General features: G+C 41.6%; 9 protein-coding genes across 21 annotated transcripts in view; 2 read left to right on the top strand and 7 right to left on the bottom strand.

Moving 5' to 3' along the window:
• Positions 1-6,235, top strand: part of TMEM62 (transmembrane protein 62) — a 20,160-nt gene extending 13,925 nt beyond the window's left edge. For all 3 annotated transcript variants that reach the window (XM_041459697.1, XM_041459695.1, XM_041459696.1), the window contains 3 exons: positions 839-943; positions 1,702-1,820; positions 2,717-6,235. In XM_041459697.1, coding sequence (XP_041315631.1) covers positions 839-943; positions 1,702-1,820; positions 2,717-3,043 — 551 coding nt within the window. In that variant the 3' untranslated portion in view covers positions 3,044-6,235. The remainder of the gene's footprint in view (positions 1-838; positions 944-1,701; positions 1,821-2,716) is intronic.
• A 3,339-nt stretch (positions 6,236-9,574) lies between these two features.
• On the bottom strand, positions 9,575-23,603 carry PTGR2 (prostaglandin reductase 2). Of its 5 annotated transcripts, XR_005954526.1 has the most exons (11): positions 23,119-23,491; positions 18,459-18,527; positions 17,180-17,298; positions 15,988-16,179; positions 14,904-15,074; positions 13,689-13,898; positions 13,171-13,292; positions 11,868-11,955; positions 11,747-11,772; positions 11,097-11,136; positions 9,575-9,796 (listed from the first exon to the last, which is right to left on the bottom strand). XR_005954526.1 is itself a non-coding variant. In XM_041459698.1 (10 exons), the coding sequence occupies exons 2-10, from the start codon at positions 18,493-18,495 to the stop codon at positions 9,732-9,734; spliced, it is 1,044 nt and encodes a 347-aa protein (XP_041315632.1). In that variant the 5' UTR covers positions 18,496-18,527; positions 23,498-23,603; the 3' UTR covers positions 9,575-9,731. The 5 variants fall into 5 exon arrangements, 3 of the variants coding, with proteins under 3 accessions (XP_041315632.1, XP_041315633.1, XP_041315634.1); XM_041459698.1 differs by lacking the exons at positions 11,747-11,772; positions 23,119-23,491 and adding an exon at positions 23,498-23,603; XM_041459699.1 differs by lacking the exon at positions 11,747-11,772.
• A 12,772-nt stretch (positions 23,604-36,375) lies between these two features.
• Positions 36,376-91,531, top strand: MIDEAS (mitotic deacetylase associated SANT domain protein). Of its 3 annotated transcripts, XM_041459840.1 has the most exons (14): positions 36,376-36,394; positions 39,252-39,754; positions 68,884-70,577; positions 74,650-74,973; positions 75,949-76,294; positions 76,712-76,778; positions 81,552-81,694; positions 82,528-82,631; positions 83,984-84,059; positions 85,222-85,310; positions 86,433-86,582; positions 86,786-86,965; positions 87,358-87,557; positions 88,613-91,531. In XM_041459840.1, the coding sequence occupies exons 3-14, from the start codon at positions 69,117-69,119 to the stop codon at positions 88,818-88,820; spliced, it is 3,348 nt and encodes a 1,115-aa protein (XP_041315774.1). In that variant the 5' UTR covers positions 36,376-36,394; positions 39,252-39,754; positions 68,884-69,116; the 3' UTR covers positions 88,821-91,531. The 3 variants fall into 3 exon arrangements, with proteins under 3 accessions (XP_041315774.1, XP_041315775.1, XP_041315776.1); XM_041459841.1 differs by lacking the exons at positions 36,376-36,394; positions 39,252-39,754 and adding an exon at positions 39,976-40,166; XM_041459842.1 differs by lacking the exons at positions 36,376-36,394; positions 39,252-39,754 and adding an exon at positions 67,406-67,523.
• A 5,252-nt stretch (positions 91,532-96,783) lies between these two features.
• On the bottom strand, positions 96,784-110,744 carry DNAL1 (dynein axonemal light chain 1). Of its 2 annotated transcripts, none has more exons than XM_041460128.1 (8): positions 110,685-110,744; positions 108,158-108,196; positions 105,184-105,293; positions 104,471-104,526; positions 102,906-102,961; positions 101,567-101,693; positions 101,015-101,158; positions 96,784-99,679 (listed from the first exon to the last, which is right to left on the bottom strand). In XM_041460128.1, the coding sequence occupies exons 1-8, from the start codon at positions 110,685-110,687 to the stop codon at positions 99,597-99,599; spliced, it is 618 nt and encodes a 205-aa protein (XP_041316062.1). In that variant the 5' UTR covers positions 110,688-110,744; the 3' UTR covers positions 96,784-99,596. The 2 variants fall into 2 exon arrangements, with proteins under 2 accessions (XP_041316062.1, XP_041316063.1); XM_041460129.1 differs by having other exon boundaries at positions 101,015-101,155; positions 110,685-110,735.
• Positions 110,745-112,174: 1,430 nt separating this feature from the next.
• On the bottom strand, positions 112,175-119,422 carry LOC121349418 (peroxisomal succinyl-coenzyme A thioesterase-like). The gene is made up of 3 exons (XM_041459794.1): positions 118,723-119,422; positions 115,578-115,780; positions 112,175-114,768 (listed from the first exon to the last, which is right to left on the bottom strand). Exons 1-3 carry the CDS (start codon positions 119,420-119,422, stop codon positions 114,193-114,195), a joined length of 1,479 nt encoding a protein of 492 aa, XP_041315728.1. The 3' UTR covers positions 112,175-114,192.
• Positions 119,423-119,450: 28 nt separating this feature from the next.
• Positions 119,451-125,790, bottom strand: LOC121349419 (acyl-coenzyme A thioesterase 1-like). Of its 4 annotated transcripts, XM_041459797.1 has the most exons (4): positions 125,036-125,790; positions 122,957-123,159; positions 121,032-121,220; positions 119,451-120,908 (listed from the first exon to the last, which is right to left on the bottom strand). In XM_041459797.1, exons 1-4 carry the CDS (start codon positions 125,643-125,645, stop codon positions 120,615-120,617), a joined length of 1,296 nt encoding a protein of 431 aa, XP_041315731.1. In that variant the 5' UTR covers positions 125,646-125,790; the 3' UTR covers positions 119,451-120,614. The 4 variants fall into 4 exon arrangements, with proteins under 4 accessions (XP_041315731.1, XP_041315730.1, XP_041315733.1 ...); XM_041459796.1 differs by having other exon boundaries at positions 119,451-121,220; positions 125,036-125,789; XM_041459799.1 differs by lacking the exon at positions 125,036-125,790 and adding an exon at positions 123,633-123,666 and having other exon boundaries at positions 119,451-121,220.
• Positions 125,791-127,517: 1,727 nt separating this feature from the next.
• On the bottom strand, positions 127,518-134,197 carry LOC121349540 (acyl-coenzyme A thioesterase 1-like). Its single transcript, XM_041460086.1, has 3 exons — positions 134,101-134,197; positions 129,024-129,226; positions 127,518-128,384 (listed from the first exon to the last, which is right to left on the bottom strand). The coding sequence occupies exons 1-3, from the start codon at positions 134,195-134,197 to the stop codon at positions 127,803-127,805; spliced, it is 882 nt and encodes a 293-aa protein (XP_041316020.1). The 3' UTR covers positions 127,518-127,802.
• On the bottom strand, positions 133,811-136,116 carry LOC121349539 (acyl-coenzyme A thioesterase 1-like). The gene is given in 2 exon segments (XM_041460085.1): positions 133,811-135,376; positions 136,113-136,116. Coding segments are annotated over 2 exon segments (642 nt in total). The 3' UTR covers positions 133,811-134,738.
• Positions 136,117-138,608: 2,492 nt separating this feature from the next.
• Positions 138,609-140,558, bottom strand: RIOX1 (ribosomal oxygenase 1). The gene has a single exon (XM_041460098.1). The coding sequence runs from the start codon at positions 140,541-140,543 to the stop codon at positions 138,651-138,653; it is 1,893 nt and encodes a 630-aa protein (XP_041316032.1). The 5' UTR covers positions 140,544-140,558; the 3' UTR covers positions 138,609-138,650.
• Between the last annotated feature and the right edge of the window lie 356 nt (positions 140,559-140,914).

The raw sequence follows: 140,914 nt of genomic DNA, 5'->3' as shown, positions 1-140,914 counted from the left end.
TACAGCAACTGCTTACATAGAAAAGAATCAGATTTTCAGTTGCCTTTATGGAACTCAGTAGTTAAATATTAAAAAAACTAACTCTGTGGTCAGCTAGGTCCATGTGGACCATGATAAATGTTTGACAACTTAATGAGCAAGTTTGTTAGAGCTGTTGATTTCCAAAGGTGAAGTTTTCCCTCTAGGGGTTAATTCTTTGTGAGAAGACCACATAATATGTGTAAGTCTACAAGCTAACTTTTTAGGAAGGCTTGATTTTTGAAATGTCTGCTTTAGTTAGAGAGCTACTACTGCTTTTTTCTGCTAACACCACACACTTGTCAGAATGTCATTTTAATGCCTAGCCTTAATTTTGAGTTGCTATCAGGTCTCACTAAAGTAGATTTAATCAAAGGGAATCCAATTAATCTAGTCCATGCTGACCCACCTTTCTGGGTTTGCAGAGTTACTGTTTTGATTCTCTTACTTTTAATTTAATACATACTTTCTCCATGTTTTTCATTCTAGCTAACTTCATTTTCTGGGTATAGAATGGTCGTTCAGTATTATTTACATACAGTAAGTGTATTCCTTTAGAATGGCAGGTTCCTCTGCTGTTTTTAATATAGATTGTTATATTTATTGGTTCTTTACTTAAAGTTATCACAGTAATAGTAATGCATTCCTCTGCATTTTTCTGTAGACATACCAAATATTATTTCATACTCCTTATTTAAAAGAATGAGTAAATAGCGTGCAGATTTGTTTCAGAAAGACCAGTATTATCCATACATATATATCTGGGGAGGTGTTGCAAACTGAATTAAGTGTATTTTTCTTAAATGTTGTCTCTGTTTAGAAAAGCCGGGATTACTTACTCTGACTTCATATTCTCTTCATGTCTTCAGTAAAACAAACACCTTCTATTACTCAATTCTGGTTCTGAATTTATACACCATTCTGGGTAAGTAGCCTAGAGTATTGGAGAACATAAATTAGTATTTTGAAATTACACATTAGATCCTGATGAAAATTAAGAATTCTAACATCTTGGAGAATGGGGAAAATCTACTTAAGTTACAAAATCTATGTGGAACTTTAAAAGTTCATGTCCAAAGAGACTAAAGGTTTATTTCTAAGAGCTTAACTTAGAAGTCCTGAATTAATTAAACACTTAGATTGTTAAATTACTCTGAAAGCAAAGTGAGTATTTTTAAATTCAGTTTGGTTTTCACTTATTTTTTGATTGTTAGCATCAGTGCTAACAATCTGAGCTTGCTTTCCTCTGATAACATGTTACTGAAATAGCTATTTTCTTGTTAGTCTGTGTAGTATGCATAACACAGAGCAGCCTGCCTATTTTAATTTCTGTGCTGAGCCAGGCTGGAATTGTTTGTGACCACATTTTTCATATATCTTACTGTAGTTCTGGGAAAAAGCTACCCTTTTCACCTCTCTCATAAGGAAGATATTATATGTGATGTTGAAAATTGTCACAGAGATGAAACTAATTCAAAAGCATTTTCATTGCATGCCACAACCCCCTGTCATACTGTGTGGTATTTTCACACCATACTGCTGTTTGCTGAATATCAAAACATGAGGCTGATTACTCTGGACAAGCAGTAGGAAGGGAAGTCTCAGGGTACAAAGGGCCATGTGGGAAAGGGCTGTGTCTCTGTTGTGTTTCCTGACAGTGATGTTTGGTTTCCTCTCTTGCAGGACCGTGGTTTGTAGGTGAACTGATAGATGGACAGATGGGGGCCTGTTTTTCCTTTGGAGTGTTTGTTGGTGGTTCCTTCTTACAGGGCAGTATGACGTTCGTGGTTGGGATTTTACAGGTGAGTATTTATAAAACAAAGACTAAAAACCAGCACTTTTTTTCCTCAGGGGCTTTTTTCCATTTTTTAAAATAGATTTAAAGAAATGAGTCTTGGAAATAGAGAGATTAGTGACCATGCCTGACTACAAGTGGTCTTTCTTACCTTTCTGCAAATGTAAAGAAAGGAAGGAGGTTGTGCATTATTTTCACAAACTTCTCTTTTTCTGTAATAAAGTTATGTTGCTTTGGATTCCCTGGATATCTGGATTAGAGGCTGTCTCTACAGATTTATAACTCTAAATTTTCTATACATTTTCTGGTTTTGCCCTTGGCTCACACAATGCCATTAAGCAAAAAACTGAGTGGCCAGGGCAGCCCTTGCAGCCTTAATAACCCTTCAGATCAGTAGGTGTCACTCTCTAAGCACACAAGTCCAGTTTTCCCAGGAGCGGTTTCCCCATTAATCTGAAAGACAAAGTGTCATTCCTTGGCATTTAAGATAGAGGGCCAAACCAGCATTGCCTCCTTCTTCATGGTGCCTCCCTTATACCCGTGTGACACCGCAGTGGGCTGGGTCAGAGTTAAGCTGACATACAGACCGTCTGCTTTTGCCATGTTAGTTTTTTGCTAAGTCCGGCTTCCTGAATCAGTTCCAGGAAATGTCAGATGCGTGTTAGTGCCTCTGACTGCAAGGGAATGGGCAGGAATGCTTGGCCTGGGACTCAGGCCCAGGCAGTCGCAGCTTTATCAGCTGCAAAGTCGGAGAGGTGCCTTCTGAGATTCCATCTCTGGGAATTGTACTCAGCCCTTAGAATGGGACAGCTTTATCTGTGCATATGTTTTTAAGCCTTCATAGATGTTACCCAGAACCCTTGGCTTGCTCACTGTCTTATTTTTCTCTGCTTTTCCTTTCAGCTGATGTTTTTCAACCTGCCATTGATGGCCTATCTGTGCTGGTGCCTGCTGCTGCGATGCCAGGGCCACAGCTTCCGTTCCCACATCCGGCATGCCCGACGCCTCGTGGCTGTGCTTGTTCACCTGGCAATGGCCCTGCTCCTGGCCTGGCAGGTCTATTCCTGCTACTTCCTGCAGCGAACGTACGGCACCTTGGCGTTCTTCCTCTCCCCAATGAGAACGTGGCTGGTGGTATTGACCGCAGCTCTCATTTATAAAACCTGGACACTGAAATCATCAGAGCTCAGAACTTACATTATAGAGATAAAAAACTGTCAAAGCTCCTGAGTATAAGTACTCCAAAGTCTGTCTTAAAAACTGTCAAGGTACAACCTTATCATTTTGTGATGCTGGAATTCCATACACCCCAACCATTAGGTGGTAAGACCCAAAGCTGCACCTGCACTGCTACAGAACTGTATTAAATAGTAAATGTACAATATGTTAAACACACTTTCCTTGTATTATACAACATACTGTATAATACATGTTATATAATATAGTTATGCATTTTACATCAATACAGTCAACTGTGGAATAATATCATCAATGAGGTTTTTTTAGTGATACAGAGATAAATGTGTCCATATGGCTCACAAATGGAAATATTTGCCTATTACTACTGTGAATGGAAAAATACTTTTAATTAATTATTGATTTTTATAATGCTGCAAAATACGAGCATAGGACTTGATGAGCTTCTGGATTTGTGATTCTTTGATTTTTATTTCAGGGTTGACATGTGTTTTTACAAGACTAGACCAGATGTCTTTATGAAGTAATAGTGATTGCAAAGGCATTGTAGTGGCCTTCATAGTCAGAGTCCTGTGCCCATACGTTTTCAGTTCATAATGCTGTATACAAGCAGATTATAGTCTGTAAAGTGTGTGTAAGTGTTTGTGTTCATATTTACCTGAGCTGTGGCCTATAGCTTTTGCCCTAGGGGTGTTGGCTAACTAACCAGGCTCACTCTCTGGAAGGAAGGAGTTTCATTTTCCACTACTGAGGCTGCCAGTCCTCCCACCCATGACTGGTAAAAGGACAGTGACTTACCAGTGGTGCTGGGGTTTTCAGCTTCAAAGCAAAGAATGGAGACAATGTCCTCAGGATGGGAGAGGCTGTAGGAATATTATGGTATGAAGTCCGTAATTTCTGTTTTTCTGGGTCTCAGCTGTGTTTCTGGGTCTCAGCCAAATGCACCAAAGAGTGACCTAAGAAAACTCGTTTCTTTGTTTTCATTTTTTATTAAGTTCAAAAATTTTAGAACATTTAGTTACCATAATGAAGAATGCAATGATCCAGAGTCAAGAAAGCTAAGGTGCCTTGATCTGTAAAGAACACGGCATTGCTTCACAAAAGACCAGCTGTGAGCAGAACATCTAAAATACTTTAGGTAATTTTACAGTAACTTATTTATGGCTTCTCAAGGAAAAAGAGGGCTAATTTATCTATGGTCCCTTTGGAAAAAAACAGCAGTGACTGTAGAAGAACACAGTAAAATAAATTGGAAGATGATGTTGACTACAACAAGGACTTTTGTTATTTCTAACAGATGACAGTTTTCCTATTCCTTAATTTCTGTTCTTCAGTGATACAGGAAAATAGTAATGTAATACTAATAATAATGTAATGTCTTCAGTTTACATGAGTTAAATACACTGTTAAGAGAATAAAGAATGTAATTTGTTGCTACACAAGTTTGTTTTGCAAAGCTGTTAGAAAATCAGAGATGGCACAAAATTTATTTGTGAGATACAATATGGAAAAATTTATAATAAAATGACATTTCACAATTAAATTACTTTTACGTGATTAGAGAGAACAAGAAGTGGCAATAATATACTTCATATCTTTTGACTTGTTCCCATTGTTAAATATAATGTTACCCAATAGTTTTATCCTTAGGCTGGCCTCTCCAATAGTCTCTGCACTGCACACACTTGAACCCACTGATTGGTTCAACCCCACACTGAGCATTCATGCATGGCTTGTGTGGAGGCTGAATTTTTTTTTTTTTTTTAAGAAGGAAGAGGAACAAGTGCACTTACCAATCTAGAAAATTCTGGGCATCCAGGAAAGCTGACACATAACCCCTTTGGCTTCCTCAAACACCTCTCTGGGGCCCTGCAGCACCCCAGTGCTGGAGAGGATTCGCTGAGGCACTGATCAAGGGGTGGGTGAATGGTGGAGACCTGTCCCACCTGATTTGCTGCTGCCAGGACAGCAGGATGATCCGGCTCTGTGGCTGTGTCACCAACACTCCTGTTGTCACAGCTATGGGTTCTCTCACCAGCTGTGCAAGAAGCCAATGGATACAGAGTTGAGAGGTGCATTTCCCATGTGTGCAGAGTGGGTGACAGAGCTGGCACATCTGCAGTGCCTGTATCCACTTTTATATATCCCAGCCCCTGGAACAACAGTGTTCCCCCTGCAGTCATTGCCTATACATTTTCTTGCCTTCATTTAAAGGCACACTACTCTTTTATTTTGCCACCGATGCTCTAGGGGAAAGTGGCTGATGGGATTATATTTCACTGTGCTAATGACTAAAGGTTAGCACAAAAGTCAAGCAAACTTCTTCTTTGGCCTTATCAGGCAGTTGTTCCTGTGTTATCTCCTTGTTTATTGGATTTATAGAGCCATCTTCCTCTGCTTTGCACTCATTTTGCAGATTTATGGAGTCATCTTTTTCTCACTTCTCCTCGCTGGAGCCTTGTTTCTTGGTTCCTCCTGGCTATCTTGCAGAGAATAGAGTCTGTTGCACATACAGCACTCTCATCACTCTACCCAGATCAGAGCACAGTAGCAAAACTGAATTTCAGTACTTTTTATCTTACTACTTTGAATCTATACTTCTGGTTGCAAAATTCTGTGTTAGTGTGGCTAAAACATCATGTCTCACTTCTGCTTCCTTCTGTGCTTTTCCTAAAGAGTTCTGAGTTGTCTTACTAAGTATTTTCTCAGTTTGAAGCTTATTCCAGCTGCTGCTACCATTTCTAGTTGTGGAATAATGCCATCTGTGATCTTCTTTTCTCCCCTGGTAATCTATTTACATATTATATAAATATTTTTTACTGTGAAGAGAAGCCAGTAAAGAAAAGATTAGTACAGCAAAAGAGAAGAACAATGCTAGAAACAGGACTAAGTAATCCTGCACTTTCTTCTTCCACAATCAATGCATTAAAATATTGAATGAAGAGATTAAGCTATTTGAAAGGGATCTGCCTCAGGTCCCATCACTTTTGTAACAACAGCTACTATAAACTGCAGTAACAAACATTTATGTCTGGGCTGGAAAGGTCTTTTCACAGTGTTGGTGACATTTTGCATGAAATCCTGACATTTAACTGTACAGCTTAGCACTAAACACTAATAGGTGCTCTTATGAAAAATACCATATTTTTCTCATTGTCAATGAAGAAGACAAAAAGGAGGACAAGAAACAAGATGAACCAAAATAAACCAAAAACCAAAAAAAAACCCACCAAAACCAAACCAACAAACAAATCCAAAACAGGAAAGGGAAGAAGATGAAAGGGAAGAAAATGAAATATAGGGCAGACAAGAGCAATACTTCAAGATCCAAAGGGAGATGGGATGGAAATGGGAATGCACAAGACTAATAAAACAGACAAAGCCGAAGACTGGCTTAACCAAAAATAAGAATAAAAGGTCTTGCTGCCCAACACTGTTTACATTTTATTACCCTTTGCAAATGCTTACTTATAAAGATTGTAGCTGAACCTCCTTACTGTGGTCATGATGTGACATGAAGATGGAAATGCATAAAAGTTCACAAAAAGCCCCTAGCAGCTGTAGGTCAGTTTTGAAACCATAACAATGAGGGCTGGAGTAATGGAGCAGTGAAGAGTCCTCAGGAATAGAATGCTATATGAAAAGACCCCAGGAACAGAATACAATAAATCCTTATTTAGTTAACAACCAATTTTTCAAAGAGGCTCAAGCAGAAACTGTAATAGAATATAAGGTTAAATAGTAACTTGATAGCTGATAGAAGGAAAATGTAACTTAGAATTACCTTTGATTACTGTAATACTCAGAGACACCCCCCCAGGAAAACTTGTCTGTGTAAATTATAATATAATGAACCAGATCAAGATTTGCACATGTGCATTAGGAATTTTGTCATAGGCATCAGTAATTAAGCATGAGTGACTATTAGTCAGTGTTTGTATGACTCTTCCCTTGACACCCTTTTTGAATAAAAGACTGTACTTGTTTCCTAGAAGTTGTGCCAATGCTCTGTGAGTTACAGGAGCTGCTGTTCCATGTACATGGAAAAATTGCTGGATTATACCAGAAAGTTAAGACGACCTAAAGAGATCACTAGAGGAACAAAGAAACAAGGACCCGAGCCAATAGGTTCTAAGGGGACCATCTTAAATCAAGAAGGTAAACAAGATGGTGAACTGCATTGGCTCAGAAAGGTGAAAAAGTAACTCTGGAAGTGTGAGATCATGACCAGGGACTCAAGAAACCCACTGACTCAAAAGATGAGCAGTTATGCACATGCAGACTTAGTTAGCAAATATGATGCCAGTCAGTTATGAGTAAAAATGAATATTATTAGATAGAGAGAGGCAAATGCATGCATTCCAAGCTGGCTTTGAGGAATTATTACCTAGCACCCATCTTGGTGCAAACATTAAATAAACCAAATATCTTGGCTCTGGGCCTTTACACTGCAGGTACTGAACACTGTTTGAGGAACACCACCAGCTGCATTGATGGAGATAAGAAACAGATGTACGGGTCAGTTTTTGGGAAAAGGAGAACAGCTTGACCTAAAAAACATGGAATGCAATAAAGGGAAACTACAACAATGAGATGAAAGGGGAAGAGACTTATTATGATGCTGACATCTCAAGAGACAGAAATAATTAACCATTTGCCCAGAGAGTTACAGGGAATCAGGAGGGGGTTATGAAACATGGTCTTGCCTTATTGTTGTAAAATGTGAAATATGTAAAAATTCTCTTAAAAAAGGATGTTATTTGATATTTATATATTTTCAAGCCTAATTAACAAGAAAGAAGATACAATCCACAAAGCAGGTAGCAGCTAATAAACAGTCTCTAAGTGATGCCCAGGTGTTAAAGTACTTGTTGGCCTCCTTAAAGTTCAGGGCTTGACATGCTTGATCTCAGGCATGTCAAGCCCTAAGTGGGAGGTTAGCAAAGCTTGGGAAGAATGTACTACTGACAGAGGACACAAAGAATGCAGACTTTATTGGCCACAAGGACATCTGGAAGAATTCCCAAAATAAGGAAGAAACTAATAAAGACAACTCAGCAACTGTGCTGAAACTGGCTCTGACTGGATAAAGGTAATTCTGACATGGGGAGATCACAACCACTGACTCAAGAAACCCACCAACCCAAAATAAGTGAAAGACTGGGTATGTGGACTAATTACCATGAGAAGCAACCTCCAAAGCATACTGGATTTTTCTTACCAGCTATTTGTCACCCTTTGTTAAATGACACCTCTTGCAGTACAAAATATATGATAGCTGAAGAGCCACACTATTACAAATATTAAGAAATTAGGACAAGATTAAAAAAAAACCCAGTTTTTACAACTGATGGCATTTAATTTAAAGAACCTTCTCCTTTTGGCTTTTTATTCTTAAGAGGTGACATGAACCAGGATTCACAAGTAAAGGAATACTTCTGTGAGAATAGTAAACACTGGGGTTATCAGGGTGAGGTTTGCTTTGACTGTCCCTATCTTTTTGTTTTAAAGCCATTTTGACTAATGCTGCTAGAGCCTGTATTGCCCTTCACAGCTTACCTAACTCCTGGACTGCTACTGCAATCAAGCTGCCTTTATTATGGTAAGGAATCAGTATCTCAGCATGATCTCACTCTGAATCACCCCTCACATCACAGCTCTTAATAGACTGGTGACTTGCGTGGATTACTAAGCAATTCCTATAAAAATAATAGTGCTGGGAATATTATATTTTATCATATTTTGTTCCAGTTGTGAAAAATAACTGTCTAGAGGACAATTACTCATGGAAAGTGTGTCAACTCATGGTGCCAGAGATGAGGTCACTCTGGAGTAGCTTTTCAGCAAATATTGTGATATTTACTTCCTCGAGATTTGAATCAAACTCTGCAGGTTTTTTGCTGTTAATCAGTACCTACAGCTAGGCAGTTATAATTAAGCAATTGCACAGTGAAATTTGTAGGCATGGCTAAACCTTTGTTTCAAGGAAAAGGGAACACAGTCCCAAAATAAATGGGCTGTCTGGATGAGAGCCCTTGGAGTGAAGTCAGCAGGACTGAGCAGTAACTGGGGGAAAGGTAATCCTGCAGGGAAGATCAAAACTACCGACCCCCTGACCACCAAGTTAAAACAGATCCCCAAATGGAATGGGGGGAAGAAGTGCATATGAGGAATAATTAGCATGAGAAGCAAGAAATATAGCTGGCAAATAAGGGTCTGAGTACTAATTAATGAAAAAGCTACATCAATTGTAACCAATGAATGCTGATGGATTTGTTTGCTAAAATGTGCAAATAGTGTAAAGTTTTGATGGTGGTAAGCCAGGCTTTTGTGGGTTGCCCCCAAATTTCCTAGTTTGCACAGAATACAATAAAGAAATAGGAATTTCTCACCTTGATGTGTGAAGTGCTGTCACACACCAACTAGGTGATGAGCCTGTGCTTGGGACAACACAGGACGTTCTTTTAAACCACACCCATTAAATATTTGCAAGTGTAGGTGGCAACTGTCAAAATCACGTCAAGAACGTATTACTCATTTCAAGTACAAACTATTGCATTGCTGTTTCCAGTTCAATTTAATTTATTAGCATCCCAAAATCTCTGCTTTCAGTACATACAGAACAAATTAATGGTTTATTTAAGAAATGGAAATTAGTATAAGTAAAAACTTGCCCATTGTTAGAGACAGAATGCAATTATTTTTCTCAAACCAATGACTTTTACTTCGAAATTGAGACGATCTGTTTTCCAATATTGCCTCCATTCATCATGGACTGGAAAGCAGCTTCAAGAGAAATAATGAAATAAGTTAATGTTAAGCAAAATAAGCCAAGTAGCTTCTAAAAATGAAACCAAAAATGGTAGAAGAAAATTTATTAAGCAGCTCCCCAAAAAGGAGAGATACTACTTTGGACCTAATCATATTTATCCTTAATGATGTACTAAATTAAGAAGGGGATTTAAAAAAAAAACAAACCCAAACCAAACCAAAAAACAAACAAACAAACAAACAAACAAAAAAACCTAGCCTGTAATAAACTGCTAAGGGCAGCTTTGTGTAATAATTTAAAAAAAATCTGTAAGCAACTGTTTGACCCTATACAAGTTAAAGATTACATTTGCTGCTTTTGTGATATGTCACACAAACAGGAAAGAGAGACAAGGCAAGACTGGACAGCCCACAAATGCTGTGGGCCACACAAACGTTTGTGAAAGAAAAGCTTCCTAAATATTGTACAACAGTGGGAGAAGCTAGTACAAAAGAATATGTCTTTGAGTAAACAAAGTATGAAAGTATGATATATGACTGATATATTTGACCAAGTTACTTCAAAATACATATGTATACCAGTAAGGAGGAATTAGCAATGACTAGAATAAATTCAAATCTATGAGATTTAGTTATCACTTATTTCCACTAGTTTTCAATCTTGTGGGACTAATGGAAGGGACTAAATCACACTCTTCCCTCTTCCTTGAAGGGGACACATTTTTACAACACATCACATGGCTCATGTCACCAGACCCCCTTCATTTCTGTATTTCCTTTTTTACAGATACTTTGAACAGACTACAGAACATTTTGTTCTATTAAAAGAAATTTTTACTTTCTTTAGTAGGATGCTTTGCCCTTTCTTCTGTATACTTTTCTGGTTTTTTTTGGTTTTTTTTTGTTAGCAAATCCAACAACAACCTCTGTTAGATACTGCATTTTTAAAGTATAAAGGATTTTAAAAAAGTATTTCCTTACCCACAAGTTCAAAGAAAGGGACAGCACTTTAAACCTCTAAGATCTGGATGATTATTACCAGCTGCTAAGATAGCAGTCTAAGAATAAATTCCCCTGAGTACTAAAACAACAACAATAAAATCTAAATTTATATTAAATTATTTTTAAATATACAATAATTCTCTTACAGAACATTTTAATAATTAGTAAAAAAATCATTATAACAAAAATAATGTTTTTGATAAAAATACAAAAATCTAAATTGACAAATGAAACAAATTAGGAGGTAGTTAACCTCTAATGTCATTGCATATAATCAGGCCATTATTCTTCAGAAATGACGTGAATATCTTACCACCGATGTTTGCTAAGCCTTCTACCACCGTCTCTCTGACCTGTCAATGCAAACAAATCCTTTCAGTTTTCCTCAAACAAGAGGAGCATTCCACATTTCTTAGAAACATGCCAAGAAACTGCCACAGAAACCACCGAAATCTAAAGACTTCTCTTGCTGCAATGGACAGGGCTCTATTTGGACTAGATTCTTTCATCAAGAGAGGTGTGAATATTTTCTGATAAATTTGCAGATGGGTTAACTCTTCAATCAGATTCCTGCCCCTACCAAAAGTGAATGTCTTGGTATTTTCCCAGGAAGATTACTGATCACTTGAAGAAGCAAAAACTAATTCAGACAGACCTCACAGGGAAGGCACAGTTAAGCATATACCCATTACAAAGTAATAAATGGTGATCATAAAGCTTGAAGTAAAATTTTGAACAAGAGCGTCAAAAGCATTCAGGACACTTAACTCATCAGGTATTTGAAAGTACATATTTTTGAGAGTCTGAATCTTTAAGTAAAAAAGCACTTGCACTCTGTGCTGAAATAAAGAATACAGACATGAGCAGCATGTAATCAGAGAAGTCAGTCATACTACAGTCAGACCATTCTCTGCAAGTACCTTTTAAAACAGCACTACCTAATGAGCTTTCAATTATACTTACACATTTTTTAAAAGGTCTGTTCAATCCTGAGGCACAGTAAGAGAGGCAGAGACAAAGAAATTAGTCCTCTTGTAGTAGGATATAGTATCAAAGGCCATAGATTAAACCTAGATGTTCTCACCTTCAGTTTACCCTCTTGGATCCACTGGCAGAGTTGTAATACACTAGCTTCTTGTTTGTCCATGTAGTTCAACACCAAGAATCTTTCCCTGTGAAAGAAAAGAATAAGCTTTGGTTTAAGAAACTTTGATCAATGTCCTTGAAAATCTTTAAAATCAGAAAACAGCCTTGTTGAAACTGAAGGGTTATGAGCACAAATTATAAAGAAATGTAGCTCAGGGCCTTGCCAGTTTGTTGTGACACTTCCTGCAGCAGGAGCTTGACAGAAACATCAGTCTTAGGAAATTTTCTTCAAGTATCAGAGAGAAGAGTAATAAAAATCAATAGTTAAAATAGTATCATCAGAATAAGCAAATATCCATAAAAGGTGAGCAAATTCCTATTATTTTTTGCCTTTTATTTTTTCTTTTTTTCAGTGGTAGGGAGAATAATTAATGAACCTGCAATCAGATGGTGAGAATAACTTAACTTTCAGATTCCCCACAATTCTGCATATCCTGCTGTCACGGCTTTCCATAGCAACTGAGAAATAGAAATTATCATCAAAAATGAGAATTACTTGTAGGGATATACTGACTAAATTCTCCACCGCATTCTACCATGCATGGTATATTTTAATAATTATATTCATTTTTTTAGAAGGGCAGACAACAGTAACAAGGACAAGGAAGGATTTTAATTAGAAGACATCAATTGATTTGCACAGAAATCAAATCTCCCAAATGTCCTGCAATGCAATGACTGAAAAATCTAAGACTCTCCTCCTAATCTTTGCCTTAGCTCGATCTGAACCCTAAGAGGAAATTTAGCAATTCCCAGAGTCAGAACATAATAAAAATGTTCTACCCTTATATATCTGTCACGCCTACAGTTCCATTATCTAATAAAACCCCAAATACTAAAAATGTAATTTCAATAAAATCACTGCATCAGCTGCATCCTTATGCCTGAACTGCAACACTTTGAGAGAAGGCACTTTGCAAAACATCTGAGAACAGAACTATGGCAACACCTTTCCTTATACTAAAGAATTGTCAGGGATTAAAGGACTGAATCAAGCAAGCTCAAACAAAATGTAACAACTGACATCTATGACTCTCTATAAAAACATCCTTTCCCATTTTTTTATGCTGATAAAGACAAATATATGGGAAAGGATCTACTGATACCACAATTCTATTTTCCTTTTTAGGCATGGCAACATTCTGTTCCAATTACAAGTAGCTACTGCAGATTACAGACTACAAACACCATATGAACAATCTACCTGGAACCTAGTCACAATTTCTGGAGGAGAAATGTACCTTGTGATGTTCCTTTCTTTCTGTATTTTTTCTGTGTCAGGAGGCAGTGGAGGGGGATAAGGCACGTCTTTGTTATACTGAGAAATCTGTCCACACAGGATGATATGGCTGTTCTGATTCATCTGTTTGGGACAACAAAGTGAGAAAAATGGCATTCCTCAGCCTCAGAAACTAAATTTTTCAGATGCAATAGATGTTATTGCAAAATTTTCACTAGCCATATTTCCTATAAGAATGGGAGAATTGCATGCAATCCCATTCAATCTATGACATTAAAACACGTAAAAATACAAGGCAATAGTGGGAAAATAACTGCTATACAGCCTAGTGTAATTTTAAACGACACTAAATAGAAGGAATATAGGAAATTGTTATCTTAATGTGGGCCCCCAGAATTAGCACCTGAAGTCGATCCCTGAAGTGGAAAGCAGGGCTGTATTACAGGCTGGACTCCAGTATGAATTAATTGAAAGATATTGGAGAACGACTAGAATAAACCTGGCAGCTGGAATAATCACCTGACTTATAACTGTATCACTGATGTCTCCACCAACATTGTCAAAGTAAACATCCACACCACCTGGGCAGAGTTCACGTAGCTGTTTTGCCACATCCCCCTTCTTGTAATTGATAGCAGCATCAAACCCCATTTCTTGGACCAAAATAGAGCACTTTTCATCTGTGCCAGCAATCCCCACCACTCTAGAGCAGCCCTCCAGACGGCCAATCTGCAGACACACAGTTAAAAAAAAACCAAACAAATCAACCAAAAACCCCAAAGACAAATTAGATCATTCATATGCATAAAAGTACCAGCAGAAGAAAGGGGGTCCTAAGGGGTGTTACAGGTATTCCCATCCCACTAAACCCCAGGCAGCAAACAATCCCATCTCATATGACACAACTGCTTCTTGTCACTCCCTCCTCACAACTACACACGGGGCAGGTACAATCAAAATTTGCCATCTTTTCAAACCCACTGACTGCAGAAGACTATGTTTGTGGAATCAACAATGACTGCCAGTACTGGAGAACCAAATATAGTAGAAAACTGCCATCTGCTGAGTACCATAACATAACTAATAAAAGGAAACAAAAATTAGACAATAATTTCTTTAAATACAAGCTTCATAGATTTGCTCATGCATTGTTTCTTCATAGCTTCTCTTTATTAGGTCTAAAGTTTGCTTAACATTGATTTTGTTTGTGTATATATATATATATCTACACACACAGAGAAAGAGAGAAAGATTTGTAGATATGCACATACACTCTCCAAACAGGTTCTACAAAGCAGAGGAGGACAAAAGGACTGTAAATCTCAAAACACAAAAGATGTCATGGGACACAGCACAAAGGGTTTACCACATTACTATTTTCTAAGACAGAAAAAAAAAAAAATTGAAGTCTCCAGTCAACACAGTGCTGGATGGCAGGCTACCATATAAATGTATAATAAATACATGTATATACACACCATCTATTTTACTTGTGTTAGCAACAAGTAATCACCACCATCTGTGTTCTCCTCTCCCTATTTCATGAAACTTGAGTTTCACGTGTCAAGTCTTTCACAGTGAGAGTGTGTGCCAAATCTGTGAAACTGGCCGTTCCCACGGGATTATACCTGCTCACATTTATGAAGATTTTATCTGTATATTTAATAACCAGCATGTTTCAGAAGACAAAACTTGCTAACAGAGTATGTTTGTATGCCCTAAGCCTGCACCTACCTGGCCGGCCAAAGAGCCGCAGGCACCGGCCGCTCCGCTCACCACCATGGTCTGGTTTGCACCCGCGGCCACGTGTCCCTTCTCCCTGATTCCCAACAGGGCCGTCAGCCCCGTGATGCCAGCTGCACCCAGAAAGTAGGAAAGGCGTCCATTTACAAGCTGTGGTGCCAGCTAGGGAACAGAAAGTAGGTAGGAGGTCATTTGTTTCTAAGGTGAGGTTTTGCTCTTTGATTGCCTGAGGGTAAAAAACTATTTCAGGATATTTCTGAGGCAAGGTAAAACCGGTAGGGATGGGCTATCTCTAGCTCTATTCTAACAAAAAGTCTGCACAAAAATGTTATGTCTGTGTGGTTTTAGAAAAAGGTTTTAAACAAAGTAGCCCACAAAAACTTAAATTATGGAAGTGTTAAAAAGCAGTTGGGAGATAAGAAGTTTCCAACAATGGTGATCTATCCCTATGCTAGCATAAAAGGATAACAATGCACCATTTTATCAAATATGGTATTTGCAGATCAGTAACAGAGTCCTAAAGGAAGGCGTTTATTGGAAAGTATAAATTCTCAAACTACAATAATTTTCTGTTACGAGAGAAAAATCAACACAATAGCCCTAATGCACTGAAACCTCTCCACTTTCAACTTAATATTGAGTACCCTTTCTTATGTGAATGTAAAACCTGAGGTAAAAGCTTTTACTAACATAAGTTAGAAAAATAAATTAGATATACATAAAGTCTTTCACGTCTTACACTCTCATGAACAAGAAGCTCTATTAGAATTTAAATAATTAAGAGAATTATTTATTGGAGCAGCTTCAGGGATTTTTTTTTTAAGAACAATTAAAATAATACTGGCCTGTCTATTAACCAGCAAAATTGTTACAAAAAAAATAAATTTATATAAATCTTGGCATCTAGGAGTTGATCTGCCTTTTGAGAACTGATTACTTCAATAAGTATGTTTTCTTTTGCTCAAAAAAATAGTGTCATTAGCAGCTATTTAGGGAAAAAAAGAAGAGGTTTGGGGGGAAAAGAAAAGGGTTTAGGAAAAAACCAGTCACAACCTGGGCTTTGCATTTCTATTACCTTTTGCAGCGAGTCTCCATCAAGAATTGCCACTGTCTGCCAGGGCCAAGTGAAGGAAGTGACAAAGTCTCCTTTAGCGAGGTTGTGGTGCTGGCTCTCCTCCACTACCCCGATGCCCCCACCGTCAGCAACTTCAGAGAGCTGCCAGGGCTGAAGGTAATCCGAGCCCGTGTCCTCATTCATTCGGCAGCGCTGGAACACAAGGCTTTAATGAAAGGCTCTGGTGGAACACAACTTGTTTATCAGTTCAAGTAGAGTGGGGGATGAAGATGTGTTTAGAACTTCAAACACAAAGGGCTACTCAAAAATCTCACAATAAGCCCCAAGTATTCATAATCTTTTCTTAGATCCCTCCTTCCCCCTGTTTGCTCAGTACAAAAGGAGGATGGACCAACCTGATCTCCTCCAGCAGTGTTACCAAAGCCAACATCTACAGACGTTGGCTCATAGGCACCAGCACAACTGAGAATGACTGGCTTGGGTCTGATGAGAACCCTACAAATGCCATTCCTCAACTGAAGGAATCCTGGAAATGCAGGATTGAAAAAGAATGCCCACGAGTCATTTAGTCTATGCCTTTGCACTGAAGAGCAGTCAAATATATGTAGACCATCCCTGACAGAGATCTGTTTAATGAAACATCTTGAAATAGGATGTAGTTTCTTTGCAGTTTCCCATGTAGCTACAGCCAGTATTTAAAAATTCTTAAACTTTTCCTTAATTCTCAAGCTAAATGTACTTTTTTGAAATCTAGACTGTTTTTTTTTCTACTATCACCATCTATGGAGGGAATAAATTATCAGAATTCTCTTTATAGCAAACTTTTACAGACTGTATCTGTCTGGTTCTTCTTCTACCTTCACTTCCATTTCAACCCACAGTTCTCTCAGCCACATGATTTCTGTAATTTTGCATGACTGGAAAAAAAAGAATACAAAAAAGGCCAAGTACAGAAAAAAACTGATACAAACAAATCTGTAATGGCTTACAGTCTCTTCCTAATCCAGTAAAGTCATATTCCTATACAAATATCCCAAGCATATTAATGCCAAATTCCTTCCCAATATAACTCCATCAGAATGAATACAATTACTATGTCACACTAGATATATATTTGTTCTGTAACTGGTAACTTTGGTGTTAAACATCATGACAGGTACAGAGTTGAAGGTACTTAAAATCCAACACCTACCATGTAGGGGTCCACTGAGAGATAGAGAGTTTTAACACGCACTTGTCCCGCTTGGACTGTATCTGCTATTGTACTTTGCTCCAGTCGGAAGTTTTCAGCCACTGGCACTCCATTCTTACCTAGAGTTATATTAGAATTAAATAAATAAACGAATCCCTCATCAATAGGGGAAGGCCTTTTTTTAAGATAGTCCTTTTTAGAATAAATTAGGTTATACATTTACTCAGGTGTAAAACTACAACCAACTACTCTCACTTTTTTGCCTCTTCTGACTCAAGTGAGGCTGAATGAATACAGACTGCAGCCACCGCAAATGCACATTCTGCAAGAGCATCCCTTCACAGAGACTTCCTTACATTAAGGCTCCCCAGAAACATTCAAAAAATTGTGGCAAGCCTCCCAGAACTGGAGGCTTCATCCTCAGGTTGGTACCACATGCAGCAGATCAATCAGACAACTGGAACCACCAGCACTGAGACAGCCAGACAGCCTTGCCTGTTTTAGGTCAGAGTCACTGCACAGCTAGAGCAGGCTCCTGCTGTACCATTTGAAAATCTTAATTGAAGGTCACACTATAGTTCTTAACACTTAAAACTATTTTAGCATTAAGCAGCATACAATACTCCCTCCAAAACTTAATGTCTTCTACGCCAGATTTACGAACTCACTGCTCAAAATACTGCGCTGATCCATAACAAGGCAAATGTGTAAACAAGAGAGTAAACAAAACCTCAACAGTGTAAACTTAAAAACCAAACCATTTGAAATATGAGAGGAGCAAAAGATTCAATATTTACTACAAGGAAACAAAAATTAATAGTAACAAAATATTTTAGACATCTCTTACCCAATGTAAAAAGAATAAATGTGAAAACTAAAAAGTCATGTGCCCTAATCTTTCTTCACTTTCAGCCCCTACACTTAGAGTTTTCTCTTATATTACATGTTAACCCTTTTTTCTCACACAACAGTTTGGAAATCTGCAGACTAAACAAATGCAGTTTGAATATATGTTATATATTTAACAGAAATTTATATTAATACAGTTTACATTTATTAATAAATGCAGACAAATTTATTACAAATATATTTATATTAATGGGAATTGATAAATTTATATATAAATAAATGCAATTTAAATAAACTCTATTGCTGCATACAATATTAAGATGTATAAATGTCAATATCTCAAATTAGTGTCTATTTCTACCCTCACCATTCTGGAGCATTAGGCAATCAGAACAAACACATTGCTGTTTTAGTGGAGTGAAATACATACCAGGCCGTGAATTCAGCACTACTCTTTGTATAATCATCTCTGCTTTTGCAGCACCTTCACACTGGATTTCTACAAAAGAAAATGTTGTTTGAAGGCCTGAAACATAAATTTCCTTGAAAAAAGAATATGAGGCAATGTACTCAGTAATTTGGAAACTGGGGATGAAATACAGACCTCCCCAACTTCAGCACCCATGCCCAAGGAAGATATAAATAATCATATAAACCAACCTCAAGCATAAAATAAACAAACATGCGAATACGGAGTTTCCCTGTTTATCTTATTAAAGCCCTGATTTATACAATGTGACAGTAGCACCTGCTGGAAAGAAGGAAAACTGTAATGCACCGTGCTCCTTGTGGGACCATCACCAGCCCCTACCAGGCAGAAGGAGAGGTGTCTGATTAGCTTTCCTGTGCTGACTGAGAACACCCTGCTCCCACCTAGCAGACACAGAGGCAGCTTTGCACACAGTCAGGTGCCACTCAATAAAAGGCAGGCAGGCAGGCAGGCACACCAGAATAGCAGCCTGCAGGTACATGATAAAAAGACATTGTTGTGTAAGATGTTTTGTAAGAAAAAGCAATTCTTTCTATTAGCAGTACTCAGAGATGAGAAAGAATGAGATCATCACTCAATCTGTTCTACAGAAAGACTTCTCCCTGAATTTCAACAGTTTTAAAAGAGGATTGCAAATCTGTGATTTTGCACCTGTGAGACCTAAAGTTATTAAGAGGAAGTTACCCTGATTTAACAGGAGAAAAACATGATCTCACATGCTTTCAGATCTAATACAAAATAAAAATGTGACTACTATTTTCAGCCAAGAGCCATAAATAACCAACCTCCACACGAACAAAGGACATTAAGGAATGAAACATGATAGCTAACATCTTTGTCATAGTGTTTATTTTGCTGACAAGAACAGCAAATTGGAGCAAATCTAAAAGACGAGCCTAGAAACAGTAAATCATCACCATTTATCCAACATCTTTGTTCACTGAACATTGCAAAATACAGAACCTTCTGTCTGTACTGCTACAGTGCTTACATAACAGCAACCATAAATCATCAAGAACTATAGTCTGGAATGCTGAAAAACAGCTAAAAAGTTATTAGGAGAAAAGGTGCACATCCCTGTCCATCCCTCCCCTCTAAAACACACAGCGGACTCAAAACACAAGCATCTTGTTAAAGAAACAGATCAAGCTTTAGCATTTTATTGTGTTTGCACTTGAAAAGCTTCTTATTTGGGAAAACTTAATAAAAAGTTAATTTCTTTCCAGTATTTCAACACATAAGGATGCTACAAGGAATGAATCTCAAATGTGTCTTTACAGCATCACATAATGCTCAAAAATAAGTGATCTGCACAGCTCTTTGGACAAAACAGTGTAGAACAGTCTACAACAAAAGGAAAAAACCCCACACTTTGATGAAATTACTACTTACTGTTTATATACAAAAATGAGCATTGAAAATTAAGGACTTAACTGAAATGTGAAATAGAAATCCACCTTTATACCCAAAAAGCTGATACAACCTCCAGAACATAAATAATGTAAAACCCTAACAGGAAGGATGGCCTAAGAGAAAGTTTGGATGATGTTAAGTTCAGCTCTGTACTCAGCTACAGACTTCCTCTGTGATCATGGGCACATGCCACTGTATTTATTTTACAGAATATTTTTCAGAACAAAACTAAAATCTTTCCTGTTAACATCTGCCCAGCAAAATTACATTCAAGCAGTACAACTGTTTTTCCCAGAGCAATTGATTTAGCATCTGAGAATTTCTGCTAATACAAGGAGCGTTTAATAAACTGTCAGATGTGTTCAGTGCAGTTTAAAAGGCCAAGCCCACTCTAGTAAATGATTTGCACACATTTGCAACTCAGCTGAAGTTTCTAACCACTAATCAAACCGCTCTGAGCAGAAATAATGAGTTAAGAATGTAGTGAATATAAACCAACAGCATCTGAGATCTGGGCACATCACTATACATCACCTCTGTATGTACTATCCCTACTCATGGCTGAGGGTTTGAGGCTGTGTTTTTGAACCACACAGAGCAGGCAGAATTGCTGTACAGCTCATGCCTTACAGAGCAGGCCACTGTCAAAACTGCTGACTCCATTTTTGTTAGCCTGAAACTAAACGTGTATTATGTATAAACACAAAACCCCAATCTGAACAAGAGAGGATGAAGATAATTTTTATTGTGACTAACGTACTCCTGAGATATCTGCTTTCTATGATTATACAGAGGAAAAAAAACCCAGTTATATAAAGAAAAAAAAATCCAAGATATTAACATACTAAAAGGAAGACAAAGCAATACAGAGCAGCATAGATAGATGTGAGTAGAAAAATTATTCAATGTAAGTTTAGACTACTTCTTTGAATGCCTGACATTTTGAAGGAACAGAAGCACTGTTTATTTCGCAGTTTGTTTTCACAGCTTTTGTTTGAGGAGCCTGTGTACTGGTTCAATTTGAAAATCTTCCAAATACTGTGAGTGGGTGGACAAAAAGTGAAACTGAATTGTCACTAATTCTGTGACAGCTGCCACAGCAAATACAACACTGCAGATGGACATTTACTTCTAAATAGGTCTGCACCTACAGTGGAAGTCAGCAACACCATTACACAAGCAAATGGTCACAGTAACACCGTAACACAGTAAGAATCAAACTTTCCTCACATTACAAACAATATAGAAGTGACTAAAGAAAATAAGTAGAGGCACCATCTTTTAGTACAGTGAGGAAAGTTTTTGGAAAAAGAGAACAAGTTTTCTTTAAAAAGTGAAATAAAGGGGATTTGTATCGTATACACAATTTTTTTTAATGCCAGTGTGCAGGATGTTTTTGACTATTTTTTAAAAAGACAACACAACTATTACATTTTAGCGTTTCCAAACAAAACCAATCTGAGTTGGTTTTACTCTTTGAATCAAACAGAGTAAAAAACCTAAGTTTTAACATAATTGTGCTATGCCAATCACCTGATCCACCCTACGAGTACATCAGCAGCATTAAGCAGCACAACAGCAGCATCTTCAGGGGAGTCTCAAGTAGGTTTTAGCCCAGTTTCACCCTTATCTCTGTCTCCCCTTGCCTTTCTTTCCCCACTGTTTCAGAGACATGTGACAACTCCTTTTAAAAAGTTAAATAAATTCCTCAGTGTTAAAATGCTCCAGTTTGTTTGCCCTGGGCTTGGTTCCCAGAACTTCGTGTTTCTGTGACTGTCCATAAGGCAGAGTTTTCAGCTGCCTATACTCTTGCCAAAACGAGTCACCTGCTTCCAAGTCATTAAAGCTCATGCCAGATGCAGGCTAGTTAAAAAGCAAAAGGAAGAACAGGTAGTCCTGTATCAGGCCTAGGCAGCAAGGAGGCAGGCAATCTAAACAGAGCAAAAGATTTGGAAGTCTTCTGAAACTGTGATGTCAAAATGGCTGGAGCAAGGATCCTCAAAGTAAACTCAAGGAAAGAAATTTCAAGAATGACTCTGAATGAGGAACGTGCAGGAAGAAAAGATGGGAAGAACTGGGACTAGGAGTAAGCAAGAACAGAGAAACATGACAAGAATAGCAACTTAATGGTCAGTAAAGCAGAGAAGAGGAAAAAAGAATGGGCAGAGAGAACTGAAGATAGTGGGAACAATGAATGAGACAACCAAGCAAATTGAGGTGGGAATGACTGGTGAAAAAACAAGAGACAACTGTAACTGGCAAGGTGAGGTAAATGGAAAAGCAAACGTAATGGATTAAGCACCAAAGTTTCTACCTGGATTAAGCACCAAAGTTTCTACCAGCTCTGATAAGGAACTCTACATTTGATGAATGTTAATTAATGGCAAGCCAGAATCAATACTGACTGTCAGGAATGGACAAAAATACATGCCATAAAAAGCTAAATACTTTCATGAACTGAACCAATACATTTTGATTTCCTAATGTTCCTAATTTCCTAATGTCTCATCACTGAATTCCCTCATGAGAAGTCTCTCCCATAGTGTTTTCTTAATGTGGATTTTCTGACACACTCTAAGTGTTGAGGGCAGGCTCCAATCTTTCTTCCAAGGAAGAAGCAGATGAAGAAGAAAAACAATAGTAGTAGGATTTTAATCCAGACATCTCTTTTTTTATACCCCCAAGAAGCTTAATATATTTCAGCTTTTTATCAGATTTCACTGACCTACAAATCAAAAGTTCCAGGAAGCATACTCATTAATATCTACATACGATAGGACTGTATACACTTTACTTTTTCAGATTCAGGTGCCAAAAAAAAAAATAAAAATCTAAAAGCTTTTAGGTACCACATCTTGAACTTTTTTTTTTTTCCTCACTAAGTAGTTGCATTGCATTAGAGTTGCACAAAACTCTTTAGAATACCGCATCTGTATATCTTCTATATACAGAAAGCCTATTTCTTCTTGTCAGAATTTCACATAAGGAATACAGATTGTCCCCAGGATGGCAGGAGCATCACCCGATGGGTTTTTTGAGAAGCCTATAATGCAGTTTGCAGGCTCCCACGTGAGAGCCTAGTGACTATCCGGGTTCCCAGGTATGCCCGAAGCCCAAGTCAGAAAGCAGCGCTGCCAAGGGTGGAAGAGAAGAGCCCCTGCAGAGAGCCTTGCAGAGGAGCCATTACCAGCTTCGGAAGCCGCAGGCACAGCAGCCCAGGAGAGAGAATCCAGAGAGGCAGCGCAGGGGGCTCAGTCCTACAGGCAGCTCCGGGGCTGCGGTGGGCTCAGCTCCTCTCCTCAGGAACGCCTGCACCGCCCCGGGACGCGCTCTGATCAGGGGCTCAGTAAAGCTCGATTCCAGCTCGCGTTCCGGGGACCGGGCAATGCCAGCAGCCTCTTCCGCACCTGTGCCCCTACCTGCCCTGTAGCGAGGAGGTGCTACTCCCTGAGGATACGACTCCTGGGAAGGAGAATAGGAGCCCTACCAAGCACCGGGCCCCCAGGCGGACCCGCGGCCCGCCCCCGGTACCGCTGCGCCCCTCAGAGCCCGCAGCTCCCGCTCACCTTGAGCCGACCCGAGCGCCCCAGACCGCCCCGCCCGGCCCGGCCCGGCCCCGCGCGCACGCGCGCCGTCCTTAAACAGGGAAACGCCGGGGAGACCCAGCCTTAAAGCGGCGATGGCCCGAGCCCGTCCGTGGCGGTGTGAGGGGCTGTGGCGGGATGTCCCCTGAATCGCATGATCACACCCAATCATTAAGATTGGAAAAGGCCTCCCAGAACATCGGGACCAACCTTTCACTGGACACCCTGTCTACTAGACAGGACACTAAGTGCCACATATGGTTCCTTGAATGCCTCCAGGGAATGCAAGTCCACCCTTTCCCCAGGCAGCCAGATTCCAGTTAATGCTTGATTCAGTGAAGAAATTCTTCATTATGTCCAACCTGAACCTCTTCTGGCATAGCTTGAGGCCATCTCCTCTTGACCTGTTGCTGGCTGCCTGGGAGAAGAGACCAGTCCTCCGGTGGCTACAATCTCCTTCCAGGAATTGTAGAGAGCAATAATAAGGTTCTCCCACTCACCCACCAAGTCTTCTTTTCCTCAGGATAAACTCTCCCAGCTCCCTCAGCCACTCATCACACCTGTGCTCCAGACCCTTCACCACCTCCACTGCCTTTCTCTGGATCTGCTCCAGCACCTCCATGTCTTTTTTGTTGTGATGGGCCCAAAACTGGGCACAGGACTCAAGGTGCGGTCGTGCCAGTGCTGAGTGCAGGGGGACAATCCCTGCCCTGCTCCTGCTGGCCACACTGTTGTTGGTACATGCCAGGATGCCACTGGCCTCCCTGGCCAGCTGGGCACACTCTGGCTGGTGTTCCTTCTGCTGTCAACCAGCATCCCCACGTCCTTTACCTCCAGGCAGCTTTCCAGTCACTCTTCCCCAGGCCTGTAGTGCTGCATGGAGTTGCTGTAATCCAAGTGCAGGATTTGGCACTTGGCCTTGTTAAACTGAGGTACTGGGAGAAGGCATTTACAGTTTATGAGGGCACAGTTCCTTTGTGTAACACTGGGACACGTTTGCTCCTTGCATGTTCCAGTGGATTAGATTTTGTTCATTGTTGTAATACAGAATTGTTTGATAGCTATTCCTAAAATTGCATTGAAGTTGCTGTTGTGTGCAATATAATGTATTTACTATATATGTGCTACTTCTGTGCTTGAATACAGATGAAGATGTTTTCTTCCTTAAAAAACATGTAGCAAGACCCAGGGCTTTCCTGCGATGAGGCTTAGGTCCTGGTACTGCCTGACATGATTACTCTGTGTACTCACCCTATGTTGTAGTGATTCACTGTGCTGGAAGGACAGACGGGTCTGTAAAGTGGCCACTGAGTCGGTAGCAATTACTGTGGAGCCTGAAGTGACTGCTTCAGCCTGGAAAAACTCTTCCAGATTGATGATGCTGATGGCTTTGTACTCTGCCTCTCACATGAAGGCAAGCAAAACCTTTCTTTTGTAGCTTGACCCATAGCACTGTAATATAGGTTTAAGTGAATGATTTATATTTGTTCCACCATAATATACAAAACTTTGCATTTCACATTAGTTGAAATAACATCATTGGAACTGGAATAGTCTAGAGGGGGAAAAACGAATTATGTAAATAAGAGGATTCGTACTTCCATGTGTTTTTTTTCCCCAGCATGTATCATCTGACCTCATTACAGGTGCACTGATTGTGGGTGCAATGCACTGAAAGCAAGTAATCAGGGTTGAAATAATCTTCAGAGTTTCAAATGGGCACATCTTGTGAGTAGGAGGCCTGCGTTCAAAAGAATGAGCACTGACTTGCCTCCTACTTGTGCAAGAAAAGAGCAGCACAATTACAAAAATAATTCTTTCAGAAAACAGTGTCACAGGTCACTACATGAACAAATAGGAAAATATTATTAAATGTATTACTGGAGAACTTCCTGTTCATTTATAAATTGTGTATCTCAATGACTAGTTATAATTGAAAGGAAAGTGCAGGAAGACAAAAATATGTCGTATATTGGCACATGTACATATATTTTTACCCCTGTGTTATATAATATAATGGCAATACAACTTCTGGTGTTTGATAAAAGTACAAAAAAAACCCCAGACCTTTAACCCAAACACATAAAATAGTATTTAAAAATCTCTGTACAACCCCATTTTCTCTTGCCTGGCCTGGCACAGGGTGGCTGTGTTTCCTCTACAAACAAGGTTATCCTGGAGATAGTTGCAGCAATCATCTGTAGTTTGCTGCTTAACCTTTATGGTCATGCACACACACACACACATACACGTCCCTCCTTGTCTCTTTTGTTAAGTACTTTTTAAGTGAAGCTATTGTAAAATAAACTTTGGTATGAATTTAAAGTGCAAAAGCTATTCTGCACTGACTTGGCTTGTGGATACTTTTTCTACTCTAAAAATGCTTTTTTGAGGTTTGGCTTGATTCACCCCAGACTGAACTAAGCTGCACAAAGTCACCCCATATGTGATATAATACCATCTATGCAAGCTGGCCATTGTGGAATAGTTGTTACAGAAGAGACATTAGCGGCTGCTACCACTTATAAACAAGTCTAAATGAACATTGATGTGATAATTTTAAAGTCAGTCAGAGATGGGGCAGAGATGAAATGGAGGAGGTGTTTGAGCTGGAAGATGGTTGTGGTCATGGACAGCAAATCACTGCTGCCTACCCAAACAGGGAATGTCATTCAGGGGAGCCTTACATCACTGAACAGATCCTCAAGGTATCCTGTGACCAACTTCAGGCAAATTTGAGCAAGCAAAAATATTTCTTAACCACATGGTGAGATAAAAATATTCCCATTTGATCCTTTTTGAACAAAGAGGGGAGGGAAAAAAGCTCATGGATAAAAAGTCATTGGCTCCCAAAATCATGTGTAAGCTTGGATAAAGTGTAAAAGTGAAACAGCTGTCTTGTTAATAGTGGTTAAAATCATATTGCCATCAATTTCAGTGAAGCCAAAACTAATAGTTAAAATAGAGCTCAAAAATCAAAGTCTGGAGGCTTTCTTCTTTTTCTCCTTTAAGATTAACTGACTGTGTCTGACTCCAAACCACCTGTTTGTTCATGTTTACCTGCTCTTAAAATAGAAGCAACAAACTTACATATTCTGCCTACACTGTGAGGCTTAGATGTTTTTAAAGTACAAAATAATCTAAATTCCAGGATTTGCTGGGCTCATGGGTCATATTTATGAGTGTATGCCATAATAATTCTCCTTTTACACATTGCCATGTTCATGGGTTGCTCATTCTTGGCAGATATGTGCCTCTTCTTTATTATTTTAAATTAATGTCACCATAATAAGTAGTCTTTAAATCTCTCTAGATGAATAATGCAGATGTTGCTTATGTAACTGACGTGCAGGTGTGTTTTGGCTGTAAAAATTCCCTGGGGTGTGCATGAGCTCAAAGTGACAGCAGATTCTTTAGCCTGTGTGTTTAGGGAGCAAAGTGGTCTATGTGATCGCTCAAGGAACATCCTTCATGGAATCTGTGAACAGAAATGCTCAGCACAATTTAAATCTTTATTTTTGATGTAATATGTGTCTTATATGGTAGGAAAGTAAGATGTCATCTGCTGGGGGGAAGAATTTTTCTAAGGGTACAGAAAGTTAGAGAAACATTTTTAATCTATTCTTCAGAGAAGTGAGGTATCTTGAGAAAAGGTGTGTTTCTCCACTGATAAAGAGACCTTGTGGAAGAACTCTGTTGAACACCATGTTCTTGGGTAATAAAACCAGTTTGCTTATCCTACGAATTCTAAAGCACCATTTCAGGCTGCAGCAAGAAAAATTATTGCAAAGTCATCTCTGATAGATTTGATGTTTCTGGTTTTCTAAACTATTCATTTACTAGACTTCAGTTAAGTTTCTTGCCCTTGTTGCTGAGCCAGGAGACCAGAATGAGAAACCTCCCCTGTTCACTCGACGCAATGTCAGCCAACAGCATGAAGTGCTATTGAGTGTAACTTGAGCTAATCCACATATGTTTGCATGAAATACCTTAGGAGTTTGCAGATGATTTGTTCTGGCAGCAAAGTTGTGGATGCAGTAACTTCAGGAGAGGACAGTAACACCTTAGGTCATTAGAGCCTGTAATGGCTGTGTGCAGTGTGCAGTGACTCTGAATCAGCGTAAGTGATGCAATATACGAACAGAAAAATTTTAGCTTGGGACAGCTGCTGAGGTTGAACTGAGCTATTCAGCTGACTTCATGTCAGAGTGACATTCCGTGGAGCCAGGTTAAAGGTGATTTGTGACCAGCTCAACTCCCTGTTGGCTGAAGATTTTAGAAAGGGTAGACAGCTGGGGAGAGCAAATTATCATCCAATTCAAGTTATACCATCCATTTCTGACTTGATTCTGCTTTTGCAGTTTTTATTCATGCAGGTCCTCTTTTGTAAAAAGAAACAAACTCCACAATGTATTATGGACTGAGCATTAGCTTGAGGAGGGGATATTTTGGGAAAGTTTTGCAGGTGACACTAAGATGTCATATGAGACTAATGCCTTCTGATGCTAATTGCTGCCTAATCACAAAGTGGGCTTCATCTACAGATAAGTACACAGGTAAGAAACTATTGCTATTTTTAATGGTAACTTGGTTTTCTGATGTTTCATGCTTGGAATGTCTCAACCCATCTTTCTTTGTCATCATTTCAAAACCTTCATCTGGGTTCTGACAGGCCAAAGGGCATAGGTAGGATTTGGATTTGCTCTGTCATTAAAAATTTTTGTGATAATAAGGAAGCTTTGCTCTATAAACACACTTTGCTAGTCAAAACTGCTGATTTTGATACAGGTTTACACTGAAGACTATCTGTAAGACACATCTTGAAGAATCACATTCATTTCTTTATTTTGCAAATAAAGAAAAGTATCATATGATAATAATGCACCTTAAGATGTGAATTCTGTAAAGAAAACACAGGCTCAAAAGTGTTTCCCATGAATGTTGGGCCTGATCTTTAACCATTTGGTATTTTAGAAAACTTTCTAATACCATAAAAAGTGAGTACAATGTGTTATCAGTTTACAATCTGACACTGATTATTACTATTTGATCATCATAAACTTTTATTCATTATTTTGGTTCCTTATCTGTCTGTGCCTTTTCTTCATCCTTAAGGGAAGAAACAAAACACTGAAATGCTTGCTGCAGAGAATGATCTTCCTGTTGTCTTTATTTTGTTAGTGACAGTTTCTGAAATCTATTTTGGTGTAACTACTTATTTAATTTTTATAAATGACCTGAGTATTATGTAGATGAAAATGATCTTGTTGCTGTGCAGTATCACGTCAGAATCACATCTTTCATTTTTTACTGCAGCAGGCTTGGGGAAATTAAGAACTTCTGTTTTAGAACCACGCTGCTGGATAAGCATCCTACGTCTGTGTAGGAGGTTTCTTTCTTTATTGCCTTGTGTGCCATTTCCATTTAATGATATCTCCCAGTTACACATAAAAAAAAAAGGTTCTACTAGTACTCTTTCTGAAATCTGCAACCAGTGAATTTTAATATAAGTATGTTTTTTTCTGTCATACTCTAAGATGTCTGTTTCACAACAAAAAGACCTTGAATTTTCCCAACGTAGTATATAAAACATCACCACTGAAAAGTTAAAATTAAAATGTTGTTGTTATGCCCTGTAGTTGTTGTATATGATTTGTAGTGCAAAATTCAAAACAGGAAAGATCAAAGTGTTTTTAAGTGAAGAATACTGATAACCTTGAAATTTTTTCTTCTTACTGCTGGCTTTTCCAGTTTAAAATGTACTGCCAAATTTTAAAAAAAGCTATTAAATGCAAGTTATCCCTTATTTTTATTTGTTTCACAACCTATGTGCATGGAAATTTGCAATATTTAGTGAAAAGAAAACTAAATTTATCACTCAGAAAAAACTGAGTTTGTTACAAACTAAGCCGTGTTATGTGAGATTCCAACATACTAGACCATCCTGAAAAATGTGGCAAAGGAAGAAATGTGATCACAAAAGCTCAGATGACTTATTCAGAACACAAAATGATCCTTGTAAAATCAAACTTGAACTATGCTAAGTTTCTTTAGTTTCAAGTTGCTGATAGCAAATGGTCAAGTGTTTCTGTCTGAATTAAGGACAGAAAACATATGAGCACCATTTGTTGAAAATGATACTGATTGCTGCATCAGACCAAGAGGCAGCAGTGGGTGACAGTCTGTGCTGCACAGTAAAATCCTAATATTAACAGATCACTTCATGGTGTTTGCATTCTTTTTCATAACTGAAATTCAAATTAATTGGAAACCTGCTCTGTATTTTTAATTAATGCACCCTATTGCTAGAAGAACTAATGCTAATTGCTTATACAAGCACAAAAATAAATTAGTCTTTTCAAATTGGAAAAAAATTGTTCATATGAGGGATGTGTATAGGGCTTTGGGAAGTCATACACAGTATATGTAGGGTAGCTTCCTTGTAAGACTCCTTGGTATGCTAATCCTTGATCAAATAGAATTGAGAAATCCATGTTGTGGGTTTCAACCTAAGTGTGGAAAAACACATTTGGGATGTAGATAAAGATGAAAGCTGATGAAAGGAGAATAAATGGTAGGTGTAAACAAGGAGGAAAATGAATGAAGAGGAAACTGCTTCTGAAGGAACTTCTCTCGCACTAGCATCATGTTTCTGCAGTGCTATTTCTGAAAAGCAAGTAGTGGTTTGTCAAAGAGAACTATGTAGATTTGCAAAGTCTCAAGATAACCAAAGGCATATTTTTGGATCTTTGTGTAGGGCTTGTTTCAGGGCTGCTGGATATTAGTAGAAAGCTTCTCATCCATTCAGTATGTGAACATTCTGGAAATTTACAGCACTTGGTTGTTATCAGTCAATTATTAATGACTATGATATCAGTAAATCAGCTGTTGTATTCTGCCGGCCTAGGAATGAGCATTTGCAGAGACATTCAGCTGTTTCCTCTCAGGAAAAGAAGAGGGATCAGTAAGCACAACTGGCCTGGACAGAATTAATAGCGCCAGCTACTGTATTCTAGAAGACTGTACTTATCCTTCTTATTATGGGTAATAAAGGATTTTATTGAACATGTGAAACTTAGACAACAACTCTTCTCAATCTGCTAAACAGCTGCAGAACAACTGTGAGGGTTGTCTTTTAGACAGTGATCAACAACTGGTAACTGGAAGGGCTGAGGCAGCTCACCAAAACAGGCTTCAGATTATAAATGGACTCTGTGTCTTACTCAAAATAGCTGGTAGGCAGTAAAAAAGCTTTCTGCCATTCCTGAATGACAGTTCCTCAAGGCATTGGGGATATTATTTCTACATCCACTGAGGAAATGAGAGCTTGTTTAGATGCCTTTCTGTTTTTTGTGTAGCCTTCTGTGGTGTACCATGCAAGATAGTACTAACAGTACAACCTCTAGATCACTTAATGGATACTGCCTTTGCAAGCACTGCATGTCACATTAATTTTAAATATAATCATGAATGCTAATTGGCAGGAATAAATAGGCTATATCTTAGTTCTGACAAAACGGTTGAGTATTTTAATTATAGCAGTACATGACTAGTTGGAGATTTCAGGTCTACAAATCAAGGAGCTTGTGATAGGCAAGCTTGTCCAAGTGAACTTGTGAAATTATTTCTACAAATAGTCTTTTCTCACTGTTTCAAGCACTACAACTTGGAGGCTGAAAAATATGTTCCTGTTTAACTCCATTACCTAATTTTTTATGTCTGTGTCAATTTCTGTGTGTGCTTCCTGCACAACAATGCTCCACTCTGCAAATAGAAAATCAGATTTCATTATGAACTATGAGAGTGTTTTGTTGTTATGAAGTTCTCTTTGTTGTCTTCTGTGTTGCTTTGAACTTCTGATGTCTTCTGCTCCTCAGCCAATATACATCTTTTCAAGAGCTTCCACAAATCTTTCCCCAAAAGGAAAAACACCCCAAACATCCTACTGTTGTATATGCCTGAAATGAACAGCAGTAACATTTGTTTTCTTAGTGGTACAGATGTTAAGAATGAAGATCCTAAAATTTGATAATTTTTCTTAATATTCATAGTTTCAAGATAAGAGGAGGTTTGGGGGTTGTCTCTGTGTTTAGTGTTTTTTGTGTTTTTTTGGGAAAGGTTGTTTTGGTTTTTTCTTAGCTGGGCAGTTTTTTTCCTCCTGCAGTTTTTGGATGCAAATTTCCTGAACCACTTCCCATTCTTGAGAAACTCTAGATGTTTTCTCCATCTTTTCTGTGATGTACATTGATATGTGAAGCCCAATGTCATGATTCTAAGGTGATTAGTGCACAGTGGATTTGTTATTCCCTGCCTTGAGCACGGTGAATTTCTTCTGTTAGGAGCACAACAAAGACAACATATTCAGAACACTCCTTGTGGGGTACAGATTCTGCTGTGAAAAAGACAGTGATTGCTTTTTTTATTGCTTGAGGCAGTAGTGATATTGGAGGATGCCTCTCTCATACATATGAGGAAAGATACAGAAACTAACAAGTACATATAAACAGACCCTATGGTAAATCCAGCAGAGACAGAATACTCGAGCTTGGTATCTGGATACTTTCTCCATGGTTGCCTTCATGGCTCATGTGCATTCCTGTAGATCTTGGTTATTATCCTCCTCCCGATAATATCCTTTGCTTTCTCAGTCCACTGTGGCTTCAAGGAGCTGGAGAAATCTCTGCAGGAGCAGGGCTGGGGGGAGATGAGGGAGGAGCATGCATTTGCAAGGGAGGAAAGATCCTCCTTAGTGTGCAGGAGGGAGGGTTTTGAGAGTACTTGCAAATGTCTGAGATGCATTGATAAATACTTCATTGCTTCCTTTTGGAATTGCTGCATTTCCTTCAGGCTGACAGTCCTGTGACAGCCATGAAGATCCGTGTTTCTGTTGGCTAACAGAAAACATAAATAACGCTCAAATGGCCAGTGGACCATATACACAATTACATCTGTATTTGGGAAGCATTCCTGCCTTGGAATACCACATTCTAGATAGGGCTACTGCTATGAAATTGTGTTTTATGCACTATGTAGAAATGGGGAAAAAAATGTTGTCGATTGTACTACAAGTACAAGCCTTTTAAGGTTCCCATTGACAAGAAAAAAAACCCTGTAAATTTTGTATTAAAAAAGGATAAGGAGAGGAAAGAAGAACAAACTCCATAATGAGATTTTTACTAATAAACATATAGAGAGTAACTGAATCAATTTTCCTTATAATGGAATATGCAATGTACTTTATGCAAAAAATAAGGAATATTCAGAGATCACAAACAGACCAACTGGTTGGGATAGGTCACAGCTTGGTATTGGAAGGAATCATGGAGGATTGCCAAAATACTACTGGATTCCAGGTATGGAAATCAGAATGGTGCAACTTGCTTGTGAATCTGAGAAGAATAGAAACTGCACAGCAATTCACCAAAAATGCTACAGTGTAATGGTGATGGACAGAAGAAGCTGCAGCCTGGCTTGCGCCAATGCAAACTGCCAGCAGAGGCAAGCACAGAATGACAGAAAAGAAGGATTAAGGAGTAGAGGGACAGACAAGGTCATCAAGGTGCGTAATTATGTGGTTGCAGATTATCTTCTGTATTTGGTACCTGCCTGTCACATAAGTCTTATTTATACATGTTGGTGTCTCCCACTGTGGTTTATGTTCCCTTGCTGTTCTGTAATTTATTTATGTGATGGAATAGGGATGAATCCTCAGGAGAGAGCACCATGGGCTACCAACGGAACCTGGTGTTAGCAAATGCTCGTTTTCTGATTCCCCTGATGCCCCTAGATTTATGCAGCATATGCTTCAATTTAATTGCAATGGTTCTGAGTCATTGTCACTAAAACCTGTTTGGGCTGAAAGTTCCTTGAATGACTGCAAGTGTCAAATGATTTGAAATGGGCTTTGAGATTGCTGCTTGTAATATATGAGCTACTGAAGCTCACAAGAATTTCCTAGTTGATGTTCTCTGTAAGAGATGACTTTAAGGATGTTCTTCTATATATACACATACATACATACATATATATATATTGCACATATAAATAATACATAACACAAATATTCCAGAATCCTGCAAATATTCCAGAATCCTGCAAATATTTATAAACAATTAGTTATTACCAGTTACTTGATGTCAGTGGGGCAGGTCTTATTTTTATATTATTAAATAGCCTAATGATTGAATTAATTAACTTCTGCATGCTTCAATAAGAAATTGGTCTACTCAGAGTATTAAAGAAACAGCCTAGATTATTGTCTGTAATACTAATTCCTAGTAAATAACATCAGTGTTATACAAAGAGAGAAAAAATATCACATCTTATTCTTTCAAATTTCAGTCTTTATTTCTGTTATTACACTAAATTCAACCAAGCTGTGAATATTACTTTGTAGTACATGCTGTCACTATGTCTTTTCTTGTTCATTTGTTGTTGTTAGGACTCTGAGTGCCTCTAGGGGGTTTCTTTGCCTGGGCTTGAAGCCAGCTTAAAGAAAGCACAGCTGGTTATCTTGGGGAAGGACAGACAGAAGAAGCTTTAGTGGAAGTTACCTGCCAAAACAAGCCCCGTGGTGGGTTTCTGCCACATTTTCTTGGGAGCTGCTTTAAGCTGAGGCTCTTGCATGTGGCTGTGCCTGAGCTACGTTGCAACTGCACGGCAGTCATTCCTGTTCTCAGCACTTGATCTTGGCTCCAAACTGTGAACTTTTCTACCCCCTTAACTTCAGCCCAACTGCATCCCATGAAGTGATTATAGCATTAAAAATTTGTATTAGGATTAAAAATTGACATAAGCCTAACAGTTCTTGATATTTCTTGCCTACCATGTTTTTCAGGAGTATTTCCACTGATCTGAAGTATTCTTGATCTTGTTGAGAGCTACTTGACTGTGGACTTTTCCCAAGGTAGTAGCATTATTGTTTATGTTATCTAAATTATGATGATAAATAGTTAAATAGAGCTAAAGAATTTATGGTGCTTTACATTTTTAGAGTTCTAATATACATATATTCATCAGTTAATTTTCTAATTGTTCCTCTCACACAGTATGTAAGAACTATAATCAATAAATATTTAAGAAAAGAGCAGAGGCAGTTTACAGGCAGCTTTTTTTAAAAAAAAAAATCTTTTTTGTTGTTGTTAGGTTTTTTTAAGTATTATCCTAGCTTAAGGTAACTTGAACCTAATTTTCAGAAGGACTTGTGTCACTATTCAGTCAATTGAACAGCAAGAAGCATTTGGTGTCCTATTATTGTACGTGTAGATTGGTGACACTCTGGTGATGGAGCATGTTGGAGTTTAGTACGATCTGCATATTGAGCTCCTAAAATACAGGAACAGTATAGTGTGACAGAAGAGTTTGCATGTGGACTTGAGCATTTGGAGCTAACCAAAGCTCAGCTATCCAACCTCCACATAGCCTTCAGCTCACCACTTAGCTTCTTCCAATACTGTATTTTTATCTATTTTAGTGAACAATGTTACCACAGACTGTTGTTTGTAAAACAAACAAACAAATAATGTGGCATACTGGGATAAGTGATAGTAAATGCAAAAATTCTACAAAGTCTTTTTAAAGCTACACAAGCTAGCAAAATTAGGAAGAAAGGATCAACAGTCCTGGTTTTCAGCATGCCATCTAATTTGGTACTTCATAGATTCCCGTGCTGGCTTTCCACCATGGCATCTGAGCTTCTTTCAGTAGTGTTTGAGCAATGTGAATAACTTTGTTTCACATGTGGTTTCTTTAAACCACAGCGTCCCTCCCTTTCCCTCATGTAACAAGGTTTCCTCCTGGTTCTCAGGGAGCAGGTCATGATACACTGTGTGTGTCTACATATGCATGCTCTACACACGCATGCTCTATAAATACATGTATTTTCTCCCCAGGGTGATCAAAGAAGCTGAATCTTGCTAAAATCTAGCTTGAATTAAGTGTTTTAATTTTAAACTCAGATATGAAGAGTAAAATATAGGCACAAAGGTTTTTTCTTTTTGAAAACTCTTTTAAATAGGCCAAACCCCTTCTTTCCAAACATTCTATCTGTCTGTGTCAAATTTCCCAAGAGAAGTTGTGCCCTAGCATAATATTTCCAACCTGAGTGATTAATTCTGACAAAGATGGGAGACAGACATTGGTATTGGAAAAACTAAAATTTCTCTGTAGTATAAAGTAATTGGTCTTGTATGAAAACCATTTTTATGAACATTTTCTCCTGTAATAGTGGTGGGAAATGGTGACTATGAGGGAATGGCTTTATTTGTAATTAGGCTGATGGTCTTCTAAATTCACAACCTCAAAAATAAAGCCCAACAAATCTGAAACAGATACAATCAGTCGTATTTCCTACAAGACATTTTCAAACGATTTGACTGTAATTTAATTAGGTCTCCTCTTATGTGAGTTAAAAGGATTTGCTTCTTGAATTATAGTATTAGTCAAGTTGGAGGAGATTCTGGGAGGTCACTAGTTCAGTCTCCTGCTCAAACCAGGGTCAACACTGAAATCAGACGCTGTTGCTCATTGCTTCACTATCCTCACTAGCTGGTTGAAATGACCACTGTTTCCATCAGCCTCCTTGCTGAGGACATCTGTTCCAGCCCCTGACCATCTTGACTTTCTATTGGATCCAGTTTATTAACATCTTTTTTATATTGGGTTGCCCAAAACTGCACACAGTATTCCAGACACAGGCTACCAAATGATGAGTAAAGAGAAATAGTAATTTCCCTTGACCTAGCTCAGATTTTCTTTATACAGGTCAGGATGGTGTGAGCCTTCACTGCTGCCTGGTGTTTCTCCCACTGTCCACCAGGACCCCCAGATCTTATTCAGTGTCACTGAGTGTCCTGCCAGTCCCAGTCTGTGCAATGGCAGGTCAGTCTGGGCAAAGTGCAGGGCTTTGCATTAGTCTGTGTTGAACTTCACGTGGTTCCTGTCAGTCTATTCTCTGGCTTGTCTAGAGGCAGCCCTGCCTCTGAGCATTGAATATATTTATGGGATAAACATTGCAGCTATTAATTACTGGTTTACGCTGACATTAATAATTTTAAATAAAAATCACATCCTATTGAAATTTTAGAGGAAATGTCAGTGTCATTATGAGGTGGAAGCATTAGGCTTAGACTCTGAAATTCCTATTACAAAGGGTGTAAATACTTTTTTATTAGCCATAGTGGTTAATACCTTCATTTTATACCTAATTTCAGGGAGAACGAATGACTCCACAGTATCACGCATCACACTGGAGCACACGTTCAACTCCTGAGAATTACAAAGAGGATGGGGCCTTGTCTCTACTCTGATGCGGCAAAAAGAGTGCCACCTACTGAGCCTGTGGCTCGGTTTTGCAAACTTGAGTATGCAAAGCATAGTCTTTAATCCAAATTCTGACTCAGTGCAATCCAGGGTATTAATGATATGAGTCGATGTTGGTACACTACAAGATGTGTCTGTACAAGCCAAAGAAAACTAAGATTTTATATGCTGATAGCCAGGAGATCTTCCAATCTCCTTCAGTGTAGTAATAAAATAGTGACGTAACAGGGAATGCGTGTGTATCAAGTTTTGTCAGGGTAAAGCTGATAGACGTGCAGCCATCATGTAATCTCAGTATATGCTGAGAAAAGGAGCAAGAAAAACTTTTTAAAAGCATAGCAAAAGCTGTTACTGAAAAGAAGAAAATTATGATGGCTGGCTCTGGCAAAGATGTAAGGAGCATGTAATGTGAGGCATGGAGAAACAATTGAAGAGTGTATAACTGTAAAATCCTTACAAAACACTTCATAAAACTTTAATTGCTCAGTAAGATAAACACTTAACAAACAGCTCTGTAAACATCATGGTGTCTTTGAAGTGTTTCTTCTATTTTATATCTATAAACTAGTTGGCGTACCTATCTGCTTGCTTGTTTTTGTTCTCATCCCATGTGGTATGTTTAGGAAATACAGTCATCCTTTCCTATAGATTTTGCATCTTACAGTGTGTTTCAGCTTTGTCCTTGTGGTTGCTATGTTGTCTTTGGCTCAGCAGGATTCCTATCTACCTGATATGTTATTTAGGAGGGAATTATCAAACCCAACAAGTTAAAATATCTCCTAGAGCAGGGCAGAAAGCACACTCCCTGCTCGGCGCAATTTAGCTTCTGTAGCCGGATGGTGACGTTTCTGCCTTTGTCTGCTGCTTTTACGTGATTAAGTATTGTGAAATACAAGATGCTGCTCGTCATTTTGCTCCCAGCCTCCAAACAGGTGAAGTACAACATGCATTTGTTCTGTCTGGAACAAAGAGATACACTTTGCTGTTAGAACATTATTTAAAATCATAGAAGATTGGTGGGGTTTGGGTTTATTTTTGGTTGGGTTTGTTCTCCCCCCAGTGAAAGCTGACATAAGTAATTTCAATCTCATCAATATCTGATGTACTTCATGGGAGGCACCAATTGCCTAACATAACAGAGAGGAAATAACTCCAGTTTGTTGAATCTCTCTTTTCAATCTTTATTAGGGTAAATTAAATGAATGAGTTGTATGCCTTTGACTACAGCTAGTTATTAGATGTTCAATAATTTATGTTTGCTTTACATATTAGGTAATTTGTGAACAACTGGGAATATTCTTTCTGTATTGATTTAAATAGTTATTGACCTATTGTTCCTGTCTATCATGAGTTTGGAAGAGTAAATGTATTAATGGTGCTATAGCAGAGTTTTCCTTGAAGGTCCTATTGAGAAGGTCTTGCATCAAATGATACCTCTGGTTGTGAAAGAAAAAAAAACCTTTACCAGTAGTACCTGTGGCTACTATTTTGCTCTTCAGCACCATGTGTCTCACTGTTATCCTCTGCACCATGACAGGAAAAGACTGGGTGTGGTAATTAGACTGCTGACCTGGGACTCATCAGAGTAACCTGGTTATGCATCTGTAGTCATAGGCAAGTCACTTCTCTGGGCTCCTGTTTCTACACATCTTTTAGCTTTCCTGGTAAAAAGTTCTGCAAGGAGCTGTTGTGAAAGAAACACGAACTACAGTGAGCAGTGCAGAAGTTACTTCTATATTTCACTCTATAAGGCAATACATGCTAGAAGGGAAACTGCCCTGCTGGTCTGGAAGAAAACCCAAAATCTAGCAATGCTGCTGTGCTGTGTGCACTGAATGATCTGAGCCTGGATGGAGGTAAACATGTGGCAACATGCACATTGAAGAAAAATGTTTGGCATTTTCATGTTGCTCGCTGATTTCACTGATTGTGAGTCTAATCTGTGAATACTGTCTAAAGGTTATTTTATAATCTAAAAGTTTCGCTGATTGTTAACAAACTCAAGTAGCAGAGCAGTCTACAGAGGGAGCAATGACAAAGCAGCTTCTTTATTTCCTGCCTTAGTAGGGTAGAGTAGCGTGCCTGCATTTGTCAGCACACTGTGTTTTTCATTCTTGGCCAAGGCAGCAGAGGAAGCCATATTCCAGAAGAGGAGCTGGACATTTTTAGAAACCTCAGAAGTATGAGCTATTGTGAAAGTAAATTTCAGGTGCTGGTAAAACAGCCAAGAATATAGGCATGACCTGAGATTTGCATTGGACTAACGTCCTTTCTCCCTCCTTTTTTTTTCTTTTTCTCCACTTTTTCTTCTGAAAAAGTGAGAAAAGGGACCAAAAGGGGGAAACAGAAAAGCATGTTTTTCTTTGGTACAAGGGTTTCCTTAAAAACCAAAAGCTCTTTGCTTGCTTTTCTTTAGAGAGAAAGGACACGAAGCCTTATCTCGCTGAAGACGCTGGCTCTGAACTCGGGGCATCACAGCGGCGCTTTCCGCCGGGTATTGGACAATATTTTGCAGGGCTTGGCTTTCAAATCAATGCTGCAAACTCTCTGCCCGCCCCTCACTCGTTGGGGATTTCCTCTCCTTCGTTGCCAACAGCAGCGACAGCCAAGCGCAGAAGGTCAAGCGGAGATCTGTGGACAAGGGCAGGGGGCCCAGGCCCGTGCCGGCATGAGGCGCTGAGGGCCCGCGGGGAGCTGCGCGGTGGAGGGAGGAGGAGGCAGGCAGCAGGAGGAGGAGTTGAGGAGCGCGGGCCCGGGAGCCTCCCCGCTTGCTGCACTAGGAAGTGACGCTTTCGCTGAGTCCCGGAGAGAAAGAAACAAAGTTTGTTTTTTTTTCCCCCCTCCTTCTTCGCTCCCGCCCCCCTCTGCAAACAGCCGCTCCACGTTCCCCCGCGGCGCCCGCCGTGCCGCGCTGCGCAGGTGAGCCAGCACGTTCTCTTTCTTCCTTCTCCTGTTTTCCGCGCGTTTATTTATTTTTTTTTTTTTTAATTTGCACGATTTGCTTCCGTTTTCCTGCCATTTTGGAGAGGGGGTGTCTTTCCTGGGGCTTTTCTTTTGGGGGTGGTGGTGCGCGGTTTGTTTGTGGGTGCAGGCTGCAGGATGAGGAGCAGAAGTACCTGTGGAGGTGACGAGGGCGGCTGGCTCCGCGCCCGGGCCGCGCAGCCCCACGGGGCCGGGGCAGCGGCACTCCCGGCCCGCCTGCTGCGGGGGACCAGGCTCGGCTGCTGAGCCATCGCCTCCTGCCGTACCCTGAGTTGTTACAAGCGCTCCGGAGGGGTTTCTTCGCGGCTGCCTGGCTGCGGCATTGCTTTCAGGATGTGTCTGTGTCCGGGTGAGCTGCCTGCGGCTGGAATTTTGGGGGGGTTGGTTTGGAGCGGGGGGAAGCTCTTTGCTCGCGGCGTGGCGGAGCCGGGGCAGCCCGGCGTGTGCGGGGCCCGGTGCTGCGCGGGAGCCGCCGCGTCCCGGCCGCCGCTGAGCGCGCATCGTGGCGAGGGTCGGATCGCTCTGCTGGGGTTTACGCAGTGGAGGGGGGTGGGGAGGAATTTGTTAGATAATTTTTGAAAAATCCCGTGCTCTCAAGGGTACAGCTCTTTTCTGGCAGCAACTGCAAAAGACCGATTCGTTGCAGTTTAGCAGTAAAAGCTGACAATACACCTACGCGCGTATGTGAGTGTCTTATATAATACTTACGGGTTTTTTTTTTAAACAGGCGTAAGCAGGATTTATTTTTGGTTTGTAAAGTCTTGTGTGGTTGCAGCTTGCAGAATTAGCGAAATATTCAATTTGCTCAACAAAGATTTATTTTACGCTCTTTTAAAAACATGGAATTTTTTAATAATAACTTTATTTCATTCCGACGACGTGCTTTGAGCTTAGTGTAAAGGCCATCTGTACTGGAGCAAGCAGTTAAGGGAGGGGAAGAGAGAAAAAGAAATGTCCTAATGCAGAGACTATTAGGTTGTTTAGAGGGCGAGACTGCAGTTCCAAGCAGCAACAGCAGCAGCTTTATGACTGTGTGTAATTACAGAGTGATTGCATAGGACAGCATTGTTGGAACGAATACGTATACACAGGCTATTGTGCAAGATTTCTGTACCGAACAAAACCTAGTTTTGCATTGCAAATGCTAAAAAGAGAATGTGTTCTGCATTGAACTGCTACGTTCCTCTTAGACCGACTTCGTCATAGAATTAGAAGAGGAAGGTAGGAGAAGTGGAGTGAGGCTGATCGTAGAAATCACAGATCTGAAATACTCAGCAGTAATGCCACTAGCAGTTTCTGAAATCACAGCAGACAGAAATTGAAAGCTCATTGAATCTGCGGGTTCATGTTTCTAAAGTGATTATATACAAGGTGAAATTTAAGCAGGTTTGCTACAGTCCTGCACATTTAGCGTAATTCTTGCTCTCGTCTAATTTTTTGTGTGCTTGTGTGGGAAAAAGACCTGTGTTAAAATAAGCAACTGCAGTTCAGCTAGGTGGCTTGGAAATGGAGAGAAGAGCACCGGGGAGAGTTTCTGTGTCAGGCCACAAAAACTTAAGATCTTGAAAGAACTACCAGACCAGAGATTCGCTCAGGGCATGCTTTTTCAACTTAACTCAAAAGTTGCATGTGGTTCAGTGATCTTGTAGGCAGTGTTGGCTGAGGGATACTATGAGGCAGTGAGAAAGTGTGCCACTGACACTGTATTAGCAAGGCTCTTAACTAAGACTTTAAAGAACATCATAATTATTCCAAAGTTCTTGTGGGTACAACATAAGTTCCCTAAGATTTGTTTTTCAGAAATACTGGTCACCTCTTATTTTTATCAGCTTGGTTTTGTGAGTACTTGGAATTCATGACAGATCTGAAACATTTCAGATCTGCTGCTCAGAGACTGGCCTAACATTAGAGACAATTTTCTGGAAGTGTTATCTTCATCTATTATAGCTGATGTCTTAATAAATGCCACAAAGGCTTGTAAAGTATTTTGAGCACTGCAATGAAAAGTACTATAAAAATGGAAAGCTGCTTTAAAATTTCTTGGTGTTTAACTAAAATGTATTTTAGCTGAAGACACAGATCATACTATTGGTAGTTTCCTCAGGTTCTCAAGAAAATGCTTCATGTAAAATATATGTGGCTTTGTTAACAGATTGACAGGGTTTTTTGTGTTTTGTTTGTTGGTTTTTGGCTTTTTTTTGTCATTTGATAAATGATCTTAGTGATCCTTCTGTAGGTTTATTGGAGCATTTTGTTTCGATAAAACATACGAAACAAATAATGTGTGCATTACAGTAATGTTCTACTTGTAAATTTTTCTTGAAATTTTACTTCATGCCTTGACTAACTTGACAGTCTATGTTATACTGGATGTTTTGATGTCAAAAGTACCTCTGGAGTAGTTCTTAAAGATTTATTGAATCATTGGTGATAGTGATACAATATAGTCATTCCTTATGCTAAGTCTTTTGGTTTTCACAACCTATCTGGAGGGAGAGAGTTTTTGGCCAGGATTCTTTGGATGTGTATACAAAGGAGTAGGTAACTTGCACGTCCTTGAGTTGTCCTGTGGTTCTCGGTGGAATTAGTCATAGATATATATATACATTTGTGGGCATGTTAGCAAAATAAAGGTGTAGCTGTGCTAGCCTTTAACCCATCCAGGTGCATGCGAGTAGTGGTGATATGAAGTGATGAGGGCTGTAGCACAATGCAAGCTTTTCAAAACCTTGCATAAATGCTCCAAATGTTAGTTTACATTTTTGCATTTTCACTCTTACGGTCGCCTGTCAGTGGTGGCTGCGGAGCCACGGGAGATATTTTCAAGCCTGTTATCCCTTTCATGATACTCTTCTGTCAAGCTGCTAATCAAGCCCTTTAGCTGCCCCTGACTTGAGGACATGCAGCCTTTCTTTGGAAATGGCCACTTTGGTGGTGTATGTGCGGAGGTGTGCCCAGGCATGTAAGGAGACAAGAGGGACTGCCAGGAATCAGAGTGGAAATCTGGAAATCTGTCTAGCCTGTGGCCCTGTTTGCAAAGGTGTATATATTTTCTATATGCTTAGCAGTTCTTGAAGGATTTCTACTCAAGAAACTTACATAGCTTTCTGCTGAGCTTAGGTAAACATTTAACAAACACTTTTTTTTAACCAACTGATGAAATTGTGGAATAAGAATGTTGATAAGAGATAAGAGCTGATGTTTTTTTGTACCCTGTTTTTTGGGGGTGTTTTGTTTTTTTTGGTTTGGTTTGGTTTTATTTATTTATTTATTTATTTTTGGTCTGGACCATTGCATAAAATCTTAGTACTGGTTGCAGTAAATTACAGTTTTGCTAAAATTAAATGTAGTAAATATGCTCCAGTGCAATTAGTTACATTCTAAGAGACATGAAGTGAGAAGTAAACCGCTTTGAGTATTCATAGTGTGAAAGGGGGAGGTGAGGGAGGCAGGAGCTCTGGTGGTGAGGTTTTGCAATACATGCCCAAAAAGCTGCAGGTTCTGGCAGGAGCCAGCCAAGGCTCATGAGTCACATCCAAAGGGAAGACTTGTCACTGAGCAATTTGTAAAATAGGAGGGATGAACTGCTAATTCAAGGAAATATCCTGAGGACCTTCCCTAATAATTGCAAGTGTGGCAGAGAGCTTTATGTCAGACGAGAGTTGCTTGTGCTTTGAATTACACGTTCCCCCGGTGTGATTTGAGCCTTCATACTAAGAAATCCTCGTTATGCACTGCAGACGTCCCTGAAAGAGGTGCTTGGTCAAGTAATAATTTGAGTTTTTGTAGCTGCATAGCAGCCGCTTGCATTCCGTGTGGAAGCTCCAGCAGCTCGCAGTGCACAAATGGCACGTGTCTGCAGCAGGAGGCTGCTCCAGGAGCGCTCCACAGCGCTTTGCACAGCTTCTGCTGCTGAGCGGGCTCCAGCTGCACTGCTGATCGACTCCGGTCACTGAAGAAGTTATGAGGGAAAGCTCTACTCTGCACACCGGGAAAAAGTGTGAATACATGCATTTTGAAAGCAGTCCATGTATTTAGGAGCAACCGTTCGAATGTGGATGCAGAGATGATCTAGTTAATTATTAAATCTTGCTTTGCAGGCTCTCTTGAAGCTTTTTATTGTATTTTGTGCAACTGACAGCCACCAGATAACAAGGCTTAAATTAATATAATTCATTAATCTGTATACAATGTGATGTACAGATATTCTTTGAAATGTACATACCCCAAAATTAATGTTCTTTTTATGTACAAGTAAACTACATGATTGCCCCATGTTGAATTGATGGCTGGTGTTAATCAAGAAGTTGAAAACTGGGAAAAGCTAGATTGGGAGGGCGTGGCCCTCAGTGTTAATTCAGTTAATTTTTTGCTTGTTCTTAAAGACAATTTGAAAGGCTTACAGCAAAGCATAGAATAATGTTTTCCTTTTTACCTTTAATTAGTGAGAATTAATGTTTATGTTCTGTATAGTTTGACTTTAGCATTGGTAAGGATTGAAACAAGTTAAGTGCTATTAGTACCTGAAGTAGTAAACTGAGAAACAGTTCTGATATCTTTTTTACTAAATACTTTAGTGATAGATTACATGTTCAGAGCTGGGATGTAAAGAGACAGGAAGAGGAATCAAGTCAGTGTTCAGGCTTTGTTTTTTCTTTGCTGCCTATTATCTTCTCACATTGATTCTCAGTCGCTTGGCTTTCCCCATCATAGGAGAGATTACAGTACAATGATATATATTGGTGTATCCTCCTGTCATTTGTTTTAAGAAGACAAATTAAATGTTTGTGTATATTTATATGTATATACACCATTTGTTATATACACTCACTCATATCTCATTTTATAACTTAGTTCCCCTGAGAACAAAAGTTTCTTTTCCTTGTGATGCTAGAGTAGTTTGGGAAGTTTGGTTTGGTTTGGTTTTTTTTTTTAAACCATGCTGAAGCTTTTCGTTTGACTGTTTGTACTGTTATTTTAACCTTCAATATAGTGCTGTATTTTGGAGTTTATCTTTATTTGTTGTCTTTGATAATGTTGCTTTTGTTATTTCTAGAGTAATGGTGATCAAAATATGCATGAATTATAACTGCAAGTTTTGTTCTTGTCTATTTTTTTATTTTCTTTTTTGAAGGGCTTCTAACTAATAGGACTTTTTGAAATACTGGTTTGGTTTTGCAGCCTGTGTGTGGTACAGAGTTGTATGGTGCATTTGCAGCTGTCAGAGTGGCTGCTTCCCTTCAGCATGGACAAACCAAAACCTGTTGTTCTCTGGAGCTGCAGGTTGTGGGGCAGCCACTCTGCTGAAGTGCTTGCCACCTTGTCTGCGCTGTGCATCCTAATGAGGTCCAAAGTTGAAACTAGTCCTAGAAGTCTGAATAATCTCCAAGTAGCCTTGTTATGGTGTAGTTCATAGGTAAAAGTGCATTTTTGTTTGGATCCCAGGTTTCATGAAGATGTTGCAAGATTTCAAACTTGACTTAATCACGTATGCTTAGGTGCGGCCTTACCTGCTATGCCTGTGTACACCTGGGATTCCTTGAGCATTTCCTTTTCCACTCCTGCGTATGTCACCTGGTTATTGTCAAGAATTGCATTCTTGTTTACAGTTTTATAATATCCTTAACAATACTCTTGGGAGTTTAAACTGTTTTGATTTCAAGCATTTATTTCTCCCTACATAATGTATTCTTTCATGCACTTCCTGAAAGGAGAGTTTGCTGTGTTTGTGGGAAATTACTGCACTTGGGTGGAGAAGAATTTAGCAAAGTATTTTCCTAATGAAATTTGATTTTATACCATTTGAGAATAAAATCCCAGCACTGCCAAATTCCTGGTGGGAGGAGAGAGAGCCACAGCTGTAAGACATTCTGACTGCTTTAAGAGACTCCAGTGATGACAACTTAGGATCCCAGATACTCACAAATGTGAAACTAGCAGAGGGAAATCTGACTGCCTCTATGATTTAGTTTGATTTCATGACTTCGAAAATTCTGAGTTCAATTATTCTCTTTGAATCTTTTGTGATAAACTCTAGATGTTATCCTGCATGAGACACACTATATATAGGGGACAATTATAGTAGCCATAATATTTAATTAATAATACATATTTTATTTAGATTTTTTGATGGAAAGCTATTGTACTTTCAAATCTTCATAAAATATAAGTATATATCAGTAAATAATGTGGACTTTCCAAACAATATTTGTTTAAAGGAACACGTTTTAAGGGATGTTGAGATGCCTCTGGAGAAGAAAAGGAATATATTAAAAACAAAAGCTTGACTTTTGTCATACTAGTGAAGCATTACTGTACCCTTAGGCATTCTGGTTATTAGGGGCTGAATAACTAGAAAGCTCCTTGAATAACTAGAAAGCCTTTGCACATAAAGGGTGTAATTGTAAGTAAACAACTGTGCAAAATGTTGCATTTGATTATCAGCCTCACTTTCTTCTGATTTAATTTCAGCATTGAAGTGGTCTTTTGTTATCATGATTTCCTAAATACATTTAAGAGTCAAAAGGATATTTAAGACATTTCTTTCCCTTTGAAGTATGGGAACTGCTTTCCTTTTGAAGTATGTGACTCCTTGGTTTAGTCCTTTTTCTTTGGCAAAAGCAAAATATTTCAGGTAGGGCACTAGCTGACTTATTTTGCTATTGCAGCTTTCTTTCTGCAGAAAATGTACTGTAAATGTTTCTGTAGAAAAATTTGATGTGTGATGAAAAGATCTTTTAATGCCTAAGAAGATACAAAAAGAATGTGAGCTCCTTATAAACAATATATGTTGATTTTGAATTTGAGAGATAAAGAATAAACATTTGAAGAACTGAGAAGTTGAAAACCTGAGAAGTGTGATATAGTTGATACTATACTCGTGGTTTGCACTTGTTAACAGTGAATAAGGGGCTGCCCTGCAAGAAGCTTTATTGATGTCAATGATATTTTTCTATTAAAATATGAACAAAGCTATCTGGGCTTTTTTTTTTTTTAATTTGCAGTATAAATAAACCTAGTTACCTTACCTTTAGAGAGGAAATTAAAATTCAGAGAGCTTTGTTAGCAAAAGAAATGCAGATTTGAAACCTTGATTTGTAAAGTTTTTCTCTGCAACTGGAAGAGCTCTTTAATAATCATAATTACTACTGATAAAAATTGCACACTAGAAAATTCAGTTTCCTTATTCAGGTAATCTCTCCTGGCATTTTAAAATGAGCTAGCCTGCCTGTGCATACATGTATGCCAAGATGCAGGTCTTTGTTTGTCTGAGAGTGGCATAAACATGTATTTGCTGAATTCTTAAGCACAGGAGACAGATGGAGCTGGTGTGGACTGGTCATAAAGCAAATGCATTTCTAACACAGAGGTAGTAGAGCAAGGCTAGAGACCCTTCACTGGCCTCCAAATTGCACTGCTGCTTTTTAGCCACTTTATGGATTTCTTTGCTAGGCACCTCTGTCAGGTATCATTAGGCAAGTATGAGAGCAAGGGCAGTGGCCCAAATACTTGTCAACACCAGCAATTGCTTGACCACATACACATGGATATTTAGTTAAAGGGACAGTGTATTTGATACTTGTAGTTGATGTTAAAACATCCCTGTTGGCAAGATGCTGCTGCTGCTTCTGTGCTGACTAAAGTGATATTGAAATGGCTTTTACTTTTTTTCTTAACAGAAGTGTTTCTTTTTCCCCAGTGGTGATAAATCAATAATCTGTTCCAATTGTGATCAGCAATATTCTATTGTTATAGTGCTATCATGTTCCTGTTGATATTTGTGGGAAAATGACATTTAGATGAAAGAGCAAAACACCTTGTTTTTAAAAGATAACCAACATTCTCATGCTCACACAAAATAAAAAAGCGCCAATATAGGAAGATACCTAGATTTAGAAATTCTTAGTGCTTCCTTCATGAGAGATATTGGTATTTAAACTATATTTGGAATTTTGATCTCAAATTGTAAATGCTTATTTCTGCCTGTATAGTACCATAACAGCACACTCCAAGGACCATGTGACAAAAAGCAAACAAGAAAACTCAGTGGTTCACATGTTACTCAGCTGAAAAGCAGAGATGGCACTAATATTTGCAGCAACGCTTTGGTGTCAAATACAGAAAGATAATTTCTTATGAAACAAAAAAAAAAATCCAGTTTTCTATATTCTCTTGAGTTTGAGATCTGCTGAAGAGGGATTTTGAGTATAATTCAAACCTGCATAAGATGTTTTTCTTCACTTCTGTCAAGGTTTAGGAATGGTACTCCCCAGTCTAGTGCCTCCACTCTCCAAATCACACACCGGTTCTCTCTCTTTTCTCCTCTTCTCCCACTTTGATGGGCTGAAGAGGAGAATTGGAGGCACAAAAGGCAAAGATCATGGGTTGAGCTAAGAGCAGTTTACTGGAAACAGCAATGAGATAAGAAAAGGAGCAGTAACAGCAATAAAATAGCTGATGGCTCCCTCTGCCACATTTTCTCACCAGAAGGAAATCTACAATTGCCACAGTCACCCCTTTCCCTAGAAGAATGTCCCTTTCCTCCATCCCAGCAATGACATGAGATGGTGTAGAGTAATGACCTAGCTGTGCCCCTCATGTCTGCTACAAAAAATAACCCTGTGCTGGCTGGAACCAGGACATTTTCACATCATGATATAAAAAAGTCTGCACCTGATCTCAGGCTGCATAGATAAGTCTACAGTTTTACATTCATTTTCTGAAGCAGTATGGTTTTACTGCGGGTTTGTACCACTTTAGTTTGAATAATATGCTACAAAGCTGCAGGATACACCTAGACGTTTGGGAAGCTGAGCAATCTGTAGGGGTCCCTTTTGTCAAAAGCAATTTGAGGATATCATTTGCTAGTGGAGATTGCAATGCTGTGATAGGGTCTGCCAGCAGTTCTTACGGAGATCTGTTTCAGGGCTATAGCCTGGAAATTGAAGATAGGGGAGCTTTCTAACATATTAATTGGGTTAAAATATTTGAGAAGTCACATCCATACTCTTCCCAAGAAGGCAGTGGCTTTGCATAGCCTTAAAAATCTGAAGTAAAATCTTGCTCTTAATCTCTTTTAATAGCCTGAAGTGCTTTTATTGTTCTTTCTGTGGTGTCCCACCCTTAAAGGGAAATGATGATTTATGATTTCATTGATCCTTTTATTCATACTTAGACAAAACAAGCTGCTTATATGGAAACTAAAATGGGCAGCAATAAGGAACAGGTACCCTGAGCTTAGAACAAGTCGTGCTCTTTGCCCTCATGCAGAAGAGCATTAGGTCTTCCAGTTGTGGAACTTCCTGTATCTAATACACGAATCTGCACTTACATCTGCAAGCTGTTAGACAGCTATAGGATAAGTAGGACTAAGGACCTGAAGGAGAAGACAGGAAAATGCAATTCAGGAAGCATTTGTTTTCTGGTGCCATGGGACATAAAATAACAAAATGTTTCCAGTCTGCTCCCTTTCTTGCAAGCTTACTGTTGACAAGCACTTTTCATCGTTTGTGCCATGGTATCATCCTCGTTTAAAGGTGAGATAATCGTGAAAACAATACTCTGACCTAACACTCAGTGGCATAATGTGAGTAGAAATGAGGATTCTGTCCCACACAGAGGAGGTGATTGATGGGCCCTCCTGATAGGGGAAGGTGTGGTATGTGAGTCTGAATTTACATCCCTATAGCTGGGTGAATGTTTTGTCAGCAGGCTTTGTAGAGCAGCCCAGACCCTCTCACACCTCCTTGAGAACCAGCTGACATCGCTGTTCAGAAATGGTTTTTGGCGCCCTCTGTTTACGTCCAGCAGATAGAGGCACTTAAGCCTTGGGTGAAATAGCGATTTTTCATTGAATTGCAGATACATGTTTGCCTGTATACATCTGCTATGGGCCCTCTTGACTGGCTTTTTCCTGGGCATTGTGATTAAAAGCCTGAATTTCAGTTCTCTGTTAATCCCATCATGTTTATTCTAGAAATCTGAGATGGGGAATGGAGGTTTCTGGATTGTACTCTAGAAATTAGTGCTTCAGTTTCTGTGTGGAGCAGATTGAGTAGTTTCCCTAGCCAAGGTTATGTACTTGGCTTTCAGTCATGTCAGTGAACAAAATTATTATTTCTCTGGTTCTGTGCACTTAGGTGATTTCAGTCTCCTCTTATGCAGAGTTATTTCGTACTTTTCTGTTTCTCAGTTGGGTAACTTGGGTAGTGTCAGTGAAAAGGTCAAAGATGGAAGGAAAGAAAGTGGTGGATCAACATTCTCCCTTGAAGTATGTGTTCAGGGCATTTTTTACATCTCTCAGCTGCTCTGTTGTGGGGTTTTTTATTGTGAAGATGAATAGAATGCTCAATTTTGCTACGTGCTATCAAGCATTTTAAAAAGGCAGTTCTTTCTGAGTGATTTAATTTATGAGAGTTTGGAGGTGGAAAAATATTCTTTGTTCAGTGACAGCTCTAACAGAGTAACTGTAAGTGACAGAATTTGCTTGGGAAAGTGCTCTAGGTTAAGTGTAGGATGCCTGGCTGTTTACAAGTAACCATTTAAGCCATACAGTTTGGATGTGTGGAGGCAATGTGAAAATCTATTGACATCTTTAGTTACTCAACTGGTTTATTTTTGGGAGCTCATGAATTGGCAGGACATACTGACCCTGTCTGGAGGGGAAAAGCATAATGACTTTGAATGCAGGAGACTGTGAATATTTTGTCAAGTTACTTACTATTATTTCTTTGTAGCAGCTATCATGGAGGTTTTAACCCTTTGCTTTCCCCCCAAACATTTTTGCATATTGTTGATATATTTTAATGAAATCTCCTAGTCTGTCGAGACAAAATAGCTTAACGCATCTTACAACAGATTTGAAGAGTATGAAGTTTTCTTGCATGAAAAAGGGCAAAAAATATTTGGTTATAAGATTGCTTGTTGTAACCCTTTGTAATATTAAACCTTCACTTGGAACAGCTATAGGTTGGATTCAGGATTGGTCGTGGACACAAAAGGCTACAGTGTAGGAAGGACAGGGCAGTCTTGCACACAGGTAATTTTGGATTGTAAGGAAGCAAGAAGTTGAGAGAAGTTGTATTTCTGTTCAAAAACACAGCTGTGTTTTTTGTGAAACTGATACTACTTTTGCTCTATGTTACTAGAGAGGACCAGCAGAAAAAATCAAAAACTGACAGTAACAACTGCAAAGTGAACGCTTTGCCCTTCCTATTATAGGGTTTCTGCTGGTGACTAACTTACACAAAACTGTTACCCACTGTGCATAAGAAAGTGAAAACAGGAAGGCTTTGTTGTAGTGTTCTCTTTGTAGCTACTACTTGTGGTCCTGATTTGGAGAGCTGGTGCCAGTTTGCATGGAGTAAATAGGGAGTTTGTGGAAGAAGGTGGTTTTCTTTTGGCTTTCAATATTCAGTGTTCTGACACCATCAGAAAATGTCAACTGCATTGTCAGATTAGTTGAAAACGATTTTGTTGCTGGAAACAAGGAACTTCAAAACATTTTGCTTGATGATACTTGCAGTCATCTTACTGAAAAGTTAAAGTTGCTTAATTATTCCATATCCCTTTATTCATTCACACAATTAACTTGGAAGCACCAGTATTGCAAGATTTCTTCCAAATGCTGAATTGTGAAAGAGATGAGTTACCAATCACTTTGAAGGGAAAGAACCACTGATTTGACTTATCTGTGTTACACAAGCAAAATTTAAAAGAAACACAGCAGGTGAAGAAATAAAATAAAGCATATATACTTTGCAAGCTGACAGGACTTACTGAGACCATTTTGCTTGAAAGGTGTCTCCTTCACCATCTTTTAAGAAGTGGTGGTGGGTTTTTTGTGTTTGTTAGGGTGGTGTTTTGTTTGATTTTGGTGTTTTGTTTTGCTTTGTTTTTGTTTATTTAAAAGAAACACAGCAGGTGAAGAAATAAAATAAAGCATATATACTTTGCTGACAGGACTTACTGAGACCATTTTGCTTGAAAGGTGTCTCCTTCACCATCTTTTAAGAAGTGGTGGTGGGTTTTTTGTGTTTGTTAGGGTGGTGTTTTGTTTGATTTTGGTTTTTTGTTTTGTTTTTGTTTTGGTGGTTTGGGGTTGTTTGTTTTTTTAATTTTAATTTTTTTAAATATGAAAAGGAAGATCTGGAAAACTCATGTGTCTGGAATGATGTCAGCTTATCTGTTCAGCAACAGCCCAGTCCCTTACTATTATTAAATACAATTGGTGGAAAAATTGGCCTTGAGGCAGGAATGTTAATTTATTTTTGATGGGGTTTTTTTCTGAAGTGTGTATTGGGCATTAGTTTCAAACAGGTTTTGTTTTTTCTTTTTTCCTCAGTCCTATCAGTGCTACTTTTCACCTTGCTTTAATAAATTTGTGATTTTGCTGTAAAGTTATATAATTAATAATTTTGGGACTTTCCTTCTAACACAAAAGTTGAAAATGAAGCTGTGTATATTCATATCTTGTAGAATTGCCAGATAAGCAGTATAAACAACAAAAGAGGCTGTATATTAAAAATAAAGAAAAAATTTAAAAAATCCTCATTCAAGACCTGAATGAGATGACTGTGTGGCGGAATGCCTTTCTGTGCAGGCCGGTGCTCCTGCTGCAGACACCCAGAGCCCCGGGGCCTGTGCCGGGGGCTCGGTGCCCGCGGCCCGGGGCTCTCCCTCGCTGCAGGCGGGGCTGGCTGTCGGCCGCCGCAGGCCGCGGCTTGCCGGGCTGCCCGGGGACAGGGGCAGCTGCCGGCCGCCTCTTGGGGGGCAGCCTGGGCTCCGGGACTCGCGGGACGGTAAGCTCTGCTGCGGGGGGACGCAAACCCTTTGAGAGATAATGTTTCTGCAGGCTGTCACTCGGGCTCTTGCTCAGCAGCTGAGGCATTTCATTGGGAAAAGCAACATCAGAAAAGCATGCTTTTAGACTCCAAGTGGCTTTGGAACAGCTGTACTGGAGCAGCTAAATAAATATAACCCTCTATAAGAGGAAATAACTTTTCTAACAGATATATGCACAGATGGATTGTAATCATACTGAGCCCAGTGTTTGCCTGAGCAAGAGAGGAAACCTTTTAATAGTGATCTATAAATGGAAATTTGTGCTTATACCAGCTTCTTCTAGCAGCGATTGGAGAACGCTACTCCTGCCTAGTAGGAATGAGAGAAGCATCTCAGGGAGTTGGAAAAACTAGATGAGCTAGGGAGACACCGACCATGAGCTGAAACAGCAATGTACATTAAAATTTATTGGTGCCCAGATGCCTACAGAAATGTCTTGTCAAAAGCAGTCCTTTTACAGCAGTGTGAATGGGCCTGGGTAACACAGTACTGAGGTACTCAGTATGCTTGGAGGGAGCAGGGGAGCATAGCACTCCTGTCGGGAAAACACAGTGTTTTGCTACCTCCAAAATGCAGAAAAATAAGATACTTAAACAAATTTCAAATGTGGAACATATTTAGTAATTACAGGTGCATGTCATAAAATATTTTATAATAATACACTGAGTTGAAATCATATGCAGACAGTACTTATGAGAGTTGCTGCTTCAGGAAGGAATTATGATTGTAAAATAGTGGATCTGGTAAAAGTTCATCCAAGGTTTGGTTCGGTTTTTTTTTTTTTTATTCATGAGTGAGGGAGTTCTTTAATAAATACTTTAATGAAGTACTGTCCATCCCTTAATTTTTAAATTTTAAGATATTTAATGAAGAGGGAGTTGTTACTGGTGGGATTTTGCTTTAAAACAGCAGCTCCAAACGGAAAGCAAATTGGTAGATTCAAACACCAACCTGTGTATCTTAAAATAAATTGATGGCATCTCCTGACAGACGTGGTGCCAGTAATCCAGAGGAGTCCTTGGGGCCATGTGATGAAGTTGCATGCTTTCAAGAGTAAAATATGACTTTAAGTTAGTGCATACATTTGTAATTGTATGCCTGTATTTTTTTCTTGGGGGGTGGAGAGGGAAGGGGGGTACTTAAACTTTAGTGTGGGATGAAAGAGGTGGTCAGTGATTGCTTTTAAACACTGAGGCTTTCCAGAATGCCTGGGGAGGACATGGTGCTGCTTTTGTGGTGCACGTTTGCTGAGGTCTGTGCGGCAGCAGATCTCTGGCAAGAGCTTGCTGTGCTGCACAGGCCAGTTTTCCACAAGCCTCAGCAAAGTTGGTCACCGGGGATTATTCTTTCCACATGTCGATTTTGGCATGAAGTTACTTTAGGGAATTGAAGCCAAAATTCAGGAGTTGGAAGGTTAATTGTTTTCCTTGCCTTTTGTGTGTCTGTGTGTGCTGTTTACTTGGAGGAAGAGGGAAGAGAGTGTTAACCATATACAAGTATACATGTTCCATTTCTTCCCAGAATGATGGTGGAAAATACTCCTAGGGTAGTTTAGTTTAACGGCTAAGTCACTCTCAGTAGTAGAGACTGTTGTAAGTACACAGATTATTAGCAGAAACACATCAGGACTTGGATTTTGTTGCTGAAGAATTAGTTGTCCACAAGAACCAGGGAAAAAAATGTGTCCATGTTCAGCTGAGGAAATTTTTACTGATGCAGCTAGGCAAGCATAGTATATTTATTGCTATGGTCTTTATTTTAAACAATTTTTTCAAAAGTGTCATTTTACCTACTTAAGGCATAAAAAACTATAAAATCGGAATTGTGGAAGGCAATTTCCCCTTTTAACACTGGAGCTGCAGATATACTTATTTTAGAAGTTGACTAGAGACCTAGTGAAATTATACTGGGAGCTGAGGAACTGACAGGTGGGGTTTTTCCAGCTGCTGCTTTTAAAAACTTGAACTTTTATATCCAATGTCTATTGAATGCTAAGTGAATGAAATTTTTCAAATTATTTTTAACAATTTGCAATATTTGAAACTATGAGCAGTTTTCCCAGTGATATTGAGAAAATTGGCACACAGCATTCTCTCCATATATAAGAAAAAAAGTGCTAATTCCTTTTTACCATGCAAATATCTCTGCATAAAATTATATATATATATATTAACAAACAAAATGTTTTAGAAAACCTTTTATTTCTTCAAGAAAAGGAACTAAGAACTATAACAAAAATTACAAACTACTTCTTTTTATTGAATGTACCTTTTTTATGTCCAAATCTATCTTATTATTGCTAGGTAAGGTATAAGCAAAAAAAAATACATTAAAGAAATTACCAGTTACAAAAAGCTACCTTAAAAAAAAAGGGGGTGACACACTTAGAAGTTACTATTGTGGCTTAATTGGATGGGTGGTTCATGTCCTTTGGGACAGTTTGAACTGCCATGATGTCTTTGTGAAACTAAGCATGTTTAACTGGAAGGCATAATATTCTAGAAAATGGACAAAATCTACTGGAAATGTAGGAGCAAGAGGAAAGGCATCTGGAGGGACTGATACACTTGTGGTTTGAGGAGATTTTCTTCTTCCTGCTAGTTTTTTTGTCATCTCACCCTTTTCTCACTTGTTAGCTTCTTGTGTGTTGCAACACAAATGGAAACCGAATGGAAACCGACCATCGTGCCTGACCTCAATTGAAAGTGTGAATTCTTCAGCCCTGGGCCTCTGAAAATGCTGCTGGGGGAATAATCCCTGTCTCCGCACTGGTGCTACTGTGAAGTTTTAGGCCAACATCAGGGCCACAAGTCTTGCAGAAAGTGATCTGAAGAGAGCTGAAGGGTGTGGAAACCTTGCTTAAGCAGAGCCACTGAGTTTAGAAATGTCTGCAGTAATACAAACTTAGCCTGCTACCTGCAGGAGCTGTATATGTGTAAAAGCCATTATTTTATCTAAACTTTTCCTGGTGGTGCAGATAGCAATGAGTGTGAATTTCCTTCTGCTTTTTTGTTCATTTTTGTGGCTCTGACAGTACTTTTGTGACCCTGATTTGTCAGATTTTGTCTGCAAGGGAAACTTTTGTGCAATGTTCAAGGTTGTCAGTAAGACAGAGAGAGCAAAACCACAAATACAAGTGGTGCAAGACTTAGGAAGAACATTTACTTAACAATTTTACCTACTGTAATAGGTGAATGTCATCAGTTACGTGCAAATTAGTACTTGCCCTTTTTTTTAAGTAATAGTGTGACAGCCTTTTTCACGCATAGCTCCCAAGGCTTAGTTCTGTTGCTGGTTTTTGTTGTTCCCCCCCCCCCCCCAAATAGCTGTGACAAGTACATATCTTTTTATGTAAAGGGAATAATGACACTGCCAATTTCATCCATACTGTTTGTATTTTAAAAACTCTGGGCCCTATTTTATTTTTTTTCTGTGAGACCTGGCTATATTTCACAACAAATGTGTGGTGGTTCTGACCATCCCTTCCCCCTCTCATCCCTTCAATGACAGAAATCTGACATTTGCTGCTGCAGGTCAAAACAGTAGCCAAGGACCACGGTGCTCCCTGCCTTCTGGGGCCCACAGAAGGGGTAGTGAGAGCAGTGGCAGTGCCCTTTCCACAGTCTCCTGAAAGAACCCTTGTTCCTGTAGTCCAGCTGCTGTGATGTGTGCTGTCCTCCTGCTAAAAATCAGTACAGGTTGCTCTTAATTTGTCCGGGTAAAACAGAACATTCAGTCAGAGGGTTCAAGGAGTGGAAGATGTGGAAGCTTGTCCCTGCACAAGTGAGCTCTGAACACACATGATACCTTTTTAATAAATATCAATCTTACTCCTTTAACACTGTCTAGCCTCTGTTCTAGGTCACCTCTCAAGGTATCACATGCAGCTCCAATGCATCCATTCCTTGTGGGCCTGAAAGGTGTTTCTTATTTGTGGCATCTCAGATGTTGCAGTTGTGGGAAAAGATCAAAATTTCTTTTCCCTTGGAGTAGTGTTTGGGAACGTGGTTGCGAAGGTGGGAATATACATGTTATGGTAGTTGCTAAAAGCACTCTTACAGGATTTTAGAGCCCCCTTTTTGATTCTCTGATTCCAAATTGTGCTTTTATGCTTATGGTGCTCATAAGTGATGTAAACAGATGAAAGCTTGTATCGGCGTTAATCAACTAATAAATAAATAAATACCTTCCCTTCTTTGTTCATAGGATTTTGTAACTGCATGCAGGGAAGGAACTGGGTGAGATTCTTCAGCATTTTTATCTAATTCCTAGGCAAAATTAGTAACAATGTCATGATTGTACCTGAATAGATCTGCCTGGTATCCTGAATTTCTCTGTGTCCCGTGGACACCACCACAGCCAAGGCTAGTGTATGTGCACATAAGTCTTAGAGATGACAACTCTAGCAAAAGCTCGCATGATATTTTTAGATCCACAATAAACCTGCATGGACTGCTGTATGCTTATCTTGAATTTATTAATATGCATGGCATACGGTCTCGTGGGTGGGCTGAAATAGGAAGAAATGTTTTGGAGAGGTTTCATGTGCACTTTAGCCAACCTTAGGATGGGATTTCAAACTGAGTAAGAAACTAAATATGATTGAAAGGATAGGCACTAACCTGATACTGAATTAGGTTATCTTGTTTGTCCTAGACCTCTTTGGACAAGTAATTTTAAAATCTCCCTCTCCCAGACTTAGCTTAGTCTTCAATAAAAAGGGAATAATAGTAATTCAGTCCCTTAAAGAGAGATTGCCAGAGTAAGTGCGTTAAGAGTATACTCTTTATGCATTCTTTAGTGCTGTTATACTGTGATTATGAGGCCATGCAGCCATGTAAAATAGAAATTGCTGTAATTCAGTTTCTGTACTGTAGCGCAGGGAATGAAGCCATGGACAATAAGAGCAGTACACCTGTCTAGTGCTGCCATTTTCTTTAAAAAAAAAAGGAAGCCTAAAACCCCAACCCTCACAGATCAGGCAAGAGGAAGAGCCCTTCTCCTTAGGCTGCAGTTCCAGGCAGAGCTTGAGAGCGCAAAGGCATTCTAGAACACTATGTGGAGTATCAGAGATCTCTACTGTGACACCAACATGTATATTTTAATGTTAGAGCCTTTAATGTCTACAAGTGAAATTTCATGTGCTTTAGGAGACTTTGTGACTTTTATATAAATTGCCTTAAAATTTACCTCTGGGTGGGGGGAGTTCTACAGTGTACTTAAAAAGTAGTGTTCTGTAGTAGTTTCTGAATTCGGTATAACTGTTCAAAATTAAGATGCTTTACCTGGCATCTTGCAAATGCAGTCTGTAGACAAAACGGAGATAAAGAAAATACAGAAGGATATCTCATCTTGGCTGCCTTTTTGCTTTTTCAGCAAAACAGGCTGCTTTGTCTCTCTTTGTGTACCTGTTAGAAATACAGAATGTTGCAAGTGACACGTGTTGTGAAGTTGAATGAATTGGTGTTGATATATTGCTTTAACTGTTGCCAAGTATTATGTAAATGGTAAGTATTCCAATAACATGAAGTTTGTTTGTGGACAAGCTCCTTCAACTACTTTCTGCAGGAGAAATTTGTCTGTGGTATAATAACTGGTAGAATGTTTTTCTGCCTTGGTGGATTCATAGATTTTTTCCAAATGGGGAAGAACTGTGTAACAAATGTCAGCCTGCTGATGAGAGAGTGGATGTTCATTCTTATTGTTTGGAGATGTCTTGAAAACAGTAATGCCATCAGATGCTGTGGGACATAAGCTGGACCACTTGAAGTAACCTACTTGAAATAAGAGAGTGCTATCTACCTGGTGTGAAAAAAAGTCCTTTAGAATCCACTATCACAAAATCAGAATGGTTTGCTTTGGAAGGGACGTTAAAGATCATCTCATTCCACCCCCCTGGCAAGGGCTGGGACACTTTGCTCTAGTCCAGGTTGCTCAGAGCCTCATCCAAACTGGTCTAGAACTAGATGACTAGATGCATTATGGATTGTAAAGGAGCGTCCATCTCAGAGTTTCTTTGGTGTGAGACAATCAGGTTAATCGAATCCATATACCTCAAGACATGATTAGTTCATTAGCCCTTCATTCCATAGTGAAAACTATATAATGTAAGGGAATTTATTTTTTCCTTCATGCTTAGTGATTCCTTTTGTAAATGGTCAAGTGTTTAGTGCAGATGATCTTACCAGCTTTTCTAGTAAGTTTCTGATCTTCCAATTATTTCTATCCGGAGTTTTTTTTCACAATTTGCAAGGACTTATTGTTCCTGTTAATAGCAATTACATAGCCTGTATCTTTAGCAAATACTGCTGTTCAAAGTGTAATGTGGGATTATTGAACCAAAATTTTATGACTTCAATTAAAATCTTCGAGGACTTGCAGAGTAAACTGTGCAAGTGCAGGATGCTTCTGATCTGCTTAAAACTCATAGAATTGCATCTACAGGTGGATTAATGTGTAAACTTTAGTTTTTCTCATAGTACTGAACTTAATCATAATGACCTCAACTTTGTTTTACTGTCAACTGAGTCTTTTGCTCAGTTTAAAATAGCTTTGTAAGGGTTCTTAACAGAGAACACTTTTCCTCATGCTGTTATCGGGTGACTTCTTTTCTTTCTAGTTATAAAGTACAGAATGAGTGGCTTGTTTGATTTCTGAGCTGAATCTGTAGGAAATTTCTGACTTTGCTCTGAGTCCATATGAGGCTGATGTCACTTATACCCCATAGTGGAAGTGCTTTATAGTGCTAGTAAGGATACAAATAAGCCACTACAGAAATGGAAGCGCTTTGTGTTTGATCCAGTATTGGTGCCAGCCATCTGCTCTTTCCTTCCTCCACTGAAATCCCTGTGGCTAAAAGGAGGAGATTGGGCAGGTGTCTGTCAGGTAACTGGCAGGGAACTGTGAATCTGGAGACCTGGAGAGTGCTTTGATTTTTTTTAATTAAAGGTTAAGAAATCAGAGTGCTCTTTTAGCCCCTGGAGTCTTAAAACCTTACTGTTTTCCACTGTGTGATGATCCTGCTTGCCCACATCTTTCAGTGTTCCTACTTCTGGTACTCCTGTGCATTTGCTTAGCTGCATTGTTGTAATGCCTGACAGCCCCAGTCATGGTCGAGAGCTTACTGTACCTTATAACTGACCAGCACAGTAAAGAGACCCTTTTATAGTCAACAGTGATTGCAGGAATTCTTAAAAGACATAATTTTAGAAATTTGAACTGAAGCCCTGTCAGTGCTGTAAAAGACTGACTGCACTCAGTCAATACTGTCATCTGTTTGCTGCAAGTGTGTGGATGTGGGCAAACCAAGGTCAGCACTACTTCAGCTTAGATAACTACTGATAAACAAAGATATTTCTGGGTCAAGTGAGATAGAGGCAGGCATGTGACAAAAGAGCAACTATGTTATTGTGTGACTTTTTTCCTTCACTTTTTGTTTTACTCCCTCTTCTTTGGTTATCACTACCCTGATTGCGTCATGTCTGAAATTAGACTTTTAAGCCCTTTGTGGAAGACTCTCCATATAGGCAGTTAGTGGCTATTGCTATTTTATGACCTCAAAATACTCCATTAATATCAACGTTTTTGGTTTCAAGTATTATTCTTATTTTATGAAACAATTTGAAGTGGCTTGCTTAAGGTGCATGTCTGTAGCAGAGTTGGAAGCTGATCCCAGATCCTGGGGCTCTGCCCATATGTGTAGTCTCAGCTAGTGTCCAGCCAGACTTGGGTGAGTGATGATGCCTGCTTGACAGTCTTAAGAATGTCTCTGCTAAGGGCTCAGGCTGAGGAATTGAGTACCTTTATATTTCTTATGAAGAAACTTCTGGGAATGGAAAGTATTACTGACTCTATGAACTTTCACCATCCTCTTCCCTTATTTGTAGCCCATTACCTCTTGCAAAGCTTCAAAGGAATCTGTAAAACACTCAGACTTTGTTGTTCTGTACACTGGATGTCTGTGCAAGCCTGGTTTTGTGCTGGAGTGCTGAAGAGGTTGAGATGGGAACAACTGAACCTGTAGCAATCTTTCCTGTTGCAGCTCAGTGCATTCAGTTGTGTTTTCTTCTCAGTGCTAAAGTGCAGAGAGATTTGGTCTGTCTCTGGGGTGTCCATACAATTCTGCAGCTGGTGTGTTTGTGGCACGAGAGGCATTTGGAGTGAAGGATGTGTTGTGGTGCTGTCAGGTATGAGAATTCGAGGGCAGGGAAAAGCTTTTGGCCTGCTCTTTACCATTCTGACTTTGGAGCCTGCTGTGATTCCTGCATGTAAGTCTCTGTTGCTAGCAACTGCCTTCCCAGACAGCTCCAAACAAAAAAGCTTAAAATAACTGTCTAAGGGCTTACAGTTAGAACTGTTAACCCATTTCCAGTGGGAAAGAATTATGTTCCTGTAACTTTACAAAGTCTGAAAGCAGCATTTCGTACTCTGTAATTATTGTGCTCATTCTGCTCTCTAAGACTGCCCAAACCTCTTCAGATCAGGCTTTATCATGATGACAGATTATAATAACAATTATTCCTAACTTCAGTACAGTTTATAAACATTAACCAATATAAGAAATGTACCACGTACATATTTTATTAAAGGATAAGCCTGGTCTGTGTTGCAAAGCCATTTGTAAAGATGGGCTTTCCTGTGTATGTGTTTACAAGACCCGGATTGTGGAGCTGCCTCTCTCATAGTGCAAGACAAAAGACTAATCTGGTGCAAATCATGAATAATTTGTTTTCATGTGATGAGGTTTGCATGAAATTTCGATTATTTTGGCAACAGCACTCAAAGTTTTGGTTGAAAATAAGTGAAGATCTTACATATCCTTTCAATAGCTGGTAGAAGCAACATTGTCGGTTCCTTTAAAAAAATTTGGTTGTGGCTTTTGCTTCCCTTTTGTTGTTTGCCTAATTATCTGCTAAGTTTTAAAATTTTAGTCTGTCTTTTTAGTAGTTTTTCTACCTCATCCATGCTGATTTTCTTTTGGTGGAGCTGTTTGTGTAAGCCAGGTTTTGTCTGGCTTGTTATAAGGATAAGACTAATCAGCACTTGATGGGCATTTTTTTGTAGCAACTTTTTGTCTCTTCCTCATCCATTAGAACAAAATTATTTTGGAAAATACGGGGTGTGTTTTGAAAAGGAAACCTCCAATACTTGTAACCAAGTTTACAGCTTGAATTGAGGAAGACAACCCCAAAAAATAGGTAATTTTTAAGTGTTCATCAACAGTATATGACTTTCCCCTCATAGAACTGTTACCTGAAAATTTCCCTTTGAAGTGTATCTGAGGTGCTTCAGACCCTTAATTCAAAACACCAAAATCCTTCTCTGTAACATCCTCCATACTAGGATGGATCTGTGTGTTTAGATTGAGTATGGAAAAATTGTGGTGATGTGGATAAATATAATCACATCCATGGATGTAAAAAGTAGGTCCAGATGGAATCAGAGTGCATGCTTTGGTGAATTTGAAGACCACTGGAACAGAAATGTACCTAATTAAATAATGTTTAAAGGGTTGCATTTTCACTGTTGCACATTTATTACTTCCTTTACCATAAACCAAAATCTTTTCTTGAAGTAGGATTTGTATTTCTCCTTGGATTGATTACTTTGTGAATTAATCAATGTATATGTTCATATACAATGTTCATGTATTTCCATTGGGTATGTATATTTTCCCAGACAATATGGTAGTTCTACATTTAGTGTTATTTTGCTTGCTGTGGGTGATTAACCTCTGGTGGTGCTGAATGTCAGGAATGGTTTAGATTGGAGCAGTAGTTTGTGGTATCTGGTGGTCCAGTACAAGTGACCTGATTTTGCTGTCAGGTAGTCCATCACAGCATGACCACTTTCTCACATGTTTCATCTCACAGAGCTGATGAGTTTCATTTTTGAGTTTCTGGTTAGTACAGTGGTTTAATAAAGCTTTGTTCATCCCCGTCCTCTGAAAATGGGAAAGTGAAAGTGGCAGCAAGGTAATTTTAAGCATGTCCTCAGGGCAGAGGCGCCCCTGTAGTCAGTCATAGCATCAGTCTTTCTCTGCAATAGAAATGGGGCAGTCACATGAAAATTTGGGCAGGTCATATGCATACTACTTATTTAGGTATGTGTTTGCTAGCCCCAGGCAGGCACCTTCAGGAATCAGTGGAAGTTGCCAAACTTCCTGGATGCTGTGTTTTCCCTTTTGTTGTCTGTCTGTGAAGCAGCTTTCCTTTCATCTCTTTGTCTTTATTATAGGCCTGCTGTAGGATTGATTCCTTGTTTTGCTATGCAGTGTTACACAAGAAGTAAGCCTTCCCCATTTCTTAGGCTTTATTGATTCTAGGAGTTTGATCTGATAAGTTCCCTGGATTAGTTTCATACTTGGAGGTGTTAGGGGAGATGGTTGATACCTAATTACATTATTTTATATTGGGCTTCTTTTAAACTGTGGGGCTGCTCAGTTGGTTCCACACTCCTGGAAAACACACCTTTTGCTATAGAGACAGACATTCTGGATGTCTAGAAAATGCCATACCATTTGTGATAAAGTGACAGAAACATAAAACGATCATCATTGTATTTATGTATTTGGCTTTCTTGCACAATATTGTGTTTTGTGGCTGCTTTGAGTTTTCCCCTCTTTTCTTCAGAACACAGATTGCTGTGCTTAACTGTATAGAATTTACAATAAACGTGGTTTATTTTCTGTGCTGTTACCATTCCTGTTCAAGGTGTCTGAAGGTGGTGAGTGGGAGATTGAAAACAATCTGCAGGAATTTTGATGTAGGCAACTGTCTGGAAGAAAATGTGACAAAATAAGCGTGCGGGTGAGGCTTTGGAAGGAGGCATTGAAACTGTTTCCACTCTTCCTTACAGCAGAGTAAGCATAGGCTACGTGCAATAAACTTTGCAAATTTTTTACAAACACAAAAACTGACCCATGCTTTCAGCCTTTTCTTTGTTCTTACTCAAGAATGTTGCAGATGGTGCTAGTGGTTTCACAGAGGCAGATTTCTACTAGCTGGAACAAGTTTATGATGACCTGTAACTCTACAGTCATTTTCAGAAATGCAAACCACAAAAGCCAGAAACAAAATCTACCCTATTGAGCCTCCTCTGACCTCCTATTGCACTGAAGGAATTGAAACTTTTTTGTCCTTTCTGTACATGTGTGAATAGCACACCCAATTTCCATCTTTCACAGGTAGATTTAATTAAACCCATGTTTTCTTTCAGGTTTGGAGGGGAGCTGGTAGCTATTATATTGCTTAATTTTTGACCTTGCTTGTTTTCCTGATCTTAGAAGTGAGTTGTTTCCTCTGTTTCTATTCCTTATTATTAAAATATGTATTATAATTCTTTACATGTTTCTTAAATGTGGCATTTTACCATAATAATGAGCAAATTGGAGAAGGAAGGTTTGATTGCTCTGTCTCAGAAGGACACGGGGTAACTTGCTGCATTTGTCTTAAGTGTAAGATTGTTCTTGGAATCTGTCCGTCATCCTGGTTGAAAGTGATTGAGCTGCTTAGTGGGGAGAACCATAATTTCACTTGCTGGCAACAGGAGGACTTAGTGAGAAATGATTGTCATCACCCTAATCTGACAGATTTCCTGTAAGGAACAGTGACAGCATTGTTGCAGTTAAGGCTGAGAATATACATTAGCTAGATCAGAGGAACACTTTATTTTACATGAATAAAACCCTAAAAGAGAGGAATTTAAAAGAGAAGACGGTAGAATAAAAGATGGTCTACAACTGCAACTATAACTTGTTAGTATTCTCAGCATCCTTAATTTTGCTGAAGTTTGAGGAGAAATCAAGAGCCTTTCCTGAGTCGTATCTGCAGCATTCTGTCAGAGAGAAATGTTTGCAAATGATCTCAAAGGAGAATGAGGAATGTGCACAATTTAAACTTGCTTATCATGCCAGCTATGGCTGATGCAGCAAATGGACTAAACAAAGCACAGGACAGCACAGCCCTCAAAAAGTGAGCCGAAGAGTAAAGTTCAAGATTACTACAGTGTGTGAGGTCATGAACTTGATATGTGAAACTGTACAAATATACATATGCTTAGTTAAGAGAATATTTATAGAAATGGAAAAATGGTGGATAGTTACCAGTTATACAGGCAACAATTGCCAGTTACACAGGGAACAAGTTTTCAAGAGAGATAGAGATATTTTACATTAAATGGTTACCATTGAGTATTTTTTATTTGTTCCCTAAATCAAATAATCTTTAGTTAAGGTTTTATATCAGGCTCTCCAGGCTAATAATAAACTCTGACAAGAAAGTTGCACTGGGTAGGGATGTCTCAATAATTCTGCTTTGAACTGGGTAAAATCTGCTGGTGGGTGGTTTGGCTGGTAACAGCCTAGTGAGTGGCTCTGAGTGTCTGTGCCCTGCACCCTTCTGATATCTCCTTTGAAAGGACTTCATCATTTCAGGGCAGAATCCTGGATGCAGGAAGAGACTCCTCCATAGTCCTGTTGTATACTTCAGGAAGTTCTTCAGCATTCTTTGCATAAATTTAGCTCATATGGTGTTTTATATGCATTTATGATTTTTTTTAATGCATTAGTGCAGATACACTAGAGAAGTTTTTAGCTAAAAATGCTAACTCTAACTTTTCTCAGTAAGGTGCCATGAATTACTTTCCTTAGGTATTTTTCCTTCCAGAAGATGCTGCATATGTGCCCATTGGATATGTATATCTAATTTGTAATTCGTTTTAGGTGTGGAAGAGAAAGCCTTGCAATATCAAAAATCCTTTCGAAATATTAAAATATTTACAGTATTAAAGGAGGTGATGTACAATTTATATTCATCTGGAGAAGGTTCAGGAGAAGTTCTTGAATGTCAGAAGCTCCTGGAAGTGAAAATAACTGATGATGTTGCATGCCAAATCTTAGAGTTATTAAAACAAAATATACTGATGCTAGGTTCTGCTTTTTCTCTGTGCAGTGTAAAAGCAATGCTAAGTATCATAACAATTCTGTATATTTGGAGGCAAGACACAGTATCTTCTGGGAATTACAGTATTGGAACTGGCTCTGTGCTTTATTCAAAGGTAAGGAATGGTCCAGGGTGTCCTGCTCCAAAGCACTTAAGCCTGGAAGCGTGTTGCCATTTTCCTGTGCTACTGCAGGCTGACTCTTGTGCTGAAATTCAAGTAAAACAAAACAAAGCAGAAAAACCCCAAAGCTGGTAATTGGCTGGGATGATGATTGTGTGAGCTCATTCCCCCAACCTCAGGGAGGGAAGCCTGTTTAGTCAGCCAACAGTGCTCATGCAGTGAAGCTGCCAAGCATGAGCTTTCCTGAAGCATAGTCATGCTGCAACTTGAACATTTATCACTGCAGCTTAAACTATTAACTGTTATTATTAGGATGACATAGAAGATACTTTTCTGTAGATTTTCTATATGCAAATAACTTCTAAATTTTTTATACTTTCTTTTATACTTTTTTATACTTTTTTTAATACTTTCTTTCTCAAATACCAGATGCACTAAATCTTCCTTTATCTTGGTGATCTCTTAGGATGTAGTTATTTTTGCATGTAAGTGGGAGAGCTGGGATGTTCAGTAAACATGTTTTATTCAAAGTAGCTTAAATCTCTTTTCTCCCTGGTTGTGTCCTTTTCACTATCCTGGGTTTTGTGCTGAATAACAACTTCAATTGTACATATTCCTTTTCCTCATTTAGGTTATCTCTAAACTTACTCCTTTTTATAATTTGCATCTTAATAGTTTTGTTAGATCTCTTTCCAAGATTGCTGCAGTTCTAAACTGGTCTGAGTTAGACCTTGTGATGCTGGTGTCTTCTTACCTAGTAATAGAAAAAGCAGAACCAAAGTCCACACGAGTGTAGGCTTGGAAAGTTGTGCTAATTAAATGCTTTTTACTAATGTGAGAGTTCTCTTTCTAAAGGTCTTCTGGGTAGCTGCAAATGTGGTAGCTGCAAATCCCAGCCACGACTATTAGGAACAGCATCAGCTGGGCTCTTTCCTTCTTTCTTTCTTTCATTGAAAACAAGAACCCTTCAAGTTGAAAGTTGAATGCTATCTTTTTGACAATTTTTGTTGTATTTTTCTTTGCGGTGTGAAAAGTCTACAGCAGAATTTCAGCAAGCTGTCAGGTTAAAACTTGATCTGGTGTTAATGTCTTCTAACTTCTAATAATACAGAAAACCTTGCATTCTTTTTATCAGAATGATGTGACTGAGCATTACAAAAGCATCAGTAGAAGGAACATGTTGCCTAGTTTGGAGAGAAAAATAGCTTGTGATGATTTCACAAAGTAAGACTGTCAGAAATCACTCTTAGTAGTATTACCTCAGGTGTTGAAGTTTAGCTGTTATCTCTGATACATTTGCAGTACTGCAGAAAGCAAGGAGAGAGGATAGATAGCATTAAAGCTTCTGAGAGGCATATAGCAGCTTATCCCCCTCTACATTTTTGCTATCAGGGATTCAGTTTCCTGCTGTAAGATGTTTTTTCCTCTCCTAGTGAAATTTTGAACTAGGAAAAACTTACTTTATGAAATCTTTGTTTGTGTACTAGTTGCAGTTTAGAGAGAATTTTCCATCTCACGTGTCCATAATTTCTCCTAGAGTTATTTTCATCCTGTTATAGTCTTGGGAAATGAGCTGAGACGTTGTGCTTAGAGGAGGGAGGAATGCCCTGGCTGTGTGATGCAGGGTGGCAGAGGTCCATGGTTTGTAGCCAAAGGCGAAGGGGAGGCAGTGTGGGGGAGCAGCTGTGTAACAGCCTGAGGAAGTGAGTCACTGCACTCTGAAACACAGTCCCATGGTTCCAGTCTGCACTGTTCCAGTTCCAGCACTGAAGCCAAGCTTGGCCTCTGAGGTGGAAGTTGCGTAAGTTAATTAAAACTCTTTGTCCTTTCCTCCTCGTCATGTTCCCAACCCCACCTCAGTGTTAAAATCTGCACTGTACCCAGATCCGTCTGAGGAAGCTCAGGTTACAGGACTTCAGTGTGCTACATAATTTTGGTTTATTATTTTTCATTTTAGAAAGCAGGATAAATAGATTGCAGGTTTCATTGGAGGGGATGTGTTTGTTAGTCTTACCTGCTCTGCTCAAGAGAAACTTGATTATGTAACAGAAGGGATGTAATAAGAATAGGTTTTTAACAATTTGCTGTAATTTTCCTGGAATATATTGGCAGTGGGATTTAAAGTGGAACAGAATGCACACAGAAAAGGGTATGAATAGAGACTTACACTAGAATATTAATAGTGGTAATCTGGTAATATAATTGAATTTAAAACTAAACATCTAAAAAGGTTTCAGGGGTCCAAATAGAAATACTAGTGTATGTGTTCACACATTAAGCCTTAATCCTGCAAGCTAGCCACCTAGAGTTTGTGGATGGCTTTTCTTCATGGAAGAAGAGGGTAGGAGGGTAGAATTGTTGTAGAGTGCCTGTTCTGGAAAGGCTTTCTCCTATTTCGTTTGTCTCTTTACACTAACAGATATTTGCTGATGTCTGCCAGCAGCTGTTACAACAGCAGCTGCCTGAACTACCTTTCAGTGAGTGTGACCTGAGCAGGAGCAGTTTCTTTCAGCTGTTGAAGAAAACTTGTGAGAGAGCCACAGGTTGAGCAGGCCCTGGCCCTAGGATGGGATCCTAGGGCTTGGATGCTGGCTGGGCAGTTCTTGACTGGAAAGCATCTGTAATCATTGGTGGTGTGTGTGTGTGACTGATGGGCTGGTGCCTGACCCTTTTCCTTCAGAATACTGAATTGAGCATCTTGCTGCATGTTTGGCTGCAGTCTTTATGTACACACGTGTCTTTTAAAGGTCTTTGGGAAATGTGGTCTTTTGGCAAGCCATGAGTGTTTTTTGTTTTGTGGTCTTGAGTTGAGATTAAAACCAGATTATTCTGGCTACAGAAGGATGTGGAAGTTATTGACCAGATCAGAGGTAGTAAAGAGTAAGAGTAAAACTTTCAGGATGAGCTTAAGTGATTAGTCAGAATTCTGTGTGCAATAGGGAGTTGCATCATGCAAGTACAGTGTGATATCTATTTTGTAAAACTAAATTGTTTTGTTTTGCATTTTTCTAGCAGCTCAGATCTGTTGTTTCTTCCATCTGTTATCCTGGTCTTCATTTCTATGGGAAATGGGACAGACATACACATTGCTGCTTATCACATGAGCTTCATAGGCCAGTTATGTCTGTCAATGATTCATTGCAATTGCTTCTCTATTTCAGGACTTGTAACTAAGTGGACCCTACTGACCTCTGAACCACAGAGTATAAGAGTGAAAAGAAGTGGGAAAAGCACACAAAGAAAAAGGAAGTGAATGCACTTTCATCTGGACTTCTTTCCTACCCTTTATTACTGAAGCTGAATGGAAAAGAAAGACTGCTGTGCCTTTCCTCCCCCAGCCTCAGGGATGGGTGGATTATAAATACTGTGCGTGTCTGGGAGAATAGACTGAACCATGAATCTTCAGGCTCAGCAAAAGTCTTCAAGCAAACGGACTGGGAAACGAGTTGCCTATTTTAATGAGCAGGACATAGCAGTGCCATCAAAAGAACCACAGCAGCAGCTTAAGGAAGGACAGTACTATGGTCATGGAGGGAATATACCAGTCTCCCAAACTATGGAGATTTCTCATCCAGGGGGATTAACAAGCGCACCCAACAATGTTGCTTTGATGAACTCTGTTTACAATCAAGATAGGGGAGAATCAGTGATGATGCCCCAGTCAGTAACAGCTGTCAAATGGCAGAATTCACTAATGGGAAACCGGTTGCCAGAGAGGGGTGACAGCCACTGGCAGTCTCCACCTTCAATGTGGAACCACAGTATGGTTTTTGGGGGCAATCCAAAAGGACCTCACTCCAACGCTGGCGCCCCAGGCTTCTATGGCCACCCAGAAGCCCTTAAAAGAAATCAAGAGAAAGGAGTGTTTGTGTCACAGCTGGATTTGTATGGAGATGCTGTCCAGCAGATGATGTCCCAGAAGGCTCAGCTGGAACAGCAAGCCCTAGTTAGACAACAAGCTCAAATTAATTCTTTTCATCAAATGCAGAAACAGCAGCAGCAAAATCAAACTCTGCCATTGCAGCCTTTCCAACTTGCATTTGGTCACCAAGGCCAAAAGCAAGGTCTTCCTGAGCTGTTACATGTCTTTCAAGAAGCCCCAACTTCTTCCAGTCCAGCATTTACTGCACAACAAAAACAGCAAGCTCTTCCCCAGCTACAGCTCTTTGAAAATTTCTATCCTCAACAGCAGCAGCAGCAGCAACAGGCTGCCACACAAGCCTTTGGTCTGCAGCAAACAACTTCTATAGCACAGCCTCATGTGGCAGCTGCAGCACCTCAGCATCACATGATGCCACACCAGTTTCAGCAATCAGAGAGGAACCAGGAGCTATTCAAGGCATTAACAGAGCAGAACCAACAGACTGTGCTACCTCAGACGCAGATTCCCTTTCCAAGAAGGTCACGGAGACTCTCCAAAGAAGGTGGCCTGCTGACATCTGCAGGAGAAGTGTTGACTTCTAAGCAGGCAGAAGAACAACCTAGCAATTTATTTCTGCATCACTGGCAAACACATCAGCAAGAGGTCCCGTTACAGCAAACACCTGAGTCACTGGCCCACAGTAAAAGTAGCTATTTGCACCCCAAAAGATTGGATCTGGGGCAGAAGGATGTCCTGGTGAATAGTGAGCAATGCCAGATGGAAGCAGACAGGCAAGCTGCAGCCCAGAATGGTAGAGATGAGGAGAAGCAGGCAGCAGCACCTGAAGAACACAGTCAGAGAACTAATGATTTTCAGAATATCAGAGGTGGTGTAATCCAGAGTACCCGTAGGAGGCGACGTGTTTCTCAAGAAGCCAATTTGCTGACTTTGGCTCAAAAAGCTGTTGAGCTGGCTTCCCTTCAGAATGTAAAGGTAAGGTATAGACCCTAACCAATACAGCATGTTTTACACTACAAAATAGGGCTGAAAGGAAAGGAAGTTACGTACATATGCAGGATAGGATGGTATCTTGAAGTGTGCAACAAGGGCAGCTCTGGTGTGGAGGCATGTAAGTTCAGCTACTGTAATTCATAGATGTGGGAGAACAGAAATGTAGTGTAGTGAAACCACTAAGGGACAGTTTTATTTCACTAACACCAAACATTATTTTAGCCCATGACATGAAAATATGGATGTTTTCAGCTTAGGTCTCAAGGTGATCAGGAATTTTGAGAGGCAGGTATAAGCAGCTTACTTGTTGTCTTTTTACCAATTAAACATTCTCTTTCTTTTCTGTTAGAAGAGTTAGGCTTGCCTGCCAGTTTTTCAGTTTCAGCAGTTAAGTGTCTCTAAAATGTGCTATCTAAAAATTACATAATGCAATTTACATGTTCAATATTTCTCAAATATTAAAAGTCAAAAAAAGCTTCATTTACATGAAGGACCTATACCAGGCATGACAAAGGCAGCATCCTGTTTCTAAGAATGACCTGAGGGCTGTAGAATGACCTGTCTGCCCATAGACCTCCTATAGCACTTAATGGGGAAGAAATTTAGTGCTGACTGATTTGGTAGTTCACTACTCCTAGCCGTTTGATATCCCATCTGACTGAACTGAACAGTATATATTTCATATGGCAAGATGACAGAGTTCAAAATTAATTAACCTATTGGGAGACAAGTGATGGGATTTTTGGAGTTGAGTGGGGGTTTTTGGAGGGATTGTTTTTGAGTTGTGGTTTGCCTAATCTTTTATTGAGTGCTTCATAGGAGGCACACTTTTCCTTGGAAGTTTTGTTTCCAAAGGCTGATGAAGTACACATTACATGAGCTACTTTTACCTACACTTTTGATATCTGAGTTGCTATCCAGTCAGACAACAAAGGGAAGGGCATTTTATTCCTTGTTTTGTTCTCATCATCCTTTTTATCCTGGTCTGTCACTGTTTTTTCCCATCTCTTCCTTAGAGGAATGTGTTGTTTGAGTGAAAGAACTAAACTAATAAACAATGAGCTGAATATCCATAGCCTACTCCATCTCTTGGATAGCAGAAAACAGTGGCTTGGTTGATGCTGTTTTCAATCCTTTTTGCTCTTAACTCCAGCTGAACCAGCAGGTTTGGTAAAGAACTGGTGGTACGTAGTACCGTGGTGTATTTGCTCATACTTTGCCAGCCATTGTGTGGTTGTATTGCAGAAGGCCTGCAATTTACACTGCACTTGGATCGTTAACAGAGTGTCAAGAAGAACCAAATAGAGCATTTAGGAAAAGGTCCTGAGAAATGAAGCAAGAAATTGGCCATTTGAAGGCCTGTCTGCTTGCAGTCTGATTCATAATGTAAAGACCAGAGAAGTGTTTTGACAGATGCTCTTTTGTTCTTTGCAGTTATGCAAGCATAATGGCACTAGCAGAAAAACTCTTCATGTTTAGATCTCTTCAGGTTTCAGGATGAGGTTTTGAAAGATGATAAAATTTTTACCAGAGGTCTGATGGATTTTACATCTTTAAGGTGTTACCTATTGTGTGAGGGAGAAAAAGAAAATATATTTGCTGAATGAGAGTGGGCATCTTTTGAGTGTCTTTCTGTTAAAAGCGACCTAGAAGCCTTCTCTGCATAGGTTATCTGAAGAGTGTGTAGAAGGCCACAGAGTAAAATTATTGATTGAAGAAGATCACATTCATAATTTGAATCAGTTTTTTGAACATCCCAGACTAGGTATGTGTACCTTATGCAAAAATAGTATTCTGGACAGCATTATCTGTCTACATGCAGTGTCACTACTGACGCTATGCACCAGAGCTGCCTGTGCCTTTTTTTCAGGTGATGCAAGCTTGTGCTGCCTACGGGCTGCAGTAAATTCTCAGCTCTTAGTTTAATTGTTTCAGTGTTACTTGTTGTCTTCTATAAGTACAGAAAACTTTTCTCCAATCTGAATGGTTATCTTAAAGGGTGTCTGAATTTAAATGTTCCTTTGTGGAAGGAAGACAGGTTTTGGTTACCTAGCTGCTTTCCCCTGGCACAGCGCAGGGCACCAGCTGCCACTAACAAAAGGAAAAAAAAAAGGTTTTTTTCAGAATTGTAGTTCTGGACTCGACTCTTTCATGGACAAGCTTTGGTTTGACTGCAGACAGAAGCTGCCTGTCTTTGATGCAGATGATGCAGAATGATAGCAGAAAGCGCTATTGGGCAGGTGTTTTTAAAAGGCTGGTATGGTTTCTTACCAGATCACAGATGTGGCCTTGGAGCAGTTCTTCCAGCTGTTGCAGTTGGGTTTTTCTGTGAATTCTAAGTTTTTTAGAAACAGCTTGAGGGATAGACAGGATCGATGCCAGAATGTCTGATGGCTTTCTGTGGATTTCCTGGAGGATTCTAGATGACTACTTCATACCTCAGTATTTATGCAAGAGTCGAAATGGAAGTGCCACATGTTGCACTTGCTGAAGTTATCCAGCAGCCCTCCTACCCAAATTCTGCAACAGGGATGCTGAGGTAGCCGAAAATCCCCTAGCAGGTCCCATCCTTTCTGCTTACCTCTAAGAATAATCAAACAGCTGAGAACCTATTTAGGGATCTGAAGCAAAAGGCTTAATTCCAAAATTAGTCATGCCTCTTAGTAAACGTTAGGTATGTGTGAACTTCTGTGATCAGAAAAGCAGTGGTGTGGACCAGAACATTTTTGAGGATGTCTCAACTATTTATATTAAGTCTCTACTGGTGCCTTTTCTCTATCTGTGCTACTGTTCGGGTCTCCTCTTCTTCTTTTATCATGGAAGGGTCATCTCTCCCTTCTCCTCTCTGAAGAGGAGTCCTTTGCTGATTGCCTCCCAGTTTTGAAAATAAAAGGAGCATGGTTAACCAATCATAAAGCCAGACGAAAGTGACACTTTTGGGTGACTATGGCACTTTTGAGCTGCCATAATTTCCTCCTTGTAGTCAGCAAATTAGTTCAGGTCTCTTGACCTGCAGAGGTCTGTGTAGCACCCAGGAAGTACCTGAGGTTTTTAGATTGGTCAGAGTTGGTGCTTGTTTGCACATTCACACTGTCATTACATGTTGCTGTACCCAGAAAGTGGTGGAGGGAAGTGGCAAAATTTTACAGGAACCCCTTACTATCTAGAGTCAGTGGACTCCAGTGGTGTCTGTCAGCATTATAAACATGATGAATGCTCTCCAGACCCAAAACTGGTAGTTTTATGGGAAAGTACAGGAGCCCGTCACCAGCCTGAAGTGAAGGCGAGTCCTCAGACCTCATTAATTTCTCCTGAGGCTTATTCTGGGACAATGGATGCCACTTGGGACTTTACAATTGTGTGTTCCATCACTGTGTGGTAGAGGTATACATCTGCAGTGTCTGTGAAGAAGCAGTCAGTCTTCTAAACTGCAGAGTCAGCTATGGAATAAACCTTTCTGTGCAACTTAGCCTAACTCTAACAAAAGGCCTTGAAAGGAGGCAGTCTTGGATCTTCTTGATCTAGTAGATTTTATGTGTTCAATCTTGTTATCTGGCTTATTTTGAAGGCTTAATGTTTTCCAGAGTCAGAAAAAAAATGAAGCAAAAAACTAGCTCTGGGTTTGGGTTTTTTTGTGCATGAGAGATTTAATTAAGATATTGTCACAGTTCAGGCTTCCCTGGAGCAGAAATCCAATATTTGAAATTAATAACCTGCAGCTTTTGACTGTTACTAAAACTAAAAAGCTGTTGTCGAAAGTTATAAAGCAGACACAAATGCATATAGAAAATAAAAAGTTAAAACACAGGTAGTGAAACAATTCTTAAGAATGACCTATATAAGTGTTCTAGCGGTTGAGACTACAGGCAATCCTCAAGTAATTCTATGAAATTTTAGTAACACGGTGAAGTATTCTTTTTCCTCCAGTAACGCTTCCAAATCCATTTCAGCTTGCAAATTGCTTTGAGAAACTTGATATACACTGAAAGTGAGATGATATCTCATTTATTACGTAAGTAATACTGAATTTTTAGGAATCTATTTTTCTTCTCAGGAGCTGGATAATTCAGAGGAGAAGAAGAGTGTACTAGTAACAGCTCCAGGACCTACTGCAGCTTCAAAGAGTGTTGTGGAATTCGCCAGTTCTTCACCAGCTCCCAAAAAAGCCCGGGAGGATAACAGCCTTGTGCCTCTTATCATTCCTGTGTCTGTGCCAGTGAGAAAAATTGACTTGCAGAGCCTTGAAAAGGAAAAGTCTGAGGATGGAAAGCTCCAGAGAGGGCAAACAAATGATCGAGCTCCTTGTGAAAGGAAACCTTCTGTGATAGTCACTCGGAGGCGATCTAATCGTAATACTAACATGGAGACCTCGGGTCAGGTATGGATGGACAAGAAACCAAGGATGAGCCACTTCTGTTAGATTTTATCACACAGTTTTTAGCCATGAACTTTTCTATTACAGTAGTTTGATCTCAAGGCTTGAACTTGGAATGTATGTAGTCCGGGGATTTTATCATAGTGTTGATATATATTTGGGCATTGCTGGCTTCTCATGACCTACAGCTAATGCTAGTAAAGCCAGGCAGCACCTCACTAAATTCACTAAACAGTGAATAAAGCCAGATGGGCAGTAAGACTAGAATAGTAGTCTGTCTGTGTCAAGAGTGCTTTCTTCATACGTACATAAATACCAATAAATTCCAAGTAGTGCACATATCTCTCAATGGGAATAAAATCCAAAGTGAAGATTTATTCTCATGCAATTGAAACCTTTTACTGAGTTCTGAAGGTCAGTACTTGATTGTTCCCCTGCAGCATAGTAGTGATGAGTGGGTGGGTTGATATTTTTATTTCCCTTCTCTTCTATCCAGAAGTACAACAGAATGTTCAGATACCAGAGAAATGGCAGACATCTGGGGAGGTTTCTCCGCATTTAAATGCTTGATCATTTAATAAAATACTGTTACATTTTCTTCTGTTCTCTTACCACTATTTGGTGTCACTGTGTATCTGTATCAGGGTTCTGGTGTATCTGTACCAGGATTCTGCTGTGCTTTTTTGTTCTCTTTTAAAGCTGCCATGAAGGCTGGACCAGATGTACATAAATTTCTTGTAAAATATAACTTCATAATCACATGAGGTAGAACTGCTACCTAATAGTTCCTGTGTCCAGTCCATTCCATTCCCTGTGTTCTTCCTCTCACTTTCCCCTTCTGCTAATTGTTGAGACATCCTCCAGCTGTCCTATCCAGATTTTAAGCTGCCATGAAAAAATGTTGTCATCTCACTGAAGTTTTTCAGACAACCTGAGGTTTCAAATTAAATTAATAATGCAATTTTTTTTTTCTAATAGCATGAAGATCCTGTTCCAAAGGATGAAGCAGAGGGCTTTGCCCGAAAACCAAAGCAGCGTCCAAGACCCGAGCCACTCTTCATACCACCAAAAGCCGGCACCTTTATTGCACCACCTGTTTATTCCAACATTACTCCATATCAGAGCCACTTACGGTCACCTGTCCGTCTGGCAGACCATCCTTCAGACAGGAACTTTGAGCTACCTCCTTACACTCCTCCCCCAATCCTTAGTCCAGTGAGAGAAGGATCTGGGCTGTATTTTAACGCTATCCTCTCTTCAAGCGGTCATTCAGTTGCACCTCCAATGACACCCAAAAGTGGTCACAGAACTCTGCTTAGATCAAGTAAGTTTCATTTTAACCTTACTTTCTAGTGTAATTTATGATTAGGAACTGTGGAGCATTAGGAAGAACATCATGCCCATAGAAGGTGTGTTTGTGTGAAACTGGAGGTTCTTCCTTATTGTTTGCGGGGCTGGAACAGGGAAAATGCACTGTTGCTCCCTTTGGGCATGGATGTTAAGATGGGTTCACAAGCAACCTGCAACACCCCCTGCTGACGTGCTTGAGAATGAAAAGTCAGTTCCTCTCCCAGACTGACAGTATCTTCAGCTGAGGGGAAGAAGGCCCTGGTCATCTGAAACTCCTTTATTTAGCCTGGGGGTACCTTTTTTCAGAGATGGACAGCTCTGATTAGACTCACAAGCTTTGTAAAAGTAAATCTCAGGTGTGAAGCTGAGCAGTTCTTTCTTCTCATTGCAGATAGTTCTGAAGTTACCCCTCCGATTCTTACGGTAGTGGGGGAAGCGACCCCAGTCAGCATTGAACCGTAAGTAGACAGTAGATTCAGGGTCTCTTAGCAAAAGTGCTTCCTTGCTTCCTCCTAAACCTTCGAGCTGCTCGCTGTGTGACCAATGTATCTCTTAGAAGCATTAAAACTATTCTTATTGGTGGTTTAAAATACAAGTTGTCTTCATTAAAAATTACACCATATGATAAATAGTGTTTGTTTGGGCAGATGTAATTCTGGTGACACTAACTGCTTTCTATCGATGCTCACTTGTGTCTGGGCTGAATTACAGTTAGTTACCTAAAGGGAAATCTGTCCTGTGTTGTTGTATATGAGCACTTCTTTGTATGCTGTGTGCTTGTTTTAGGGTGGGAGGATGATGCTCCTTTAGAAGAAGGACAGAATGTCCTTGAAAAACTGGGTTTAGCTCTCACATGGACTGGTCTGATCGGTCGCAGGTGTGTTGTAGCTGCAGCAAAGCTGTGAACACTTGGCTCTCCCCTGGGCGAGCTCAGCCTGAAAACGCTACAGCCAGTGGCATATGGGATGTGTGCCCTGAGCTAATCAGACTTGTTGGTCTTTAGATGGCTGTGTGCTGGGAAACTTGTGGACACAGCAGCAGTAGGGAACACAGTCTGGAGATGGTGAAGCTGGAATTGTGAGCTTGGGCTTGGTGTCTGTCCTCCTAAACCTGAGCAGAGCTGCAAATGTCTCTGCACAGCCTTTGCCAATGCTCTGGGAGTCTTATCAGTTCAAGCTCAGTACTGCAGAGCTACAGCAAGGTAGTGTAGTTCCAGTTCATTACTGTACCTAATTAATTAACTCCTGCAAAATCTAATCATGGAGATGCATGGCTTGGAAGCAACCATATGGCATCCACATGGCTCTGCATCTGACTGTGCAGCTTGTCCCATAACATTTGAGATACTTGACTCAAACTTTCCCCAGGTAAAGACAACACTTCTTTTGCTTTTATCCAAAATGGTTTGTATTTTAAAAATGGACTGGAGCATTTGCTGGCAATTTTTTTTCTTGCCCTTTTTCCATTCAGCCTTCTTGTTTGTAGGTCAGTTTTCTGCACTTGTCACAGCAGCCTGTCCTAAGCAAATGTTGCAGTTGTGAATGAATGTAGATTTTTCTTGTAACCTTTGCAAACCTCCTCTAGACCAAGCCCATTCATTGAAATAAGCACATTTATTGTTGTATAAATTTATTTTGGAAGTTGCCTAATTAATCTTTTTCCTGTTGGTTCATTTCACATTAATCCAGGGGAACTTCTTGAACAGATATTTTTTGTGTCCCTCGCAGGTCTCAATCTTTGACCTCTCTATGGTGCAATTGTCTTTCTTGTGTCTCTTGGCTTAAATTGCTGAAGTTAATGACATAAAGTTGGTTGTGATTTTAGTTGTGTGTGAAAATGTTCATATTTTCAAATTAATGTTGCTGGTAATTTCAAACCATGGTCTCTTAGTAGTGCTTGTTCATTTCCTTTTGCCAAAAGGGAGTTATGTGCAGATTTGTCTTACTGTCATCTTAAGTCTTACTGAACAGATGCTTATGGAAGTAAATTGCTTTAACTTTTAATGACAACAAATTATTAATCTGGTGTCATTCTGTGTTTGGCAGCACAGTTGTGATCAGTTCTGTAGACACGTCTTCCTTAAAGAAAATGTGGCAGGAAGCACTTTTTTTTAGACGAAAAAAAATTTTAATTGGCTTTCTGGTCTTGTCAGAAGTCGACTCTAACTTGTTATTACCCAATATAGTAGTCTTAATTGCTTGTGTTTTGCCAAGCCTCCTGTTAATGCTTCTCAAAAGGTTATCTAATTGCAGTGATTTGAAATAGGACATGTGGTAATGAAGCTTAATTCTTTGTGAAATGGTACAATAGGCAGCTGTTGTCACAGATCCTTGTGTCCTACTGGTTTTGTAGTTCAGTTGCACCAAAGTCTTGGGGTCACTGCTAAAGTAGGCAGCCTTAAATACACCTGTGGTGCATCAATGTGAACTGCCTTCCCAATTTACAGCCTCAGTTCTAGATGTTGTCACACTCGGCTCCCATGGCATCCTAGGAGCACCATTGGTGCTTACAGGCAAGAGCTCTTGATGTATTGAAATCTAAACTTCATCAGTAAAGGAACAGAAGAATAATACAACTTGAATGGATCTCTAGAGATCATCTGGCCCAAGCCCCTGCTCTGAGCAGACCAAATTTAGGTTGCCCAGGTCAACTCTTGCAGTAGAATTCTGGTTTTATTTGGGCGTTGCAGGTACAAGATGTAGTTTTTAGTTTTTTCTAGTCCAGAGATGTCATATTCCAAGTTCAGTTTCAAAATGAAAAGCAACTTTCAAGAAGGCCCACATTTTTTCCCTGCATATCTTCCAGTTATCTCTTTCTTTCTCAGAAGTGAGGTCAGAGGAGTCTATGTCCTGAGACACGAAATCTCCTAAATTTCCCAGTGCAGTTTCTACTGCAAAAACACCTTTTTATCTGTTTCCAGGTGACAGCAAAGTGTCAGTATCAAGCAGTCATCCCTTCTAAGGCAGATTATAATCCATAACCCTTTCCTCCTCTGTGAAACTGCATGCCGTAACAGTAAGCAAGACTAATCACAATGAGTAGAAGACTTCACATGAGCATTAATCTGCAGTCCATCTCAGTGTGCTCTGAAAGGAGGGCTGGTTTACCAGGGTGGTTGTTTGGATTTGCTTTTTTAGCAAGGTCTTCTCAATCTTGCATGAAATCTCTTGCTTTTCATTTTTAGTCTGGATTATGCTTTTACTGTCCAAGATGAATAGCACAGGTGAAGAAAAACCAGAAAATTATATAGCATTATAAACAGATTTTTCTATCTGTAAAATACTAAAAATCAAGCTTCAATCTTTTCTTGGGGTTCTTTGTTCTCTGTTCTTGCATGTTCCACTTTAGTGTGCATTTGAAATGAAATTACTTTTGAGAACCAGATCCTGAAACAGTTATAGCGAGGGGCATCAGAGATTCAACATTTTCAGCTGCTTTAGTTCATCCCTGCCTATGGCTGGGATTTGAAATGTGCAATGTGTCCCTGTTGCTTTACATTCAACAGGTATTGGAAGTAGTGTTTTTGGGGGAAAAGACAGGTAGTACATGGCAGCCTGTCTAAAACTTCCCTGCTTACATCATTCATGCGTGATGTCATCTTGCCATCACCTGCTGAGAGGAAGTTAGCCTCAGTCTGTGCATCGAACAGATTCTGAAGGAAGGAAGCCAAGAAGGAATCCCACCCCACTTGTGTGGAGCTACTGCTGAATGGGTGATGAAGTTGGAACAAGTGTATAGGGTAGTTAACTTCTGCATTGCTTTGTTTACACATGGACTGTTCCCCTTAAGGACATCCGGATCTGCTATAGATGCAAAAAAAGCAGCTTGCAAAATATCTTTTTATGTGTGTTAGAAGTCAGTCATTTTTTGGAACATGGACTTTTCCAACACATGACATCTTATGATGCAAGTGTTTCGTGACAATACCGAAATGAGGAATTGGGTGGAAAAGGGAATTAAGATATTTGCTTCTTCTCCTTCCATACCCATTTCCTCCTGTTTGATAACACAGTCTCTTAGGACTTCAAAACACCATATTGAAGCACTTGCTAGTATCTCTCTGGATTTTTGTACAGGTTACATGTTGTTTCAAGGCTTCCTCACTCCTTTTCCAAACTGCTTTTCATAATAGATATGTGTGTGTAATTTCCAGAAAAGTCTGGAGGTTGGCATTTCTCGGAAGTTTTGTGATTATTCCTTATTGCACTAGATTATGCTCTTTGGTAATTGTGTGAGGTGTGGGGCACCAAGCCAAGACTTGAGAATTATAGCAAACCTTGCTGTGGGCACAGGGAGTTTTACTTTTTTTCTAGTGAAGCAACTCCAGAATTTTATCATCTTCTGGGCACTGCCTGATCTGCTCTCTCCGAAAAAGAGCTCCTTTCTCTATACTTCACTACATCAAGAGAGACCAGTGTGGTTGACTGACATCTGAATGAGGAACATTTTGCATTAAGTACATAGTGGAACAGTCTTTCAGTGGGGGTTCTTACCCACCTCTGTGCACAACATCACGTTTGCTAATACAGAGTAGAATCTCTGTGGATGGTCACTTGACTAAAAGAAAAATGAAGTGCTCTGTGGGTTGCAGGTAGTGAAAAATCTGCCTGCTAATTCAGATGTAAAAGCATGAGATGGCATGAAAGGATAGGATTTGGGTTTGGTACAAAATGAGCAATACAGGTTTCACTGTTTTATATTTTTGGTTTCAGTTGTTAGAAAGAGTACCTAGAAGACACCAGCTTGTGTCAAGGTCATAAAGGACTAAATTTTGATCCTGCTTTGAGTGGGAAGTTGGACCAGATGGCAGTGTTTAGGTTGAAAAGGACATTTGGAGACTCTGGTTCAGTTGTTGGCTGACAAAATGTTAATACTAAAACAGGCTCACCTGTCTTATGCCTGAGGAGCAAGCTTGCTGTAAGAGGACCCTGTATGACAGCCTCTCAAAAAGTGAATATTATTGGAAGCTAATAACTGTTCTTTGAGCAGCTATTAGGGGATGCTCATTTAAATGCAGTTTCAACCTATGCTGATAAAAAAGTGGAAACTGGTAATAGATATAAAACCTCTCAACTTCCAAATTATTTATGTAACCTACAACACTGTTGGTGTTACATGCAAGAGCCTGCATTTGTATATGCATTTGGTTCTTCATTATGTTTCTAGCAGAGATGGAGACTTCCTGGATATTGTAAAGATGGCCTGACTGTAACATTTTTCCTTCTCTGCAGGCGAATAAATGTAGGAACTCGCTTTCAAGCAGAAATCCCATCACTCCAAGACAGATCTCTGGCAGAAACTGATGAACATAAAGCAGAGCTGGTGTGGCAGCCATGGGGTGACTTGGAAACCAACAAAGTCACCCAAGAGAATGGTAAGAAGGTGGAAGGCTGTTGAAGAGGGCAGAGTTGTCGCAGTGGTTGTAGGGGTAACCACATATCTACTGTAGGCATCATCAAAAATCTTTCAGAGCTGCCATTCAAGTGACATGTTTGAGTGGTCTTGAAAACAATTTTAGGAGCAAAACTTGTTGATCAGATTGCATGTATGGGGCAAGGGGAGGCTAGTAGTTAGTGAAAAAACACTGTTGCTTCTGTCAGGCCAAGAGCAACCTTTTGCTCAGTGAAACTTCCTTGGTTTTGTTAACATTTGAAAACCACACACACTCAACTCCTGTATTTTTGAGGGATGTTCTAGATGTAATAGTATTTTTAAAAAATCAAGTTGTAGTCTGAAGTCAGGATGAGAAAGCAGGAGTTGTAGTGGCTGGTAGCAGACCTGGGGAGCTGACTGCTTCTGTTACACATGGGTTGTGGCCTGTGTAAATCCTGAAGGGAAAAGGAAGTGGGGAAGCTTGGAAGAAATATTTTTGAATGAGAGAGAAAAAAGGATTTTGTGAAATGGAAATTCACAATATAAGAGTGGATTCAAGAAATGTCTGAGGTGAAGGGAGGTGGGAAGACATCAGAGCAGAGAGGAGATGAGCAAGAAATTCCATGTGTAAATAGTGCTGCATGACCTTGTAGTCTAATGAGTTCTGGGGTCCAAATTTGACCCAGATAAATTTGCAAGGGCATTCAGCTTCTCTGAGTTTTACTTTGTTATAATTATTTCTCCTTCAAAAGGGGTAATTAATCATGCTAATCCTGTAGAAAACTTCATTTTAATTTTCTTTTCTGATTTTTTTTGGTACTCCTGTGGAAATAGTGGAAAACCTGCTAGCTGCTGCCTGTTCAAGCATTTTTCCTGGGGCTGGAACCAACCAGGAGCTGGCGTTGCATTTCTTACATGAAGAAAAGGGAAGCATTCTGGTGAGTCTGCCCAGCTGTTCACCTCAATGTGGTCAAAGATGTTAAGGAAGGTCAAGTAACCTGTCATTCCTGCGAGCAGAGCCTTGCAAATTCCTTTCTGGTTCCCATTGTTTGGTGTCCCTTGTACATCCCTAATGTGGGTTCTGACTGATGTACAGTGCCATGTGCATTTACTATCTTTTCTATTTCCAACTTGGGCATGTTTGGCTTTTTAACAAACACACTGACAGTCTATCAGGGCAAGTGAGCCAAGACTACTAAATGAATTTTAGATGTTGTCTTACTGGAAAGGTTACTGTGTGGAAAGGAAAAATAAGAGGCTGGGGCTGAAAGCTGAGTCAGAGGGCAGTGTCTTGCACCTCTTTGTTTTGGTAGATCCATTTGACTTCTCTGTGTCTGTAAAACAGCTGTGCTGCTAATTTTATATCAGTATTGTAAGACATGATGCACTTTCATTATTGCCCTTTGACACCCCTGGGAGGTAATATCAAAGAGCAGAGCAGAGCAAACAGCAAGGCTTTGTCACCTTTTTATAGTTCTGTGACTGATTTAACCTGGCATAAATCAGCCCTTTGTTCAGGAGTATCCCGCACTTTTGCCTGGCTGCTTGTTTCCCATCCCCTGGCCCATCCCCTGACACTTAAGGGACTGCATGGACTTGCATCAGAGAAGAGATCAAACAGAAAGTAATTTTTGTGTATGTGTTTGGTTTCTGGCAGCCCATCGTTGTGAATGCTGCTGTTGGCATTAGGGAAGAGCAGGACTGCCTCTGACAGCAGGAGCTCATTGTTCAGGTGGTTTAAACTGCCAGTGGAAGCACGATTCTTTTGTCTCCTTCCTACAAAATTTGAAAGCTTTCTGGTTTAAATGAAAACTAAAAAGTAGCTTGAGAGGTGGGAGTTTTGTGTGTGTAATCTTTCAGTCACATGACTGCTGTTTTATTTTGAAATAATGCTTAGTCAAGTAAGATTAGCAGATTACAGTTACTTGGATATGTAAGACAGGTATCATTTAGGGCAACATTTTTGGATATGTGTGTAATAGGCCTTTGGTTAATGAGAGGGAACTGATGCAAGGTCTTTGTCTATGGAATTAGCTCTCTCCCAGTACCCTGGTGGTTGTGTCAATTCACAGATTTGAAGAGGTGCCAAGAATGTACCACTTGCCTCTGGTACCCAAGATTAGATGGGCAGTCAAGAATACGATTTTTAAAGTTGTCCCAAGTAGTGGTAAACTGTGCTCTGTTTCTTTTCTGTTAGCTTGCCACAGAAAAGAGGGGATTAACAATTGCCTGATCTTTGTTTTTAATACCCCAAACATTAAATTAATTATTTTACTTGTGTTTATCCAAGGGAGCTCTGACCAAACTGCTGTTGAAGAAGCCAGTGCGACCACCTACCCACCCTTTGGCAGATTATCACTACACAGGTTTGTTGATCAGAACAACTCTCTGCTTATCATACAGGAATTTTTCTATCCTTTTCTGATTTTTTGGGATTTACTCTGTTACATTACAAGAAGATGAAAAGAGAAGTCCTCTCTTGTAACTCAAATGATGGCTTGCCAGAAATTTTGCTTATGCAAATTATGACACTTTGAATGTAAGAAACATTGCATCCTTCTGAACATGTGCATCTGTATTAGAATAGGTATGAGTTCTGATTTTCTTTTTGGGGAAAAGGGAAGGTAATCCCTTGTCCTAAGCCACAGAGAATGTAGAAAGATAGCCAGTATGTGCAAGAAAGGCTGTGGTAACCTTGGAATCTTAGCCTCTCTGGTGTGAGTTTCCAGGGTGGAGTTAAGCAGGGGTTTTATGGGGAATAGTTTTCAAGTTTGATGAAGAAGCCTCAGTCAGCTATGGATGGATACCTGTTAGTGTTTCTGCAAAATTTAAATGCCATAAGCTACCTTTGTTGTCTTTCACCTAATTAGAAAATCATCAGCTGTGTGACACTGACTTCAGTGATCTGGAGTGACCCAAGTCACCTGAAAGATCTGATGTAAAGTGGTAGAGAGATGTCTAATAGCTGGTGCCATAAAGCATAGAAAATACAGTTCTTCATTATTACGCATTCCTACTGTAGTTGTTGGCAAATATTACTTGAATAATATTTTAAGGAAGGAGGGGATTCAAAAATGTGTTTATTAGAGGTAAGGAATATTTGGGGAATACTGGAGATGTAGTAAATCTTCAAGTATAGATTGCTGCTGAAAGAGAAGATCCTGTTCTTCTGCCCCACCATTACCCTACTATAAAATCTTATGACTGGGTCACCATGAAGTGTGTCACTTCACCTTGCTTGGGCAACATCTTCGTTCATCTAATTGAGTGGTTTTTGCAAGCTGAGCTGAGTTAACTTGTGGTGATGAGCACTTGGTCTAACATGAAGTGTTGAGAGGAGAGCTAAGGTGGAGCAGTAAGGGAGGAGTTAACAGCAGTCTGCAGTTTTGCTGTAGTAGGCTCGAGGAGAGACTGCACCCTCACATGTGTGTATTAGTCTTATTTAAGGCAAACATGAAGAAAAGGTATGTAGAAGAGTAAACATTTGAAATTGTATGGGTTTCCATTACAACTTACTTTTACCTACAGGATCAGACAAGTGGAAGGTTGCCGAAAAAAAGCTATTCAACAAAGGCATTGCAATCTACAAGAAAGACTTTTTCTTGGTCCAAAAGCTTGTAAGTTACTTTGTTTGTTTTACGTGATACATTTTTACATGCTTGTTGAACATTTTGTACAGGAAGTTCAGTCTTGATTTTTCTGAAATCTCAGTTTTAAGCATTAGGTCCCGCACTCAAAAGATTTCGGAGAAATGCCAGCATCCAGCACAGCACGAAATCTCACCAGAAAGCTAGAGCAATAATGTTTGTATTGCTTAACCCTGGTATTTAAACTGCATTACTTCCATTAGTCCATGCTGCAGGTACCTCCTCTGCAGAGCACATTTATAGAGCACTGGCAGTGTTTAACTTAAATGGCTTGCTGATAAAACTAAAAAGAAACACATCTTTTGCTACTGATGGAGAGGACCAAAGAAGGATATGAGAATGATGCATCCTTTAGATCTCTCTTTCCAGTGTTGTGACAATAATAAGAAAAATGATCACTCCCATGTTTTGATGAGGTATGACATGTCAGCAAGGGGGAAATCACTGAAGGAGAGTGCAAAACCAGGAACTGCAAATTTGTTTACTGAATAAATTCCCCAAAGGCATTTAAATTGCAGAAGCTCAGAAGTTAAAAATATATTTCAAACATTTCAGAGAAATCACTGATGCAGAATATGTAGATGGTCACAAGTCTGTGCTGATCATTGTCTACCACCATATACCTACATAATGCACGTGGCCAAAACGGGAAGGGGCTGCAAACCTTCACTTCCATTTTTGGATTGGTATTCTGGTCTGGTCTTCTCTGAAGTGCTGCTGCAAAATAAAGCTCCTCCATAAAACTGAGAGGCTGCTGTCAAGCCTGATAGCTCAACTGGAACATTTCAGAGGCTAAGAGGTGCATTAAGCTTACAAAGTTCCAGGTTCTGTCACCTTTACATTAACCAGCTTTTCTTCGGAAAGTTTGTCCTCTAGTTCTCAGTGAATAACAATGGCAGTAGAGGATAAGTTGTGGGATGAGGCAGACAGGCAAATGTGACACAGAAAAGGAGGCTTGAACAGCAGCTGTGGTGGAATGGAAACTACTAAGGAAAGAAAATAAAAAGTGTATTTATTGCACCCCTAGTAATTACTTATAAGTGTTTTTAAAATCATGTAATCCATTGGACTTCTATGTTTTTTAAACAACAGATAAAAACCAAAACAGTGGCTCAGTGTGTGGAATTCTACTACACATACAAGAAACAGGTGAAAATTGGTCGGAATGGGACCTTAATCTTTGGGGACATTGATGGTGCTAATGACAGATCTATGAAAGATGAAGCTGAAGTTGACATCAAGGTAAGTAATTTCCTAAATTTCTCTCATCTCTTTTGGGCTGTGGTTTGAAGTCTTGTGTGTTGTCTCACTTACTGGTCAAATCAAAAGCACAAACAATCTGGCTTCGCCACAGAAGTCCAGACTCACAAATTTGTGTCCTGTGTCACATAATGTCATTTACCTATAGACATCAAAATTAACAGTTCCTTTATCTTCTGGTGAAGAGTTCCCATAGGTTTGCACGTGTTCTTCCTCTCAGAAGGGACATCTTCAGTGAGGAACAGGGGCATGTGGAGGAGGAAGAGGAAGAGGAGGAAGAAGAGGAGGCAGAGGAAGGATTGGATAACAGAAAGAGGAGTGCCGATGCTCTGAAAGATGAACAGACACTACAGGATGGTGTAATAGTAAGTGCTGCATTGTGCATGTTGTGCATGCTACCTTCACTCTGCAAATGGTTTAGAAAACAGGTGAGCAGTTCCAGATCCAAAAAGTTTCCATCTCTAACTTTTTCTGGAGCAATCTTTTTCAGATTGGGCTGAGGTAGATCAGTGTTACTATCAATCAGACTGTGTGCTGTGATGGGAGAACTGGGATGTGTAAGGTGAAAAATGCAATGTATTCTTTGTGACTGGCAGACACAGAGGGCCATGATGAAAATGTCCTTAAAATAGTGTGAAGATTTTATCATTAAATGAAACCTTTGTCTGGAATGAGTGCACAGCAGCTCAGCCACTGTCTTCCTTCTGATGGTGGGTTTAAGTGTCACTTTGCCTCAACTCTTCTCCTCTTTGCAAAGGCCAGCGACACCAATATGAGGAGTCACGAGGCAACTGTCACAGGCAGAATTGGGAGGAAGCCAAGGGAGACAACAGTCAAGCCTCGAAAGCCTATTACTGCTCCAGTGCAGAGGAAGAAGAGGAAACAGAAGATAAAACCAGATGCTACCAGTAAAACACAAAACACAGAAAACACATTTCCATGTAAAAAATGTGGCAGGTAAGACCAATTCTGCTTCCAGCAATAGTCACAGAATCACAGTAGGGCATCTCCTGTGGAAGCTTTTTCTCAAATGAGCTTTCTGTCTATATAGGCCATAGACATTGGCAGTAGTTCTAATGAATTACTGCCCCACTAATACTTGCAATGGCATGAGATACTACCTGCATTTCAACTGTGTACAGCAGTTGGTGTTAAGCTGCAATTTCAAGGAGCTGCTGTGTTGGCCCTCTGTAATGTTTACATTTTTATAACAAGTTTTTATGTATTTGCTAGATCACATATAAAGAACATGGTACAGACTTAAGAACAGTGGTATAGAAACACGAGACACTGCCATTGTTACAGCAGCAGCTATTATGCCAGTAGGCACATAGTTCATCTGGTTACATTTGCAGCTGTCTTTGGTGGATGTCAAATATATTTGTATTTCCTCACCAGTTTTAGTAATTTTTGTAGGTCTGTTGGCAACAGAATCAAACTGTCAAGAAAATTCAGTTCCCTACATAAGTTGCTTACTCTTAAAACAACAGGACAAGCAGACAAGGCTTCTTAATCACTTGTGGTGCTTCATGCAAAATCCAAATAGTTAATGGTGGAGTGTGGAGGAACAGATCACAGAAATGTAGAGTCAGAAGGAAAAAGCTCAAGTATTTTGAGCTCTGTGGACAAGGCTCAGGAGTGGCATTGGGCCATCATTTGCCTCCCTGCTTATTGTATGGTAGCAGCAGAAATGGGTATGCCTGAAAACCAGGGCCACGTTGTGTTAAGCAGCACGTGCATAATTCAGATACCAGCACTGCCCCTCCGAATTCAGAGCTGAACGAGAAATGGCCACAGTAAGAAATGAAGCTCAGGATCCCCTGCTAGCATTGCACCTTGTGCTAGCACATGCCAAGTAGTGTTTGCCATAGGTGCTCTGTCACAGTGCCAGCAGGAGTTCTGGAGCTGAAGCTCACGAACTTGAGGCCAGGAGCAGCAGAAGCTCTTCCAGAGAAGTGTTGAAGGAGGCCATAGGAGAGGCCAATGCTAATGTCCATGTGTGCCTTCCTCAGGGTGTTCTACAAGGTGAAGAGCCGCAGTGCTCACATGAAGAGCCACGCAGAGCAGGAGAAGAAGGCGGCGGCGCTGAAGCAGCAAGAGAAGGAGGCGGCAGCGGCGGCGGCAGCCCGCAGCCAGGCCCAGCAAGAAGAGAGCAGTGACACTGGGAGCAGCAGCAGCGGGAGCAGCAGCACCAGCTCGGATGAAGATGGAGAAATATAGCAGCAGATCAGAAGTGGAGGGAGTAGCAAGGCTGGACCCAACCTCCCTCTCTGTGGTCTCACTTTTTTTTGCTTGCACTTTTCTTACCCGAACCATCTGGTTTTGGTTTCAGTGCTGCCATTTCCTCATGCCACATGTTCCACTTCACCTTGCCAGTACTGACCACACCAGAATGGTGGATAACAAGATTTGTGTCAACTTGGATTTTTTTTTTTTTTTTTTAAGACTGATAAGATTTCTATTCTATTTATAATGATATCCGAGGTACATCATAGAACAATGTCACCTGCAGTGGAAGTAAGTTCTCTCAGGTCAGTCAGACCTTTCTTTTTGTTCTTGTCAGGAATCGTGGTAGTAGGACTCTTGGATATAAAGGTTTCCATACTGGAGCAAGAAAATTAAGCTCTACTCTGAGCTAAGTGTATCCAGTTACTGTGACACTGGTGATTTCTAGTTGTTTCCTTTCTCAGCAAGTTCTTCTTCCTTTTATGCTTTCCTGCATTTCTTTCTGAGCAGCTATTCAGGCAGACAGCAAGTTTTGTGGAAAGATGGTGTGCACTTTTGACCTCTGTTTCACAAAAATGAAAAGCAGGATGAGCAAGACACTCTTCTTCCTTTTGAGAGGAAGTTTTATTTTTCAAATGGAAGCTAAAAAGAAAAACTGAGGTCAGTTGTCTTATGGCATTAAGAACATAGCAATGGATATAAAAATATCCTGTGGGATAAGAGTAGCCACAGGCCTTGCAGGTTGGCTCATCTTGGAAAACAAAATAGTCAGCCTTTGATTAACTTAAAGGAGTCTGGGCTTCACAAGTGGAATTTGAAATGAAAATTGCTGGGTTTGAATTTATATAAATGGGAGCAAGTTTGTTAGTGAAAATGAACCCAGATCTTCTTGTGTGCTAGATTATGTGCAACTCAAAAATGGGAGGAGTGGAGTCTCATCTCCAGCAGTCATCCCTCTGTGAATGCTTTTACCTCTCAATATCCTCTTCTGTCTTGTAGCAGCCCTCATGTACTCTTTGAAATTGCCATCATCAAGCTTTTATGGCAGGGCCCTAGTTTCCCAGGCAGTTGCTGTCAGACAGTATGTACAGGAGAAGCTTGTCACCTATTTGCACACCAGTGGCAGGGCAGTGCTGCTTGCTGGGTTGTCCTGCTATGAGCTGTTCTCTTTGCTGAAAGGCTGATTATTCCTTCAGAACTGACACAAGCTAGTAGCCCAAAAAGTCTAGTCACCAAAACCTGCTCGTGAAAGAGAGTTAAGAAGTGGCCCAGGTGACAGATGTTAAATTTGCACAGGATTGTTCCATACATCTTTATAGCCCACATTAATCATTATTTTGTAAGGATGCAGAGAATCACTTGTGCTTCATGGCCAGCTGGTGCCATCCTGTAGCCTGGCTGCCCAGCTTCCTCCCTCCATCCACTGCTTAGGAGCAGCACTGATCTCCATCTTCTCGGGTGCTGGCACTGTGTCAGACCAGACAATACTGAAGGAGCTGATTGCCCTTGTCTTCCCCAGCAGGGATCCAGGAGATGTTGTTGTACATGAACTACTGAGTGTGCCTGACTGGCAGATTTTTTAAATTTAAATCTTGACCCTTCCAGCTGCTAGATAAATTCCTGGTTAACTATAGAAAGAGGCTTTAACTCCAGCATGTCGTCTGTCAGTCTTCTTGCCCTGTAGTTTTATGCAACCATGATGGCTTCACTCTTTTGTTTGGGAGGCTTTGTATTGTACAGCGTTTGCTTTGATATATCTATGCCTTTGCATAGAATCCTTTTTCTGAATAGCAGAAACAGTTACTACTCTTACAAAATCAGGAGGAACATCATTAAGGACTGCACTCTTTGCAAAGTTGACAGTTTCACCTGTAAGTGTTCAATTTTCTGTCAAGATTGTATTTTTCATTCCTATCAAAACTGGGGTTCCTTTCAGCATTTGGATGACTGTTCCATGTTCCTACATGGAATGGATCTTGTTGACTAACCAAGAAGCACATGACACATTGTGAACTGTTAAAATAATTCAAAAACTGCAACGAACTAAAAGCTGCTTCTTTAAAAAGAAGATTAAGCAAATCAGTCTTCCTCTTAAGGATTTCAGTGTTGATTTTTATATTTTTTTCTTTCATTAACTGGGGGAAATGCTTGTCTGCCATTATCTTAGAGCCCTTGGAGAGAATAGAAGCTTTAGCACACTGTGTCAGGAGAAACAGTAGGTGAAGCAACTGCAAGCATTATTAGTCTTCCAAAGGCCAGATCATTCTCTGATTCTCCCTATTTTAGGAAACTGATATCATTTTTCCTCTTCTCAAGGACAAGCTGTTGAGGTGCTGATTAGAACAAATCAGAGATTTTCTTTACTTGCATAAAAATGTTGTGTATATTATGTTCTGATTCCAGTACTGGTTGTTTCTCTCTCACCCTGCTGCAGTTTAAGTAGAATAGAACAGGAAGACTGGATACAGTCTGTTACTGGAAGAAAATCAGAAAAGGGCTTTTCTGAGGATAACCTCTATAGCAACTATGGGTCAGCAGGGATGACCACAATCAGGTAAATGTGCTAAGTAAGTGGAGTCAAGTCGGAATGTTTCTGAGCATACTTCCAAATTGCTGGTAGGTATCACGGCAGGTTCCAGCCGGGCTGAGCCCGGTGGGGTGCCATGGCCAGGATAACTCAGTGGAGGCTCACACCACTGCTGACCTCCAAGGAGGCCTTGCAGTCCCTGGGCCTGCTACAGGTAGCCACCAGAAGACTTCTTTTCTGGCGTGGTAGTAAGTAAAACAGCTCCTCCAAGTGTCATCTTAAAAGACAGAGAAGCAAATCAAGCCTTCTATTCACTGGCCTACAGAAGGAGTTTGGAATTGGTCCTGCATTTGAATTAGAGCTTGCCTACTAGCAAAAGTTGGCAGATAATTGTTTTTTAAAAAAAGAACAAAACCAAATCCCAAACAACCAACCCCCAATTTCTGTGGACAAAACATTTAAATGGAATTTGTCTAATCGGGAATGAGCTATGCTCCTACTCTTTGTGGGGGAAAAATAACTTTAGTGGCTTTTTACTGCAGCACAGTGTTAATTTACGTTTGTGTTATTCCAATTAAGATTTTAAAAAACCCATCCCAAACAAAGAAAATTCTTCTCAATGTTCTGTTGATATGTCTGTTTTAAAACTGTGCTTACTATTTCCCATAGTTTAAGGGCCTACTGATTGATCCCCATTTAGTGTAAGGGTTTGCTGCTAATTTAGAGAACAGGCAGAAGGAAGTCATTAATTTGAACAAGGTGTCTCTTCACTTGAAGAACAAATGGGAACAAATACAGTATTTACAGAATGTTTCTGTAAATGTGTACTAATAGATTTGCCTTTTACAGTGCAAGATCGGGCTTTGGGTGGTCATATACCCCACAGTCAGATGGCTGTATTTCAAATCATTACCTACTGGAGTCTTGATGCCAGCACTGGGCATCACAGAGATGCAGTGACAGGTCACGTTTGCCCTGATCACGTACTTCTGCCTGTGCTTCTGCCTGCCCTTCACAGATAGATTCAGTCTTTCAGATTTGTGATCTGCATGGGACAGCATCTGAGTTTTGTAAGACTATGTGTGTATGTAATTACTAGATAGATGCATGCACTTGTGATGCATATCTGATATAGCTGCAGGTGTTTTGCAGTTAGCTGCAAGAACCACTCTGCATTTTAATTTATTTGATGTTTGTTCTTTTACTGATACAGGTGATGGTATCAGAGTGAACTTGGCTCTGTAAGTTGAAGGCCTACAGCATTTCACTCAGCTGTGCAGGACCATGGCATTTTGCTGGCTAGAAACAGGTAGGGATATAGCTGCTTAAAGGCAGGGCAAAGATAGAAATTCAAAAGCTTAAACCCATTGTAGATAAAGTCCAGTTTAACTAAAAAGACTCTCATTTATCAAACTGAGGCTTTTGATTATTTTTATCATTGCAACAAGCTTAGATTAAAATCAACACTTTTCAGAAAAAGTTTTTCTTAAATCACAAACATGAGCTTTCTCACTCTCTGCAGTTACACACTTCTTAATTCTTTTTCAGGCAGTGGACTAGAAGGTTCCTAAATATACATATTGTATTTTAAAGAAATGGGAGTAGGAAGGACTATAGCCATAGGAGTCTTGCTTTCATTCAATGGCACATTTAGTCCAATGCTTACCAGAAACCTTATTCTAATACACATTTTCCCACACAAACTTTCTCCCTGCTTTATCTTCTGATGTATGTCTGGAAGTTTATAAAGCTTTAAAGAGACAGAGAAGCGAGTCTACAAATAATGTTTGATTTCTGGGGGGGGGGGTGAGTTTCTATGTAAATTCGTCACTTGGGTTCAGTTGCTTTACTTTCCCTCCTTCTCTCCTGTGTCATATGTTAGGAAGACACAAACTTTAAATCCCAAGCTGTCTAAGGATCTTTCTTTCCAAGACTAAGATTTCATTGACAGCTGAGCCTGAAAAAACCCTTAACTTCTCCAGATTAGAAGACAACATATATTTTTATAGAAATGTAATTGTGTATTTTAAAAAAGTTTCCTGCAGCTTCTCCACATGTATTTTTCCCCTTGTAGTTCAGATTTGATATAAACTTTTTTGTGTTCATTCTTTTTATGTTCTGTTTTTAAATTTGTAGTCAAAGCTTTGGTGTACTGTACAGGAGCAGTCAGCCTTTGTAATTACTGTATAAATGCTTTATAATAAAGTATATTACTTTTATTTTAACAAGTGAGCAGACACTTCCTTTGGTGTGTCTGCTGCCTAGGGCACCTTTTAAAAGACTGTTACATGTTTAAAATGTACATATATAAATATATTTACCTGTTGCTGTACAGTTGTGATAGACTGGACTGAATTTATTTTTTGTGTGCTTTTTTAATAAAATATTAATACACTAAAGGAAATCTTGCAAATGTGATTGTAATGTACTATGTAACTTATTTACTTAATATCCTCTATATATCTAAAAAAACTTTTATTAAATGAGGTTAAAAAAAATAGTCTCTTAGCTGAGTTTCTTGATGGTATGAGGGAGTGGCCGGGAGTGTGTGCAGGCTGTGATGCACAGGAGGCTGTCCCGAGACCCTGTGTGCCCAGTCCCTCTGGCTGGTCTGCTCTCTCTTCGTACTCACCTGTGTTTCCCACAGCAGCCCTAGAGGCTGTTTCTCACCCTCCCCTGAGACACAAGCCTGCAGTGTGTTTTATGTCTTACAGCCAAGAAAGTAACTGGCACCTGCGGCTGTAGGAGCCCAGAGAAATCTGCAGCTCCACTGCTTTGCAGAAGTGTTGATGGGATGTGTGTTCCCCTCCGAGCTGAGCACCCTCACAGAAACACAGAAACAACCTTGACAGTGTGCTAGGAATTCCTGGGGAGTAGTTCTAGGTCTGCTGTGCTGTAAGTAAGGCCAGTGGGATTCTGACACTACCTGAAACAGGTACAAAGACCAAGGGCAAGGCAAAGACATCATGGAGTAACTCAGTACCTGATGGGCCTGCATCAGAATTCTGCGATGGCTTCAGCTGTAGATCACATTGTATTACACTTTTCAGTGATAAAGTTTGAAAAAAGTTTTAGTAAATACCGTCTTAAAGGCACTTATCTTTTACCTGAATCTGAAGGGGGATTTCACAGGTTTTGTTAAACAGCATGTATTTTGTTTCTTCTGGCAGCAGTTGGATCTCTTGCTGTGGATTTTAAATATGGTTCCATCTATCCTCAAAACATCTTCCTTCTGTTTTGGTACTTTGCCTTTTAGTTAACTAGGCCACACAGGTGTTCTCACACCTGTGGGCATGATGTCTTTAAAAGCTACAAATGCTACATAAAGCAGATGGCAGAAATGTGTACTAGTGCCCAGCTGGTCTCCTGTGAGATTGCACTTAGGATCTAAGGCAGCACATTTGTTAATTTATGCTGACCTTTTCATTTCAATATTTTTGGCAATGCTGGCAGGAGAAAGACTGGGCCCAAGACATGAAAACACTAATTTTTTCAGCTCAGTGTAGAAGTCCTTGCTTTAGTTTATTCCTGTGCTTGTGGTAGTTGATCAGCAATAGCATTTGGAGAGAAAAAAGTATTTTGCTTGGTGTGTGAAGAGACAGGGAATACTGAAGCCTTCACTTGAGATAACAGACCAGGCCTTTAAGGCTTTAAGCCATGCATTTGCCTCCCTGTCAAAGCCAGCTGACAAAAGTGCTGAAGTTTAGTACTTTGCACAAAATCTGAGGCTGTGCAAACAAACCTTGGATGATCAAAAAACCCACACACTTTGAGCAGTTTGGGTTCTATCTTTTTTTAACTTCTGGATCTAAGCCCAAGCTTCTGGAAGTTATTTCAGCTACTGAAAGAAACCTTATAAAGCACTTTAGTCACTAGTAAGCTTTGAGTTAGTGGTACTGTGAGGAGTTCTGCAGTAGCTCCCTGTATGCTTTCTAAATAGCATTACAACCATCACTGTAGGATGCTGCTCTTGTCATTATTGAGACCAACTGCTGTGGACTGTGGGGTAGGAAGAGTTTTCTTTATATTAGAGTTTTGAAATTACATTTCAGTGACATGGTCTACTGAAGACTGAAGTCTCTATTAGAGAAGCCTTTGAATCAGCCTTCCCCTGTCTGGGTTCAATGAACCTGATTGTACATTACTGTTAATAGAATTTCAATTCAAAGTGAATTAGTAATTTTGTACTGAAGAAAGATCAGCCATTTCTCTACTTACCTGGATATTTTTCCATATATACCAGTATCAGACTTTTCTCTTAGGACCTAAGAACAAATTCTGACAACAAACATCTTAAAAGATTGAAAAATATTTATGTATCAGATGACAACAATCACAATATATCAGCATTTTTAAAGCCTTAAGTTATTTTCTATTCTAAAATATAGAGGCAATAAGGAACAGCATTTACATGCTATCATACTCTAAATACATTGCTTCCTGAGCAGCCAGGAAAGTTTAATGAGAACAAAATTTAGTTTCCAAATACTCTTCACAAGCTGAACTATTTCATTACACATCAGCGAAAGACATTTGTATAAAATAAGGTTATATTATTTTGTAACAAGTTTCACAGAATAACATTTATAAACATAGGCCTAAATAATTTAAACACAGCAAATTTAACAGCTTTTCATGCTACAAAATTACTGTATAAAAAAGATTGCCAAAGGGGATGTTAAAAGTGCTCTTTTACTTGGAAGTTTTTCTAGATGAGCCTACTTGTAGTGTAACCTGAGTCATCTGCTGGTTCTCAGGTCTCTTCTGTCATTTTTCCATCAGTTCTCAATAATCACTGCATATATCAATCAGCTCTTTGAAGACAGGTGAGTGTGCCAACAAGCAAGCAAAAAAGTTAGTTCCTAGTTAGTTCCTACCACTAATTTAATTTTAGGATGTTTCTCTAAGGAATAAAGTGGATGCTAGTCCTTTGTAACTTCACTGGGAAAAGCAGAATTCCACATGGCTTGCATGTTTTATATGGGTGCTCTTTCATTCGTGAATAATAGTGTACTTACTACTTCACTGGATGTGGTGTGATAGGGAACAGCACAGTGCACAAGTAAAAACCAGGCCTTCCAGCATCTCACTCTAATGTCCCTGTGGGCACACAGGCCAAGGTGTCACGTCACCTTATACATAACATGTATAACCTTATACATTGTGTAGCACCACCAATTTGCAAAACAGCTGTTTGAATTCTACCACCTCTCTATGTCTTCCATCACATCCAGTGCCTAATTTTAAAGTGCAAATTTAAAAATTTAAGGAAACTTTACTTTGGAGGAGAAAAAGTTTGAGGAGGTTGTTTTGTTCTTGAGAGTAATCACAACTCATTAGGCAAAGCAAGATAAAGTTAAGCTACCAGCTTTGAGACAAAGCATCTCCTGATAAACAAAAGCCACAGTCAATTCTTTTCTTACTGTATTGTTTTAATGAGACTGACAAATACTTTTTATCGGAAGGGTTTTAAATTATAATCTAAGACTAGATGCTCCCTTCCTTCAATAATGTTTTTTTTTTCATTTTTTGTTGGTATTTATAATGCAGCCTCCAAAGAGCTGGAGAATTTGTGTCATTTCATCTATGGAAAGCACCAGTGCCAGTGGGCCACACAATCCACCCAGCTCTACCACCACCTACAATATTTTTGGACTGATCCCTGTAGGTGTAGCCTCTACTGATCACTTACAAGAGCCAGGAACTGCTCTTATTCCTCACAGCTTGTCAAGGGATCTGTGTTTCACTTCAATCATTACAACATAGTCAGAACACTAAGTTTCTATTCTGCTCTCAGAATGCTCCAATACAGCCAAAGTGTAGAGTATTTGCTGTATCTAATGTAACCTTCAGAATGTACAGACTTAAGCCATATTTAAAGAATCAACCAGCAGGATTAGTTGGCATTGGACTGTGCTTGTCACTCCCTTTTCCTCCTGTCACAGTCATGTGTGGAGCTAACCCAGCCATACACACCACTTGCAGCTGTGCTGGGAGAGACCAGGTCCAGAGCTTCAACCACTTTTCTTTGTGGCCAGGAAGAGAGCACCATGTGGTCCAGTCTGAAAATATCTCCAAACACAGAGATGAATTTGGCATTTCTGCTTGTTGGGAACATTCAGAAGGCAAGTTTTGAGTCAGTCAAGCTCTGGCTCACATGAGCCACACTTTGACTACCGTGGTCAAGGGCACAGCCAATCCGCTGTGGGCACCCCCAGCAGATGGGGCCAGCAGGGCCTAAGTGTGCCACAGGCTCTGTACTGCCCAAGCACACCCACCTTGCCAAGAGTGGTTGGCTGCAAGTGAACAGAGTGGCTTGCCTTCAAAAGACATGTGAAATGACTGCTGACTCTAGACACTTCTCCATGGTGCTTCTTGGTCAATGCTGCCTTTACTCATGATAAAGCTAGGAAAATACTTCTAAAGAAATAACAAACAAAAATTAAGTTGTCTAAACCCAGTGAACTAGCTAACTAAGAAAGTAGTTTCTGGTAAAGAGAACAGCTGCCTGGAAGTAGTTTGTGCTGGGTGAAGAATGTCCAGTTTTTGCCATTGTGCTCTTGACTTACTTTTAGTAACGGATCCAAATCAAACTCAAACCTCTTCAGCAAATGCCAACTTAAATCAGAATGCTTTAGAATTCCTCCAATAATCAATATATTGAAACTAAACTGTGATTGTCTTGTAATCATTTACTTCACAGTGTTCAATTAGAAACTGATAAGAGAATTGCCTACTACAATTATACCTGGAGCTTGAGATCTGTACCACTGTTGTCTGGGCCAATTCTACCATTTCATCTCTGAACTTGGCTTCCAAGATTTCAACTCCTGCCACACCTTCATAAATTAAATAACTAAGAGTGGCATTCTGATCCCATCCCTTCTATGCCTGGGCTGGAACCAGCAAATATACTTGTTTTCACTTCAATTTAAAAAAAAGATGGTACCACAAATTAGAAGAAAAGCCTGTTAAAAAACCAAAAAGGAACTGCAGAAAAATCTACTCAGGTGACTCCATCTGTTCTTCAAAGAGAAGAAAAACTGCACTATTGGCATCTCACAGTGGAATCAGGTATGTCTTCATCATTGTTTAATGCTTTTCACTAGAAATAGCCACATAAGGAAGCTTTACTAAAACTGGTTACCCTGCAATATAGCACATTCAGTACCTCTTCAATACTTTTTTTACCAATGCCCTCATCTCATCTCATCTCATCTCATCTCATCTCATCTCATCTCATCTCATCTCATCTCATCTCACTGTCCCCACTAACTACATATACTTTCTCTCAGTGCTTATACCTGTGCTTTCACAAAAAATTAGTATCCCCAAAATCAAAAATTTTCTGTCCTCGAGCCCACACCCCTGTGTGCTGTTAGTTTCTCTCTTACTATCAGCCTCCTTAGTTACAGGAAGATTCCAGAGCTGAGAAGGGTTATGTCCACCAGTGACCCAATCCAAAGCCAGAAACCAGCTGTAGGCTAATAGGCCACATATTCCAATCTAAAGTAATGTCTTAATAAGACACAAAACCCAAAGTTAGCAGGTATTTTAGTCTTACAGGAACCATGCAATGAATTCCCATTGCCTCTTAAAAATAAATAAATATATAAGTTATAAATGGCCTTCTAAGCAATGCAGTTGAGTTCCAATGTGAGAAGCCCGTTTCAAGACTTGAGGCCAGGAACAAGTGCTCATCAGACCAATACCTTTTTTTGTGCGTATGCAACTACTGGGCTTGTTTGGCATAACACTTCAAGGAATGAAAAGGCAAACTCACATATTAAAAATATTGAGAAAGTCCCATGACAAAATTAAGCATAACAAAGCTCGTCAGGTATCTCTAAACCACAACATTATTCTTCTGGCCTCAGAGTTTCCAATTCAATGTTGGCCAGCAGTACCAAATAAGCTAAAATGGTTCTTTTATAACCCACGAGTGAACAACAAGCACCACTAATCAGGAATTAAAAATAGCTATGTATTAATTTAAATAAAGATCTCTTGCTAGTCAAACAGCAGGTAAACTCAGCTCCACTAGTCTCTACAGAAGGTGTCATAAGCTTGACAAAACCAGTGTGAGCAATTTTTGGTAACTAACTCTTTGGGTGAGAGACTGTGGAGATAAGCTGGTCTTTTAAAAACTGCTCAGAGATTTTCTTCAAATACTTTTATAAAAGTTTATGTGCAAAGCTATCTGGAGTTACTTTAATAATTTAATACCCAATAAGAAAGTGTCATCAGTTTCCTCCTTCTGCTTCTTCTGCTCCTTCTGCTCCTTCTTCCGCTCCTTCTTCCTCTTCTCCTTTAACAACTAAGGTACCTAGGAGAAAAAATATAGGAAAAGAAGAAGAGGAAGACATAGTTCATTATGATCTATCTGAAATTACAATCTTATCTGAATTACGAATTATGATCTTATCTGTCCTGTTGGAAAGAGTCAAGAGTTGTATTTCCTGCCTGTTTCTAACCAACATGAACTTCTGCATACTTCAACTGGTCTTAACTAGAAAAGCTTTCAACTTATGAGCTTCTCTGTTGGATGTTTTCCCAACTTCTTGGGTAACAGGGAACAAAAAGGTACTAAAGGATGGTCTGCAAAGATCAGCCTCACTTGGTCTCTGGGAGATGTACCAAGAGTCTTGTGTGCTGCCTTTTCCAGGACATACATGCCCAAGTTTTAATGTGGTTAGTAAGTGTAACCTTATACTGCCAAGGGCACTTTTGCCCACAAATACGTGCCCCATTCCTTTTTTTTGTTTTACATTCTAAACTTTTCCTATTACAACAGCAAATGGACCACTGCAGGCCATTCTTCTAGCAGTGCAATTCTCACATCAGGCTTCCACTTTCTAATATTTTTTTACTGCAGTTGATCTGGTTTTAGATAGTGTCTGGTATTAGACTTCCGATCCACTGTTCCCTGTAGTGAAGTTGTCTCCTCTTGTTGACATCCCTTCCCTTCCCTTCCCTTCCCTGCTGTTATTCTGACTCTATGTTACCACTCCTGCTCTCCCCTTCATTGTTTTAGTACAGGGGATAATAGTGAACAGCTAATATCTCCATTGACAGGAATTAACATATTTAAAAATAGATTTCAAAATGATCTAATTTTTAGTCACTAAATGGTTGAATATCTTTTCATACCAGTGTCTTAAATAGGAGAAGACAGCTCACAAATTGAGGCTTACTGTAGTAATGGAGGGGGATATTCAGGCATTTAAGAAATTTGCATGCAGATTTGAAAATTTGCCCTTGCATCAAAAGCAAACTAGAGCGTATCCCTGTCTATCTCCATTATCTCGTCACCTCTTTTGTTGGGAAAAATGTAATTCTACTTGGCACTGTAATTCTACTTGTTGACTTATTTAATGCTAAATCTTTACATTCCCTATTAGGTATTTGATAAAACTACTTGGGTAACTACAGAATATTGCCCAACTGTAGGTTGCAAGACCACTTGGATTTAGCACTCCAAAATCCATCAGACACTGCGGCCAGGATCTCAGTAACTACTTCTGAATAACTCTGAAGAGGAGGGAGGAATATTGATACCATGGGCACACAAATGAATCTCTGAGGTTATGTTTCATTTCCCTGTGGTTGTCTTTATATTAAGCTTTTAACTCACCCCAGCTGCCTCTTGCCCCAAACTCACCATCCAGCTTTTTCAGCTTGGGTACCCGTTTGGTTGCTTCTTCAATCCAACTGTTCTGATCAGCAGCAAATTTCTCTTGTAGTGGATTGCCTACAAACACCAGCTCCTCTAGCACTGGCAGCTCTGCCAGCCTCACAAACTCTGCTGCAACCACAAAGGTGAAAACACCAACCAGATTGTGGAACGTGGAAAGTACATCTGCGCCACACATTCCTTTCACACTCAGTGCAAACGAAGAGCATAGGATACAAGAGGAGAGGGACTGCTTGGGCTCTAACTGGTGTCAGGTTAAAGAACAGGGATGTGCTTTAAAAGAGGTTGGAGAAAGATGATTCAAAGCATAAATGTAATTGGACTTAGAAGTTAAATTCAATACTCTAACTATTTTTACTCTCTTGCATGAGTGGATGTTTAGGGGTTTTGCACATGTCTGCAGGTTTGTCAGTTACAATCAAAGCTCCATGAAATACAGCACTATTTTTCACTTGGTGACTTAAGTCATACATTCACCACACTACAGAAGTCTCTACAGAGTAGAGATGCATGGCTTACCCCAGTCTTTCACCAAATTATTTGACATATAAAGAACCTTCAGTTTCTTCATTACACGGATACCCCTCAGTTTCTCAATTAAGTTGTATGAGATCCACAGCTCCTCTAAAGTTTCAGCAACTGCCTCCTGGAAAACGACAGGACTACTCAGATAAGCAGAAGTACATCTTCCTTATTATTCATACTCCTTCTTCACCTTCTACAGGTAACGTCATGTGAGAAAATACTAAGGTATATTGGTCTTCATTTCCTTTTAAGCAGGTCCCTAATTATTAGGCATGGCAAATGCTCAAGGGAATTAAAAGGCAAAGTTATATATGCAAATACATGTAAGGAGGACAGAAATCACTATATTAGAATAAACCAAGACATAGTTGGGTGCAGTAGTTCTTAAGGTATAGGGGCAGAGGAGACAAATCTGCCTACTTGTGCACTGCAAGCATGCGTGAAGAGAAGGCAATTCAACAACTCCTTTGGAAGGGATGTTACACAATGTGAGAGCATTATTTATTCTGGTATGTTTGTATCTGCTGGCCAGAAATCACATTCCTAATTCTCTCAAAAGAGAGTTTTTTTTAAACCAGTCATTACACACTAATTCTGCCTTTCACACTTAAGAGATATGGCATCTCTGAAGGTGAGAACAGCTTTGAGGCAAAACAGTATCTCTTGAGAAAGAATTTATATAATAATTTTAAAAATACTGATTGAAAAAAGTATTCTTCTGGCCTGAATTAAAATGTAACAAAATTGATCCAATTATTTTCCTCAATTAATTTTCCCCTACTAGGTAGATTCAGTCCTGCCACCATCAACTCTAAAGCCATACTGTTTCAGGTGCCAGTTAACATATAAGGGACTGACTCTGAGGAAATGTGTTTTTACAGGACTGCCAATATTTGTGGTAAAGAAGCACAGCCTAAGCATCTTCAGGTAGAAAATTCTGCATGCAAAAAGTCTGCAGGAATAATATTAATGTAAAGCCAGAAGAATTTAAATGGCTTTACAGATAGACAGCAATTTTAGAATAGAAGTTCTGATTATCTTTATTAAAGACAAGAAAATCTCTCTTCCTAAAATTTTTCAGTGTAGTAAATTAAGGTAGAAAAATTTCCAAACATTAAGAGAATTTGAACCAAAAAGGTGAACAACTATCTGAAAATTCAGAAGCAATGTGTAAGAGTGTGAAGAGATGATAGCAAAAGGAGAATATAAAAGGTTAGTGCCTAACCTTTTATTCACTTCATTTTATTGAATTCAGCAAAGACTTGTACGAACACAGGGAAATTACCCCATATTCTATTTTGTTAGTGAAGTATTGATACTAAAAAGCACATACCAATCCATTCAAGTTCTTTATGTTATTTCTTCCCAAAGACAGAATCCTCAAATTTTCTGCAATAAATTAAAAAAAAAATCTCATTAATAAACAGGGTTTCTTTAAAATAAGAAGATACTGTAAATCACTTTAAATGCCATATTCTGCTTACAAACTGTACTCTGAACAGGCTGCCTTAAGAAAGAATGACCCAACAGAAACAAAACCTCCTGACCTAAACAGATCAGCAGGAATTGATGCAGGGGAAAGCTCAGAAATATGCTCATGAATACAAAGCTGCTCATGTATAGGTTACCTAGTTGAAATTCGGTTTTTATAAATACTGAACAAAAATTATTATTTCACCTTGCACCTGAACTCTAACTGCTGACTTGCTTCTTTTGATTTTACATAATTCATATCCCTTCTTCTCCAGGCAAAAGTGGTTCTGATCTTATTTTAAGACGGCAAATTTGGTTTCTATACTACAGGCACCATATAAAGCTGCCTTACAGATGCCTGATGGGAGACATTCAACTTGTCTGGCTTCAGCATCAAATACTTGGTATAGACTGGATGTTTGAATCTACATTAATATAAATATTTAAGATACTTTAACAGCTCTTAATGTTTTATACCACTAAACATTTTCATTGGTTTCACTTCTATGTATAACTGCCTAACTAATTTTTCTCATGATAATTACTCAATTGAAGTATTAAAGAACAGTCATTTGGAACCACTACTGGAATATTTTTCCCTGACTAGTATTTCCAAATCTTTTGAAGTCTGAGCTTATTATGCAAAGAAATAAGTTCATCAAGCTCTTTGGCAGATCTCTTGGTGTGCAGTTAGAAAGGATGAGATCCAGGTTCCTTATCTATCCAGCTGGCATTTTAATAGGAACAGAAAAGCCTGGAAGCTCCACTTCAAAACCTGCAGCTCTTTGCCAGACTCATGCCACAGTCAAAGTCTTGAGGACAGACCATTAAGACTTCTCTTCCAAAGTCAGTAACCCAAGAGTTTCAAAGAGAGGTGTCCAAAAAAGACAAGCTCTACTTCTAGACAGGTGGCACATCCATTTATAAAGTATGAACAAAATGAAACCAAGTATATCCAATCCTCTGCAAAGTGGAATGACATCTTGTCCATCCAGGTCTACAACACTCCAACCTCACTGCAACCAATAATGCATTTCCAGAGTCATTGAACTGCAGACTGTCTCCATCAGGAACATGGAAAATGGTCCTGACATCACTCTAGAACTGATTAGGTGTTGAATAGCACAGCAAGGCCCACGGGAAGGTACTGAAGTGCTTACTGAATGGAATTTTTTGATTGTTGCACTGTGAGACAACTCTCAAGGCTAGTGCAGGGATACCTGCTGCAATGCACCACTGCTGCTCAGCATGCATTCTCCAGTAAGACTGGTCATTTTAAAGGTCACTTGTAATGTTCTATGAGGAGGGAATAAAAAAGGATAATAACAGGTATAAATAAAGCTGGACACATGTAACAAATGATGACATATCTTCTAACCAGGCAACTAGAAAACAAACACAACGGACAGCTGGCTTGTCACTTACTTAGGTTGTTCAAGTTGGCAATTCTGTCAATGCAGTTTGTAGACAGCGATAGTTTCCTTTAAAAGAAAGAATAATCAATTCACATATATAAGGGATCGCTACACAAGGGAAGAGTTCCATGTCCCAACACCACTGCATTAGAAATAATTATATGTTCTTGTCTCATTAGACAGTAAACTAACTGGATGTGTAACAGACTGAAAATATCCTCAAACCATGAAGATTTATTCAACTTTATTTAGTTTCTGGGAAAGTACCATGAGTTAATTACACAAAATACTGGATTACCTTTTGATGCCTAGCCTTATCAAGTGCGTTTATTTCTGAAATTAATCTCTTTCTGAAAGTCCTGCTCAAATTGCCTCTTTTTTCCCCATGAATTTTGGAGTGGATCATAAATGTGTCATTTCGCTGATAGACTCCAAACACAAATCTATAATTATATACTGATAAACAGTATATAATTTTTCTGGGGACAAATATTAATACCAAATCTACCCTAACACCTTCTGAATTAAGTTACAGGGGTCTTTGAATTAAAAAGGGCAATTGTGTGCAGTAAGAGAAGCTCGGTTAAGAAAAAAAGAAGAGAAAGTTGCTGCTTTGAAGGCCACACTTAAACACAGTAAACACATATTTGCAGTGGACAGCAGAAAAACTGAAAGGAAGAGAGGAGAATATTTTGTTTCCAACATGTTTTTAATTGAACTTACTCGCAGTTAACAAGAGCGGAGAGAGCGCCATCCATCTTTTCCACAGGAGGAACCTGCCCATACAGTTTCACTTCCTTTGCCTCTGAAGCCTTCTGGCCACTTTTCTCTTCCTAAAGAAAAGAGAAGGTGAGGAAGAGACTCACTGCTACATGCAATTACCAAAAACTACTACACTAAAAAAATTACTCTAAAAGTGAATACTGCAGAAGGAATTCCAATATACTACTGGAAGGAGAAAGCATTTTGAGTACTGTTTTCAAGATTCCTGCTAGTGTAGCATAAAAAGGGTAAAGCTAGCTTATTTTCAAGATATCAAAATAACTTATACATTACATATGCCAATTTTTAAAAGTTGTGTAACGCTTGAACAATTTAATAAATCTGCCATAAGGAATGGAGAATAGATTGAAGGCTAAAATTCTGGATTAAGGTAATTTTCATGGAGACTGACACACAGAAACCTCAGATAGGGCCAATCTATAGCAGAAGCAGAGTTAAAAGTTCTGACAGAAAAGTCTCCTTCTCACTTCACCCAGAAATCTCAGAACTCATGCCTGGCTCACAACAGAAACAGAACACAGGGGAGTGTGTTTTGGGGGAGAACTTCAACAGATTCACAGCATCAAGAATCTAAAAAAAAATATATTCTAATTAGTCATTAAGAAAGAGTGGGGGAAGATGCCACACTTAAGAGAATACACCAAAAGACACATTTCCTATTTACAACCTAGGCTGACAATTCAGAGCCTTGGAAAAATGGACGTAACTTGAGCATTTAGGTTTATTAAAAAATATGGTCAATTAAAGCTTTCAAAATTCTGAAGTGATGGCAATTACTGACTAAACACTTGGAACAAGTATCCGTTTAGAGAGTAGCAGCAGTTTTGACAGCTGCCTCCCTGACAGCACAAAGGGACCATTTTGTCAGTTCACTCAGTGTTCAGTGCAAGGACTGGAGGTCCATTAACAAAGGAGAAATCTTGGCACTTTCAAAACAAGGATTCCTGTTTTCTCCTCCATTTCATGCATCTACTGAAAAGAGAGGTAGCTGAGTGTGCCTCAGTTTATATGGCTACTTTGTAATTAAATTAATCTTATCCCATAAGTCTTTCAGTATCCCACAGCAGAACATCAGGTTTTGATAACATTATTTTTCCTCTTATGCACCCAAAATACTTCAGAAAACTTAATATAATTTTAAAAAATCATGTTGTCTTGCACACTTATTTATATTCCAGTTTCTGTCCAAATTCAGTGTGACAGTATTTTTACTCAAAATTAGTGATTTAGCAAATAATCAGATGTTTTGCTGGAATATGGTGATACATGTTCAAACAAAGTGACTATATCAATGTGAAACCTCTATTTTCATTTCTTAGAACAGTACTGTATCTGTTTGTATTTACACTCAGTTTGTAACGTATGAGCTTATACCAACAAATAAGGGAGAGAGCTTCCAACACAGGCTGGGCCAGCAGTGAGCTCACAACAGTGAGCACCTTCAGGAAGGCAATTCATCCAGATTGCCAAGTACTTCTGGAAGCAGCTGCACAGCCACAATATGCCACAGAGAAAATATAGGTAGAACAGACATGTTTTTATAAGAACAGGTTACACGTTTGCCAAGTTGAAGCTGCTTTGATTTCAAGTTGCTTTGGTTTAACTAATGTCACCCTGACTGTAGGGCATAGGTAAACCCTTATGCCAAAGGGAAGAAAAACATTTGGAATGCAACCCAACACCAAATGCAATTGTACAAATCACAGGAACCCAGATTAGGAAGAGTAAAAGGAAGATTTAGACTCACCCCTAATAACCAGAACAGAAAAGCAAATTCAGCACTTTATGCCTAATGTTAATGGAAACTCACTGACACAGGCTGATTCTGTCCAAGAGACACGTGACAGAGGAGCAAATGAAAAATAAATCTGTTAATAGAAAACATGGAACTGAAGTTCTGGAAGGCAGAAAGAGTGAGGGAGGAAAAGCAAACTATTTTTATACACAGTTCATACCTCTACTAATGCTAATGTCTGCAAGTGGTTGCATTCTAGTTCTTACTAGGAGAGCAGCAGTGAAGTTTGTGGGATATACCAACATAACTGGAAAATCCCTGAAATACTGAAGGTACTAAACAATGATAAAACTCAAAATGGAAGTAATCTTCAGTTACAGGCTAGTACCTTGAGCTTCTGGCTTTGAAGTGTACCTACCCATGCTATCACATTCAGATATTCCAGAGGCCAAAACATTTATAAATCATGGCTCTAGCAGCTGGCCAGAATTAGCAGGAAAGCATATGTACACCCAACAGCACATCTGTGCCTTCATCTAAAATTCAGAGATTGGGGAAAGATTCTCACTGGTTTTACTGGACAGTGAACCTGACCTTTGAGCATCCTACATCATCATTTGGCATTACATCCCCATCCTTCCCAACACACAGCTTTTTGGAAGACCAGGTCAGCCACAACCAGACAAATGAGCTTCTGTATTAACAGAGTAGTTTAAGAAGACAAAAAACCCAAGAAACTCATTCTGAGTTAAGCTTTGCACAATATGAGGGACTATATGTCAAAAGAATGTGGAAGATTCATTGAATTCAGTACAGTGAGAATTTCACACTTGTTTATTCTGTGGGAAAGACTGCACTTGGGTAAAGTGAACAGAGCATAATTAAAACATAATACATCCCCAGCTTTGGATCTCTTTGTGACTTCAGGCCAATGCATATCCAGCAGAACAAGGCAGGAGGGCAAAACAGACTAATCTTTACCAGTTGTATAAATTTAACAGGAACATACAGAAAGTCCAACAGAATGTACTATATAACAACAACAGTAATCATCATTTTACTTTGTGAAACTTCTTAAAGCAGATGTTTCATGCAAACATATATCTTTCAATGTTTGAAAAACAAAATTAGCTGAATACAGTCAAACCTCATGCCGCTAGACACTGTTCTCGTTCTTACCCATCTGGCTAGAGCTTCTTTGATAGTCGTTGCTTTTGCCTAAAAGTGAAACAAACTTAAGTGAATATTCATTGAATTTTTTCAGTGGCTTGTTCTCTGCAAATCTATTTCCTCTTCCTTCCCTCTCCCTATCCTGCTTATTTGCCCCCCTTCCACCACTTTCCTGTATTATCTTGGGTCAGGCAAGTCAAAGAAGTTGGAACCCCCCAGTGTCCAGTAATTTTGTCTTCTGGGGTACTTTGCTGCATTTTCAGAAGCAAACAATGGGCTAAATGTCAGGACATTATCTTCTTGATCTTACTTTCTGCCCCGTGGCACACTGCTTATTAGCTTTTATGGTGAAAATCAATTTAAAGACATAAGAAGTTACTGCCTTGAAAATTGTGGTCCAATGCTCTCACACTTTCTATTGTGCATTAGCAGCTTCCTGTCTGAAAGCAAGTCTGTGACCAGAAAATGATACAGCCTCCTAAAATTCACTGAAAAAAATGAGGTACATCTTGCCAAAACTCAAGAGCAATTTGGATTCTGTATATTTGGGGTTTCTTTCCCATGGTTTTGCATTGAGTTACACCATGCAATGTGAAAACATGTATTATTCAGTTTGGAAAAACCTGACAGCTGCTTTTTAAGGCATTTTAAGGACTGACCCGCTGACCAGCTTTCTGTTGTCACTAACTCTTACTTTTCCACCTCACATCAGAGTCTCAGTGAAACCACATAAAGATATCCAAAACAGTAGTATATAAACAACATGTTTAATGCTTCTCTAAACATTAAACATATTCCAAGGCATCTTTTGGATTAAAAAGGTTTCAGAGATCAATCTTTTACAAACAGCGATCAACAGCCTTCTTTCTACAAATACAGGAAGACTCTTTTGGCATCTCTGTTGCTCTTAAGTGTAGCAGGGAGTGGATAAAAACAGCCTTTCAGGTAATCAGATATATAACCCCCCACACTGTAGAAGTTAAAAACAACAAACTAACTCCCCCCAAAAATCTTACAGGCAGCCACCTCAGTCACAGAGCATTAGTGTTGGTACTTTACTCTGGACCACAGGAAACTCTGGTCCCAGCAATAAAAGGCAACAGCTGAGGCAGCTTTATATAAGAAAAGGCCACAGTCACCAAACACCCTGCAACAGCCTAAGAGCCAGCAACACCAGGGAGCCTGAGCATGCATCTCAAACGTCAACATGCACCTCCATTTAGACATCCTCAGTTGTTGCAGCTGTTTCTGCCCACTGACAGGCATTCATTTCAATCTGGTCCATACCACATGGTCGCTAGCCCTAAGTCCCACTGCAAACTTGAGCCCCAGCAGCAGCTCCCCAGTGTCTGCCAGAGATGAACATCTGCATGACCTCCTCTGGTTCAGAAGATCACATCCCTAAGTTCCCACTACAACAGCCTCATTCAGGCCAATTAACAGCTACCAGTGTGCAGGCAAAACCAGCTGGCTTCCAGTTAATTGGGGATTTTTGGGCAGAAACTTCATTGCCTTTTTCATAATTTTGGCAGCCCCACCACAGCATTTGGGTACACGATCTTGGTCACTCACATTGAATGCATATATAAGATCAGTGGCTGCTGCTGTTTCAAAATCGTGCCTAAAAACAGTCTGAACTTTCAAGCTACTGATCTGTGTGAGCACAAGGAGCAGCTTCTTCCCTGATCTCTGTACACTTATCTCTGCTGATTTGATGAAAACATGGACATCAGCACAGCAGGACATCTGGAGTGCACTTATCAGTGACTTCATTTTCTTTGAGGTGCACTTGAAATTTCTGTAGGTAAATCAGAGTATCTTCTGCCACGGGGGGTTACTTAAGGGAAATTTCCTCCAAGAAGCTTATCTGCTTATCTTCTTCTACCTGCTTATTGAACAATTTCCTACAGGAATTTAGACTAAAGAAAGTCATAAGAATTTATTTTAAAATATTCAAAATGCCAAGTGGTCACCCTGAAGAATCACCATCAACATGGCAGGAACAAGAAACAGAATCTCTGAAGGGGAAAAATAACCACACCTGTACTAGTAATAGTTGTAACAAAAGATGTATTTCCCAACCCCAAAACACAGCGGTTGGACACATAGTATCTACAAAATTTAGACTCCCAGGAAAAAGCAAAACAGCAACACTTCACCTTCATTTGCAGACATTTATTTGTATTTTAAAGAAATGAAATCGGAATTGTACAGCAACAGATACCAAGCTAATCGCTGTAGTGCTCACCGATACTGCCGCCTTAAAACCACGTACTAACGGAGGTTTGTGAGTTTGTGACGCCCCTCTTTCCTCGCTTATCCCCGAAATCCCCCCTTCCCAAGGCACAGCAGCAGGCCACCGGCCCCCGCCTCAGCCGCCGCCCCGAGCCCCGCGCTGCCTCCCGGTCGGCTCTCGCCGAGCCTAGGCTGCTCGGCGGGGCCCGGCCCCGGAGGGCTCCGCGCCGCCACCGCCGGCCCGGGGGCCGCTCCGACCCCCGCCGCCGGGCCCCGGCGCCGCCCCGGCCGCAGGACTCACCATGGTGCCGTGGATACCGCGAACGCTGCGGTTGCTACGGGCGCGGGGAACGCCCCGCCCGGAACTGGCGCAGCGGCGGCGGCCCGCGGCGCCTTGTGGGACCGGCGGCGCTGGCCGCGGCCTTGCCCGAGCCCGGCTCGGGTGCTGGGGAGCCCCAGCGGCAGCTGCGAGGGCCCCCAGCTGTGGCCGGTGCAGCTCATGCAGCCCCCGAGCACGCGTCTTAATGGAATGTGATGGGCGCTTGGCCTGGCAAAGAATTACTGTGGCGGGTTCCGGGCTCCTCGGTACACGAGGAGCTGCTGGAGAGGGGCCAGTGGAGAGCCACAAAGATGATGAGGGGTCTGGAGTCTCTCTGGTGAGGAGAGACTGCGGGACCGTGGCCTATTTCGTCTACAGAAGAGGAGAGTTCACCAACAGATACAAATATCTCAAAGGCTGGTGCCAAGAGGACGGTGCCAGACTTTTCAGGGGTGCCCAGTGACAAGACAAGGAGAAAGGCCTTAAGCTGAAACACGAGAAGCTGCACCTCAAGGTGAAGAAGAACCTCTTTACACTGAGGGTAGCAGAGCACTGGAATAGGCTGCCCAAGGAGACTGTAGAGTCTCCCTCTGGAGACAGTCCAAATCCACCTGGACACGTTCCTGTGTAACTTGCTCTAGGTGACCCTGCCTTAGCAGGAGAATTGGACTAGGTGGTGTCCAGAGGTCTCTTCAAACCCTAACAATTCTGTGAATGTAAACCAATATAAATAACGTGGCTGTAACTAAGGCCATAATCAGGCACTCCATTTATTACACACTTCAGGAAATAGCTATACATTCTGCAGAGTGCTGTCACCAACAGATACAAATATCTCAAAGGCTGGTGCCAAGAGGACGGTGCCAGACTTTTCAGGGGTGCCCAGTGACAAGACAAGGAGAAAGGCCTTAAGCTGAAACACGAGAAGCTGCACCTCAAGGTGAAGAAGAACCTCTTTACACTGAGGGTAGCAGAGCACTGGAATAGGCTGCCCAAGGAGACTGTAGAGTCTCCCTCTGGAGACAGTCCAAATCCACCTGGACACGTTCCTGTGTAACTTGCTCTAGGTGACCCTGCCTTAGCAGGAGAATTGGACTAGGTGGTGTCCAGAGGTCTCTTCAAACCCTAACAATTCTGTGAATGTAAACCAATATAAATAACGTGGCTGTAACTAAGGCCATAATCAGGCACTCCATTTATTACACACTTCAGGAAATAGCTATACATTCTGCAGAGTGCTGCAATGCCCCTTGGGTCCCCAGGTAGCACTGTAAATGTACAAAATATATATACACAAAATGCCTTGTTTTCAACAGGTCCTTCCATTAATTTTTTTGTCCAGGAAACCCTGACTCATTGACAAAAAGGCTCTTTGCAGTAAAATTACATTTTTTTACAAGCTTTCCTCCTTTTAAAGCCAAGTATCATTCACTTTTCCAAACAAATACTTAACATCAAATTGTTACACGTGCTTGCTTTTTAATAAACGAAGTGTTTTATTTCTCTTTCAAATTGCATGTATCTGACAAAATTTAACACTGAATTGTTTTAAAAGCTTGTGCTTTAGAAATTAAGTCTGAGACCTCTTAATCTACCTGGTTTTTGGTTTTTTTATTTACAATTTAACATTTACTTCCTGAACCTCCAGATTGCAATCTTGCATTGCGATGCATATGTTGAGGTAGGACTGCAGTGTGGAGACGCAGGTATTGGCACTGAGAGAGTGACAGAACAGGGATAGGGGAGGTGCTGCTCTTGCATAATTAATAACGGCTCCGGCTTCTGAAGAGACACAGGATGAGGCAGGAACCTTCAGACGACAGACAACCCTTTCTCCTACAGTTGCCACTTGAAACGAGTGTGGAAGAAAAGGCAGTCTGACAGATATGGGTGACACCAAGGAGCACACTGCAGCAGGCTCTGGTCCTGGACTTCTGGGGCTGCTTGTGTTAGCAGAGGTTCAGGCACCAGATACGACTTGGCAAAAGCCTGTTCAGCTGGTGAGGGAGTTTAGAGACCAGGCATGAAGAGATCTTTTGTGGAGTTTGCAGGATGGAGCTTCTCTTGTAAAGAATGGATGGATAAATTGTTCAGTTGGCATTGATTGTGTGTGAAAAACATGTGACTTTAATAAAACGATAAGGAATAATAAGAGTTGCAGAAAGCTATTGAGACTGACCAGCAGCATAATGACAGTTAACTGGAGAGAGATCCCTGAGAGCAAAGCAAAACTGAGTACCACTAATGCAAGTTTTGTATCTTCCTGGGCAGCTCTCAAACTGGTCTGACAAAAATGACTTTGGAAGGAGAAATTTTGTTCAACAGGCCTTCAGCACCAACACTATTTCAGCAAGACCCTCTTGAGAGATCAACTCATTTGGGAATAAGTTGTTTCTGTCTACCTGAATGGTGAGGGGAAAAAAAGGCACTAGCCAAGAATGAATTTGGATTAAAATTTTAAAAAAAATCTCGGGCAGTCATGGAAAAGCTATCCTAGATTTGGCTTTGGGCGCTTTTTTGGGGGGGGCATTGTTAGTTTGGTATGACTCTGACTTAATCACCATCATAAGGCCACAGCTTTTTACAGTCAATTTAAATCTACAGGCTAGGTTTTCTGTCTCCCAGCTCTGCTTCCTCCTTAAGAACAGCTGTCAGCATCTGTTGACATCACTACTAAAGAGTTCCACAAGTAAAAAATCCCTAACTTAATGGCTGTATTTAGACATGTTCTAACATATCCAACAGAATCTTAATACCCTGAGTGTCAAACGGCAATCCAAGACATTACAGGAACAGACAGGTACATCCCAAATACAAGACAGTGCTAGTACTGCCATTCTTCTTGGATGACAAGGAAAAGTACTCTTCATTTTTCCATTCAGCACATTGTTCTTTTTGGAAAGAAACAGACTGTCACCAGAAGACCACAATGCTAAGTATACAAGCCTCATTTCAAGTAGGTTTCTCCAGCTTCGTGTAAATGGAAAATATTTCTGAAGTGTATCTGGCTGTGAATATGAGAATTCTGGGGTAAGGTAGCTTAGGACTCAAAGTCAGAGTTATCATGATTTGGATGTCTACGTTTATCATCTGTCATTGCCGAGGGGTGATCCTGTCTGTCACTGCTGAGGGTGCAGGCTGCTTGTTAACATTCTGTGAGGTGTAAATACTGCAAGCAAGGAAGTAGCTACTGCTCTCTTCAGGTACTTGTTTCTTCATATCATGACCACTTTGAGCTGTCAGATTTGTACCATTGTGCAGCCTGCTTGTTGTTTCACATCTCTGTTCACCTAGTTAAATTAACTTAGACTGCTCCAAATAAATCCCTTTCTTTTTAGATTTATACTTGTAACTAAGTAGTCATTTGGTTATTTTCATATTTCAAGGCTTGTCTCAGTCAATCCCTTCAATTCACCAGTCATCACCAGTCGTTTTGGTGGCTCAAGTTCAGTCCTTGCAGATCTGCAACAGCTTGCATGTGCTTAAGTGTTCATCCCAAATGCAAGTGCAGAAACTCCTGAATCTTTCCCCAGGAGTGTTCCTGTGCATGGGCATGTGCTTTGCTCTCTCCACCCCCCAGAACAGGCACCCCCAAAACACGATCCATAGCTACCTGACAAAATGGAGTAGAAGGAGGATCAATTCGGTGACCTGCTCCTGGATAACTCAGGAGTTCAAAGTTCTCTTTCCCATGCTGGCGTAGACGCCTGACTGCCAGCTCAGCATATAAGGAGCTCTTCCACATCCGATCATCTTCCCCTACCACTAAGAGAAAGTGACCTTCTGCTTTTTCAATGGGGATCACGCTAGGAGAATTAGCAGGATCCGTTGGGTCTTCCAGAGCTTCAAAAATGTCAAATACACCAGAGTCAGAGACACTGACTTTCTTCATATCAAAACGCAGCCCGGGCAGAGTCATTTCACCATAATGGAGGTCTGCAACTGTGTTTGAGCTACAGCCAGAGATTGAGACAGCAGCCACTACTTCTGGCAGGAAGGTGATCATGGAGAGTGCTAATTCTGCCCCTTTCCCAGTCCCAATCACTCCAACTCCTGGTCCTTTCACCTTCAGATAAGATAGGGGGTGGAAAAGAGAGGAAGAAAGGAATAAAGGAAGCATACATTATAATGGGATTAGTCATTAATTGACTTTGGAGTTGCTTTATTAAAAAAAAAAGGTTAGGTTAATTATTGATGTAACCTGTTGGAAAGTGGCAGTCTGGACTCACGCTCCTCCTCCCATTTATGGTGTTATTTTTTAGAGACACCGAGACATCAAACCCCACAAAAAAATGCCAACAGGCACAAGGCACATCACTCAGTCCTTACCTGGTCCCTACTGCATATGTTAATGCAAGTTTTTCCCATTTTCCTAAAACAGGTAACAGGAAACTCAAGTCTCAGGAAAATAAGGTAACCTCACAAATTACATTTGAAGGATTAGATAAGTAGCATTTGTCTTGGTCTTTTTCTAGCCTGGAAAGTAAAACTGAAAGCAACACCCCATATCATCAACTTAACTCTTTCAGCTATTACTGAGCAGTGTCATATCATCCTCTCTTAAAACTAATTGCTTTCATGTAAGAAAAAAACCCAAACAAGCCCAACATTTTTATCACCACTGGTCCTGTTTGGAGGATACTCCAGCATTCACTATCCTACTGAACAGCAATCTTCTAGCTCCAGCATAAATTTAACAGATACTTTGTGCTGGAAGAAATTCACTTTCCGCAATCATATGTGTAAACCACCACTGGGCCTAAGCTTGCTCAGTAGAAACTAATACTCAAATATAAAAAAAAAATCACCACCACCACCACTTAGGCATAACTGCTAAATCCTCCCTAGTCCCAAGAGATTTCTCACTGCACTCACCTTTGGGTGACGCCGTAGGAACCTTGCTGCCTCCTCAAAGTACTCAAGTTTTAATTCTTTCAAGACCCTAGGAAGATCTTCAAAGTCAAAATATGGCAGAGAAAGAGCAGCAAAACCATGGGTAGCCAGGAGACTGGATCTAAATTCGATTAAGCCTCCTTCATCACCATACATGTCAATCACTCCTGGAAAGGGACCATCCCCTGTATTAAAGAGAAGAGTTACAGAGGAAAAGTTATCAAACAGGACATAAAAAACTATCTGGTGAAGAGTGAACAACAAAATACAGAATGCTTAAGACATTTGCTATTAATAGTCATATAAGACATTAGCTATTAATAGTCATTATTTTTCCATTTGCACAACAGAGATTTAAGAGAACCAGTGCTGTATCCTGCTCCAGCTATTTCAAACTAAGAATAGGTCCAAGTCCTTACATTCCTGTAAAAATATATGAAATCACAGGTTTTGCTTTTTAAAACAAAAAACAAACAAACAAAAAACCAAACAAAAACCCCAAAACAAAAAACAAAAAACCTCAACAAAAATAACAACAACAGTTCTAAATGCATTTTCCATGGTCTTAACCTCCGGCCCTCAGACCAATCATACACCAAGTCAGCTATTTTCCCACAAAGTCACTTCTTAATTAGCAAAGTGCAAGCTCACGAGTAATGAAGCAAGACCACTGAGCCCTTGAAGTAAATTCTACAAAACTTACGTAAACTCTGGAATAAACTGAACTGAGCAAAGCCCAACAAAGATAATCCATTGTTAAAATCAACTGGACTTACTATCTCTCTCTCAGCATGAGCACGGTAAGCCTTGGCAGGAGAACTGCTCCTGCAGCCGTGATGAGACAGAAGGCCGCACTGAGCTCTGTGGTGCGGCTGTGTGTGCAGGGCTGATGGACAGATAAACGCGCACATACATGTGTACCATCTGTGCCACCAAACTACAGGAAGAATCAGAACCACAATTGTAAACAGCCGTGCTTTTGCAGCCAAGGTCATGTTGTAAAATGTTTGTATGCCAAGCCAGATCTTAGGCTAAAAGGCTAAAGATGCTACTTAATGGAGCTTTAAAGACCGCAAGCAAGCTAATTTTTTTTTTCTTTTTTCTTTTTTTTTCCCCCTGGGACTAGATGTCACATCTGATGTGCCCTGATCCAGCTCACTACAACCATCTCAGCACAAAGAGCACACGCTTGTTGTAAGAGTGTGTTAACTGACACTACTTGTATGTGCTAAAGAAAAGGTCTCTGGCATTTCAATACACTTGAGAAAAGGAAGCTTTCTTCCCTGTCCTTTTAGCATGTCCTTCCCTAGACATGCTAAATGGTGGAAACCTCCCAGATTAAAGCATTAAGAAGTCAGAAAGGGACTGAAACATGCTTTTGGGTTCTTACTCGTTCAGGTCTGATCTTTTTTCATTGAAGCTCAATATTGTACTTGAGAGAAAACAGGTTGGGATAAATTTATTATAATGCTATGATCAGCAGCAACCTTTAGTTAGCAGTCAGCCTATACAGCAAGCAAATATATATCACTCCTACCTAGAAAGCTTTCTAGCAAGAGCATGTAATCAGAACATAGCAATAGATGAATGCGTTTCTCTCTTGCGAAGACACCCTTTAATTTGCACAGGGATCCTGAACTGCTTCTCTAAGTGCCTACACATGCCCAAGTATATGGGTCCTGCAGAGCTCACTAAAAAGCAGGATTAACAACTTTATTAGACAACTTAATTAGACAACTTTACCAACACTTAAAAACAAACAAACCTCCCCATCTGTAACTCTTATTCCTGAATTGAGAAATCGCTTTAATATTAAAATTACATCATAAGCCCACTCATCCTCTCACTTTTAATAAGAATGGTTCACATTTAAGATTCCTATCTTAAAAATATTAACTTTTTTTGTCCCTGGAACAAAAAAGGGTATGGTCATAATGTTGTAACTGGATCTTCCATCACGAAGGACAGCAATATCATTTAAGCAATGACTCCAGACTTTGATTACAGTGCCAGACTTTCTATAAAGGGGAAAATGCAGTTTCATCTTGCAGATGTCTGGATTCCCACTGAGCTCAGCAGAAATCAAGCTCATCTTCTAAGGCAGGATAGATCAAAACAATGTCCCAGAGATGGAAAATCCAGCATGCTGACTAAACATCTGAAATTCAAAGTTCAATCTCTGTTGTTTTTTTCCTCAGTGGACTTTGGATCTGTATCTAAATGGATAAAAAAATCATTGGTTTGGAATGAAAATACTTAAATACTTAATAACTGTAGTCATACTTACAGGAGTTGCTGAACCAAGCAGTTTTAAATTAGAGGTAATGTGGAGGGCAGTTCCAGTACCCACAACACTAGGGGAACTACAAGAAGTTTAACTCATAGCTCAAGTGTACAAACACAATCACTGGTGTAAGGTTTCATTTTCCAACACCACTCACAGACCATCAGAATATCACACCTCTTAAAGCACAACTATCTCATAAACAGAACAGGCAGAACTGGCTCATAAATCCATTTTGGTTTTATACCACAAAAGTAACCCAACTACTAACTGCAGTAACTCTGTAGGAACAGAGGTGAGATACATGCATTTTTTAGAATTTCATCTGTTGCTCTGCTTCCTGGCTTGTGTTTCAAAGGGAAGAAATTTAATTCAGTCCTACTTAGGGTAAAATCCTTGGGACATTCAGCACAGGCTCACACAATGAAGCGCGTCAGCTTTTCTAGATGTTAGATTCTGGTACTCCAGAGCAAACATCAAACCTACTGAAAACCCACAGGCCGAGCACAGCAACGAAGTAAACTCTACAAGCCCCGTTCTGCTTTGGCTCCGGCCCGTCCCGCAAGAGCCGCCTCCCCGCGCCCGCCCTGCTCGGCGCCGCCGAGAAGGACCAGGCGGGGCGGCCACGCACAAGCCGGGCCCTGTCGCGACAAGCACTTGGGATATTTTCCTAAGAGTTCAGGGCCACCTGTCTGCAGGGCAGCGTTCGGCTGTTAGCGAATGCGGATTCCCCGGGTGACAGCCTCTGCAAGGGTTTATTTTACGAGACTTTCCTTGCTCTGGTCCGAGAAGGCGGGGGGTCCCGCCGGCCTCGGGGCGAAGGTCTCGGGCCGGGGCACTCACCCGGCGGCAGGAAAAGGGAGCCCCTTACGACTCCTTCCTTCAGCCGTATCCTCCGCACGCCGGGGGCCGTGAACAGCCTCTGCACCTCGGCCTTGGCCACCACGGGCCCGGGCATGGAGCCGGGCGGGCTGTGGCCCTGGTGGACCAACACCTCCACCTTCATCGGGGTGCTGGTGTTGCGGGGAACGAGCCGCTGGTACGGCCTCTCCATGCCGGCGGGGGCCAGGCTCCAAAAGAGCCCCATGGGCTCCACGCCGGTGTAGTCCCCGCCGTGGGAGGCGTCCGTGCCCAGGTGCAGCTCCCCGCGGCTGTCCGCCCGGTAGTGCGCGCACGACTGGAAGAGGCAACCGCGATCATCGGCCGCCACCGCCCGCAGGGTCACCGGCTGCCCCGGGCTCAGCCCCACCACCCGCGTCTCTACCCGCTCGTCCGCCGGACCGGCGGTGGGGGATACGGCCAGGCTGGCAGCCCGTCGGGCCGGCGGGGTGCGCAGCAGGGCCCGCGCCGGGGCGGCGGCGGCGGCCAGCGCTCTCCACATGGCGGCGGCAGTGGCGGGTGCGCGGTGCGGCCGCGCCGCCCGCAATATCGGTACCGCGGCCGCCGCCCCTTCCAGGCGTCCCCAATAGAGAGCAGAGCCCCTCCCCGCCCACCAGCCCCGCGAGGCCGCCAGCCCCGGCCGCTCCCGCCTCCCCGAAACCATCCAACGGACTGGAGCAGCGAGCCGTGGGCAGCGGTTAAAGTTTCACTTTAATCCATTACAAGTACGGTGGATACAAAACGCACAAACGGGCCTGACGCACAGGCAACAGCAGAGCCGGATACGGGCTACAGGCACTGGCGGGTACAACGTGTTCGGGGACACAGTGCAGACGCGCCGGCAACTCCCAGCGTCTTCTCCTTCAACCCCACGCTTGGGTGCACAGAGCTACTGACGGTCCCGGCGGGGCTGAGCGCTCACCCCGCTGCGCAGAGAGCAGCGGGCGTGCAGCCGGAGCCCCGCTCCGCCACAGCGGGCCGGCCGCCTCAGGCCCCTGCCAGGCCGCCTCACGGAGCCGCCGTGCCAGCGCCGCCGCCGGGCTGTTCTCAGCAGCCCTTAGGAGCTGGCAGCTGAGACGGCATTTGGGGAACGCACAGGCAGGGAGCTCCGACAGTGCTGCGGATCTCCACAGCGATACCCAGCCGTGCTGAGGAGACACCCGGGAGCGAATCCTGGATGACAACTAACAGGACCTGTTCTGTTGTTTCTTCACGCTTACGAACTTCCACAGACTGTGTAAATGTCTCATTTCTACTGCATGCTCTCAGAACATCACATCAAGCTATGGGCTGTTTGTTGCCTATAAATGTGAAGTGTTACCTGAGGCTGCTGGCACAGTAGTATTTTGGTAAGTGAAATATTAGATATTTTTAAGGCAGATGCATTTTAGTGGTTTGAGAGAAAGGCAAGAAGCAACAAAGGAGGGAGAACAGAAAGATTACTGGAGGCAGATTACTGCCTCCAGAAAAACTGGAATACTGGAACTAGAACACAAAGCTGGGCAATGGCATACATCTCCTCTGAGAAGGCCAAGGCATGTTTTCATCCCAGTTTTCAGGTTGGATGAGTTACCTACTGCTTCAATTCACACTCAAAGCACACAGCCTTACCACCATTTGTTTTCCACAGCTTATAACCCTGAACTACATAAAACAGGAGGCCAAGGCCTCTAACCCAGATTAGAGGGTGTAAAAAGGAAGCTGCTTTCTTGCTTTCACTCACCATCATCCTCCAAGAAACCTAAGAGCTTATTCTCTGATGTTCCTTGTTCTCATTCTGAGCTATTTAACAAAACAATTTAACAAAACACTTTAACAAAACCAGCATCTTCATCTGTAAAGTAACCCAATTCATATCAAAGCTTACTGGATGTTCCAGATGGCTTGCCTGTGAGGTGTTTACAAAAGAAAGCTTGGATTTGCTGCCAAGCATCTATCTGTGCCTCACAGTGTGCCTTGGGCTCCCCTCCCCACATCACAGGCTTGCCAAATAGCAGGTGCATTGAGGCTGCACACATTGGGAAAAAGGGAGGTTCAATGTAGTGTCCTGCTCCAGGATAACAGACTATCTCAGGCTTCTCCTTCCCATGAGCTTGCAAACGTTTGCTCCCCTCAACTGCAAAGAATTCACTTTTCCAGTTGTGATCATCCTGGCCAACAATGAACAAGAAGGAACACTCAGCCTTCTCCAAAGGGATAAAGCTTTGCTGGTCAGGCCCTTCTAGCGGGCTGTTCAATGCATCAATAATATCAGCAATCCCAGACTTGCTGACCTTGATGCGTTTTCGATTGATACCAAGGGGTGGAATGGTGATGTCCTTGTAGTGGAGCACCGCACCCACATTTGCCACCGAGCCATTGATGAGGGCAGTGGCTGTGATGCCCTTTAGGAAGGAGGCCATGGAGACGCACAGGTCACCCCCCTTAGAGTGTCCAAGCAAACCAATTCCTGGACCTTTAACCTGGAGGTGAGAGAAGAGAAACCACAAGCAATGAACCATGGCATGCCATTTCTTTAATATATTGCCATGTTTGCAGCTGTGTCTATCCCAAATTTGGACCCCACCTACAGGCATCTGAGGTTCTGTGTACAGGGCCCATGTCTGAGGGATCCTAGGCACTGTGCTTGATTTATGATCCTAAGCCCTACTGAGACTGCAGCATCATCCTAACAAAGCTACAAGGTTCAGTGCTGAAGCACAGAGTACAGCTGTGCTTGCAAATGTGCAGTCCCAGATTCACTTTATTTATAATGCAGTTGAGGGAAGAAGAGGGAAAGAGCAGGGGAGGCCTCCTCTCCTCCTCCTTTGCTTTCTTTCAGTGCAAAATGCTCAAGGTCAGCAATGACTGTGATATTGTCACCACTTATGTTAATGTTTTTCTTATATTCAAGGTTCCCCTATTAAGAAGCTGATGTGGGGTAGCAGGCTTCACATGACCTGCTCTCCTGCTTCTCTAGAATGTTTGGTATCTAACTCACAGGAAGTAGTCTGAGGTAGCTTACTCATTAAAACTTATCTTAAAAATATAACCTATTAAAACCATTTTTCTAGGAGAATTGTACAGTCCCCTGGAGTCAATCTGGACTAGGTTACCTTCATTTTCTTTTACACAAGGCAAATTAACTAGAATAGGAAAGTCAAATGACCTTACTGGGTGCTGAAATCCTGTAAGGATACTGGAAGATTAGCTAATACCACAATGCTTCAATATCCATAGACTCTCAGGGGCAAATAGGCTCTGAGACAGCATCAAAATTTAATACCTTCTGTATCTTATTACCAGTGTAACAGGCTTCAAACCCACTGACTTTGAAATATGTGAAGGGGGAAATTACAAAATATGGCTGAAACTGCACATTAAAAACATGTGGAGGTGTTAATGGGAGGCAATGGTACTGTACTGCTCTCAAGGGAAAAAAATGCAGGGGGAAGCAATTTCCAGATTTTTTTGGGCAGAGAGGTGGCATGAGCAGTTAAGGTTAAGGTGACTTAAAAAGCAGTCAAGACCTTTAACAACTGCTCATCTTTCTGAGGTTGAGGAATGTATTTCTGTTCGTTCTCCAGAGAAACCAACTGTTGGTTTGTGCAATTCTAGCTAGTGTCACTCACAGCTACTTATAAGGAGATGCAGAATTGAGCAGGGTTCTCTTCCAAGAGGTGCTGAATTAGAAGGATCCCTAAGTGCATAACTAGCTACTAAAACCCACACTTATGAAATACCAACATTTGGAGTGATTTTAAGAGCTTATAAAATACACAGCATCAAATGCGTATTGGTGGATTTCCTTGAGTTTCCTTGGGTTCCCTGAGACCTGGATCACAGAAGGCTGTCATGTGCTCCACAGCTGAAAAGGACATTTCATTCTGAAGGACATTCTACAGAGCATAAATCTAAAATCCCCACTGCAAGTCCAGTAAGCCTCCAGGAAACTAGCACCCTAGTTATGACACTGGGTTGAATGGAGTAGAAATTACCAGTATGTGACCAATGTGTCACTGTTTCACTTGGCCAGTTCAAAAGGAAGAGTTGGAATAATCTGCCAGAGAGCCATTGTAATGGGAGTTAAAGATATAAAACAATAACAGCAAACTCAACAGCGATGCTGTTTTAAGTACAGCAGCTCTGCCCCATCTGTAGTCTGACAGGACCTAACTAATGAGAGCTCACTGTAGTGAGAGTCAATGAACAAACCAACCTGGGTGTGTTGTAACATATAGTTTACAGCTTCTTCAAAATATTCCAGGTGGAATTCCTTCATCCCTTTGGGGAGATCTTCATAGCTGTAGAAAGCCAGAGCCAGCACAGCAAAGCCATGGTTGGCCAGCAGGCATGCCCTGTATTCAGGGAGTCCTCCTCCAGTTCCATACAAGTCAATGATTCCTGGAAAGGGGCCACTTCCTGAGAGAGACCACGTAACAGTACACATTAACCCACAATTTTTAATTTATATTCCAAATTCATAGGTCTGGGAATGTGTCTTAAAAAAAAAATTACAGCAGCAGAATGGTATTGAGAGTCCTAAATTACTGTGACGGTTTTAATGAAATGGCTACATTGCTTCAAGATAAACAAACTAGCACAAATTAGCAGGTCTGCTAATGTTTTAGATAACATCAGGAAACAAGCAGCTGGAAGAGTAGGGATCTTTTGACAGTCACAATTAGTTCTCTGTATCATGTAAATTCACTGCAAATGTATTATGCTCTGCTTCAGAAATACCCAGCAGCTTCTCCTTAGTGCATTTTTCAGAAGGCTGATCCAAAAAAATCCCATCTTCTGATGGTTCCAGCTTCTCAATTTTAGTGTAAATGCACCTCAGTCATTTATTCTGGGATTAAGACAAGAAAGTATTTGAAACCAGCCTTGCTTACCTGGTAAGGGAAGCATTAAGTTAGGTTCATCATGGGACAGGGACTGAAGTCCAGAGCTGGGAGGGATTACTGCAAAGTACTAACCAAGTTTGGAAAGGAGGAGGCCAAGAGGGAGACTTCCATTCCTGCTCAGGAGGGAGGGTGAGGCTTCCCTTAGGTGTCTGCAGACTAACATCAAACATGTCTAACAAGCAAGAACCAGAAATTCACCTCCAGCCTCAAGGAGACAGATGAAGTCAGAGCAGTCAGAGCCCAGGGCACTGGCTGGCACAGCACATATGATTTCAGCACTGTCATGAAAGAGTTATCTGGGACAGACAGGAAAGAAAGGGGAGAGGGGAAGGCATGTGATACATAGAATAGCTCCTTGGGGTTCCAGAGATATGCTTGGTGAAAACCTCTGTATCAGGGAGGGAAGGAAAGGTGGGATGTGGTGGGGGTGTGGCGACCAGAGAACCAAGGGAATGCAAGAAATGAGGCTTCCTACAGAAAATTAGCAGAAATCTGGACAGCTGATGGAAGGACAACACAACATTTGTCAGGCAATCTGAACACCTCACAGACCCTTTTCATTATTTTCTGACAAAAATACTGCCAGGGCAAGTCTCTCCAATGTTTTCCTTGACCTGCTCACAAACAGGGAAGAACTGGGGACAATGTGGCAGCAAAAGGCAACTTGGGCTACAGCAATTAGGACGTTACTAAGTTCAGGGTGTGTGGAGAGGCTGGAAAGGGAAGCCTCAGACAAACCCCACAGTTTAGGAGAGCATCTTCCACTTACTCAAAAGAATTACTACCTGATTTTCCTAGAAAACAGCCAGATAGAGGAAAGGTGCCTTGAAAACTGTCTGACTCCACCTCCCATGGCATTTGGGAACAAAAAAAGTGTACTGTGATCAATGCCTTCATGTGCAGTAGAAGTCAGTTAAACAGACACACCACAGGAGGCTGTTCCGTGTGAGGAGTACGGCCAGCAGATCAAAGCTGGTGGGGCTGATCAGGCCACGCCTTGAGGGGTGTCCCGTCCCTACTGGCGGGACGCAGCTCCCCCTTGTCCTCTGCCTGGTGCGGAGCGCCAGGGGAGCCTGCGAGTTCGGGGCCGAAAGTAGAGGTAGCAACGTGGGGGAAGGAGCCCGGCATGGCCGGTACTTTTTTTTTTTTGTTTAACCTCAAGCCCCGAGTAAGAATGGTTATTCCTCTCCCTTCTGCAACTGTGTCCTGGCACATGCATGGGCAGGTGAATTGGGAAGCATGGTCAGGATAGTCACTGGCATGGGAGGGGGGAGGGAAGGATGGGGGAAAGGACCTGGGGCTTTAATGGACTCCTTCACAGAGGTCATGGAACAACTTTCACCAGCAAAACACCGGTTAGAGAAAGTCGGTTGGCTGCAGTTGGTACTCACCGGGGGGCAGGAAAAGCGTCGCCCGGATCCTGCCTTCTCGCACCGGGACTCTGCGCACCCCGTCCCGCAGGAACGCCCGCTCGTGCTGCGCCTGGGCCAGGAGCCGCCCGGGGCGCTCCCCGTGGCCCTCAAAGACCTCCAGCTGCAGGAGGAAGGGGCTCTGCACGTCCCGCTTTACCAGCCGCCAGAAAGGCTTCTGGGGCTGCAAAGCCCAGAGCAGCCCCATGGGCTCCAGGCCGGAGAAGCTGCCTCCCGGCAGCGCAGGACAGCGGGCGAGGTCCAGCTGCCCGTCGTCGCCCGCCTGGTAGTGGGCAGTGGCCTGGAAGAGCTCTCCGGTCTCGTCCCGCAAGGACGTCCGCAGAGTGACCTGCTGCCGCGGGCCGAGGCCCTGCACGGCGATGGCCAGCGGCTCATCGAAGAGGCTGCGGGCGGCGGGCGACAGGCGGATGGAGGGGGCCATGGAGGAGAGTCCCTGGGCGGGGGCTGTCCCGGGGCTCCACGCGGGGCCGCGGCTCCGCGGGGCTGCAGGCGCGGGGCCGGGCCAGGGCAGCCGCCTCTGCCAGGCACGGCAGCTGGCCCGGCTCAGGGAGCGGGCACTGACCTGCCACATAGCTCCGGATCGCTCCGGCCTCTGAGGGCGGATTCTGGGGCAGATCCTCGCGAAACCAGGGCCGGGCTCGGGCCTGGAGTGCCGCTGGCACGCCCCGGCGGGGAGGAGCGGGGCGGCAGCTCCCTTGTCCCGCCCGCCCGCTTCCCTCCTCCGTGCCGATTTCCATACCTCCCTACTTTCCTGCATGCCCGCCTCCTCTTCTGTCTTCCCCCCGCTGCCTTCCCCGGCTGTGGGAGGCTTCATCCAAGGCCGCCGAGTCCTTGAAACCCGTCTGGTACTCGGCGAGCTCCTTGGTGTCCCCCCGAGCTCTCCCGTGCCGGGCGGTGACTGCGGGCAGGAGACGTGGGGAGAAGACGAGCCAGCGAGCAGAATCGCAGTCGGAATTCACTGGACAGGGAAGGGCCAGTGTGGGACAGGCCGTACAGAGATGGGACAGCTCTGCACGGCACGGCCGAACTGTGCCGTGCCGCTCAGCCAAGGGACCGCAGCGAGGGCCAGCTCCAGCCGAGGCGGGGAGAAGCCACACCAGCACAAGGCTCGCCATTGCTTCTTGACTCCTTGCCGGCTCTGCTTCTCTGTTTGTTACCCCAAGACATGGGCAAGGTGGGTTATGTCTCCACCAGGCTCTGCCCGGCCTAGGCAGCTGCACAGCCACGTGTATTAGAAAGGATGGTTAGGGTGGTCAGGGATGCAGGAGCAAGAAGGGAGGAGCACTTTCACAGACTATTTAGGTAGGTCAGGAAACGTGGCTCTTCTAAGGGATTGTGCAAGGAATTAAAAAACAGGGTCATTCAGTCCATCTGAGGCAGAGATGGATCTTCTGATCCAAAAGGAACTGCAGAGGGAGAGCTTCCTGAAGCTCTCACTTTTCCTGGGAGATGAAGGCAGGCATGCCTCATGCTCTGAGCTCATTTTGTCTGTCATAGAGGTGTGAAAGAAGTGGAAGCATCTAAGGAAATGTCAAGCATCGCCCTAATTGCAAATATTAAGTGGTCAGAGATATTGGGCAGTCTTTCATTCACCATGGAAATTACCCTTTCTCTCCAAACAGGTGAGGTGTTCTGTCATCTAGCATTTGGGTATGTTGTCTGCCCTGAATGGGTGGCAACTATTCCTATTGTTGAGAACAACACTCTGTGGCTTACATTACTGGATTTGATCATGGGCTTGACCATATGTGGGAGCAGATGCTAAGGGAAAGGGTCCTGGAGGCTTCAGCAAAATTCCTTCGCCTCCATGCTTGGTGACACAAGAGCTGTGGAAGACAGTGAAGGTAAGGGGGCTATGTGTCTGTCGTCTATGGTCTCCTGTTCGCACCTGGGCAACCTTTGATCTCAAGTTGCTGCAAGCTTTCTTAAGCATTCACGCTGGGATGAGAAAATAGTCAAGCTGCAAACCCTGCTTCTAACCAAAGCATAGCAAAAGACTCCATGTCTTTCAAATCTCAGTCTCTTTATTACAATTCTCATCCCAGTAACAAAGATTAAAATGTTCCACATCATGTAGGAGAAGATCAAAATGGCTGTAAATTCAACAGAAAGTTTGTTAGCATGATATCTTGGGGCCAGAAGTATCCACAAGCCAGAGCACTTCCTTTGGAAGGGAAGATGAAAAGAAGGCACAAAAGGCAAACAACCTTTCCCTTAACCAGAGACAGCCCAGTATCGTGGCCATAGCAGCCATTCTTACACACTTCCAGCAGCACAGAAGTCAGAGATGTTTCCATTGCAATGACAGGGTCACCAGAAGAGCAGTGCTGCTCCAAAATTGTCATTAGAGACAATTGTCATTAGAGATAATTAGTATGACCTGAGGACAGCATATGCACGTAGACACCACAGTGACATGGAAAGCACTGTCAAGTATTAGAGGAATAGAAACGACCCGAGAAGAAACATAACTGTGCATTTTGCACATGACCTGTTTCATCAAAGATTAATGCAAAAAACACCATTCCTTTTCTTGATACTTGAGCAAAAAGGTTGGGAGGGGAACAGAAAAGGCAAATCCCTTTATTTTCTGTGTTATGGATGTGCAGAGGTATGGAAGACACTGTAGTTGTACAGCTGTGACAAGGTTTGACCTGATAAATGTAGCAGAATTTATCAGATCTCGTTGCTCAAAATTGCGTGTTACTTGCACATTATTTGTTGCACATTAGTTAACAATTAAATGCTTTTTGAAAAAAGCCTGGATCTGTGACCAAGCATGAACCTGAGCTTTAGAATGAGCCCTGAGCTCCCCACCCAGGACTGCTCGCTTGTGGAAAACAGGGTGGCTTCCTGTGTGGTACAAAGGGAAAAAGGGAGGGTCTATGCAGTGCCCTGTTCCAGGGTAGGAGAGAATCTGGAAATTTCCCTTCCCTTGAGCCTGCAGAAGCTTGCAGATTTCAGAGGCATAATACTCACTTTTGACAACACGGTCATCTTGGCCCACCATAAATAAAAACTGTGCCTCAGCTTTCTCTAGTGGGATCCGGCTTTGGTTGCCAGGGGCTTGAAAGGGATCATCGATGACATCAGAATAATCAAGAAGTTTGGAATTGGTGGCCTTGGCTTTGTGTTCATATAAGGTCACAGTGGGGATGATTTTATCCTTGTAAGAGAAAGGAATACAAGTAGCAGCAACAGGGGCATTGAGGGAAGCAACAGCCATGATGTTGTTCAGGAAGGCAGCCATGGCAAGGGACACTTCACCTCCTTTGGAGAAACCGAGCAGGCCAACCCCTGGACCCTTCACCTGGGAGACAGGAGGAAATGCTCATCAGTGCTGAGCTGAAAAGCACAACAGCTGATTCATGGAGGGGAAGATTGTCCAATGCTGAGAGTTTCCAAAACCATATGAAGAAATTCATGGCAATGATTACTTTTCCTTCTGGACAATTGACAGGCACACCCTCCCACACCCCCTATACTTCCTCCTCACACTGTACTTCAAACCACTCACATGCAGAATGCTCCCTGGTGCTCTGAAATCAGCCAGGAGTGGGGGGACATGATTTCATCCATCTGGGGACAGCTTGTAGGTCACAGCTGTGAATTATTAGTTTTAGACCCTGGGAGATGCTCTTTACTTTTTACTCTTGAAACTGTAGGAGGACAATTGGTAGCAACTCATGAAGGCTTTCTCCTGCACACACTTCCCACCTGGTTACATCTGATCTGTCTCGTGATGTTGCTTTGTGATCTCTCTCCACTCCTCTTCCAGTGCATGAATACTTGCCCCTTCTCTTTCCTAGAACTCGGACACCCAAAATCCTTGCAAAGGCCAGCCCTGCCAGGTGAGTATTTCTGCAGCTTCCTCCAAAGATGACTTGGGCAAAATGAGAGAACTTTATAGGAGCAGTTCCTAGAAACCAGAAGAAACAGGTGTTCCTACCTGTGGGTGCTGCAGCATATAGTTCACTGCCTCTTCAAAATATTCCAGGTGGAGTTCTTTTGGTTCCTGGGGCAGATCCTCAAATTGATAATAAGCCAGGGCGAGTGTGGCAAAGCCATGATTGGCCAGCAGGCTTGCTCTGGGCTCAAAAAGACCTCCTCCAAGTCCATGTATATCAATGATCCCTGGAAAGGTGTCTTCTCCTGGAGCAAACAAGACAAAGATCAAAATTGCCTGAAATGACTCCTTTCAATGTTTCTCTCGTTTGGAATACATCAAACAAGGTACCAAACAGGAACTGCAGAAAAGCATCTTTTAGGAAAGACACTATCAGTCAGCTGTGCAGTGTCAGCACCTGAAAAAATTCTAGAGTGTGTTGCAGAGGAAAAAAGTGCAGGAGCAGAACTTCTTAGGTAAGGTGCAAGCCTTTATTTGTTTTAGGAATCAGCAGTAGTGTGGGTTGTGCTTAGGGCCAACAGGAGGAGAGTCTTTGGTAAAAGAATCTTGTTCTAAATTCTTGTCCTGTAAGCAGTCCTGTAACAACAAGCGCTTCACCTACCACTATAAAAGTCCTCAAGGTATCATGGTTTGATAGATGCAATGCAAACTAGAAACTGTAAGATTTTTTGTTTGTATTGTGACTTTTTAATGTTTGTGATCCCTTGAAAAGCTGTAAGTCACCCAAACCAGTACTTTGTTTCTTTACCAGTTGTGTCTGGCAGCAGTCAGTATCAAATTCTGCACAGGATGCTACAGGTATCTCAGTGGGTGATCAGCAGATCTCTGTTTGGATCTTTCTTGGTCCAGGATGCTCTTTTCCTCATCCTGGGAGAATCCTGAACCTGTCCAACCAGTGCAGGGAAAGAGAATGCTTTGCATGTTGCATTCCTTCAACCTGATTGGTTTTGCGACTGCAACCTGCCGGAAAGCTCCACAAGCCACAGGCCAGAGAAGGTGACCCTGGACCTGTTGGGGAGTAGAGAAGACCTAGCTCACACCTGCTTCTGGCTTCAGGAGAGCCACAGGCCTGAGCGTGCTCATGCCTCCCACCCTTGGAGAATGCCCTTCTGCCACAGTCTCAGACCCTGCACCACCGTGGCCCATGCATCTGCAGATAAGGCTGCAGGTGGAAGGTGGGAATGTGCTGCGGGGTGTCACAGAGGCGAGGAGAGAGAGAGCACAGCATCTGTTCACTCTCTGCCTTGGACCATGGAGACCCTGCTGTCAAAAGCGCTGCTGTGCTCTTCCTTCTGTGGCTGTTTGCATGCAGGCAACAGCACATCTACTGGTTCTTCACGGGCTGTGAGCACTCAGAGCAGTAGCTGTGTGGCCAGGGGCCAGGAGTGCAGTTGTCTGTGGCCCATGGCTTAGCTGTGTGGCAGGGTTCTGTGGACTTGCACTGAACAAGCCCAGAAAGTGTCGTACAGCTGAATAAGGCCATGGGGGTGCTCAAGGGAGGTGTGAGTACTGTAGCAAAAGCCCTTTGAGTTCTCTGCCTCTACATGGCCTTAGGTCCTTTGCTGAGGAGTATCCAACTACTGAATCTGAATGTGGAGATGTGTGCTGTAGAGAGCAGGCTCAGGAACTGAAAATCATGACGGGGTATCTCAGTGCAGGACAATTTGAGTGTGGTGAGATCACGGTTGTGAAACACATCTCCAAATAGAACTAAGAGAAATACTGATTACAAACTGAGCTTACAGTCTTGCTAAGTTGAAGCTTGTTTGTGCTGGCAGTAGGATGGAAATAAATGCTTTTTATCCTGTGCCTAGGAAACAAGTCAAAAAGTGCCTACAAAACAATTCAAAGTGCCAGGCAATTTTTGGCAAGGGCTTATCATTTTAAAACCCAGGCAAAGGGTGGAGGCCAGGAGACTCAGAGGAAATGCACTAACATTTGACTTACTGAAAGTGCCTCAGCTCAGGGGAAGTGGGGTATTTTTGGACATAAAGTGTATGCAGGTGGCTTCTTCCCTCTCCTGGTCAGCAGGTGGGGAAGAGGTGAGGCAGAGGAGGGAGTCCTGGCCTTGTTTTGGGCGGGTTGCTAAGTCTGTGAAATCAGCCTTCCCACACCCTGGACTCTGGCAGGAAAGGCTTAGTGTAGCTGCTCAGAAGATGCTGGAGACAGGTGGTGTCTTGGGCAATCCTTACAGTCTCAGAAAGGTGCTCTGTGCCTTTCCCAGAGCAATTAGATAATTGCCTTTCCTGCTGGAAAGATTTATTCTCTGTAAATGTTCTTGAGCCCCTCCTCTTTCTTCTCTCTTTCAAAAACTGATGATGCTCACCCCAATATGGTGGGCCATGGTCACCAAATAGTTACTGTAGTTCTATAGTTAGTTGTTGTTGGGGGAGGAGGAAGAACCCCAACCCCTCCCAGTGAATAAGAATGTCAATGACTGTCACAGAGCCCTTCCCCACCACTGTATTCTGCGTCTCCTTGTCCAGCAGCTCTCCTTGCACACTCACATTCACTTGCCGTGAATTTCTTCATGGCTGTTTTTCAGGCTTTTTTTTTTTTTTTTTATGAAGCATCTCAGCTCAAAGAAGAGAAAGCTCCAGGGACATCTTATTGCTACCTTTCTGTACCTGAAGGAGGCCTGAAAAATGAGGAAAAATTTGTTAGCAGGGCAATGGCTTTAAACTAAAAGACAGTTGATACAGATTAGACATAAGGTAGAAGTTTTTTACAATGAGGGTAGTAAAACACTGTCCCGGGTTGCCCAGAGAGGCAATGGATGTCGCGTGCCTGGAAACATCCAACACTAGGTTGGACAGGGCTCTGAGCAATCTGATCTAGTTGAAGATGTCCTTGCTTATTGCATGGGGGGTTGGACTGAGTGACATTTAAGGTCCCTTTCAACCTGAACTGTTCTATGATACTAAGATTTCCAAAAGGCAGATGCTCTCTCCAGACACTTTTTGATGCATAGTGTGCTTATCTGCTCTCTACAGCAGGCCTGCTGGACTGGACACAGACACAGCTGCATCCCTCTTTCCTGGGTTTCTCCTGCAGGCTCTTTTTGCCTCTAACTCAGCCAAGCTGCAGGCCTGGGAACATCTCAGGAAGAGACAGCCCTACCAGCCAGCGCTGCTCTCCTGGCATCTCCTGGGACATGCAGTCTTGCACCTTTTGTGCAATGACAGCACATGGCATTGCCATGAGCTACCCTGAGACTTACGCTCCTCCCTCCCTCCTGCTCTGTCACATTCTCTTCTAGCCCACACTCAAAGAACCTTATCCATGCTAGGGCAGGCCCAGAGGTGCAGACAGTGCTGCTGATAACATCTGTTATGAAACATGATAGGCAGGGAAGGGCTAAAATGGTGACGCCCAGGTGCTGAAAACATGACAGGCCTGAGGCAGCTGCTGGCTCTGAGGTTTGCCCCATGTGTACCAAGCTGGCCTGGAGGACAACTGCAAAGTGGAGAAACCCAGGACAGCTAGTTCAGCTTGCACAAAGAGATGGTGTTCACAAAGGAGGGCCCTCCAGGTCTGACAGAAGTGGTGCTCCCTGGCCCCCAGTTTTGTCCTTGCAAAGCAGTTGGGGGTGCCAGTGGCAGTTCGTTGTACACAGATGTTTTGGAGTGTGACTTCTCTGCTGAGGAGGGGCAGAAGGCCCTCAGGGCCTTTCCACCAACAGGGTGCTTGATCCACCCTGGGATGGGAGAGTGGTCAAGATGCAAAATCTGCTTCTAACCAAAGCACAACAAATGATTACATGGCTTCTAAGTTTCAGACTCTTTATTGCAATTCTCACCCCAACAACAAAGAAGGCAAACAACCTTTCCCAAGGCTTAACCAGAGACAGCCCAGCATCGTGGCCATAGCAGCCATTCTTACACACTTCCAGCAGCATGGAAGTCAGAGATGTGTCCACTGCAATGACAGGGTCACCAGAAGAGCAGTGAAATCCCTGATCCAAAATTGTCATTAGAGACCATTAGTATGACCTGAGGACAGCATATGCATGTAGACACCACAGTGACATGGAAAGCACTGTCAAGTATTAGAGGAATAGAAACGACCCGAGAAGAAACATAACTGTGCATTTTGCACATGACCTGTTTCATCAAAGATTAATGCAAAAAACACCATTCCTTTTCTTGATACTTGAGCAAAAAGGTTGGGAGGGGAACAGAAAAGGCAAATCCCTTTATTTTCTGTGTTATGGATGTGCAGGGCTAAAATGGTGACGCCCAGGTGCTGAAAACATGACAGGCCTGAGGCAGCTGCTGGCTCTGAGGTTTGCCCCATGTGTACCAAGCTGGCCTGGAGGACAACTGCAAAGTGGAGAAACCCAGGACAGCTAGTTCAGCTTGCACAAAGAGATGGTGTTCACAAAGGAGGGCCCTCCAGGTCTGACAGAAGTGGTGCTCCCTGGCCCCCAGTTTTGTCCTTGCAAAGCAGTTGGGGGTGCCAGTGGCAGTTCGTTGTACACAGATGTTTTGGAGTGTGACTTCTCTGCTGAGGAGGGGCAGAAGGCCCTCAGGGCCTTTCCACCAACAGGGTGCTTGATCCACCCTGGGATGGGAGAGTGGTCAAGATGCAAAATCTGCTTCTAACCAAAGCACAACAAATGATTACATGGCTTCTAAGTTTCAGACTCTTTATTGCAATTCTCACCCCAACAACAAAGAAGGCAAACAACCTTTCCCAAGGCTTAACCAGAGACAGCCCAGTATCGTGGCCATAGCAGCCATTCTTACACACTTCCAGCAGCATGGAAGTCAGAGATGTGTCCACTGCAATGACAGGGTCACCAGAAGAGCAGTGAAATCCCTGATCCAAAATTGTCATTAGAGACCATTAGTATGACCTGAGGACAGCATATGCATGTAGACACCACAGTGACATGGAAAGCACTGTCAAGTATTAGAGGAATAGAAACCACCCTAGAAGAAACATAACTGTGCATTTTGCACATGACCTGTTTCATCAAAGATTAATGCAAAAAACACCATTCCTTTTCTTGATACTTGAGCAAAAAGGTTGAGAGGGGAAAAGAAACAGAAAAGGCAAACCCCCTTTATTTTCTGTGTTATGATGTGCAAAGGTATGGAAGACACTGTAGTTGTACTGGTACAGCTGTGACAAGGGTTGACCTGCACGGCGATGGCCAGCGGCTCATCGAAGAGGCTGCGGGCAGCGGGCGACAGGCGGATGGAGGGGGCCATGGAGGGGAGTCCCTGGGCGGGGGCTGTCCCGGGGCTCCTGCCACATGGCTCCGGAGTTGTTCAGTACACTGTCTCTGCATTCAAGCCAAGGCTACTTTTATACATGCAGTTTCCCACATACAGGCGGGGGTGGGGGGAATTGTGGCAGGAATGGTGTGGGCACACACATGCTGGGAGATGCCGTGCCCTGGGAGATGCCAAGTCTGCCTGGAGCCACTACTGCATCCCTGCCAGCACCCACGACAGGGCAGGCTCATCACAGCCTATCCCCTGACACTGATGAAGCATCTCAGCTCAAAGAAGAGAAAGCTCCAGGGACATCTTATTGCCACCTTTCAGTACCTGAAGGAGGCATGTAAAATGAGGAAAAATTTATAAGCAATGTAACAGCTTTAAACTAAAAGATCAATTTTTCTGTTTTATGGATGTGCAAAGGTATGGAAGACACTGTAGTTGTACAGCTGTGACAATGTTTGACCTGATAAATGTAGCAGAATTTATCAGATCTCGTTGCTCAAAATTGCACATTATTTGTTGCACATTAGTTAACAATTAAATGCTTTTTGAAAAAAGCCTGGATCTGTGACCAAGCATGAACCTGAGCTTTAGAATGAGCCCTGAGCTCCCCACCCAGGACTGCTCGCTTGTGGAAAACGGGGTGGCTTCCTGTGTGGTACAAAGGGAAAAAGGGAGGGTCTATGCAGTGCCCTGTTCCAGGGTAGGAGAGAATCTGGAAATTTCCCTTCCCTTGAGCCTGCAGAAGCTTGCAGATTTCAGAGGCATAATACTCACTTTTGACAACACGGTCATCTTGGCCCACCATAAATAAAAACTGTGCCTCAGCTTTCTCTAGTGGGATCCGGCTTTGGTTGCCAGGGGCTTGAAAGGGATCATCGATGACATCAGAATAATCAAGAAGTTTGGAATTGGTGGCCTTGGCTTTGTGTTCGTGCATGTCAAAGCATGGGGTTTTTTATCCATCATAGCAGAGAGGAATCAATGTAACAGTCACAGAGGGAATTTTCCTATTGCTTTCCACAAAGGGAATGCTTCCCACTGGGGAAGCAACAGCCATGATGTTCTTCAGGAAGGCAGCCATAGCAAGGGACACTTCACCTCCTTTGGAGAAACCGAGCAGGCCAACCCCTGGACCCTTCACCTGGGAGACAGGAGGAAATGCTCATCAGTGCTGAGCTGAAAAGATTCATGGAGGGGAAGATTGTCTAATGCTGAGTTTTCAAAACCACACAAAGCATGTGACAGCAATATTTATTTTTTTTCTTTTGAACAAATGACAGGCATCTCCTACGCAAGAATTTTTTCTACTCCATGCAAAATGTTCCCTTATGGCAGCCAAGAGAGAACAAGCACAATTTGACACCATTTGAGCTCTGGTTGCAAGAGAAAAGTAAGATTATTTAGAGCTAATGTGGAACCGTTTTGGTAGTGGGAGGCTGTACGAAGAGATTGGGGTTCCCCCACGTTGGACAGAGACAGTTTCAGCCAGCTCAGAGTTGTACCTGATGCTGCTCAAAGATGAGGGGGAGGTGGTTTTAATTTTCTTTTTATATCTCTCTGTGTACTCTGTTATTTACTGGCAATAAATTAAATTAATCTTCTCTAAGTCAAGTCAGTTTTGCCCATGATGTTGGGCAAAATATTGATGAATTATTCCCTGTCCTTATCTTGACCTGTAAGGTTTCTCTTAGTTTCTCCACCCCTCCTGTTGTTAAAGAGGATTGAAAGAGTGGCTTGACAGACATCCAACAGCCAGCCACCAGTAAAGACTTTTAAAAAAATATTTTCTAGACTAAGAGTTCACATGTGGACATGTGATGACAATCCATGAAAACTGCTTCAAAAAATGCGGGTGTCTCCTCTCAGCCACTCTGAGATGGTGGTATCTGAATAGTACTCATGCTCTGCCCTTCCAGTGCATCTCTGTTTGATCCTTCCCCTTTCCTAGGTGAGAATTCTGGCAGATGTTAGCTAAACCAGATGAGTATTTTTGCATCTTTCTTGAAAGTGGCAAAGTGACAGGCACATGTGGGACTGCTGACTCCCCTCCCCACTTTTTGTGCCCCATGTAGTTGTTGTGAAACTCAATGGTGCTTGTGTCCTTCAAAAAGATGCTGTTCCTGTGCCCCAAGGGTCTGATTATGAGAGCAAATAAAGTCTTACTCTCTCAAAACTCTCCTGTCCTCAGCTTCGCTTGCAAAAATTGGTGGATATGTTCCCTGTACCTTCATTTGTGTTTCTACACTGCTTGGAACCATCAGCATGGTCCTTGCCTTATGGGATGCAGAACATTCCCCTCCAATAGCCACAGTGTGGCCTCTGGAGCACATGACATGCCTTTGGTGCCTGTGCTGTGCTGCCTGCACAACAGGGCCTTCAGGCCTGTGCTGCCCTGCACAGAACCCAAACCCTACAGGAAACTCAGGCAGCTCTTCCTTACAGAGGAGACCACAGGTAGCTCCCACCTAGGACCTGAGTAACACAGCATATGTGGCCCTGCCCTTATTGAACAGTGCAGAAAGACAAACAGTTTCTGTTTGACTGTAGATATGCTAAATAGAGCTGTTTCCTTATACAAGAATCTTACAATACCTTAAAAGACTGAAGGGGGACCAATCTCTGCTATGAACCACATCTGCGTGACGTGGGGAAATGCTTCTTTGCTTGGGGTTCTCTGCATCTATAGGGATGTAAGATTTGTGTTATCTATAATACATGGCATTTTTAGATACCTTACAAAATATGAATGCTTTTCTTACTGGGATCATAATGGACCACCACCTCCTCGTTAAAAAAATTTGGTATACTCTGCAAGTCTCAGCAAGAAATACCTTTCTGCAGAAAGAGCAATGAAGAAAAGAGAAACTCTGTGCCTGGCTACCCCTGTGTAAATCTGCGAGGAGTGCCTGTAAGGTGTCTAGCCCTTACAGGTTTCCAGAGTCCAGGGAAAGGAAAAGCTAAGGGGATTTTATGCTGTCTTTGGTTGGCATTAAAGTGCTCAGAACAGACATGGGGGTGCTTGCAGCCATCGCAAAAAGAGCTGCATGAGCTCCAGATTCAGCTCTGCAGCACAGCCCCAAGCAGCAAAGCTGCACTGCTGGTGCCTGTGGTTGCACACAGAGCAATCCAGGAAGGGCACCACTGAGACATGAGATATTCACCAGGGACATAAATGGTGGGGTAAGGATGGCTGACCCTCTGGTGAGGATGAATAGACAGGGGGGTCAGAGGATGAGTATGGCAACAGCATTTCTGTCCAACCACTAGTGCTTCACAGAGTCAAGAGGCCCCAAGGGCACCTCAGCATGATCTTGTGCAATTTTACACAGCTCAGCTTTCAAGATTTAGCAAAAGCACTTAGGCAAAAGAGGGAGGAAAGGTTGGCAGTGTTGCAAGTATGGGATCTTGGAGGATATAGTGTACACTTAAATCCCAAACAGTTAAGAGTGTATGGGTGTCATCTTGCAAAACATGGATAACAGCTCAGAGGAGCACAGGGTAATGCTCACTGTGGGTATAGACTTCAGGAGGCTTTAAAGAGTATCTCTCACCTGCTGACTGCTATGATAAAATAGCATTGTGGATAAGTGTTTCAGGGGTTTGCCAGTATTTATGGGAACTGACCTCACAGCCAGGCATGTATTCATGTAACTTGATAGGTCCTAAAATGAAACTTTTTTCACCCAGCACAAAAAAACCCCAAACATATTGGAAGGCACCCACTTGCCTTGAAAGGACCAATAATTTCATTGCTAAAGACTGCTGTGGGGAAACCAGTGGGGGAAGATATTTTATCTCTGTCACTGGACTGAAAAGGAAGCAAGCGAGCCTGAAGCAGTTCAAATGCAACATCATGTTTGCCTGAGAAAATCTTACTGCATCATTCAGCAAGGGCAGTGCCACATAGGCGGGTGTAACTGCTCAAACCGAGTGGAAGCTGCCTGGAGGCCCCACTTTTAGCAAGAGCAAATGTGTCACAAAGGGATCTTTACAACATGGCACAGGCCTGAAGGCCACACCATATATGCAGCATAGCCCAGCAAAGGCACACAGAATGGTGACCATCACCAAATATGCCTATGAACAGTATTTCCTGCATGCAGCTGAGCAGGCTGCTTTAAAATACTGTGAAAACCTGACGATGACTACAAGCGAGTTCACAACCTCTCTGAACTTACCTAGGGTGTAGTAACATGGCTGGTGAAAAGAAGATAACCAATTCTCTTCTCTAGGCACTCAGCCACGCAGAATTGCTCCTAAAGCAAATACTTATTTTACTCAAAACATTTGATTTCTCTGTCCATGACATAGACTTTCTACCCCCAGATGAGATGCAGAGACCTGAACTGCTGATTCATATCTAGCAGACGGAAGGCAAGACCAAGACAGAACATTTTCTAAACAAATGTACTTTTATTTTCTAAAAAAATAAGAGTTAGACTTTTGCCAGAGGCTTCTTCGTAGTCAGAATACCTTTCTCAAACAGAAGTGTAGCTAGAGAAATCTTTTCCTCCAAGGTTTCACATGGAAGGTTAGCCACACTTACATGATTTGGATAGGAAGACAAGAGAAATTCAACACTGTCTGTATATTCAGGATCTAGCTCAAGGAACTTGGGTTCTTCCTTATGATACACTCTTGAGTTTTCTGTAGTGTAGTACAGCATCACACCTGCTTCTTCATTACACAGTCTAACGATGCCATGACGGAGCAGGCGTACTTCGGTGTCTTTTGTTATCAGGATATCAACATTGCAGGGGCCTCCCTCTTGCCACCGGGCCGGGAAGCCATAGACACTCTGCGCCTTTTCACTTTCAGTGAGCACTGGAGGGAGACAGTCATGAAGAAACGACCTGGCTCTCTGATCCACAGCAGCATCGATGGGTGCATAGTCAACAAGTTTCTTTATCAGGCTCTGCACCTTCTCCACAAAGGCCGTTCGCCGAGCATCGACTGCGTCGGAGTTAGCAACCCCCATATACCGCAGGTAGTCCATGGGAAGCCCCCGCCGGTACTCCACGTCTTCCTCCAAGGCCATCTGCAGGGCAGCTGGGAGCAGCTTCTCCAAAAAGTCCGCCCAGGAATTCCTCTGGTAGGAAGACACAGTGATGTGGAGTGAATGTGCATCAGGGAGACAATCACCCTGGTGGATAAAGCCACGGGGAAAGTACAGCAGGTCCCCGGCCTCCAGCACAGTCTCCAGCACAGGCTCACCGAGTTCAGCCTGTGTGAGGTTTGGGCTGGAGAACTGGGGCAGCACCTCAGCATCTGTTCGGGGCCTGTAGACACGCCAGTGCTTCTTCCCCTCCAGCTGCAGCACGAAGGCCTCGATGTCATCATAGTGGGGGGCAAAGCCCTGCGTACCCGGGGGCGTGAGGTAGGTGTTCGCCCCTGCCATGCTGCCGAACTGCTCCTGCAGGATGGAGAGGAAGTGCCAGACGGTGGCGGAGAAGGCCTGCGGGCAGAGGAGGCGCAGGGAGCAGCCGTTCTGATAGAAGTCCCACACGACGGCGGGCAGGGCTCTGCCGGAGGGGTTGTGCGTCTCCCGCACTCCCTCAGCATAGCTGGTCACATCCAGGTGGGTGCCGAAGTGAACCTCTCCTCCACGCAGGGCGGCGTCGAAGTCGGCCGTGGAGAAGAGCCCCGCGTAGTAGCCGGGGTCGCCCCGCCGCACCAGCAGCGGCGCCCGCTCCCAGTGCCGCCCCAGGAACTCCGCCGGCGCCACCGGGGCCAGCAGCCAGCGGAAGAGCTGGGCCGCCCGCTGCCGGCTGTCCTCCAGCCGCGCCAGCCGCCGCAGCAGCCCCGGCACACCGCCGCCGTCCTCCCGCGCCGGCCGCGGGCGGCCCGGCATCGCCTTGGGGCTACCCCGCCGTTTCGCGTCAGGCCCGGCGGCCGTCGCCTCGGGCCGAGGATCCACGGGGGCCTCCACGGGGGCCTCCACGGGGGCTTCCACGGGGGCTTCCACGGGGGCCTCCACCGGGGCCTCCACGGGGAGCTCCACGCGGCTCGGGGGCGCGGCGGGCGGCGGCACCTCCGGCTCCGAGCCGCCGCCTCCCGCCCGGCCGCGCCTCAGGCGCGCCCTGGCCCGCTTGCGACCCGCGGGCAGCGGGGCCCCGCGGCGGCGCCGCTCCATCCGCCCGGCTCCCGCCACCCGGCGGTACACGGCGAGTGCCGAGAGCCGCCGCAACTCACGCTGCTCCGCCGCCATGGCCGCCATGATTGCTCCGCCCCGCGACGGCGCTTCCGGCGGGAGCGCCGCGGGCACGGGAGGGAGCGCGTCCTCGCCTGTCCCCGCCCGCGCGGCCGCCGCCGGAAGGACGTGTTCCATGGGGGGCTGTGGTGCGGTGTGGAACACAATGTCTTGTCTTTTATCATCACCGCCGCTTAAAATGTACTGGGTGTATTTGCGGAAGAAAAAGAGAGGCGATTCCCCTTGGTACGATGCAGGTTTGTTCTTGGCTTCGTTCTGGAAGTACGCTCTAAGCACGTTCAGAAAGTTGTTTTTTTGTAAGGATATGCTTTTAGGCAGCCTGAAATTACTTTGTAACCTAATGAGTCTAGATGAGGTAACACTTATTTCATAATGTCGTGTTGCACAAGGAATAGAAACCCAAATTGAATAGAGCTAATTCTTGTGTGCCATCCCCCCTCGCCTTTTCTTGTGCTTCTGATGGTGATGGCAGCTGAAAGGCTGTCATC

Source organism: Pyrgilauda ruficollis, unplaced genomic scaffold, assembly GCF_017590135.1.
Source record: "Pyrgilauda ruficollis isolate IOZ18807 unplaced genomic scaffold, ASM1759013v1 scaffold14, whole genome shotgun sequence".
NCBI lineage: Eukaryota > Metazoa > Chordata > Aves > Passeriformes > Passeridae > Pyrgilauda > Pyrgilauda ruficollis.
This window is presented reverse-complemented; position numbering and strand designations above follow the sequence as displayed.

Coding starts and splice junctions, on each gene's coding strand:
- PTGR2 (XM_041459698.1), bottom strand. CDS start 18,495: ATGATTATACAAAGAGTAGTGCTGAATTCACGGCCTG. Junction 16,180..17,179: donor TCTCAGTGGACCCCTACATG/GTAGGTGTTGGA, acceptor CTTGTGTTCCAG/CGCTGCCGAATGAATGAGGA. Junction 13,899..14,903: donor GCGGCTCTTTGGCCGGCCAG/GTAGGTGCAGGC, acceptor GTGTGTCTGCAG/ATTGGCCGTCTGGAGGGCTG.
- MIDEAS (XM_041459840.1), top strand. CDS start 69,117: ATGAATCTTCAGGCTCAGCAAAAGTCTTCAAGCAAACGGACTGGGAAA. Junction 74,974..75,948: donor ACATGGAGACCTCGGGTCAG/GTATGGATGGAC, acceptor TTTTTCTAATAG/CATGAAGATCCTGTTCCAAA. Junction 76,295..76,711: donor CAGAACTCTGCTTAGATCAA/GTAAGTTTCATT, acceptor TTCTCATTGCAG/ATAGTTCTGAAGTTACCCCT.
- DNAL1 (XM_041460128.1), bottom strand. Junction 102,962..104,470: donor TGCCAACTTGAACAACCTAA/GTAAGTGACAAG, acceptor AATTTATTGCAG/AAAATTTGAGGATTCTGTCT. Junction 99,680..101,014: donor CAAGCTGAAAAAGCTGGATG/GTGAGTTTGGGG, acceptor TTTTTCTCCTAG/GTACCTTAGTTGTTAAAGGA.
- LOC121349418 (XM_041459794.1), bottom strand. CDS start 119,422: ATGGTTTCGGGGAGGCGGGAGCGGCCGGGGCTGGCGGCCTCGCGGGGC. Junction 115,781..118,722: donor CTCCCTTTTCCTGCCGCCGG/GTGAGTGCCCCG, acceptor TCTTTAATACAG/GGGATGGTCCCTTTCCAGGA. Junction 114,769..115,577: donor TCCTACGGCGTCACCCAAAG/GTGAGTGCAGTG, acceptor TCTTATCTGAAG/GTGAAAGGACCAGGAGTTGG.
- LOC121349419 (XM_041459796.1), bottom strand. CDS start 125,645: ATGTGGCAGGTCAGTGCCCGCTCCCTGAGCCGGGCCAGCTGCCGTGCC. Junction 123,160..125,035: donor GACGCTTTTCCTGCCCCCCG/GTGAGTACCAAC, acceptor GGTCTCTCTCAG/GAAGTGGCCCCTTTCCAGGA. Junction 121,221..122,956: donor ATATGTTACAACACACCCAG/GTTGGTTTGTTC, acceptor TCTCACCTCCAG/GTTAAAGGTCCAGGAATTGG.
- LOC121349540 (XM_041460086.1), bottom strand. CDS start 134,197: ATGGCCCCCTCCATCCGCCTGTCGCCCGCTGCCCGCAGCCTCTTCGAT. Junction 129,227..134,100: donor CCCTTGTCACAGCTGTACCA/GTACAACTACAG, acceptor TGTTTGCTCCAG/GAGAAGACACCTTTCCAGGG. Junction 128,385..129,023: donor ATATGCTGCAGCACCCACAG/GTAGGAACACCT, acceptor CCTGTCTCCCAG/GTGAAGGGTCCAGGGGTTGG.
- RIOX1 (XM_041460098.1), bottom strand. CDS start 140,543: ATGGAACACGTCCTTCCGGCGGCGGCCGCGCGGGCGGGGACAGGCGAG.